This window comes from Telopea speciosissima, chromosome 1, assembly GCF_018873765.1.
Source record: "Telopea speciosissima isolate NSW1024214 ecotype Mountain lineage chromosome 1, Tspe_v1, whole genome shotgun sequence".
NCBI lineage: Eukaryota > Viridiplantae > Streptophyta > Magnoliopsida > Proteales > Proteaceae > Telopea > Telopea speciosissima.
Window position 1 is genome coordinate 16,699,573 of NC_057916.1, and position 119,432 is coordinate 16,819,004.

At 39.2% G+C, this 119,432-nt stretch overlaps 7 protein-coding genes across 14 annotated transcripts; 6 read left to right on the forward strand and 1 right to left on the reverse strand.

Moving 5' to 3' along the window:
* The first annotated feature begins 1,045 nt into the window (after positions 1 to 1,045).
* Positions 1,046 to 1,689, forward strand: LOC122662902 (40S ribosomal protein S17-like). Its single transcript, XM_043858608.1, has one exon. The coding sequence runs from the start codon at positions 1,141 to 1,143 to the stop codon at positions 1,576 to 1,578; it is 438 nt and encodes a 145-aa protein (XP_043714543.1). The 5' UTR covers positions 1,046 to 1,140; the 3' UTR covers positions 1,579 to 1,689.
* A 1,342-nt stretch (positions 1,690 to 3,031) lies between these two features.
* LOC122664233 lies at positions 3,032 to 3,595 on the forward strand. The gene has a single exon (XM_043860009.1). It carries the CDS (start codon positions 3,032 to 3,034, stop codon positions 3,593 to 3,595), a length of 564 nt encoding a protein of 187 aa, XP_043715944.1.
* Positions 3,596 to 5,303: 1,708 nt separating this feature from the next.
* Positions 5,304 to 16,260, reverse strand: LOC122645349 (MTOR-associated protein MEAK7). 3 transcript variants are annotated; one of them, XM_043838669.1, is made up of 9 exons: positions 16,105 to 16,260; positions 15,922 to 16,024; positions 15,611 to 15,715; positions 14,170 to 14,245; positions 11,524 to 11,530; positions 9,630 to 9,874; positions 9,218 to 9,407; positions 7,520 to 7,703; positions 5,304 to 5,707 (listed from the first exon to the last, which is right to left on the reverse strand). In XM_043838669.1, exons 1-9 carry the CDS (start codon positions 16,155 to 16,157, stop codon positions 5,408 to 5,410), a joined length of 1,263 nt encoding a protein of 420 aa, XP_043694604.1. In that variant the 5' UTR covers positions 16,158 to 16,260; the 3' UTR covers positions 5,304 to 5,407. The 3 variants fall into 3 exon arrangements, with proteins under 3 accessions (XP_043694604.1, XP_043694599.1, XP_043694610.1); XM_043838664.1 differs by lacking the exon at positions 11,524 to 11,530 and having other exon boundaries at positions 9,630 to 9,871; positions 14,160 to 14,245; positions 16,105 to 16,259; XM_043838675.1 differs by lacking the exons at positions 11,524 to 11,530; positions 16,105 to 16,260 and adding an exon at positions 15,812 to 15,836 and having other exon boundaries at positions 9,630 to 9,871; positions 14,160 to 14,245; positions 15,887 to 15,997.
* A 3,870-nt stretch (positions 16,261 to 20,130) lies between these two features.
* LOC122645373 lies at positions 20,131 to 52,805 on the forward strand. Of its 3 annotated transcripts, none has more exons than XM_043838684.1 (3): positions 20,131 to 20,404; positions 20,817 to 20,999; positions 52,488 to 52,805. In XM_043838684.1, exons 2-3 carry the CDS (start codon positions 20,838 to 20,840, stop codon positions 52,650 to 52,652), a joined length of 327 nt encoding a protein of 108 aa, XP_043694619.1. In that variant the 5' UTR covers positions 20,131 to 20,404; positions 20,817 to 20,837; the 3' UTR covers positions 52,653 to 52,805. The 3 variants fall into 3 exon arrangements, with proteins under 3 accessions (XP_043694619.1, XP_043694623.1, XP_043694628.1); XM_043838688.1 differs by lacking the exon at positions 20,131 to 20,404 and adding an exon at positions 20,673 to 20,695; XM_043838693.1 differs by lacking the exon at positions 20,131 to 20,404 and adding an exon at positions 20,682 to 20,700.
* Positions 52,806 to 57,813: 5,008 nt separating this feature from the next.
* On the forward strand, positions 57,814 to 60,873 carry LOC122645333 (uncharacterized calcium-binding protein At1g02270-like). Of its 2 annotated transcripts, none has more exons than XM_043838649.1 (10): positions 57,814 to 58,039; positions 58,147 to 58,257; positions 58,416 to 58,521; positions 59,066 to 59,286; positions 59,418 to 59,494; positions 59,578 to 59,686; positions 59,778 to 59,903; positions 60,055 to 60,117; positions 60,234 to 60,341; positions 60,435 to 60,873. In XM_043838649.1, exons 1-10 carry the CDS (start codon positions 57,860 to 57,862, stop codon positions 60,666 to 60,668), a joined length of 1,335 nt encoding a protein of 444 aa, XP_043694584.1. In that variant the 5' UTR covers positions 57,814 to 57,859; the 3' UTR covers positions 60,669 to 60,873. The 2 variants fall into 2 exon arrangements, with proteins under 2 accessions (XP_043694584.1, XP_043694590.1); XM_043838655.1 differs by having other exon boundaries at positions 60,453 to 60,873.
* Positions 60,874 to 64,190: 3,317 nt separating this feature from the next.
* On the forward strand, positions 64,191 to 88,687 carry LOC122645317 (pentatricopeptide repeat-containing protein At5g04810, chloroplastic-like). Of its 2 annotated transcripts, XM_043838633.1 has the most exons (10): positions 64,193 to 65,138; positions 65,503 to 65,630; positions 66,038 to 66,178; positions 71,376 to 71,462; positions 78,421 to 78,574; positions 79,864 to 79,923; positions 85,356 to 85,784; positions 86,190 to 86,485; positions 87,856 to 87,985; positions 88,071 to 88,687. In XM_043838633.1, exons 1-10 carry the CDS (start codon positions 64,218 to 64,220, stop codon positions 88,590 to 88,592), a joined length of 2,868 nt encoding a protein of 955 aa, XP_043694568.1. In that variant the 5' UTR covers positions 64,193 to 64,217; the 3' UTR covers positions 88,593 to 88,687. The 2 variants fall into 2 exon arrangements, with proteins under 2 accessions (XP_043694575.1, XP_043694568.1); XM_043838640.1 differs by lacking the exon at positions 85,356 to 85,784 and having other exon boundaries at positions 64,191 to 65,138.
* An 11,135-nt stretch (positions 88,688 to 99,822) lies between these two features.
* LOC122642213 (protein GL2-INTERACTING REPRESSOR 1-like) lies at positions 99,823 to 101,153 on the forward strand. Of its 2 annotated transcripts, none has more exons than XM_043835649.1 (2): positions 99,823 to 100,382; positions 100,723 to 101,153. In XM_043835649.1, the coding sequence occupies exons 1-2, from the start codon at positions 100,319 to 100,321 to the stop codon at positions 101,079 to 101,081; spliced, it is 423 nt and encodes a 140-aa protein (XP_043691584.1). In that variant the 5' UTR covers positions 99,823 to 100,318; the 3' UTR covers positions 101,082 to 101,153. The 2 variants fall into 2 exon arrangements, with proteins under 2 accessions (XP_043691584.1, XP_043691591.1); XM_043835656.1 differs by having other exon boundaries at positions 99,824 to 100,559; positions 100,725 to 101,152.
* The last annotated feature ends 18,279 nt before the right edge of the window (positions 101,154 to 119,432 follow it).

Here is a 119,432-nt window from a genome sequence, read left to right on the forward strand (position 1 = left end):
CTCCTTCTTTTGGTTCTATTTATTTTCAATGTACTTCACGGGCTATGAATGGTTTTTCAGATGCCCTGGTTAGGAAGGCCTTGTCTTTTATGTATGTGATAGTTTGATCAAATTCCACTTCATGGCTTCATGATCTTTGTGAATCTGAAGCCTTAGGCTGTACATAATCTATCCTTCAATGACTTTTCTTTTTATCAAAACAAAAAGAAAGGTCAAGAGAATGAATTTGATTAGTCTTTGGAGAATCAATAAGACACACAATAGATCATATCAAAAGACGGAACATTAAATTTGAGAGATGAAGCATCAATGGAACTCCAAACCTATCTAATAGGCAAGGGTGTCAATTGGTTTAGTTTTAGTTATCCGGTTTGATTCAAGATACACAATGTAGAAACCAAAATTAAATTGAATTAAGAACAATAACACATTTTCCAAACTAAAACAAACCGATTCGTTTCGATCTAGTTTTTATTTGATTTCATATCCGGTTCCTTATTTGGTTTAGGTCCTATGTTAGGTGATGTGCCATTGTTTTACATCTTCACCCACAAAAAATACCCTTATTTGTGAGGGGCTTAATCCATCCATTTTTTTTCAAACATTAATATGGAATATAATTTATCATCCATATTGATTGAAATATTGAAAAATATATAATTCTACCTGGATGCTTATTCTGTTAAAAACACAAGTAATTCAGTTTGGCTCTGTAGTTATAATCATGAAATCGAAACTAAATCAAATCAAGAAAAGATTCTAACTTTTGAAATCAAAATCAAATCGATTTATTTCGATTTGGTTTGATTTTAAATGGCCAGTTTCAATTTCGGTTCTAAGACACCCTTAGCAATAGGCAATAGGTAACTTGTTAAATTAGTGGTTCCATGATTCCATCCATACCAAAACTGATGTTGGTTGGGTCGACCATAGTAGAAGCATTGAAGCAGGCGGTTTAACCAACCCGTAAGCCACATAAGGGCAAACTCCTAACTGGTACCGTGCAACTGTGTATATATATATAAATGTAAAAAAACACAAAACCCTAGCCTCCTTTACCATTTCAGTTGCAGTTGCTCTTTGCAGGTTTCGTCTTCTCCCCCACCCCAAAACCCATTTTCTCCATCAGTAGCTGCCACTATGGGACGCGTTCGCACCAAAACAGTGAAGAAATCCTCTCGACAGGTGATTGAGAGGTACTACTCTCGAATGACCTTAGATTTTCACACCAACAAGAAGGTCTTAGAGGAGGTCGCCATCATCCCTTCTAAGCGCCTCCGCAACAAGATCGCTGGGTTCTCTACCCATCTCATGAAGCGCATCCAAAGAGGTCCAGTTCGTGGGATCTCTCTCAAACTCCAGGAAGAAGAGCGCGAGAGGCGTATGGACTTTGTACCTGACGAATCCGCTATTAAGATCGATGCCATTGAGGTTGACAAGGAGACTATTGAGATGCTCACTGCCCTCGGCATGGCTGATCTTCCCGGTGTCGTCAAGCAAGCCGATTCCACTGTCTCTCAACCAGCCCCTTACAACAGGGGTGCCAGTTATGGAGGTGGGGGTGCAAGGAAATATTAATTTTCTTAGCTTTAATGTGTTCGTAGTTGTAGTTGAAGTAATGGGCTTGGTTCCTTCTTTTGTTCTGTTCTATGGTTGTTATTTAAAAAATACATGGGTCCTTTTCTTAAAATTTTTTTGAAGACGAATAGACAATTTGATTCGGAGTTAAAGAATGTCATTTTAAGTTTTGCAGATTATAAATTTGTTAAGTTTCCTTGCTGCTGGAACATGCTATATGTATGTGTTTGTTGTTTAGGGTTTTTTGTTCTCTGGCTTTTATAAATTTCTTTTGCTGGATTTTGGTGACTTCAATTATGTTCGTGGACGTGCATCTGAATTTTTTATGTTTCACTTGGGGTTTTAAGGAGGAAGGCTAGTTATAATATGTGCTGTGGTAAGTATAAAGGACTTCCAATTTGTCTTAGATTTCTGTTTTCCGGTCTCCTGTTATGTGTGTTGATCCTTGGCAAGTGGCAATAGTGGATCCTTTGTGCCCACAAATTTTCTTGTGGATCAATGGTCACCCTATATTAGAATTGGCTTTAGTTACTGTTGGTGTGTCTTTCAGAACATTCTTGTTTCTACTTTGTATAATTTTATTGCGGAAAGGCTATCTATGGATTCTCATGTGGCAGTAGTCATTTTACAGTAAGGGGGGGTGGAATTAGCCCAAATTTCAATTTCTGATTGATGGTTTGGATTTCACACTATATCAGAATAGGCTTTTAGTGTGTTTTGGTTTGCCTTCATAATATTATTTTGTTCTCTTTTGAGTTGAAGAATTCTTTCTGATTCTTGTGCTGAGCCAGTCATTATCTTAAATTTCGTCTGGGATTGATGGTTCAATGAAAGACTACAGTATTTGAGAACAGGGTTTACTTCTGTGGGTGATCATACATCACATTCTTATTTTTCTGTTGAGAGTTGTTTCTTGCCCCCAAGTGAATGGTCCAACAATGGAAACTGCCTGCATTGGACTGTCATGAAGCAATAATGTTCAGAGAAGTGTTTGGGCTAGTTTTTTTGAGTTTTCATGAACAAATTATTTGAGATTCTTTAATGTTTTAGTTGATATGGATTGGTATTTGATTGGTTAATGGAATCACAGTACCAAAATAAAATTTTTGGAAACATAGTTCCGTAACCTTAGCTCTTCCACTCATGCTTAATTACTTTTGGTGGAATATGTTTTTCTTCCATCATTTTTTCTACTTTTGTTCCTTCATATACAATGTTCTTTGTGGCGCTTTCCTCTCAATTCCCATGGGAGGTGGCTTAGAATGCTTTCTGGGATTAGGTGAGGATGTGATAAAAAAAAAATCCATAATGCGTTCACGTTTTCAAAGAACCTGCCCTTGTAGTTTCTTTTTAGCGCATCTGGCACAGATCTTGTCTCAACAGGCCGATCTGTGGAATAAAAATACAGAGTTGCTTCTCTATAATTAACATTAACAAAGGAAGAATCAAAGAAATGGAGGATGAAGCTCTGAAGTATCTGGAGCCATGCCTACGGAAAGGTAGTGATGGTGACAGATGCTTCTGGTCTTGGTCGTTTAATTCTGCTTGGATCTTACTGAGGATGGTTGGAACATCCTTGCCTCTGATTATAAGGAAGGCAGATAGATTTGTGTCTAACGAAATGAATCAATTGATTTCAATTTTGAGTTCATCTTTGGATTCTAACATTAACCCTCGTCCAAGAGGAGTTGTTGTAGAGCTCGATGTGAGCGTCGAGGTACCTGAAATTGATCCCTCTGTGCAGAGAGCCTGGGATGTGTTCAGTCAGATTGATGCCTTGGTTAACAACACTGGAGTTAGAGATATGGTTCGTCTCTCTCTCTCTCAAACGTTCATGCCATTACCTGAAGATATTTTCTCAGTTGTTTTAAATGTTCTAGTGGTGTTGGCATTGTACAATCAAGAATGCACTTTAGTCACATATATATGCATTTTACATCTGAGAATGGGAATGATACATGCCAAACACAGCCTAAATGTCTATGCTGATGCACTTGAGGTAGCATATGGTCATTAAAGTCCCGTCGGATCTTAGCCTATATTCTGACATTTTAGATGAAGTTGATATGTGCAAATTTAATTTGTAATTCTCAACTCTCATCTGGTTAGGAAAATAGACCAAGGTCCTTGAACAGATAAGTTGAACGAGGCCACCCCCATTGTGACTTTTGTGAGGTTTGGGACTCAAATCTTTATTTGTAAAAAATATTTCAATCCTAAAATGGTTACCTGACTCTTCTGAAATTTCAGGACCTAGAGTCATCTTTCTTTTTGCAAGTTTATGCATCTGCTACTCTAGTATTTGTAGAAAGCTCATGAGAATTTCCAGAAGAAATTATTGAACATGGTATGCACCTGATCACTGCATCTTTCATTTTCTTCATGGTGACCTAACTGTTTAATTCAAGTAATTTGGTCTTAGTCGCTGCCGTTGCAACTAGAGTAGATAGACTCTAGGGTGTTCAATTTTATTGTGCAAGTTTTATAATTTTTTTCCCTCATTAGGGTTAAGGGGCGTACTGGATATGTTAAAAACTCGTAACTGAGTTAATCTGAGACTCCAGAATGTGTATTTGACTTGCTCAGATCTTGCACAGTTGAAAGACTTCTGGAGTGTCTCACTTGAGGTTTTACTAAGCGTGATATTTTGATGATGAATTGGGATCTGATGGATACCCGTGGACCACATGAATTACCTACTGTGGGTGAATTGATGTTTACAAGCAATGAACTTTGATTTGAGGTTTGGCTTTTCAAGGTTGGATTAGAATCCGCTTGAACTCGTATTGGGCACTTGAAGAAGCAGACCTTCCATGTGAACAACCCTCAAGCCCCCCAGGAGAGATGGTAAACTGAAAAGCACTGTTAAATCCAGACTGAAGAATTTTGAGAGGTAACTTCTCAGTTTTGGATCCACTGTTTGGTGGATCATATGCATACATCACCTTCAGAAAGTTCAGTAGCACCAGAGCACCATACCATTTCCGCCTTGAAATTCTCCAGAAACCTAATAAAGAGGTGATAAGTATAACAAGCAAACACACTACCACAACATACATAGGGGTCTACTCAAACTATCTAAGCAAGCATCGCAACATACTAAACAAGCATCTATAAGTGAAGGGGGTAGGTAGAAGACAAAAAATGAAGCACCCCAAACAATGGGATGTTAGATCTCTGGAGTCTAATGTGAAATACATCAATTGTTGTATACTGATCCTCAGATCCTCTGAAAAATGGTGATTGAGGTCTCAGCACTCAACACTGAAATCCTCTTGAGATAAATAAGAGTGAAATAACCATGCAGGACACCAATGAACAACATATCATTCTTATCATGGTTAACAGTTCACAAGGATGGACAGTTTCCCTAGCATTTTCAATTGCAAATCCATGTGTGTGTGTGTGTGTGAGAGAGAGAGAGAGAGAGAGAGAGAGAGAGAGACCAGTGCAAGTTCCACTTCCCAACATACAACATAGCCTGAATGTGAGCATTCCACAGATGTACAGGATCGGGTGTTTCTTCTCCTGATAGTTTGTATCCTTTCCAGTATGAACTATGAATTGCATCAAAGATTTATCCGTTACCAATTGCTGCACTAATCGTGGTGAAGGCAAACTGGAAGCGTAAATTGGAAGGGTCTTTTCAATTAAATACTCAAGCGATAACATGTGCATTAAGCAAATTATCCATACACTATCACTTTGGCCGAGTGCAATTGATAGCAAAAATGTTTCCCTCATCAAGTCCAAATGCCAGAACCCATCCATTCGTAGAGGGCATTTACATATATTGACAATCTAGAAGGCAGATAGATACACATCAGATTCATTCACTAGAATTTGCAATCCCAACCATGTTGAGCATGTTGCGGTCCTCCTTAAACCTCTCCAGCACAGAGCCTTTGACAGCCCTTTCCTGTTGCCCGGATTTTGAGGCAACTCCCCAACATTCTATTACTTCTGGATATACTTGGTTTGTCCTGGAGAGCAATGGGCTGCCAAAAGTGCTGCAGGCAAACGTATGCCCTTCGTCAAAGTTTGCAGATACAAAAAGTCCGAAGTGATTCAATCTCCCTCCAAAACCAATTCCGTTAGGGATGCTCTCTGAACTGAAGTTCACTGCACACTGCAGACAAAGTAAATTCTCAAACAACAATTAAATAAGGGAACAAAAGAACGCTTAAAGAAAATGCACATTTTACTGGTATGATCTTTGTTCTCACGGGTTGCACAGCATGTTATTCTGGTTGGATGGGTACACAAATAACAATTAGGTGCTGGAACATGAAAAAAAGGACGTACCCAGTGCACAAGGCTCCCGCCATTGCGGGGTCTGGGGAGGGTCATCATGTATGCAGCCTTACCCCTGCTTTTGCAGAGGTGCTGGAACGTGCATGTCGTTGATTCAATCTTTCCATAGTGCTTGGCAGAGGAGATTCTCAAAATCCAGGTACACCCTGCCACTGTTTCTGCACAGATTTTCTGTCCACGTGCTAGTCCTGGCTCATTTTCTAGTACAGTTGTTTTCAGATTAATCTCCCAATCCACCCATCTACCATTGCAACAAGAAGTCAAGAAATTTTGGAAGATCTTGTGGAAGACTCCTGCTAGTCCTAGGGTGGTGTTATTTATTAGGAAATGTCTGGTTTAGCTGTGTTCCTTATAAGCAAACTCTGACTTCCAAAAGTTCAAAATTCTAATATGCCTGTCATCTCTGTGGTTCTGAACCTGAAACTTCTTTTCATGTTTGCTTGACCTGTCCTGTTATACAAAGGGTGTGGTTTTCCCTGCCTTTGCTTTCAAGATGCACCAATCTTCCTTGTGACAAACAGTGATCTTTAAAATTGCTTCTTTTTAGACTACCAGAATCTGGCAAGAAAGGAAAGGCTTGAATGCATTGCTGAAATAGAGCTGGTCTCTTATAGGATTTGGAGAGGGAGAAATGCTTGTATTTTTAAGAACAGTACCTTTAACCCATTGCATGAGATAAATTTCTATGCCATTACAGTGGATTGTTTTATATTCAAAGCAGTTGGAGGGTCTTGGACGCTCAAAAAAATCAAAGAATGCTACCAAATGGAAGCATCCACAGCAACATTAATTCAAAACTAACACAGATGCTGCATTTATTTCAGTCATTAAAAAGGCTGCTATTAGAGTTGTAATTAGGGATCATGAAGGACACATGTGGAACATAGCTGGTTAAATATAGTTGCAAACTCAGTGAAGGAAGCAGAAACAAAGGTAGTATTACAAGGCTTGTGGATTGCCAGGGATCAAGGATTCAAATAAGTGATGTTAGAAACAGATGCCAGATAGAGGTGAAGTGCTTGCATAATCAGAGGAGACAATCTTGGCCATGGGAGTGTTTACTTTTGCTGGAAATCAACCAGAACAACTAAGGTTGCTCTTAAGATGTAATCATGGTTAATAGATGTGCTAACCAGTCTGCAAACTGTATAGCTGCTGAGTCTTATGAAATGCAGAATGATTTTGTAATGTTGAATTGTATGCACAGGGGCTTCCAGATGTAGCAATCTTTGAAACCATTGACCTGAATGAGTTTCCCCATTACGTAATTAGAGAAGGGTCCTTTTAGATTCTCTCATTACCCCACCTAAATTTCATCCACCCAGTGTCTTTAAAATATCAGCAACATCAATCCACATTTTAAAGTAACATGTTTTGGTTTATGGTTACCATCCTAGCACTTCCAACTTTTAAACCAACAATCTTCTGGTCACACCCCCTTGAGACTTTTTTTTAAAAAAAAAAAAATTAGTGTCAACTCTCAGTCAACATGTAAAGTGAAACTTCAACTCATCTAAGGGGAAAGGAAAAATTAGAAAGCATTTTAATCCCTCACTGGTGGAAAAGCAGTGAGGGGTTCAAATATATAACAATGTGTTGGAACTTGGAGATGAAAATAGTAACTTACCCATTGCAAATTATTGTTGGCTCCAGTAGGTCGGAATATGGATGCCTGTGGATAGAGCTGGAAAAGAAAAGATTTCATATCCCCATAGAAATCACTATGTCTCTCCCAAGGCTGAGATGCGTAGCCTCCATACATATAACCTTCTTTATCCTTGATAATCAGGACAGTTGGCCCTTCTGCAGTTCTGCAGTTCAATTGTGCAGTTAGCACTGCTCCTACCAAAGTGCTACAACTAGGAAGACGATACAAAAATAGAGAACAATATAAATTAATGCTACCATTTAGCTCAAACTATTCAGAAAAATATCACTCTCTGTAACAGCAGTAAAATAGCACAAGCAGTACCTACATATGTCAAGAAGAAGAAGAAATAGAAGAGAGAAGAGAGAAGAGGGCTACCGATTGGAAGGGAATAGAATACTTCCAATCGATAACACTGCCATATATTTATAACATTACCAACTATCAATAATTACAAAGATGTCCCTCCTTTATGTATATTTTTTTTACACACAAGTCTCTGAACAATAAAAAGTATGAAAAACACTCTCGTGTTATTGAATTCTTAACACTCCCCCTCAAGCTGAAGCATAAATATCAGCCATACCCAGCTTGGAACAACTTCCAAGAAAATCAGACCGAAAAGAATGATGTAGATCCAAGGTACGAGCAATGGTATGTCCATAAGGGGAAGAAACAGCCAAGTGTGCAATTAGGGTTTTGACAATCTCAGACAGAACAGGGTGGGGATATGTCAGGTAGAGAAAAAAGGTATTAAACTGAGGTTTATTGGTTGGAATTGATGGGTTTTTGTGCCAGGGACTGATATACCAAGTTTAGGAGCAATCAGAGTTGAAAATATGAAATTATGATGAAGTGGACTGAAAGTGAAGGGAAAACAGGGTATCCGTGGGAGCAGTTCAACAGGCCAAGAAACAAACCTGTTAATGGCAAGAACGTAAAAAACAGCAGCAGCAGAAATTTCCAAGTCAAAAATCAAATCTGTCAGCACAAGAAGCCCTAGTTTTCATGTTTCAATAACTAGGGTTTCAGAAAGAAAAAAATTCCTTCTTCTGCATGGCTCTGATACCATGTTACGAAATTAGATGATACAACCAGAATCTATGAAGAAGAAGAAGAGAACCGAGAGAGATTGATGAGAAGGGAAAAGAGCTCACAGTTTGGTTTATCTTACCAACCGTGAGCAGGAACTTGCGTTAACAATAACCCTAATTTATTACAATGACACTAATGCCCTTATTTACTCTATCACTTAACTTAAATACCATCATACTTTCTAAACAACACCATGACTCATAAACATAAGCCTAAACACTACCACAAGTTATACATGTCACCACTAACACTAGAAAATCACCACACTACAAAACATCGCCACAACTTCAACACATATAATATGCAAGTTTGGGTATACAAACATATTATTACACAAGTTCCTCACATATGAATGGCAGTGCCGATATGCACAGATCATTGCCACCAAACAGGCTCTTTTGTTGAAAATGCCAGAGATAGGTGAAGAAGTAAATTAACAGACACTGCTTCATATAAAGTTTTGAAAAGAACAAAATTAATCATAGTATTATATGACATCACACTTGAGATGCATCACGCAGATACAGATAGACACACAAACACACAAACTATGAATGCTACAAGGAGAAGAAATAAACTCACTGTATATTACCCAAGAACGTGTTGAAGCTTAAGCCATCTATAGCACTATTGTACAATAGCTTCCATTCCCCTTGCACATGTTGAGCAAGGGCTCCTCCTATATGCCATGCATACTCTTTCCTTAATATCAGCAAATTAGAATCTATACTTTCTGAATGCAGAAAATGAGGAACCTGCATACCCTGTCTCCCTATGCAAGAAGTACATTATTATGGAACAAAATCCATCACAGTGGGCTAGATCATTTGGCATAATAATTTCTCAGAAACTCAGTGGTTCATAATAAAACAAATGAAGCAGAAATATTTTAGATGATTATTATAGACTATAGATAAGAGATACAAAGATGTTGAAACAATAATATTTTGATGACTAGCAACTGCTAAAAAAAAATTGAAGATAAAGTAATGACCTGGATCTGGTGGCATTAACAAGCATCCAAGGAACTTCCTCACAGATGGGAGAAGGCTACACCAACTTTTAAAATCCTCAAATGACATACTCTTTTCACCACTTCCATCTACTTCCTTGGAAAATGTAGCTGTGTTGAGAAAAATGTCAACAGCATCCTTTTGTGCATTCAATCCAGGTTCAGCATTTTTTGGAGGAAAAACAGCATCAAGCATGGCTACTAAAACAGCCTCCAGATCAGACCTGATAAGTAATTTTAGAGACTCATCATCCCAATGAACAAAAGAAAGAGAAGGGAACATTTGCACTCTGGCCAAAACCTATAGAAGAATAAGAAAGGTAAATTCGGATAATTGTTGAACCACAATTAAGATACCAATCCCAAAATACTTCCATTGAAACTCGAAGTGAGAAGCCATTCTTGCCCATCCTTCCACCAACCTGCATCCCTGCTCTGCCCCTACCTAACTCTGAGATTTACCAAACAGACATCCTCAAAATCATGACTAGCAAATTCATAGAATATAGGCTTCTTTTTACATTTTTGCTGGGTTACTGACCCCGTTTGTCTAGGTCTCTAGTGATTCTGGGGTAACTCACTATTCCTTCCCTTCAAAAGAGAGTAAAAAACTTTAGGTTTCAGAGTTCTATTAGTTGTTTGATAATGTGCTGCTAACTAGTAGAAGCATAACTAGATACTCTTATTCATTGCTCCAAGGCTGAGAAATAGCACCTGAAAAGCTTTAAAAGACAATATCTGGTATCTTCTTGCAGGAAAGTGTCTAAAGGATTCCAGCAATGTTTTAGCGGAAATTCAGTATGTTCGTATCATCAACCTTTTCTGCTAAACAGTATATGGTTTTCTGGGAATATTCTATGTCTGAGCATCGGGCCAGGTGATAGGACCATTCCAATTGCTTACCTTTATACCTGAACAATCTGATGCATGTCTTATTTTTAAAACATTGAATTTCACTCAAACAGTTTGAGGACAACATGGGATGATAACCAATGACATTGGGGTCTCTATTTTTTACATAGTTGGTTTTAGGAAGGCATGATATGGTTTTCAAAACCAGACATGCCAGACAGCAAACTACATTTGACCAGAACCAAGCACTTCCATATTTCAAAGACCCCCGAAAAACCAGATAAGGGGTCAAAGACCAAAACGGCATCTCATCAACAGGTTGTATGGCTTTCTTGCGAAACAAGCGAATTGGCCTTCTTTTGAACAGTTCTCAGTTTAGTTTTATCTTTTTTATATATATTTTTTTCAATACTCAACCGAGCCTTATCCCAAAAAATTGGGATCGAACGCACCACCTCTGCTTTGGCATTCAAACTATTTAGAGTCATATTGTGAAAATTTTCAATTTTTAATACAACACAGCCTTATCCCAACTAAATTTGATCAGCTACATGGATCCTTGAAAAGACAAAATATTAATAATAGGAGCAAAGTTCCCTGCATGAGATGCAGGGGCCACGCCCAGACACATTGGGGGACGGAAATGACCGCCCCGTTCCCATAAATGGCAGATTTCTCCCCCTCACTGCACAATATTCAACACTCCCTCTCAAGCAAATATATATATATAAAGGCTCCAGCTTGGAACACCAGGAATAGATATTAATAGCAGAAGCAGTCTTGGACATATATAGCAGTTGTAGACACCAGTGAGAACTGAGCACAGACAGAGAGAACTTCATTCTAGTAGCAATACCAACTCAAGCGCACCAATCATCAGCAGCAATAGTAAAGAAAAATCTTCATATCAAACAAATCCAGACAACAACAAACAAAATAAGCGACAGAGAATACCAACCACAATCCAAAATATCATAGCAGCAAGAACATCATAAGCCCTTCTAAAGGAAGGGAAATAGTAATCTTCACAAAGGAGACAGATAAAAGTACAGCATAGGTCGTTGTGAACCACTAATAGAATTACAGCATAGGTCACTGCGAACCACTGGTAAAAGTACAACATAGGATGCTGCGAACCACTGAAAAACTTAAAAGTGCAGCATAGGTTACTGTGAACCACTGATAAAAGTGCAATATAGGTTACTACGAACCACTGATGACAATATAAGGGAGCTGTGAATCACAAGTAACAGCATAAGGTTAGTGGGAACCACATAAAAGAATCTTCTCGCTGAAAACCACAAGTAATCATCATCATAAGAAAAAAAAACCTTGTTTCTAAGGACACGAACAAGCAAATAATAATAATCTTCAGCTGATGACTAGAGCAAATAACAATAATAATCTTCAAATACCATATGAGAACTCCAATCTCCCCCTCACGTGTAGCACTACACGGACAAATAAAACGGAGAATGCGATAGAGGATAATCCATCATTATATGGTAGCAAGAATCAGCATCATGAAAGCCCAGCATCACTTAAATCCCTTACCAAAAACAACGGTAGCAAATAAAATCCTAGAGAGGCTAAATTTAAACAAATTTGAGAAAAAAATTTCCAATAATAACAACAGCAAACATCACTCCATGCAAGTACCAATCTTCAAAATAAAAAATTGCAACCCCAAACTATTGTGATCTAGGGCCCACAAAGGCAATAAAATTGCAAATATACAAGACCAATGGCGATTCTGTAAATTCTGCCAACAGTTTAGGACCCCTTAGGTATGAAAACAGAATCTGGGTTTTAGCGGGAAGTAAACATCAATTCGCAAGTGGTGCAATCTCCCAAATTCCAAAAAACCCCATTAGGGGTCATTCATCAATTTTAACGAACAATGGCAAATCTGTAATTTATTGCAAGCTAACCAAGAAGAGTGGCAGACCCATAATTAACCAGAATGTCCAAGGGGATACTTGGTAGGTAAAAGGGAATGGCAAACTTGTAATAAATTAGATTTTCCAAGGTATAAATTGGTGGATAAAACCGTAAAAGAGAGAGGACATGATGTGGTATTAAAAATTATAGCCTAGGGGTAAACTTGGAAGCAAAATAAAAATACGGGCAAGACGTAATAAAAGAGAGAGGGAGGGGCAATATGGAAGTGGGGGCAGGAATTAATAAAATTGAAGGGGGGTTGTCTTCAACCTCCCTATCAAGAACCAAGGATGCCAACAACAAAGGATAGAGGAGCTTGTGTGTATGGACGAATATAAGATCTTGAGAACCTCTCTGTCAGTCTTTCCCTTATGCAGAATACCAACTGATTATTTATATTCAAATCATTGGGCTGCAAGGATGAGATTGAAGAGTGTAGCCTGATCAGCCTTGACGGACTCTGCATCCCAGCACTTAAGTTCCTCATCAACAGCCTGATCGTCATTTTTTGGGAGTCTCAACGTGCTTCTTACAGTACTCGATCACCTTACCCAGATCTTACTGGTGACATTGGGCGGAGGGATCCTGTTGTCTGCATAGTTGTCTTTGATCATTGTTTAATGGTCTGAGACTCAAGGGTGACAGCCTTGTCGACATCAAAGGCCTCGCCATCAGAACTCTTCAAAGTCACCTTCTTTGACTATATGATCGCTAAGCTGAGAAACAAGAAGAAATCTTCGACGAACAATAACCTTAAGAGAAGAGAAGAGAAGAAAGATAGAAATAGAAAGCAAAACAGCTAAAGTACACGATAGCAGGTAAGCGTCGGAAGCAAACCCTAGTTTTTTTTTTTATTTTTAAAATAGGGTCTGGTACCATGTGACAAAACCAATACAATAAACCAGAATCTATGAAGAAGATGGAGAAGAGGAGAGAGGGTGAACACGATGAGAATGGAATGGAATACCTCTATCATGGACAGCCTCTCCCTTATATTAATCAAGCAAACAACTCTTAGTAGGAAACCTATTAAGAGTCTAATTAAAACCTAAGACTAACTAAAGTAAATAACTATGACTTAACTTAGACTTATCTAAGACTATGACTCAACTTAAACTTCTGCCACTCTTGAGTTAAAACTAACTCTCCCCCTCACGGTACTATATTCATGAATAAGCGATATCTCATAGAAGTCTGTCTCATTTTCTGAGAAACACACGTGTCCTCTTAATAAGTACTTCAATTATCCGGCTTGAAAGTGAAGGTTTGATTTTATTTTTTATTTTTTTTTCCCATCAGACAGGAAGGTTAACTTAAGTCAAAAGAGGACAGGATGAACTGACCAGTGGGAAACTACTCATATTAGAAAAGACTCCAAATTTAATGAGTTTGAATCCATGACCTCTCATTGAAGGGGATAGGGATGCAGTAACTACTCAAGAGGGCATTGATGAGGTCGGTGTCGACCATGTAACTTTGCCTTCACTTGTAGACTGTAATTTTGAGTAAACAGGCACAAATTGCAAAACTAATATAAAGAATATGACTCCCACTAATCTAATAAGCAGTGAATTCATCACTGCCAATTCTTCTTTCTGGAAGATTTTATCTATAATTTGCAAATAAAATCAGGCAACGCTTCAATATATCCCCATCATTTTAAGAAAACGGCATCAAAGTCTCAATAGTTCCAGAGGTAATGGTTGGATATGATTTTACCTGCCTAAGCTGCCATCACCTGTCACATCCAGTAACTGATAAATGAAATCCTCAATTTCATCTTGTGTTCCTTTCTCATAGATTCCCTAAATAATGAAATTAAAGAAAACCTTCTGTAAGTAGGAAAGACAATAAAAGATGGCCAATTTATATGAGTAACAAAATCCCTCTAGGGGGTAAAAGCAAACTGTAAACTATAAATTATAGGGTAGTGCAAGCTTCATCTTCTCAAGAGGGGCTTTAAAAGATGTGGAATAAAAAATAACCCATTATTATCCATAATCAAACAGTCTTCTTGTGATCAAACGGATTCTAGAGAATTTCATAGAAAAGGAAAATGGGGGGGAAAAAAAAAACTCTTTAAAATGAAGGAGCCTTCATAAATAGAAGTCTGTCCTAAGGTTTATAAACAAAAAAATATATAGGCAGACCAAAAGTAGACTGGCCAAATTGCTTGTTTGCTCTCTTTAGTGCGATTGCTTCATCAATTTTACCTCCTTTATTTTCATAATATTGCACCAGGATTAGAACTAGCTGTTTTAGTCCTGCCATTATGGTCTTCATCATCACTGTCTGATGGGTAGGTTGTCCATCTTGTTTTCCTCTAGATCTAGCTTTCAGCTTTCCTACTCATTTTGACCCACCTGCTGTTTTGCTCTTTGAATCCATCACATCCCCTCAAATTGTCCGTTTCCTGAATTCATCAAGGGATTAGATGAGGGTCTTTATCTTTCCTTGGATCATTCCTTCCATCAAAGATCCTCACAAACTTATCCTGAAAATAAATGACATGTCCTGGATTCCACAGCATGTCAAAACCTCTTTCAAAAAGAGCACCAAATTTCAACCTCTTGTGCAATCTCCATTCTCCAGTACCATCTACCAATAATGCTCCGCTAAAGAATGATAGCAGTTCAAAATTGGCAGATGACCTCCATTTGTTGTATGAAAACCTCATCCATATCAGGAAATGAATTTTCCCTAGTCATACTACTAGGCTTTGGTAAGTCTAATCCTTTGTATCAGCCACTCAGATAAGTAGTTAAGTTCATAGCAGAGATGCTAAGGAAATCATTTCAACCATCAACTCTAGGCAGACAGGCTGACAGCTCTCAAATGCGCAAGTTGCCAGCTGCCAATATATTCTATTAGCTTGAGAGAAATATAGCACCACCAGATCTTAAGGGAAGTATATAAGAAGTTCAGAACACTCCAGGTTTTGCTAATTCATTATCAATTATGAGTGTTTCCATGTTTACACTCAATTCATCAGATCACCAAATTAAGACCATTATGTTAGCTTACTTATAATAAGAATAAGGACAAACACGTTTAAGTTTATGTATCATCATTGCATCGTTATGCGACAAAAGCAACAATGCAATAAAGGCAATAATTAACAGTGTAAAAATTAAAGAACCCAGCACTAATTTCAGTTGAAGGAAGCTTACTTTAGCAATTAAGAGATCCTCGAAGGTAAGTTTCTGATCATTTCGCTTCTGTGTAACCAAATCATACATCCTTGGTCCAAGAGGTTCGTTAATTTTAAAATACACCTGATAAATAAACAAATTGGCATCAATTAGGATCCGAACCAGGAAACCAATATCAAAAGAAGCACAAAAAGAAAAGGAGATAACCGAATCCGATACCTGAGACTAGTTGTATTATACCATTGATACGAATCGAATATGAACTAAAAAATGAAATATTCCTCTTCTGGAACTAATTAGTCTGTAAAGGGTGGAGTAGAGAGTCCGACCTTAAAAACAGAGGGAGAGATGTATTGAGCGTTGTTCTGCGATTGGGCAGCAAGGGATACGAAAAGGGATTTGAGATCTTCGAGTTCCTTCTGTGTGAACGCTCTGAAGGAGATTATCTTTTTAACTTTAAAACGAGAGGGAAAACAGATAGCAAGAGCAAATAAAATGCAGGGACGAGTTACCTGCTCGCGGAAACGAAACGAGGATTGGTTGAAGTTGACTCAGAGTTTCCCATGCCTCCTCTCCTCTCCTCTCCTTTCGTTGCTGCGTAGTGGGTTTCCTCTCCTACTTACTCTTTGTCTCGGTAATCTGGCAACGGCGGTATAGACGTTATTACCGGCAGTTCCAGCAGGAACTACGCAACACCTGATCTGAAGGAGTGGGAATACGGGGATCGTGGCCTATGCCAGCAGTCCCATGTCCTCAAGACAAGGGGATGGATGTGTCTTTCATTGGAAAATTATCACCTCAATTTGTCTGCTCGTCAATTTCCTCAATTCCCTCTAATAGAGGAAGGTGGATCTCACCTGGGCAGTGTATTTGTGCAAGGGGTTGGGTGGTCATTTTTACCCCCTATTAGATGGAATTGAGAAAATTGAGGGGCAGGCAAATTGAGGGGATAAAGATCCATCTTTCATATGGGGCGAAGAGACATACACTCATGGGAGTGCTAAAGACTGGCGGAGGCCACACTCTCGGACATAGTTCTTTTTCCAATACGTGCTAGCGGATAAGTGAGAACAAAAAATGTCAAGGCTTTAAACTCTAGAGCCTACACAATAGGTACTCTTTTGAGGCGAGTTGTGAGTAGGGGTGCAAATTTGGCCTTGTCCGCCCGAACCCGCCCTGAGCCTGAACTGGGTTGGGCTGAGATATTTGGCCCTGAGGGCGGGTTAGGGCTGGAAATTTCTGGCCCTGAGCCAGGGTCGGGTCGGGCAAGGGTTGAGGCCTCGGGCTGAGCCTGGCCCGGCCTGTTCCGACCCAACCCTGTTTTAAATTATACTATAAAATATATGTTGATATAATACATTTTATTATAGTGTTATTTTACGTAAAATTGATAATTTTCTCCCCGGCCCAATCCAGTCCATGCATTTCCTTCCCCCTCCCCATGATCAGGGCCAATCAGGGTCAGCCCAGCCTGACCCTGAGGGCGGGTCAGGTTGGATTTTTCAAGTCCTGAGTCAGGGTCAAGTCGGGTCTGGGCCTAGCTAAGTGGACTCAATGTTGGACTAGGGTTTTATAAAGCCCGGCCCAATCCGACCCTATTGCAGCCCTAGTTGTGAGTTGTCAGTTTTGAGCGATCTAAAATTCCTAGTGCAAGTAGCCTAGCTTTGTTCACCATATGGATCCATGGACCTCTCACCCGCCAATTGGCAAGGTCATCACAACATCCCACCCGTCACTGTAAGTGGGACGATGGAATTCGAATCCCCTCCCAAGTCCCAACAGGTAACCACCCCATCTCATCTCACACCGTTTAAGGGATGCGGTGTTCACATATAGGGTGTGGGGTGGTAACCCACGAGAGGGAGGAACCTGATTTGGAAGTAACTGCTACAAGCATCCAATTGGCAGCAACAGAATAATCAAGGGTTGATATGTTTGTAACCAACTCGATTGTAATCAGACTGATTTACTCATCCCACATCACTTAATAGTTTTCTAAGGTATAGTGTTTTCTGTATTTTCACACTTCCTCCTCTTCTAGTTCTCCCCCTTTGTCTCTGTCCCTTTGGTTCCTTCTCTCATGACGATGTCCACATCTATAACTTACAGCCTCATGTTTCTGTACAGATAATATTCACTCTATTATCTATAATTATTTAAGAACTCAAGCTCTATATGTGTTATATAAAATATTTTCATATTGACACTCCTCGAGGTGTTTAATAATTTGCAACCTTACTTTTTTGTCTTTTTAGTATAACACATTTTTTTCCCTAATGAGGGTAAATATTGGCATTTCACTTGAGTACTTGAGAAATATGAAAGACAATGATAGATTTTGACAATAATATAATGATAAGTCACTTTCAAATTATTTTTTGAAAACACTTTTAATGCCTATATCTTAAAGAACTTCTGAAAATAAAACAAAGGGATAATTAAAAGAATGTGTCAAATTCTAAATACACCTATAGAGGTGTTATTTAGACATCTCGTTATATATTTGTATATTTTTAATATTCTCATCAAGTATGAATAATTGTGCATTATTTTTATATTATTTATATTTATTGATTAAACTGTATAATCAGATCTTATCGGATTCAAATTTGGATATATAACTTCTTAGTGGATACTAATTATATCGCTGAACTAAAATGCCGCTCCGAATTCACCCCGTTGACTTCCTTAGGAGGGGAAATAGATTGCAATCATCGTATTTAGTTGGGTTGTGATTCACGTCATATAATTATAATGTTTGCAAGCATGACTGTGTCCATGTTATAAAATGTTACACACTCGTCTTATTCGTCAAGTTCAACTCCGAACCAATAGAGGAAATACATTAAATTGACCTCCAAATACAATACTTGAAAAAAGATATCGCTAGGATTCACTATAATGAAAGGATGACCCATTTTTTTTTTTAACCCACAATGAGTGTGTATTTTGGAGGAGCATCCAGACACATGAGGAGGCGAAATGACAGCTCCACCCCTATGAAAGTCCAAAATCTTGTCGCTGTTGATGCTTCATTGTGCGCTTTCACCGACACCCATGATGGGGCAAAGGCCATGCTCCCAGAAAACTCTTCCCCTTAAAAAGAGATAACAGTAGGATTCAGTAAAATGAAAGGAGTCAAAGGACTAAGGTTATTTCACCCACAATAACTAAATTCCATCACTTTTATTGCTGTTGGAGGGAACTCTAAAAATGGGTGGAGAAACTTTCTCCCACTCTTCAGATATATAAAATTCTGGATTCATCTTTTAACGTGTAACCATGCCTATTTCACATTGAAAGTTACCTAATGACATGACATGAGTTGATGTTCTTTATATTTGGACTCATATTGGAAACTTGACTTTATTGGGTGAGGAATTTTTATCCTCCGCTATTCGCTGTTCGAACAGCACAGTGCTGTCCCTTCACATGGGACGTGAAATAACGACTTAATCTCCCTTGGGTAGTGTGTTCGGGCAAGGAGGTTAAGTCGTCATTTCACCTCCATGTGAGGGGACAGCAGGTGTTGTTCAGGCAGCAGACAACAGAGAATAATGATCCTTTAGGTGAGACAACATGCATTTGGATCCTCTATCACCGAGCTACCCTGTCCTGTCGTGCTGTGTAGACACAATAAGGTGAGAAATGACCAACTTACCCTTGCCCGAGCTCCTTACCCCAAGTGGGGTAAGGCGGTCATTTCCCACCTTGATGTGTCTGCGTAGCACGGCAGGACTGGGCAGCTCGGCAGTAGAGGATCTGGATCCAAGACAACATACCTTGGTATAATAAGATCCAGCTCATCTACAGCGTGGGGGTGCACTAGAAGATGTTTAACACACCATCAAGTGTCGACACGTTGCCTGGGTGCCATTCGAACGATCACGGATAGATGAAGCATAGGTGAGTGTGGTGCACATACGATGGAGAGAAGGATTTCATAATTTTGAAATCCTCATTTCCAGCTTGATCCATGTCCGTTTGAATAGCACCCAGGCCACATGTCGATGCCTAGTGCCACATCGAACATCTTCCAGTACACCCCCCGCAGTAGAAGAGATCGGATCATGTCCTTGTATAAGTACATGATTTGCGCTCGCCATAGAGGAGCCTAATTGCTTGTTATAATGCCAATTTTAGTATTCCATATAGACAGATCATTGTGACTGTGCACAGATTCCTCCGTATATGTCACTCTACACGGGAAAGCTCTCCCATTAAATTCTTAAGACACCACAAAATGGAGGTTTTGGTGATTATTACAAACGCTTTGGACCTCAAAGTTAAATTTTTTTTTTTCTGAACTCTGAAGTCGGATTTTCAATTAAAAAATTAATCACGAATTAGGTAATCTCCTGACGCGTGTGTGCTCGTCTGCGCTACTGCGTTTTACCGGAAAAAAGGGGTCTGTGGGACTGCGACTCTGTGTCACTGTTTTTTGGAAAAAACGAAGAAACAAGAAAAGGGCAAAAGAAAATTACTACTACCACGGAGACTTTGAGTGACTATTACAGTTCTTTGCCAGCCAAGCCCGCGTGGATAGTAGCACCAAGAAGTTCATTTGGAGAGGTTATTAGCCGATTTTCTATCTTCGTTAACGAAATTACAGAACCTGTAACTCTGAAGCTAATTGTCCACTATCAAGTCGAATTAGCGAGGTTGGAGTTAAGGCTGCATCGACTATTTAACCTCTCACATCTCTCACCATCTCTGCGGGTGAAGAGACTGTTTTTTTGCATCTTTGAAGAGATCGGAAGAAATTCTATATATTTTTTTTAATGAGATGCTGGTCTTTTCGAGATTCGATCTGTGAGTTTTCTCTTTGCCTTTTTGTTTCTCTTTTTTTCCCCCTTTGTTGACTTCTCATGAACTTATCAGGGTTTTCAGTTACATGAAAACTTGGGGCCAATTTGTTACTGTTTCATTCTGGACGATGGAAAATCAATAATTTAGGTCTCAGCGGCAAAGAACTCGGGAGACTTGTAACTGAAGTAATAGCTTAGTTTCTGCTATATCAATGTGTTCTTGTTGATCTTCATGGACAAATTGAGGCTTTTTTTTTTTTTTTATATGATGTGGGCTGATCTCAAGAATCATCTTATACGGTACCATTTTATGTCCCGTAGAATTCCGGGGGGGGGGGGGGGGTTCAGAAGCCTGGTTAATCATTCTTGAAGTTTATTTGATGTTTGTTATACTTATCCTTTAAATTATTTAACAGGTTATGTGAGAGCTGATTGTAATGATGTCAAGACCAATGGTACTTGTTTTTCTGCTGCTGATACTCATCATCACATCCCAGTTTGAGTGGAAACAGCAACTGGTCAATGAACTTGACACAAGTCCAAGTATTTCCCAGAAGCAGCAGCAGACTTCAAAGAGGGAAGAAATTATAAAAGAAAAGGTAAGTTTTTAGTTTCTTTGTCACTACTGTCAATTGGGTCTGTTTACTGATTTTCTTGGCTTTGTTTAAACTGTCTCTGAATTTTGGGTGTTACAAATCGGTCACTTAAAAGATGAATACCTGTAGGAAATTTTTTTTCTGGCGCAGATACGGATTTAAATGGAAAAAATCTGGAACTAGATAATACCTTTTCATTTGGTTGAGGATCAAGCTTCACCACTTGTGCATCTGTGCTTTCTAAAATAATTATTTAATGAAATTCCCTGTGGTCCTTTCTTTTACTTTCCCGTGGGACATGATTGAATTTTGCATACTCTTCTTGAGATAATGTTCATTTTTTACTGGGCTTAGTTGCCAATATATTTTGTAAACCAGACAGCTATTGTCAAGGCACCATCTAGCAGTCCATAGTTGCATTTTGGCATGGTCTAACTAAGTACACACTTTTGATACCTACACTTGCAATTAAGTGGCTATCCTCTGTTGTTCTTTATAGCTAACATGGATGTGTGTTACATTATGTCATTTTGATTTGGAATGTGGGAGCACAAACTACTATGATTTGATTAATTCACTAGATTTTTTATATTTTCATACCTATAGTCTGTTGCAACCTAGTGGTCACTGATTTGAGTCAGGAAACAGCCTCTCTGCAAAGTGGGGTAAGGGTGCGTACATTATGACCATCCCCAGACCCTGCAGTGGCGGGAGCCTCGTGCACTGGGTAGGCCCTTTTTTTACCCGTGATGGTATGTGTGTTACACTATATAAAAGAGTGTCCCAGTGCATGAGACTCCCACTACTACAGGATCTGGGAGAAGCAAATATACTCAGCTTACCACTTGCTTCATAGGAGAGGCTGTTTCCAAGTTTTGAACCCACAGGCCACAACCAACAGTTTGCAATAGCGCAACTTAACCGTTAAGCCAAGGCTTGCCCACTATTTGTGTTATACTATATGAAACATGTTTTCTCTTTGCTTTTCTTCTTTTTTTTTTTTTTGGATAGAAATGTCAATTATATTAGTTGGTAATGTTAAATTGACTAAAAGTAACAAGGATATGGTTGTGATTTGGAGATTTTGGGGGTTTCTCACCAACATATGAATAAGCTTTTCCCTCAAATTTAATGTACAATATTCTAGATTGAATAAGCAAAGTTTGGCCTGTTGGGATACCTGGGGGGCATTGCCCCAGTAGCTTCACAGGCCTACAACTACTTGAATTTCGAGGCATTTTCAACACTTTAAACATTTGAACTTGACATTACAGTTTAGATTCACTGGAACGGAGCTTCTTAGACCAAGTTTTCTAGAAGTTTTATTTTGGTTCAATTAAAAGAAGAAAAATGTGATTAGATATGGAGTTAGCATGTTTGGGTGTTTTTACAGAATCATAATTCTTTTATTGTCTGTTATCAAGCTAGCTTGAAAATGCTACATGGTCCATGATTACTTGAATGAAAGGTTGTAGAACTGGTTGAAAACATCAAATCTTCTTAAGAATTATTTGGTTAGCTCCTCGGAGATGGTTTTGGTTGAATTTTGGTGCTTCATGAAGGACTTTTGAGTTCAATGTTTTTGGGCTTGGAGTTGTGGCATATTTGGTAGGGGTGCATTGCAAGACAGTCTAAAGACCAATTTACACAGGCCCACATGGTGGTGGACAGGACTAAAGGTGAAGGTTTCTGATTGGGCAGCTGCAGATGACATGTTTAGAGATGCTTCCGTGAGCCAGATTTTTATGGACTGGTGTACATTGATACTTTCAGAGGAGAGACAAGGTGGTGCTTCTGTGGAACATCTCCCTCCCTCCCAAGAAAAAAAAGCTAAACCTTGATGGATGTTCACTTTGGAATCCGGAGCCTTCTTGGATTTGAGAAGTAATCGTATTAAGCTTCGGTGATGGGGTTGGTGCATATTCAGGTCCTATCCTGGAGGGCAATTCCAATAAAGAGTGGCCTATCATTGAAAGTGGGCTGGGATATGGTCTGAATAAAGGCTTTGATCATGTTCTAACAGAAGGGGTTATTGTGAATGCTATTAGCTGAATGGTTGATGAGCCTATGGAGACAATGCGATATTCTCTGCTTGTTTAGAAGGATTTGTAATTTTGCATTCCGTTTGAATTGCTCGTTCCAATGGATATGCTTCACTTCCCTGTATGCATTGAAACAGTTCCCTCATTTTCTTAAAGGTGCAAGGTGTGGTGCTTCTGTTGTGCAACTAGTGGCATATTTGCTTTGAGAGGGAGGGGGTGTTTGTGTGTGTGTGGGCTTAGTTATGGATAGGGTGTTGCCATAGTTGTTAAGGTGTCGCCTAGGCATCCAGCCGCCCTTTGCTGGAAAGTTGTCTTGGTTTTTATCCCTCTGCCGCCTTGGGTTGCCTAGCTGCCTTGACAAGTACCATGGTACTAAATCTCGTTTCGTTTCGGTGTTTCGGTTTGACAGAAGTTTCCGAGATACTGAAATTTTGTCGAAATATGGTATTTTTCTGTGGGTGTAAAATGCCAAAAATGACCGAGATTTCCGAAATTTTCAAAACGAGATGACCGAAATTACCGAGATTTTCGAAATTTCACCGAAATTTCCGAAATATTGCATTATTTCATATCGGATTTGCGTTTCGTTTCGGACAGGTCGAGATACTCGAAATATTCAATATCTCGACCGAAATTTCGCGAGTTTTAGTACTATGTTGACAACTATGGGTGGTGCATCTTGGTTGTGTTCCTGGCTTGTGCATGCATGGGTGTGGTCTGTATGCGAGACTCCTTTGTTTCTGGAATTGGGACAATTGCTAGGATTACAAAGTGTTAACTCAATGACATTTTCCTTTTTCTCTTCCCCTATGGATGTTTATCTTTGCTTTTGTAAAAATTCAAAAGGCTTTATATCCTTCTTGAGGAATAGTGGTGCCTATTTTTTCTCTTGTGGCAAGCACTGTCTACATATGCTGGGTACATGCGTTAAGCTAATTGTCTGTGCTAACAGATGCATTCCGGGCAATCATGCTGATGTAAATCGGCCGTCTAAAACCAGCCACAGGTGTAGGGATTCCTCCCTACACCAGCAGTAGTTTAGGTGTAGGGATTTCCCCTACACCAGCACTAAATCGTGGGATTAGGTTTAGAGTTTATTTAATTTTTACTTGTCTTTTTTTTTGAGTTCTATTTAGAGCTGTAATCCTTGTTGGGATTTAGCTTTGAATCCTAGTTGGGAATGCTAGTTTTAGTTTGAATTCTAGTTCTACTTTGAGTCCTAGTTTGAGTTTGATTTTAGTTTCTATGTTCAGCCATTGTGGCTATAAATATAGTTGTAATTGCTTAGTTGAGCCCACGATTGAATGAATACAAAGATTGTTTTTGAGCATTGCAGAATCATGAGATAGCTACTTAATTCCCATCCCCCTTCTACTGAACTCTTCAACAACCCCCACCTTTGCCCTACTTGATCACTTGAAGCCACTTTCTACTTGCTGGACATTCTCTGCAACAGTTCCAGGACATTTTCAAGCTGCTGTTCAAGAAGTTCTTCAACAACAGTAAGTTGAATCCTTCCCAACTTCAATTCTTCTTCTAATCCAATAATTCACCAAACCCTAGCATTCCCCCCATCTCTAAACCAAGGTTTAATATTTCGCGATATATCGGTATCTCGGGCCTACCGAGATATCCGAAATATCATGAAATATTCCCGAAATATTGCATTTTTTCTGCAATATTTTGGGGGTCCATCTCGGGGGTTAGTTAGCCATATTTAGGCCTGAAACTTCATGGACACCCTTATTTAAGATAAATAAACACATTTAAACCATAAAATTGCAAAAACATGAATTGAAATTGGTGTTTTGGGCTTGCACCCTTGATTGACATACGGTCGCCGACCCTAATGTATAAACCTTGGTTAAATACATATTGGTTAGGCAGTTAAAGTCTTAAAGACATAAAAGAAATGTAAACAAACTAATTAAAACTCATAAGACATAATTCATAATCATATTCTCATAGACTCCATAATACATTAATAGTCAATAACTCAAAAGTCAAAACTCAATAGCTCAAATGCTTAAAGCCTTAAAGGCAATACAGAAAGTGTCAGAGTCACAACTTCACAAGTTCACAAATTACAACTTATAAGTTACAAATGCTAATAATAGTTGCTGTGCCTCCCTGGATCAATCCCACTCATACCCCGCTGGAGTCGACGTCCATTGTTCTCTGTTTGAAGGACATATGTGGACCACGGTATAGAATCGGAGAAGAAACGAGTGTAGTCATCCACAAGTGTCATGTAAATGGAGTCATCAACATATTGTAGATATTCAATCCTAGGATATAAATTAGGGTTACCAATCGATCTAGTCCGTGAAGAAGATGATCCACTGTGATATGATGTCGGTGCCGGCGCAAGAGGCGTTGGCATTGGCTGCATATATGGCTGGTGAGGTTGGTAGCTAGTCCTGCTAGGGTATGCAAAGATGTTATCTACAAAAGATGATCCAGTATGTCCCTGGGACTGGGACTGGTAGTCATAGTCCCCTACCCCAGTAAACTGCCCATATGATGATGATCCATATCCATATCCATATCCATATCCACCGTAAGGTTGTGATGCACCATAATCCGATGCCAATGGAGTGGTATGTGCGTCAAAAGATGGGGCACGCCAATGTCCAGTCGGTCCTCCCTCCCTATCACCCATACTCAAACCACCAACAGAGCTAGATAGGTCATCAATGTCCACGTGATCAGGTTGCAACTGTGTTTGTCGACCCCTACGCTTCCTGCTGTATGGTTGTAGGGGGTGTCCTGAGGGTAGAGGTGCGGGGGCATGTGCTCCGTGGTCCGTATCTTGTGTGGCATGATCAAACTGTGTCTCTCTAGTGAATCAGAGTGGCTCTACAGGCGCCGTATCTTGGCCTACCACATAATGCTCTTGCATGCCGTTAAATTCTTTACCAGCATCACCACCACTAGCATCACCACCACCAGCATCACCATCACCACCATCATCATTATTTGAGGACTTGGACCAGTCTTCACCATCAGCAATATTGCCACCAGTGGGCTAGAATGGTATGGGTGAGGCTTCCCGTGTATGTATCTGACCCTCATCAGCCATATACTCATCCACAGCAGCACCAATCTCAGAAGCTATCATGGGGTCGGGCCTACCTCCCTCCTCATCCAACACTGGCTCACCTCTACCCCTCACCTAATCCACAATAGGGTTCTCATCGTCTGAGTCAACTTGAAAGATGTCAGCGAGATCAATAGTGCCCCTCTGTCCTTCATGTCCCATGAGTATGTGTTGCAGTTTCAGCCTCAAGTTGTAGTGCACATACACCATGTTAGATAAACGTTGAGACCCCAATCTGTTGCGCCTCTTGGAGTGGATGAGTGCAAAGGTACTCCAGTTCCTCTCACAACCAGATGAAGAACATGTTTGGGCAAGGACTTTAATTGCTATTCTTCTTAAGTTCTCAACCGATTCCCCATACAACACCCACCATTCAGCTGCATTACAAGTTTACAACAAAAAAGACATGTGTCAAATGTTGTTTTAACTTTCAAATTTCAATACATATGTAATTTAAAACTTAAAAGAATTACCAGATCACCACGTGCTTTGCCAGATCGCAGCCTTCGCCCAAAGCTTCCCAATGCATCCCTAAATACCTTGATCTACACCCATGTGGAAAATTAGTAAGTACTTCTTCACTACTTGTTTGAAAGCAGCAATAAGTTGAGTTTCCAAATGAATTGTAAGACTCACATCAGTGTTGCAAATTGCTTGTAGTGCACCATCTGGCTCCAACTTCTTCACTACTTGTTTCACAGCATCAATAAGTTGAGTTTCCAACCCAAGCCTATTGTTATATTGATACTTAGGGTTCAAGTAGTATGCTGAAATATGACATATAGAATAGAGGTATTGTCAAATGCATAGGTAATTAGTAAATAATAATACTATGAATTAGTAAATATAAAACAAATTTACTCACCAGCCTTATGCAGTGGATGCATAAGTTGATTCTCCCAGCGAGCATTGATGATATCTAAGAAATGTTTGCTACTGCGAGGAACCACACTGTAGACACTATCTTTCATCAAGTCTATTGTAGCATATAGGACTGGCATGGTTGGGCCCTTCAGAGCGGAGTTAGCAACATGTAGAACTCTAACTACTGCCTCCAAAACTTTCACCACTTTGCTTAGTTTGGTCCAGAAGTCCTCAGATGACATCGTTGTTTGTGCTTCCCTCTCACTTGCAGTCTTGGAACCCATCCATCCGAACCACTCCTCAGAAGCAAACATACTTCTCAGCCCGGCCTTTTTTGTCTCAATGCTTTTGAGGGCAATGTAGTTGGTGGCAAATCTTGTGATGCTAGGCCTAACCAAGTCACCCCCACATTTTTCCCTCAATAGATTGTTTGCATAGGAGTGGTTGTATACAAAGTTGGTGACTTGTCTTGCACTTTCAACCACAGTCTTCACCAACTTTAACTTTCCCATATCCTTTAGCATTAAGTCAATGCAATGGGCTGCACAAGGAGTCCAGAAGAGCCGGTATTTACTATTATTCATCATCTTCTCACCGGCCAGCTTGAAGTTGCTTCCATTGTCCGTTACAATCTGGACAACATTCTCAATACCCACATCTTTTTCCACTACTTCCTTTAACAATCTGTAAATATATTTTCCATCCTTTTATCTCTTTGGATGCATCCACAGATTTGAGGAACACTGTCCTCCCATCACAATAAACCATGAAATTGATGATGTACTTTCTTGTAGGCCCAGTCCATCCATCTGCCATTATAATCACCCCATATGTCTCCCACATACTCCTCATCTCACTAATGTACTCATCAATCTCACTCTTTTGTTGAGGTAGATAAACATTCATTACCTCATATGGGGTGGGGCCCTTGAATCTTGGGCTAGCCTCTGTAATGGTATCTATCATGGTATCATAATAGGGGCCTTGTGCAGTGTTTGCTGGGATGGTATGGTATAGCATCCACTTAGTTATTGATTCTTTAACCAATCCCTTCATCCCCTTCCATGCTCCTTTGATTCTGGGTTGACTGCTTCCTTTCTTCTTATGCAATTTAGGATCAGATACTGATGGTGGTACTGGTATTGGTAGAGGTGTTGGGGCTGCCTTCACACTTTGTGATCTTCTAAAAGGATTAAAAGATTTAGAACCTCCAGAATCGCCAGCTCCTCCACTACCCCCTACTCTCTGTCTCTGCTGATCATCTTGAAAACTTACTCTATTCCTTGAAACAGTCCGCCTAAAATCCCTAGCCTCCTCTGTTGTTTGTATGTCATCAGGTACTGCAATGTCCTCATCATCATCATGGCATCATCTTCCTCCTCCCATCGAACTCCTCACTGTATCCTCAAGTTGTTCTCTTATCCTCTGTTTGTCAGCCTTCCTCTTCTTCTTTCCCCTCAAACTATCACCAATCTCCCTAGCTACTTCAGTAGGGACCATATGACAACCTACAACATCTTTTGATCCTCCAGTCAGATGTTGTTTAAGTCTACTGGACCCACCTCCCATAAATTGTATGTGACAATAGTTACATATAGATTTTCTCTTATCCCCATCAATGGGAGTGCCATGTAACCATGCAATGTCACCCCTATGCTGGTTGGCTGGTCTCTCTTGTTCCCTCTGTTCTCTTCTTTCCCTCTGCCCCCTTTGTTGACTACTTTCCCCCACCTTTTGCTTGCCCTTCGCACGTTGTGTATCACGATCCGCCATAATGATACTTGTTTATTGCAATGTAAGTAACATAAATGATTAAAAAACTTAATGTAGATGTACTTCAATTGACACTTTTAGATCACTAATATACTTGTATAGTTATTTAATATTTTTCCCCGAACCCTTATCTTTTTCACATAATTAAAAACAATTTTTTATATATAATGTTAATATAAGTATTGACCTAACACAACAAAACCAAAAATTAGTAAACATAATATACATGTAATGCATTTCAAAACATGAAGAAATAACTTTCATATTTTTTCATTATTTTTTAAACTTAAAACTCATATTTTTCCTTATTTATTTCTGTTTTTTTTAATTTTTTATATATTTTTCTTAATTTTTGAAAATTAAAATAATTATTTAAGAGCAGAAAAATAAATCCGACACCGTGAAGCCGTAGATCGGCCATTGGTGTCTAACATATATTTAATTCATTACCATCTAAGTCATATTACCCCTAATTATTTTCTATTTTAGTTGTAGAAAAATGAATTTTTAAAACCAGGAAAAAAAAAAAAAGTACATATGGAAAAAAAATTTCGACACTGTGAGGCTGTAGATCGGCCTTCGGTGTCTAACATATATTAATATCATCAACATCCAACAACATTTGTACAAAGTATTTTAAAAAAAAAAAGTTTTAGAGAAATAGAATTTACCTTAAATAGTGGAAAAAGGCTTGGATGATGAGCTTAGATGACCCTCCGATGAGTTTTCGGTGATAATGCGTCGAAACTATGAATATCAATGCTTGGAGAGTAGAAGAAAATCAAGAAGAAGAGAAGAAATGAGGAGAAGAGGAGGAAAAATGAGTTCTGTAGACCGAGACCAACGAAATATGGTTCTTATCCATAGTGTCACGTGATCTGTTAAGTGAAAATGGAGTTTTTTTCAATATCTCGCGATATATCGAGAATTTACTGAGATATCTCGATATCTCATGAAATATCGACCGAATATGTAACTTTTTCATTTCGGTTGGACATCTCGTCTCGGATAGGTCGAAATTACCGAAATATGGCGAAATTTCGCCGATATTTCGCGAAATTTTAAACCTTGCTCTACACATCATCCACAAATCCTAGAACCTCCACAGACCAAACCAGCCATCAAAATCCACCCAAACTTGGATCGAATATTCCTCACTCCCATTGGGAAAGTCGATTCTGGTTGTAGCTGTAACAGACCATTCTAAACCCTAGATTCTCTCACTTCCCACTTTTCCAAAACCCGAAACCCTATCTCTAGCTTGATGCCAATTCAATTCGGCACACTTTCCCCCCCATTAAAACTTAACATAACCTTCATTGATAGACTCCCCTTCATCAACTTAGCCTAACCCTACCATCAAACCCTAGGTTCCTTCAAACCCTAATCTTAATTTGACCAAATTCCCAATTTTGGCCTACCCGATTTACTAGTTCATAGCAGATGCTGGTTATTGGCTCCTAGTTGGATTACCTACCAATCTAGGACTACATTACATGCTAGGTGGATGTTGAAGTGGTTTTAATGTATTGAAGTGGGCCTCTTAAGTGGCACAGATCATAGAGGAAGGAAATGGTCTGGTTCATCATTGAGCCAAATTTTGACCCAAACCAGGCCATGTCGTTTTGTAACTTCTCATTACTTATTTTTATATGGGAGTTTTAGATAGATTAGCTGCATAGGGTTTTGTTTAAGATTAGTTTCCTAGTTTGTTTAGTTTCCTAATGTATTTTTTTTATTTTTAAAACATGCTTGTAATATGATGGAGATTAGAGAATGAATATGTAGTTTTAGTATTGAATGCACCTGCTTGGCCTTTGAGGCAGCCGGTTGGCTGTGGTGTGCTATTCTTCTTTCCCTCTTCTTTGTCCTTCCTATTCTTTTTCTTTCTTCTTCCTTGTTCTGTTTCTGGGCGATAGTAACAACACTATACATAGTGGGCGAGCCTTGACGCAATGGTTAAGTTGTGCTATTGTAACCTGTTGGTTGCGGGTTCGAAACTTGGAAACAGCCTCTCTTGCGAATTAGGAGGCAAGGCTGCGTACGTTTGCCCCTTTCAGACCCTGCAGTAGTGGGAGGTGCACTGGGATGCTCTTTTTTTTTTTTAGGACGACCCAATTTGCACAGTTTGGGAACATCAGACTTCCGCTTCCTAAACTGGAAGTTTCAAAATGAAACTCAGTTCTGGTTCCTTGCTTCTTAATCCTTGTCATCTGTGTTTGGTATTAATGGGAAACAAGAGAGTGGGGGGGATTACAGACCTTATCCTACAGTTTCATAGGATTTGGAGTCAAGGGAAGAAAGTTCAATTAACTTCTGGTGTCCTATGGTTTCTTCCCTGCTTAACGTGAGGAGGAAAAAGACTTGGTGACAGAATTTTATTTGTCACAATATGCTATCCCCAATACCCCTATCCTTTATTAATTCAGTCCCTATCCATATTTAATATTATTGCCTAGTTTGCCCCTGATCAATAAATACTAATTTCTTATTAATCCCTTCCCTTTCACCTGCCTTAGTAGCCTTTTATATTTCTGGTTATATACCAAACTGCCATTCCCTTTTAAAATTCGGAGTCTTGTTGATTGGGTGGGTCCGTAAGCAATCCGAACCGGGTTTTTCAAACCCCGGATTGTATCATTTGGTATCAGAACCCAACCTAGCCATGGAACCCTATATTTTGAGACCAGAGTTCGTTTTCCCATTGCTATTTTATTCGTCGAAGAAGGGGCAAAGAAAAGATTTCGTCTCATGGTCAGTGGTAGAGATGTTATCAAAGACCGACAAAATTATCATTGAATCAGAAGATGATTTTTCGTTGAAAAATTTTGAAATTCTTATTACTTTGATGGTGCTTATTGTGAACATAGTACTATATCTCGCGATATATCGGTATCTCGGGCCTACCGAGATATCCGAAATATCCGAGATATCGCGAAATATGACCGAAATATTGCATTTTTTCTGCAATATTTCGGGGGTCCATCTCGGGGGGTTTTTGGCCATATCTAGGCCTGAAACTTCATGGACAGCCTTATTTAAGCTTAATAAACACATTTAAACCATAAAATTGTAAAAATGTGAATTCAAATTGGTGTTTTGGGCTTGCACCCTTGATTGACATACGGTCGCCGACCCTAATGTATAAATAGTTAAATACACATAGATTAGGCAGTTAATATTTAATAATAGTATTTAACTTCATCACATATCAAGTTAAAGCCAATACACATTGATGAGTGCCATGATTCTCATAAACTCCATAATATTCAATAACTCGCTTAAAGCCTTAAAGGCAATACACTAAGTGTCAAAGTTAGTAAGTCACAAGACTCGCAACTCGCAAGTCACAACTCACAAGTTCATAGATCAATGAAATCACAACTTAAGTTACAAATTACAAGTGCTAAACTGCTAATAGTAGTTGCTGTGCCTCCCTGGATCAATCCCACTCATGCCTCGCTGGAGTCGACGTCCATTGCTCTCTGTTTGAAGGACATATGTGGACCACGGTATAGAATCGGAGAAGAAACGAGTGTAGTCATCCACAAGTGTCACGTAAATGGAATCATCAACATACTGTAGGTAACCTATCCTAGGATATAAACTAGGGTTACCAATCGATCCAATTCGTGAAGAAGATGATCCATTGTGATATGATGTTGGCGCCGACGCAAGAGGCGATGGCATTGGCCGCATGTATGGTGGTGAGGTTGGTAGTTAGGTCCGCTAGGGTATGCAAAGATGTTATTTACAAAAGATGATCCAAGATGTCCCTGGGACTGGATCGGTAGTCATAGTCCCCTACCCCACTAAATCGCCCATATGATGATGATCCATATCTATATCCATCGTAAGGTTGTGATGCACCATAATCCGATGCCAATGGAGTGGTATGTGCGAAAATTAAAATAATTATTTAAGAGCAGAAAAATAAATCCGACACCGTGAAGCCGTAGATCGGCCATTGGTGTCTAACATATATTTAATTCATTACCATCTAAGTCATATTACCCCTAATTATTTCCTATTTTAATTGTAGGAAAATGAATTTTTAAAACCAAAAAAAAAAAAAAAAAAAATACATATGGAAAAAAATTTCGACATCGTGAGGCTATAGATCGGCCTCCGGTGTCTAACATATATTAATATCATCACCATCCAACAAAATTTGTACATAGTCTTTTCAAAAAATAGTTTTAGAGGAATAGAATTTACCTTAAATAGTGGAAAAAAGCTTGGATGATGAGCTTAGATGACCCTCCGATGAGTTTACCGGCGAAAATCCGACAACAATGTGCTTGAACAATGGCTAGAGTGTTGGATGAGAGCTTGGAAGAGTGGAAGAATAGGCAAAAGACTGAAATTCCTTAGCAAATGCAGCTCTCGGTCGAAATATGGACCGAAATTTGCGAAATATTGTATTAAAGCCCCCCTTCACGTGACACTTTAAGCCAAAATACCATATTTCGTCGATATCTCACGAGATATCGAGATATTGTCGATATCTCACGAGATATCGTCGATATCTCACGATATCTCACGAGATATCGACGAAATATGGTATTTTTTCATTTCGACCTGATTTCGCATCTCGGTAAGCTCGAGATATACGAAATTAAGCGATATTTCGGCGAAATATCGAGAAGTTTTGAACCATGATTGTGAAAGTGTTTGATCCTTCGAAACGCATCATCAGAGTTGGTCGATAAATGGTTGGAAGTTTGATAGGGTGTTCTCAATCCTGAAGCAAATGTATGTATGTTGGAGCCCTCTCAAGTCTCATCTACATTCCAATTTTGTTTTGAAAGAGTTGCAACATGATAACTTCTCAAAGTTGGTTGAAGTGACACCTATAATGCAGACTCAGGATGAGTTTGTTGAAAGAATGGACCCATGTGTACCGTGGGAATATATATATATATATATGTGTGTGTGTGTGTGTGTGTGGTGGTAGGCTTGGTTCTGGTTGTTATCTAGTTTTATTGGGTTTCCTTATTTAGTCTTCTAGTAATATTTTGTTTCCTGTTTCTGGGTTGTAACTGTTAGAGGAGTTAGAATATTTTGTATAAGGGTAGTTCTGTCATTGTGTTGTTATAAGACATGACTAAGTTGTATTTTTCCTTTCTTTTCTTATTTCCATTTACCTCGCTAGGGAGGTCTGTGTAATTCATAGAAGTTAATTAAATGAAGCTAATATGTGTGTTGAGAAGATTTAACTCAATTATACATTCCTACTTGGTATCAGAGCAGATTTTGAGAGTTGACCTAGTTCCTCTTGCTTCCCAACTCTCCTTGGAACCCTAGAAATGTAAAGGGTTCCATTGAGACCAAACTATGTAAAGTACTTCACATAGAATGATCTATTGTGGTTAGATTTTCAAAGAAATGATGAATGGAAGAGGTCTCTTGGGTGGAAAACTGCATTGAAGCACTTGGAGATGAACCCAGAATTTCCGTCAGCCACTCGTCTCAGTTTCGATTCTGCCTCTCAGGTTGTTTTGCTTTGAAGCTAGGCCCATTTGAGTCACCTAGAGGTGTCCTTTTAAAGCCCCAAGGGATCAGTTCTTGAAGGGAGAAGGTCAGAGAGTGTTGCTCTCTCTTTTGCTGCCACCAGCTCTGTTTTTGCTCCTTGTTTGAATCTTTTTGAAAGCTGGATGACTTGGATGCTTATTAGCTAATGAGAATGAAAGGGTTACATCCTTTTATACTTGTTGGGTACTCTGGACTGAAGACTCTTGAGTGTTAGAAGGATTTGGTTGGTGTTCTACAAGTATTTGCTCTCTGTATGCCTGCTGGCTTTGTCATTTGCTCCTTGTCTGGTTGATTTGGAGTCATTTGTTTACTGGTTTGCCTTAGTAGTTTGGGTTAAGTGTACTCCCCATTTGAGTAGAACACTATATTGACTGTTGAAGTGTCTGCATATTATGTGTACTATGTCTGGGAATGATTCTGAGGTCAGTGGACCAACTCCTGGTAGCAGCCTGAGTAGTGGTTTCCCTACTATGACTTCCTTTGATAACCCCAACACCCAAATTTCTGTTGTGAAGTTGAACAATACCAACTACTTAGATTGGTCTCATTCTGTGAAGACGTCCCTGCGAAGTAGGGGAAAGTTGGGGTATATTATTGGCTCTATTAAGGAGCTTGCCACTACTGATCCAGGATATTTGAAGTGGGAGACTGAGAACTCCACAATTATGACTTGGTTGGTTTTCTCCATGAAACTTGAGATTAGTAGGAAATTTATGGACAAGGAAACTGCAAAAGATATTTGGGATAGTATCACTAGGACCTTTGATCGAGTTGGTGACTATGCAAAGGTGTACCAAATCCACCAAAAAGTCGTCAATATGAAACAAGGTGATAGAAGCATCTCTGATTACTACAACACTGTTATCAGTCTGTAGCAGGAATATGATCACTACAAGTACCTTCGATTGTCCAACTCTGAAGATGAAGTCAAGGTCTATAAGAACCAGGAAGTCGAAAGGATCTTCTCTCTACTTGGTGGGCTCAATCTAGAGTATGAGCCCATTTGTCTGCAGATCTTAGGGAGGTCTCCCTTTCCATCCTTGAATGAAGTGTGTAGTTACTTACAAAGTAAGGAAACCATAAGAACAACCATGGATGTTGTACCTTCAATGGAGCGATTTGCTCTTGTTTCTTGTTCCCATTGAGATTGGAGAAGTGGGGGGGGGGGGGGAAAAGGCCAAGGGCCAACTCGTGGAGATCACCGTGAAAAATTTAAATCTGATTATTGTGGAAAATTGGGGCACACTAAGGATAAGTGTTGGGATCTTCATGGGCAGCCCCTGGTATGCATGGTGGATCATCTGGTGCCCGTGGTGGTAGGCGGGGAGGAGCTAGGGCCCACTCTGTGACATCCAAGACTAAGACATTTGGACCTCAGCCTACTCCTGATTCTCTTTCCCAGGGTGATATTGCAGCTTTTTGCTGGTTGATGTCACACCTTGGTCACTCCTCTACTAGTTCTACCCCTGGAGGGTCAGCTGCTTCTGCCTCAACTTTGTAGGTCTCGTCTGTACCCTCTACTGCTCCTATTTGGATCATTGACTCTAGAGCCTGCGACCACATGACTGGTATGTCACAGTATTGTGATTCCTATTCCATTTGCTCTAACCGGGACAAGGTAAGGGTTGCTGATGGTTCCCTTTCTTCTGTCTCTGGTAAGGGTAATGTGAGGGTTACTCCTTCTATTTCTCTTGAGTCTGTTCTTCATGTCCCTGATTTTGCTACTAACCTACTATCAGTGAGTCATTTAACCAAATCCTTAAATTGTTGTTGTCACTTTCTTTCCTTCCTATTGTCTTTTTCAGGATTTGGAAACAAAGAGGGTTATTGGCAGTGGGACTGAGAAAGGAGGACTCTATCTTCTTGAACCACGATTACCTGGTTCATCTACTGCTGCAGCTTATGTTTGTGGTCGGAGTGACCGTAGTACTTTGGAGTCTGTAATGCTTTGACATCAACGTTGGGTCATCCCTCTTTTGTTGTTATGAGGAGACAGTTATCCCATTACTTCTTTTCCTTCTTTTCCTTCTTTTCATGTTTTTCAGTGTGTATCATGTATTTTTGCTAAACACTGTCTAACATCTTATCCTTATCATAGTAATAGATCTACTGTACCTTTCTCTCTTGTTCATTTTGATGTTTGGGGGCCTTCTCCCACTACTTCTTTGTCTTGATTTCGTTACTTTGTTTCGTTTGTTGATGATTATTCTAGGTCCACTTGGACTATTTTGTTGAAACAAAAAAGTGATGTTTATGATGCTTTCAAGAGTTTTTATCAATTTATCAGTACTCAGTTTGGTACTCGAATTCAAATTGTTAGGCCTGATAAGGAGGGTGAGTACATGTATGAGGGGCTCCAATAGTTCTTTACTGATAATGACATCATCCATCAACTGGCATGTGTTGACACCCCTCAACAAAATGAGGTGGCTGAGAGAAAAAATCCGCTACTTGTTGGAAATCACCAGAAATCTTCTCTTTGGTATGCATGTGCCTAAGACCTTTTGGTTTGATGCACTTTTTACTGCTGCCTTCCTTATAAACCGGATGCCACCTCTCCTGGCACTTCTTTCTTCTCAATCCTCAGTCTTCTCCTTGCTTCTAGAAGTGTTTGGTTGTGTTTGTTATGTTCATGTCAACAAATCAGCCCGCACCAAGCTTGACCCCAAAGCCGTCAAGTGCATCTTCCTGGGCTACTCTTATTCAACAAAAGGGTATGAATGCTACCACCCTCCTTCCTGAAGGCGACTTCTCTCGAAGGATGTCACCTTCTTTAAGTCTATTCCCTTTTTTTCTTCTCCTCAACATCCTCTTAAGGGGGAGATCATTACTAGAAGTAAATAGGATGCTTATGTCACTCCTTTTTTATCTCCCTTGCTTACCTCCAATTCCCCAATCTTATTTGATATTGGAAAATACAAAGAAGTAGATGTTGTTGATGCTGATGCTAGTGGTGGTGATGATGCTAGCAGGGAAAAAGAGCACAAGGAAAAAAAGTTGCTTGTATTCAAAAGAGGTGAATGCAGCCCTGCCAAAAGTCCTCTTTAGATTCTCATCCTCAGTCTCATACTCCCCAATCTGGTGACACTTCTCCTCCTGAATTAGATCTTCCTATTGCTATGAGAAAGGGGAAGAGAGCCTGTACTAATCCCATAGCCCAGTTTGTCTCCTATGACTCTATATCTCGTACAGGTATTGCCTTCTCCACTACCCTTAAGTTTTCTTCCATTCCCAAAAATGTCACAGAGGCCTTATCCGATCCAAAATGGATGCAAGCAATGTCTGAGGAAATGGTGGCTCTGGAGAAGAATAGTACTTGGGCACTGGTTGATCTGTCCAGGGGGAGAATTCCAATTGAGTGCAGATGGGTTTATACCATCAAGTATAGATCGGATGGTACAGTGGAAAGATATAAAGCTCGGCTAGTTGCAAAAGGGTACAGTCAAGTGTATGGCATTGACTATCAAGAGACTTTTGCCCCTGTAGCCAAGCATAACTCAATCAGGGTTCTTCTTTTAATGGTAGCTAATAAAGATTAGCCAATGTACCAATTAGATGTGAAGAATGCATTTCTTCATGGAGATTTAGCAGAAGTGTACATGCAGCCCCCACCTGGTTTTAAGTGTCTCTCAATTGAAGGGAAAGTATGTCTCTTGAAAAAAGCTCTTTATGGCCTCAAGCAGTCTTCTAAGGCCTGGTTTGAGAGATTTAGACATACCATCTTGAAGAATGGGTATTACCAAAGTCAAGCTGATCATACTTTGTTTATCAGAATAGGAAATGGTACAATCATAACTCTCATTGTCTATGTTGATGACATTGTAGTAACTAGAAATGATGTTGCTGAGATTACAGATTGAAGTCTTATCTGGTTAAACAGTTTGAGATCAAAGACCATGGACTCTTGAAATATTTCTTGGGTAATGAAAGTATCTAGATCGAGGAAAGGAATCAATATCTGCCATAGGAAATTTGTCTTGGACCTTCTGAAAGAGACAGGCATGATGGGGTGCAAACTAGCAACCTCCCTAATTGATCCGAATCATAAGCTTGGTGATGAATGTAGTTCTTCTCTCATAGATGCGAGCAAATACCAAAGATTAGTTGGGAAATTGATCCATCTCTCCTTGACTGGACCAGACATCACTTATGTAGTTGGAGTGGTGAGTCAGTTCATGCATGCTCCCAAGAGTGGACATTTGGATGCGGTTTATCGCATCATTAGGTACTTGAAATCCTCCCCAGGAAAGGGTCTTCTATTTGCTGGGCATGACCACTTGAAGATCAAAGGCTACACAGATGCTGATTGGGCTGGTTCAGTCTCTGATAGAAGATCTACTTCTGGGTATTGCACTTTTGTGGGTGGTAATCTAGTTACCTGGAAGAGCAAGAAACAACCAGTTGTAGCTAGATCTAGTGTGGAGGCAGAGTTTAGAGCCATGGCTCATGAAGTGTGTGAACTTATATGACTGAAGAGACTACTTCAAGACTTGAGTTTTGACACTGAAGGACTAATGAGACTTTATTGTGACAACGAAGCTGCTATAAGTATTGCCCATAATCTGGTTTAACATGATCGAACCAAACATATTGAGGTTGATCGACACTTCATCAAAGAGAAGCTGGATTCTGGTTGCATTTGTACTCCTTTTGTGAAGACAGGTGATCAAGTAGTAGATATCTTCACCAAGGGTCTCATTCCTGGTCTATTTAGTACCTTATTGTGCAAACTGAGAATGTATGACATTTATTCTCCAGCTTGAGGGGGAGTGTTAGAGTTGTAAGAATAATTTATATAAGGGTAGTTCTGTCATTGTCTTGTTATAAGACATGATTAAGTTGTATTTTTCCCTTCTTTTCTTACTTCCATTTATTTCCCTAGGGAGGTCCGTGTAATTCATAGAAGTTAATTAAATGAAACTAATATGTATGTTGAGAATCACTCAACACACATAATCGAATCTCTCATTTCTCCTCTCTTCTGTTCTCTTCTTCTTCTTCTTCTTCTTCCTCACTCAGCTCATGCTTCTTGTTCTCTTCGTTGAGCTAACTCATTTATACATATCAACTGTAACTAGAAGTGGAAAGTCTCCAGGTTATCTTTCGTGTAATTGATGATTATATAAATACATATGGGGGAGACTGCGAGAGTTAATGATTCTGCAGCTCTCTTGCAGTCTCATCTCCTTCTTCCTCATTCTTCTCTACTCTCTCTCTCTCTCTCTCTCTCTATTTTGCAGGTACTGGTTACAGATTCTGGGTGTGTCACATGGTATCAGAGCTGTAATCAATACCTGATTCTCTTTGCAATAGCTGTTTTGAGAGTCGTTTTTGGTTTCTGGTTTGGAGAAGGTTGGAGAAGGAACCCGTAGTTCATAGAAGAAGAAGAACTAGGGTTTTGTATGGTTTTTTGTATATTGAAAAAAAATTTGATGAATTGATACGAAGTTTATACCTGATGATTTCTGATTTCTTGTTTGCATTGTTTGTTGATGTTACTGGGTTTATCTACTTGCCGATTACATCACACGTGGGTCTTCTACAACTTGAATCTCGACTTAAAAAAATTTACAAATATGAAGTAATTTATCTGCAGCCATGATCTCTTATTGATTCTTCACCTGAAGCTCACATAAATCTGGAATTTCTGGTTGATTCTTCAAGCTGGCGGTAGTTTATTATTGATGTCGCAACGGATCTTGCTACTTACTGTTGTTACTTTACTCGTTTGCTGAAGAACCTGCTATCTACTGGTATCAAATGCTGAAATACCTATTGTTTGGGGTTTTGTTGCTATCGACTTGCTGCTATTGGTTTTCGAATTGTTGCTGTCGAAGGTTGAAGAATACCACGATTGGCTGGTCTCTTTTTGTGGTTACTGGCTTACTGCCCCCATCGCTGAGTGGTTTCCGCCTCCTAGTTTGCGTATGGAGGTAGGAGAAGATATTGGTTTTTGTATGAATGGGTCTTCTTGAGTTTTTCCCAGATTTGCCTTTGTGATTGGTTTTGTATTGCCATAAATCCCCTCTCCTACTCCTCTCGATTTAGCATTCTTTGTCCTCTACGTTACTTTCTTCTTGGTTTTTCAATTTATTTATTTTTTTATTTATCTCATACTTATCCCATGTCACTTATGTTTCCTACGTCACCCATGCCTACCGTGTCATCAATACAATCCCAATGGCAGTTTTTATTATTATTAGTCTTTAATTCCATACTTTTATCACTTTCCTAATTTGCCCTTGCCTTATGCCTGATTCAGCTTCTATCCATCACTTACAATTGCTTCCAAGATTGCCCCTACTTAATAAATAGTAATCCCCTTCGTGTCCCATTTCTTCTTTATTTACCAAAAGCCCTTGAAAATTTATGATTATTTACCAAACTGCCATTTCCTTTTTAATTTGAAGTCATGTTGAATGAGTGGGTGCATAAACGATCTGAGTTAGGTTTTTGGAACCCCGGATTTATATTATTTGATATATTTCCTTTTGTACTCCCATATATGTTGCCAACTTTTATATAATTGCCATCGATCTAGTATATTTGCAATTTTATTGCTTTGGTGGATCTAATTCGCATCAGTTTGGGATTTGAACTTCCTTGAAGGTTGGCAATTGCATGGAAGTTATTTGTTACAGTGAGGGGGAGGTTGGATATTATTATTGGGATTTTATTTGCTACCTTGAGGGGGTTATTGGAGATTATTTGCAGCTATTCTTGATTATTGGATTTTTTGTGATGCTCATCCTTTGAGATGCTAATTATTGGTTATTATTTGTCCACATGTAATACTACACGTAAGGGGGAGATTGAAGATTTTTATTCTTATTTGTTCAAGTCATCAGTTGGAGATTATTATTATTTATTTGTTTGTGTCTTCGGCAACAATTTTATCTGTGAAATGGTATTTAACAACAAAACATATTTATTTTGGTTTACAGCAACCTGATGTTGTTTAGTCCTCAGCAACTTGATGTTGAGTTATTTGGTCTACAATAACCTTTTGTTGTCTGGTTCACCACGACCTGATGTTGTCTAGTCCCCAACAACTTGATGTTGAGTTATTTGGTCTACAATAACCTTTTGTTGTCTGGTTCACCACGACCTGATGTTGTCTAGTCCCCAACAACCTAATGTTGCTACTGTTTTGCAGTAAACTATATTGCTTATTTATCAGTGGAATTTTTTATTTGAGACCTCTATTTGGGGCTCAAAAGTAAGTCTGATCTTTGCTAATTAGATCTCTATCATGTGAGCTTTGCTAATCATATCGTTATTAATTTATTATCCTACTGTTGGAGTACCTTCCTTAAGAAGGGCTTATATGTAGCTGTTGGATGCTGCACTTTTATCTGTTTTTGTTTGAGTAGGTTATTACTTACTACTTGCCTTCATCGGGAAGGGTTTATGATGTAGCCGTTGGATTTATACTTCTATCTCTCTTTGAAAAGATGACTACCTACTACTGATTTTCTTTGAGAAGAGTGTTTTTGATATTGTTGTTGCTGTTATGATATTGTGGATTGCGGTTAATGTTTACTACCGCTTATTTCACTCGTTGTTGATTAGATTTATTCGACACAAAGATTATTTCTACTGATGCTGCTGATGATTTGCAAGCTTGAGCTGATATTGCTACCTGTATGAAATTCTCTCTATGCTCATTGGCGCCTGCAACTACTCTTCAAGACTGGTGTTGCGTTTAATTTTTATTCTTTTAGGTCCAAGTTGGAGTTTTCCTTTGATATATGTATACTCCAGCTTGAGGGGGGAGTGTTGAAAGAGTGGACCCATGTGTGTGTACTGGGGGAATATATCTGCGTATGTGTGGCGATAGGCTAGGTTCAATCTTTTATTTATATTTTGTTTCCAGTTTTTGGGATGTAACTGGAAGTAGAAAGTCTCTAGGTTTTTATCTTTCCTCTAATTGATGATTATATAAATACACATGGGGGAGACTGCGAGAGTTAACTGTTCCACAGCTTTTTTGCTGTCTCATCTCCTCCTTCCATTCTCTACTCTCTCTCTACTTCCAGGTACTGGTTATTGTAGGTTTTTCATAGAGTTGAGAAGTAGACAATGCAATCCTTCAGCCCACTGAAGCTGAAAAGCAAGGAATTGTAGAGGACTCCTTGAACTCTTTGTGACAAACCCAAGATCAATAACCCGTACCTGTAATAAAAGAGAGAGAGAGAGAAGAGGAGAATGAGGAAGAAGGAGATCAGACTACAAGAGAGTAGAATCGTTACGCTAGCAATCCCCCCTACCACTATTATATAATAACCCAAAAGAGTTGCATCTAAACAAGGAAAGTGATTCCTTGTACAGCAAAAGAAAATAAAATAGAAGTCCTACTCTAACAAGGAAATAGAAATCTAGCCTAACTAGGAAATAAGACAAACTAAAGCTAAAAGTTAATATCCAGCCACGATAGGGACACTCCCCCTATTGTGGTATATATCAAACACCCCATGACATATATCTTTAACTTGGAACAAAGGGACACTCCCTCTCAAGCTGAAGTATACATATCAAAGGGTCTAACTTGGAACAACAAGTACAGATATTAAAAGCCACTTCAGTCTTGAGCATAAATAGTAGTAGTAGACGCTAGTGAGAACAAGGGGAACTTCATTCAGGTAGTAGTATCAACTCAATCTCATCAATCATCAGCAACTTCAGTAGATAATTCAGCAACTTCAGTAGATAATAATCTTCGTGTCGAATAAATCCAATCAGCAACGAGTAAAATAAGCGGTAGTGAATATCAACCGCAATCTACAATACCATTGCAGCAATAACAATATCAAAGGAATTGCTCAAAGAAGGCCGGTAGTAGGTAGTAAGTTTCTCGAAGATGGATAAAAAGTGCAGCATCCAATAACTACATTACAATTCTTCCCAGTGAAGGCAAGTAGTAAGTAGTAACCTACTCAAACAAAGACAGATAAAAAAGCAACTCTAATGGCTACAGATAAGCCCTTTTCAAAGAAGGCACTCCAATCAACAGGGTAGCAATGATGTGATTAGCAAAGGTCACGTAATTAAAGGTCTGATTAGTAAAGATCAGATTTAGGCAGTATAGGTTACTGCGAACCAAGTAGTAGCATCAGGTTGCTGGGGGCCAGACAACATCAAGTTGCTATAAACTAGACAACATAAGATTGTTGTAGACCAAATAACTCAGCATTAGGTTGTTGGGAACTAGACAACATCAGGTTGTTGTAAACCAAATAAATATGCATTGTTGCTGAATGCCATCTTCGCAGATAAAATTGTTGTTGATGATATGAATAAATAAATAATAATAATCTTCAATTGATGACTTGTGTAGATAAGAATAATAATTTTTAATCTCCCCTCGCGTGAAGCATTACACGTGGACAAATAATGACCAATAATCAGCATCTCAAAGGATGAACATAAAAAAATTCCATAATCAACAGAAGCTACAAAGAAGATCCCGGTAATAATTTCCAACATCCCCCTCATGGTAGCAAATAATTTCCATGCAATTACCAACCTTTAAAAAATCCCAAACTGATGCGAACTGGGCTCACCAAAGCAATAAATTTGCAAATATACTAGACCGATGTCAATTATGTAAATGCTGATAACACATATGGGAGCACCCGAGGTAATATACCAAATAATGCAATGCGGGGTTCCAAAACCTATCTTGAATCTCGTATGAGCCCATCCAATCAATAATATGCCGAGTATTAAAAAGGCAATGCCAGTTTAGTAAATAATCAGAATTTTTCAAGGGGCTACTAGTAAACAATGAAATAATGGGACATGAAAGGAAGTAGAATTTATTGTTTGGGGATAGAATAGGGTAATAACATAAAACATGGAGATGGGCAGAACTAAACATGGAAACAAGGGTATTTATAGAAAGTAAGAAATTATGGGATGTGAGAAAAACATGTCATGATAGGGATATTGGGAGGGATATGGGTCATGGGTGACATGGGGTAATTATGATTGATATATATATAACCAGGGACTGATGAAGTACCATGGAAGGGCAAACGTCCAAAACCGTGAGGAGTGGGGGATTGATAGTTGAGACCTTCATGCATCAAGAAGAAAGCCACGGCCACTGCAACCAAGAACCAGGGAGAGGAGGAGGCGTTGATCTGGACTTCGCCACTAATCGCAAATTGCAAGAGATCATCAAGCATAATCGACACAATGGTGACTGTCTTCAACCTCAGCCACACAACCAGCAGAGATGGAATGTATCAAATCAACACCAGCAAATACGAAATAGGAATCGCTAACAGCAACATCAGCATCGATAAGAGCATTACAAATGCAAATCGATACCTAGATCAGCAAACAAAAAGCAGTGGCAGCCATCAAGTCCACGAGACGGCATATATTCCATCGACCAATCCTTCGGATCAGCAAATATCAGAAACCATAGCAGCGGCAGCGATAATCAAAGAACCAATGAACCATTCAACATCAAACAGAAGGGGTTTCAGTAACAGAAAAACTCCATCAGCCATCGATTACCATATTCAGCAATTTCAGAACCCCAAAATCGATACCAGAAACCAGACAATCCATGAGGAAGAATAGGCACTGCTGCCAGCAAATCTTCGAACCAAACATGTATGATTAATCATACTATACTTCAGTCTTCACATACGAAACCCTAGTTCTTCTTCTTCTTCTATGAACTAGGGTTTCCTTCAACTAGAAACTTAAAACGACTCTCAAAACGACTATTAAGGAGAGAATCAAGTACTTGGTTACTGCTCTGATACCATGTGACAAACGCAAGATCAATAACCAATACCTGCAAGAAGAGAGAGAGAAGAGAGAATGGAGGAAGCCAGGAAGGAGAGATGAGACTGCGAGAGAGCAGAATCGTTACTCTAGTAGCAGTCACCCCTATCACTGTTATATAATAACCAATAGAGTTATCTATAATCATGGAAAGTGATTCCTTGTACAGCAAGAAAAAATAAAATAGAAGTCCTACTCTAACTAGAAAATAGAAATCTAGCCTAACTAGGAATAAGACAAACTAAAGCTAAGAGATAATATCCAGCCACAATAGGGACACCCCCCTATCGTGGTATACATCAAACACCCCACGACATATATCTTTAACACACCATTCCCGACTGATAGTGTTCATGACGATGAGAAGATGGAATTTGTGATACTGCCACAGTTCTTCGAAGAGAAAGCTCAACGACTTGAAGACTACATTCCTAACATTCGTGAGCTGCCAAAGTTTTATTATGGACTGAAGCAAGATGTACATCATGTAAAGTCATTCCTCGACTGTACAAAACTCGAGGTTGAGTTTTTTTTCAAGCCGAGGAGAGTTGATGCAGATCGTAGATGAATGACATGGTCTGGTTTCAGGCCATGCAATTTGGGTTATTTTGCAACTTTTAGACTTTTAGTTACTTGTTTTGTGTATGAGAGATTTAGATAGAGTTAGCTACATAAGGATTTGCTTTAGATTAGTTTCTTAGTTGGTTTAGTTTCCCTCTTTATCCTTCCTATTCTTCTTCCTTGTTCTGTTTCTGGGCGATAGTAACAGCTCTACATAGTTGGATAGATCTTCCTTGATTCTTCCTATTCCATTCTCTGAATTTGGGAGTTATATACTTACTTACCTTAGGACGACCCAAGTTGCAGAATTTGGGAACATTGGACTTCCTAAACTGGGAGTTTCAAACTGCTTTACCGCCAGATCCAGTTGCTAACCTTATTTCTCTCTTTATCCTTGTCGTTTGTATGATATTAATCGGAAACAAGAGGATGGGGGATTACAAACCTTATCCTATAGTTTCATGGGATTTGGAGTCAAGGTAAGAGAGTTTGATCAACTTCTCTGAGTCTGGTTTCCGCTGGTTTCTCCCTGTTTAACGTGAGGAAGAAGACGACTTGGTGACAAAGTTTTATTTGTCACCATATACTCCTCTTTCCAAAAATTACCCCCATCTTTTAACTTAATTCCGTCCCCCCTGATCAATTAATTCTTATTTCTTGTGTATCCCTTATTCACTTCCTCTTCGTCTACCTTAGTAGCCTTTTATATTTCTGGTTATTTACCAAATGCCATTCCCTTTTAAAACTCGGAATCTTGTTGATTGAGTGGGCTCATAAGCGACCAAACCGGGTTTTTTGAACCCCGGATTGCATCACTAAATTTACCTTGTGGGACTAGGTCCTGAATGGGAATGGAGTTGCCACTTCACCCTTCATGTGGCACAACTAGGTGTGCAATCAAGAGATCTTTCTTGACTGCACAGTCCAGTAAAACTTTTTCCATAAAAAATGTGTTTTTGAAACTGTTAACCAAAAGATGCGCACTGGTTGTGTGGTTCGGAAAATACTTCTGAAATTTCAGAATTATGAGAACCTGTTCTTGTTCAAATCAAACAAGTAAACTCAATTCTCATCTGATTCAAATGGAACTTTAGAGTTAATAAAATTTCCCTGGACTCTCTTAAAATCCTCCAGTGGCATTTCAAAAGATTCTTTGGAAAAATTATAAAAATTCACTGAAATGAGCTGTACAGAACAGTCTAATTAATATGTTCTAGATTACCCAGAGGTGCTTAAGAACATAAAATCCACAGACCAGAATGTAACAATGACCACAGTAGACCCAATAATACAAATTAATAGCCTTCCAATATCATCCAAAGTTCAGGAGTTTGTTGAATTACAGATTATGCCAAATAGTCGTTTAATATGATGTTCAGTATCTACCTCAGATTCGATGAACTGTAGCAGCACAAGAAAGCAACTTATGATGAGTTCTAAAATTGCAAACAATATTAGATCTAGAGAACTGAGAGTTAAATCCACAGGCCTGGGTTTCTTGATAGAATCTTGGCAGCATTCTATGACTGAACAATGTAGGGCTTGCGGCGGTATTTGGGGGCCTGACCTCTCTGTCCACACCTCACACAGCAATCCACCAAACTGAAGAACACAGTAACCGCAGATGAATAAAATTCCAAATCAATGGTTGAGTGGAAATTTCGGGAAAATATATAGAAGCAATGGATTCATTTGGATAAGATAACAAAATAAGGTGCTCAATGGTAAATAAATCTACAAGAGGATGGTTATTCTGTACTCAAGGATAGGGATAGCATAGAAACAAGATTAAGTATAAAAAGAAGGGCAATTCAGGAAAGAAGGAAAGATGCTGTCATCTAAATAGCATCACCAAGTTGTCTTCCTCCTTTGAACAAACACCCAAAGCGGAAGAATCAATTACGGAGTCGATAAGAGAAATCCTTCAAACGGAAGCCAGTTGATGTCAAATTTCAGGGAGTGATTCCTCTCCCTTGGGTCTCCCAAACATGAACATTAGCTACTGGAAAGAACCAGCAGCCGGAGAAGAGTTTCGACCTGAGATCAAGTCTGGCAAAGGAGCAGGACTGGATCTGATCGCAGGTCAGTTTCTAGGAGGTTAGAAGGAATGGAGGGATGGTAACCTAGGTTTAGGTTGCCCAGGAAAGGTGGTTTTCCGCCTAGAAGAGGGGAAGGAAAGAAGGAGGGATAAGGTAATTCAGCGCCAACCTACAGTGTTCTGCAGGCACCCCTATAAAAATGAGACACTGAACGGTAGTGAAGAAAACGGTTGGGAAGAAGGAGAGGAACAGGAGAAAGAAGAAGAGAAGGAAGGGAAACCAGATCGGAACGCACGGAAGAGGGGAAGGAGAGAGAGGGAAAGAGCACACAACCACAAGCCATCCAGGCACACTCTACAAAATTCAATATTCCATTCTCATTCATCTACTAAATTGTTGGATTACAAGCATATTTATAAAAGGGAAATAGCACCGAACAAGGAAACTTGAAGCAAACTTAAACAAGGAAACTAAAACTGGAATATCCTTCGTATCTAACCCCTACCCAAAATAATATATTACATAAAATTCTCCCAAATAAAATAAATCTCCTTAAATATCCTACTGAACCAACAACCCAGTTTAGAATTGGTTCCTTGTGTTCTTAGGAATCTCAACGGGTCAACCAGTCCAGCCACGTATCTGCATCATCCAATGTCTACCAAAACCTATGATACCTATCTGGTTATCTATACGACAACCGAACTCCATACAAACCCCTCTAAAACTGAAACGCAAAACATGAGGACGACCTTCAAAGCTGAAGCATATCAAACATGGCGATGGCGTCTAATTTGCACCACAGGACCTGAAACCCCAAATCATCAGAGAGGGAATGATGTAGATCAAGCCTGTTGAAAGGGAAAAAACAGCCGCAGGTGTAGGGGTCCCCATGGACCAGCACTACACCCTACCAAGCAAACCAATTCGTGGACTTTGTTTTCAGTTTTTTTAAGTCTATTAGGTTTAAGTCATTGTTTTCCTTTTATTTAGACTTTTAATTCCTAGTTAGATTCTAAGTCTATTTACTTCAGCTCCTTGGGCTATAAATATGTAATTGCTCTTAGTAGTAAATTAGATTTGAGTATAATGAAAGAATTACTTTGCCTTTGGCATTGTGAGTGTCCTGTGAGAGGATTGGCTGTGAGAACTTGGGCGAGAGGCCTAGGGTGAGAGACCCAATTCCATTACAATGGATTTGGATTTTTCATCCTCTCAAGTGCAGTGCACTGCCCAGTGCACCTTTAAAGTGCATTGGACGGTGGCAACTGCACTTGGGAGTCTTCTACGCTGTCGAATAGAGCACCGACTCTATTCTGGGATTGGTTATGTGCCCTAGATGATTACTTTCACTGGTTCACCCTGACTGAAGAGCGGAAGATGAGGCTTGCATGCAACAAGTTGACAGGGACAGCTAGGAAATGGTGGCACACTTATGAGGACAGATTATACCGTTGTCCCCAGGAGCCACCGACATGGGCGGAGATGAAAGAACTGCTGAAGGGAAATACCTACCAACTACTTATAGGTGTCGGATGTATGATCAGCTCAACACTCTTTGCCAGAGATCCTTGACTGTTGAGGAGTACATGGACAAGTTCGACGATCTCATTGCACTTACTGATACAGATGAAGATGACAAATTACTGTCCAGGTTCAGATTAGGCTTGTGCAACGACATGCGCGACAAGATGGGGGTGACACGTGCAAAGTTTGAATGAGTGTTTCGAGAAGGCCATGGAAGCTGAAGGCATACTCAAGGCACCTACTCCACATTTCTATTCACAGCCCAGAGAGGTCAGACAGGAGACTACAGAAGACAGACCAAGTGGATTCCTTACCCGTGTTCCACCAACTACACAGGATAAAGGTAAGGCTCCCGTTGATGTAGATCAAAACATGAAGAAGTAAAAGACCAAAACACTGTTCACGTGAACAGTGTCACAGCCCCATCGAACCAAGTTTATTGGGCCAGGACTGGACCAGCTCGAGCCAGCGCAGCTGTGCTTCTAGAAGGCCCAAGAAAGTGCTTCACGATTTTGACAATGCTGGTCTTTGACCAGTTGAACTCCTAGCTGCCTAGTTTCTAATTTAGTTGTCCATGCATGTTTAGAAGGCTGGATTATAAAGCCTTTAGAAGTTTCTATTTCTAATTAGTTTATGTTTTCAACTTGTTATTATTTTCCATTAGTTGCTATTTTTTACTTTCTAATTTTGTAAGTTGGTCTGAGTCAATAATAGGCAGCCATTGTAAGAGATTGACAATGAATTGATGAATGAAATTTTGAGGCAAATCCTTGCACTCGACTTTGGGAGGATGTTTCCTGTTCAACAGCTGAGATAGCTGTGGGTGAGAGGCCCAGGACTGGGAAAGTTCACCCTATCTTTTTATCCATCTTCTTCTACCCTTTTCTTCGTTTATTTTCCATCAATTAAGTGTTTGGTGTTCTGCTGCAACCTATCATCGATCCTACTGTAGAGTGGTTCTTACTTGAACTGACTTCTACATTACCCATGGTTGATAGGAGTGACACGAAATGCTACCACTATCACAAGTATGGTTACTTTGTTAGGTCTTGCCCTCAACGACCATCAAACCGTATTGTGGCAGGCATAGAAGAAGCTAATTCGGATACAACTTATGCTGAACCACTTCCCTTTGGTGGTGATATTGGAGAGCTTCCATCTGACGAGGAAGACACCATCGGCATCAATATTGTACTTATGGGACTTTCAGCTAGTGTCTTAGTGGGTGATAGTGAAGAAGATTCAGCTACACTTGAGGAAGAGCAAGATGTTGAAGCTACCGAAGACCATGAAACTCCAACCATTGATCATGATATTGATTGTGTGGCAGAGCACATCGAGTAGGTGATTCCCCCAGAGTTTTTTGAGGAAAGAGGACCGTGCCTTAAAGATTACAAAACCCCCGATTTTTCAGGAGCTCCCAGAGTACTTGCTTGGACAACGTTTCGATGTTCACCATACTCGGGTAGTTCCTCATCTAGTTCAAACTCGAGGTCGAGTTTCTTTAACGTATGGGAGAGTTGATGTAGATCAAGCCTGTAGAAAGGGAAAAACAGCCGCAAGTGTAGGGGTCCCCATGGACCACCACTACACCCTACCAAGCCAACCAACTCGCGGACTGTTTTCAGTTTTTTAAGTCTATTAGGTTTAAGTCATTGTTTTCCTTTTAATTAGACTTTTAATTCCTAGTTAGATTCTAAGTCTATTTACTTCAGCCCCTTGGGCTATAAATATGTAATTGCTCTTAGTAGCAAATTAGATTAGAGTATAATGAAAGAATTACTTTGCCTTTGGCATTGCGAGTGTCCTGTGAGAGCTTGGACGAGAGGCCTAGGGTGAGAGACCCAATTCTTTTTCCCATTCCATCTCAATCAATTCCCCTTCCATCCATTAATTTTGTGAGTTTTTTTCTTCTTCTCCTACCTTTTTACATTAGGGAAGGCTTCTGAGCTGCATAACCGATCGCTTAGCTCTTTGTCAGAACATTTTTTGGGTCACCCTATCTGTTTATGTTGGACAGTTCAATTTTTGTGATTCACATTCATTTTCAACCCTTTACTGCAGTGCAAACTCTTTGGTCAAGATTCAAGATAAATTTTTTTTTTCATTGGTCAATACAAAATGACCGTGCACCATGAATTCCAGATGTTGCCACTTTTGGGTTTTTGTTTGGGGGCTGCTGATTGAGGAATCTCGATCTTTTTAATAGTTTGCTTGGAAGCAATTGCAATTGTTGCTTAACAGGTACCAGTTACTTTTGTGAAAGCACCAAATTCTTTTGCAGTCGTTGTTGTATACCCTATTGACCTATTATAGGGAGATTTATGTTGCAGAAAAAGAGACTATTTGTTCGCTACCGTTTCACCTAAAAGCTCAAATTTTTAGGAAAGGGTAGCGTCAATGTATACCATAACACTCCCCTCATGTGCAGGCCAAGATCCCATGGTCCTTGCATGTGGAGTTCACGCGGTATTTCTTCATGTGGTACCGAGGGAGAAGAAGTGTTGGCCCTTTCCGATTTTTGCACTTCCCAGGAGTTGAACACTTGACCTCCCTACTCTGACACCATGTTCGCTACCATTTCACCTAAAATTCGAACTTTTAGGGGTAGCATCAATGTATACATTAACACTATCCTTGTCTCAATTGATTAAGGAAGGGGCCTTAGAGGGAAAACTCCTTGGTTGCTCCTTACTCAATTCGTTTGGACATTTGGGCAGGAAATCGACCTCATTTGAGGATTCAGGTGAAGTTACATGGTTTATCCTCTATATTTCAAGGACACGAGGAACACTCTAAATGGTATTACTATCTGTTTAACAACTATTTGCAAGCATTTGTGACATATGTGTGTGTATCTGTTTTCTTGGGAATGGGGATTGGTAATAAACTGAACTCCCCTAAGCCCATTCCCCAACTAACAGGGGACTCATAAGTCATAAAGGTATTTATTGATGAAAGCAGAGAACTCCTGGAATTGAATTAGGAAGAGTTCAGACTGTCCTTGCACCACCAAGTATGCCCAAAAAGAATATCTGTACCAAAACCCAGCAGAGAAGCTATCAATGTTTCATTTGCTCTATTTGATTGCTAAGTTCTGTATAGATCATTGAAGTTGAGTATCAGGTCCATGGTTATTCTGTCTCATTTTCAATCTTTTCCTCTAGCTGGCAAAAAGCAGATATTTACCTTCTCTTATTATCTTTGAATTGTTTATCTTATTCAAGATTCTATTTATTATTTGCAGATCATCCTATCTCAAGAAAAAGAAATTCAGAGACTCAAAGAACTTGTTCGGGCCCTTCGTGAACAGTTGCAACAATGCAGGTGCAATAATGATACGATTAACAGCACTGTAACCCTTACTGAAAATTTAAATGAGCTTGAGCGACAGCATATTTTGGAGGATTGACCATATATCTTACATTTCTGTCAGTTTATTTGGTATCTTCTTGTTACTGTCGTTTTTCTCTCCAAATGATTTGTTTCTAGAGGTTCTCTCCTCTTATGTAAAAATTTCCATTTTATTCAGCTGACCTAAATATTACATATTATCAACTTCGCAGAGCTTCTTCTCAGTCATCTATTGATAGGTGATTGTTCAAGGTCTACTTTAATCTTCTGTGTTACAGACTAATCTTGCAGTAATTAATTGGAACACTAGATCATGGTGAAACCGGTTTATTAGAGAAAGGGGTTGAAACAATTTTGGGAGTTGACCAAACTTTTTGGATAGGTGGAACTATAGTATTGTATACTGCTTTGCCAATCATCTCAAACTAATTCTGCAGGAATTCATGTTCCTTCTCATGTTAAGGAGTTCGGATGACCACTCAGTATGATCTCACACCTAGAACTAATTGGAACTCTCAACATATGAAGTTTTGAATAATGTCCGGAAGATTCACAGGTTCACCAATTGCATGATAAGAGTTGATTTTCAGCAAAGAAAAAGAACTATCTCAAATTGAAGTTTCCTTCTTTATTTTGCCACTAAAAGCAACTTCACCTTTAGTGCTCTTTACTTTAACATGTATACATTGTTTCCATTAGGTCCTATGGATCCATACTATAAATGATTAAAATCAGAAGTAGAAAAAGATCACATTTGCAGACCACCCACCCCAATTGTTGCTCCAAGCATGCTGCAAATTGCTAATCATCTTAGATTGAACCGAAGTAAAAAGTAATTAACTGGGTCTTGCAAGTACTATTCAATTAGTGAAAGTATAAGACCTAAGAATGCAGTCAAAGGTAGAAAAACAAGAAATTGGATCTGAATGGTTTGGTTGGTACAAAATGTAGAAGACATGGAATTCTGTCAAATCAAACGACTATCAGTGGGGGATGTGAGTTACCAACAATTTGCCTTGGTCATGACCTTGCATGATAACACTTCTGTTTTTGGGTCATGTTTCTATTTCAGAAATAATTTTTTGTACTTCTAGTATTGGGGGGAAATTTCTTCACAAAAAAATGTGTTTGGTAATGGATAGTAAATTCTATTTCTGTGTTTGATAAGAAATAGAAACACACTTGTTATGAGCAGTATTTCTATTTGTATAATTTTGATAAATTTTCAAAAATACCATTGAATGCCCAAAAATTTGGTGGAGGTGGAAGTGGCGGTGTTGGTGTTAGTGGAGGTAGTGACGGTGGAGTCTTGCGGAGATGAGAGTTGCAGAGATAGGTTGAACACCCCCACCGGTCCCTTTATTTCTGCATTTTATTTCTGGACCATAGAAGCTCCAGGTTTTGCTTGAATTAAGCGGTGTAGTTAGAAAATAATCCCAGGTTTTGCTTGAATTAAGCGGTGTAGTTAGAAAATAAAATCAATGAAGGAGAATGTATCTGGGGATCCTTCTGGCAGACTGATCATTGCCAAAATTGTTATGACTAAGAATTGGACAGGTACAGATGGACTAAATCTAGCAAGGATGGGTAACTTGAATTAGAAGACTCGTCGTAGAAGCATCCGATAATGAAGGATTAATCCTTAAAATCAATAGACAAGTCAGCTTCCGGTCTCCTACATCTCTATTTAGGGCTTCCAATCCAAATTCCCCTTCTATTTATCTAGCCTGCAATGTCAATGTGTTAGCTCACTGGGCTTCCTTTTTCAGTTGTACCAGTTGGAGATATCCATCCAACCCACTGCCTTCCCATGAATCGTTCGATGAAATGCTGAAAAGGAATGTAAACATTTTAAAATTAAAAAAAAAAATGCACTTTATGAGACATGTATCCAAACAATGTTCTCATTTTTAATTTAAAATGCATATTGCATTCTCATTCTCAGAATGAGATTGCTTACCAAACATAACCTAAGTATAATACCAAATTGAAGTCTTGAATGAAAAATGTGTTTGCAAATCTATCCATCTTTATTCTATTTGAATTGTCGGAAGTTGAATTTAGTTGGAGATCCCAAGACTATTCCTTACCTTTGGGGCAAGTGTGGCAACCTTCCCACCACAAAGTATCCATAAAAAAAATATTCCCCAACAAACTAATGGTTCACGTGAATCAAAAGCAACATTTTATGTAAAGATGAGCTTCTAACCAGAAAAAAAAGGCCAGAGTCAGAAGCAATTCTCCTATTCGCCGCCCCCCCCCCCCCCTCTTGCAATGCAAAATGGAACAATATTAGTATATTACTGAATCAACAAGAAGAACCATGTACCATAAGAGAATGAAATTTGGTACAATTTGTGGTCTACAATGAGACTTGGATTCTCCTTCTGTTGTTTATTTCTTGATGTCTTCTTTTTAGAATTTTTAAACCCAACCAAGTGGAGTTGTTTACAAAAAGGGGGAAATGGGGAATCCTTCTTCTGGTCTGATTGAATGATCTTTGAAGCCCATAACTTGTTCGGATTCTCAGGCTAAACCACCACCACCACCACCACCACATGATAGAGAAAGGTAAGAGTAGTTTTACTTTCTAGTTTCTACGTAACCTTCTCGTGAATATCATTTTTTGTATGTTTACCTTCATAATAAAAATATATATTAAAAAAAGAAGAAGCCTGACTCATCGAGTCAACTCCGATTTTAACCTTCCAGAACACATAAGAGAATGCAACGAAGTTTATAGTTGATGGGACGTGTAAAGTCATGAACTTTAGTCTTAGCAATATCTTCTATATGCCCTATTTGCAAGCATCAAGAGGAATACACACATTGGTTTTTGGTCTTTTTGCTTCGAAATGTTGGTGCCTTGCCTTTTTCCACTTTGCATTGTCACACGTCAATTTAGGGGGCCAAGCTTTAGGGATTAGACTTGCTTTGCCCAAAACTTATCTCAACATTGTCCAGATAGAGAAAAAAAAAATATTTTCTTTTTTTATATTTGGGAACTTTTAAAATCTCTCTCTTAATTCATTTTCTAGCTCGTTATCAAAGCAAGCAATCTCTGAAAAGGTGTGTGGACTGATATTCCTGGAACCGACATCTTATCTTTTTAATGATTTAATGACATTTTTCTTTTTTCCTTCTCCAAATCAATCTCTTAATTTGGTCATCTCTTTGTTGGCAGATTTGAAAAATCAACTCAATGTCTCAATATCCTAGTTGTGTGAAACTTCTGGCTCCTTCAACGTGTATTTTGGAGATACTGACGGTGCTTGGTCAGCTGACTGATTTAAAGGTGGCCGAGGGGTCCCCTTGTTGGATAACATGGGGGGGGGGGGATTCCTAGCTGCTCGTTGCAAGGCCTCTTGGGGGCAGCTTCACCTTTCTGCCCTTGAAGCTGAGGCAGTTCGTGATGCCATCATTATGTCTCCATGTCTTCGAATCCCATATCTACAGATATTCTCATTCTTTTAGCTCTACAAGGATTGAGCTCATCTCTAGATTAGGCATATGTAGTTGTTCTGTGTTACATTTTATTTCTTTGTACGTAGTAGTTCTTTTTTTTGTGGTTTCCTTTCGAATGTGTCTCAAGACTATGTAAGTAGAGTCCATCTGTTAGCCAAATGGGCTTTTAGGTTTTCTTTGTCTTGCTTTTGGTTGGCTCTTACCTAATATTATATATTTTTTTAATAATTCAGTCAAGGTGGGTGATAAAATCTATTCCTTTTTAATGTTTGGAAAAAATTTGATGGATTATGACCTTAACAAATAAGGTTTTTTTTTTTTTTGGTTGGTGAAGATGTAAAAAATTGGCTCAAACACCTAAAATAGGACTTAAATTGAATGTGAAATCGAATTAAAACTGCAACTGAATCAAATCGGTTTCATTTTGGTTTTGAAAATGTGTTTCTATTTGCAATTCAGTTCGATTTTGATTTATATATTTGAAACCAAACTGAATAACCGAAACTAAACTGATTGACACCTTTACACTAATCACATAACATATCACTACCCGGGCAGCAACACTTTAATCTAGGCCGCTCTCCCTATGGCGGAACGTAGAGCACTAGAGCTTCCAAGCATCTCACTTTGGTGGTAGGTAGTTTTTTCAAATGACTCCACTCCACTCCATTGTTCCTCCTACTTTATGACAAGTAGCCTTTTTCTAGTGGCTTTCACCTTACTTCAGGTAGTTCTCTACTAGATTAGTTATACTGTAACTCATTAAACTTGAGACGTGTTGATAGGCTTTGATACTAATACGTACCTAATCAATAAGCCAAAAGCTCTAATGATGATGGTGTTGATGGAATTTTTTATTTTTTATTTTTGGATCCAAGAATCTCACTTTGGTGGTAGGTAGTTTTTCAAGTGATTCCACTCCACTCCACTGCCCACTCCATTGTTCCTACTTTGTGACAGGTAGCCTTTATCTAGTGGCTCTCACCTTACTTCAGGTAGTTCTCTCTTAGATTAGTTCTTTTTATGACTCATTAAACTCGAGACATGGTGGTAGGCTCTATATTAATACGTACTTAGTGAATTATGTAGTAGTTCACGTAATTTTGATCAAGTTTCTGGGTCCAGAACATGTACAAGGGTAAAATTATAATTATGTATAAATTATAATTTTTAAGATTTCCTATAAATATAGATATAAATAAGGGTTATCACATTGTGAGGTAAAGAGTGATATAGATAGTTTTTCTAACTTTTCAAATTCTCTTGGGGGGTGGATGTAGGCAATTATGTTAAATCTCGTGTTGTATATAATTGTTAACTTGGTTGTTGTGCATTCGTCCTCAAATGATGGAACACTGAGTCAAACCCTTTTAACAACCAAGCACATAATAATCTACAGGTATAACTTATGTGGTACCAGGCTTCCAGCCGGATCCTGTGCTGAGTTAACTCAATGCATAGTATGAATTCACTTCAAAACGGCAACGGTCGAATTCAGTTTGAAGTCCTTCCTGAATAGAATTTCACAAAACCAAATTGGGTTGGAATCTGAATCAATTTTGTAGTTATATAACTGAAATTCCAGTGTTCTTGAAAGATGACGAAAACGCGTCTGTAAAGTTTTTACCATAATATTCTCTCTCTCTCTCTTTCAACTGATTCCAATGAAACTTCAACTGGAAGTTTCCTTTGCATTTCCAGTACAATTTAAACTCGTCGCTTTGCACCCTCTTCACGCACATTTCTTCCACGCAGAGTCGCTAGTCTTTAAGCCTCATACTCTGTTTCGAACTTCCTTTAATGGTTGGCGAAAGAGAAACTTCCCCAAATCCTATCCAAGTCACTATTGAAGTGGGTAGTGGTGGTGGTGGCACGACAGAGTCCATGGATGTCTTGGATCAAAACTCTAACTGCATAGAAGATGTTTCCTGTACTACTTTCAACATTCTTGCGCCCATCTACAAGCGGTTGAATGGTGTGGTAAGTTTGCACAATTTTTAAATTGCTGGGTTCTATTGGATTTCTTCTGGTTCATACTTTTGACGGTTCGATTGTCTCTGTTCTATCATTCTATGAAACCCCATCAGAGCTGTGAGAGCGAGTTAAGGGAGAGTGAGTTCAGGGAGTATTGGCTTAATCGTAATGAGTGCATATTGGAGAGCCTACTACACCGAAAATCTTCAATTATTTGCATACAGGTCTGTGTGATTTTCACTTCTGGTATGAATTCTGTTCTGATGTTGTAGTTTCATTTCTAAGCGTTCTTTTTCTAAGTGAGAATCTCTGTGTTCCTCAGTTTTAGTGTGATGAGTACTTGTTAATATTTCATGGGTTAATTTTAAATACTAATGTTTAGGAATTCTGGGTCGGGAATGAAGAGCTTGTGGGAATGTATGAGTGGCGACTCAGTGATGCTGGTTATGCAACTTATAAACTTGCAAGGACAAACAACCGTGGTGATGGTATGATACTGTAATATTCTTGCTGCCCCTTTTATTTTGTTTTACTTACCTAATTTGGGCATTTGATGTTTTTGGGAAAGGGCAATGAGAAGAAGAGGAAGTAATGGGATGGATCAAAAGGCTCTTTATTGTTTTTATTTCTCTGATGTGCTTGTTTTCTTTTTTCTGTGACTCTTTAAAAGTTTTCAGTTATTGGGAAATATGTTTTGGTTTGTTATTTTGGATCTTTCTTCAGTCATTAATCTGTCTCTTGGTGAGAATTAATTCCCCTCTAGTTTTTCTTTAATGATTCTTCTCCAAACCCCACCCCCCTTTTACATTCCAGTATAGATTTAATGTTCTTATCCAGTTCCTTCTTTATTCAAAACCCAAAATAATGTTAGCACCCTTCATAGGAAGTGAACAGTTTTCAAAATAATTTTGGATAGCCAATACAGGTTCACACTATTGAGATAATTTGTTAACCAGCAAGGTGGAGAAGGTTTCCTCTGATTATGAGAACTAATATACTATGTACTGAAGCAACTATTTCTTTTGGCCACAGGTCTACTTATTGCAGTTCACCAGAAGGACTTCCAAGTTCGGAATTACAGAGAATTGTTATTCAATGATTTTGGTGACCGTGTGGCTCAGCTTCTGCATGTTGAACTGATTATGAATTTCACTCAAAACAAAACTGTTAACATTGAGAAGGAAGCTCTCGTAGTGAATACACACTTATTGTTTCCGCACGATTCTAGCTTATGCTTCACTCGGCTACAGCAGGTTCCAAATTCATTGCATATTCATAATTTTCTTGCTGAAGTTTTTAATTCTGATCCTGTTATCTTCACAACAAAATGATGGCATTACTTGCACATTTGAAACTTTCTTCTCTCAAATATGATCTGAAACAGGTCTACAAGATTTTGCAGTACATTGAATCATATTGTGATGAATACCATCTTCAACATGTTCCTATCATCCTGTGTGGGTAAGTTCTAAAAAGATTGTTTAGAAAGAAAAAAGAAAAAAAACTATTTAACCATCTTGACATATTTTATTTTGTGATTTAAGGGACTGGAATGGGAGTAAAAGGGGGCATGTCTATAAATTTCTGCGCTCACAAGGCTTTGTATCATCTTATGATATTGCTCATCACTACACTGATGAAGACGCCCAAAAGGTTGGTCATTCCGTCAATCCATCTGTTTAAACATGTTAAATCAAAGGATTAGAACCTAAGAAAAACACATATGTGTGTATCCCTATTACAGTGGATTAGTCACCGCAACCACAGAGGCAACATATGTGGGGTGGATTTTGTATGGCTCTATAATCCTAACAATCATCGGAGACCGTTGAAGGAAAGCTTCATGGAAGCTGTTCTTGGAAATATAAAGGTACTTAGGGTCATGAGGTTGTTTTTTTTTTTTTTTTTCTCTTCTACTCCATAAGCCCTGTCATCTTCCCATATATTGTGATGTTCTTTAATCAATTTCATCCACATATTTAATTTTCTCATTTGAACTTGTTTCACTTTTTACTCCATAGAATCATCTTCATGATCTTGGCAGCTACATCACTTATTCCCAATTCCTTCAAACTTTCAGTCAGGTATCTTCCCTCCTGAACTCTGAGTGTAGTTGGGATATGATTTCTTTCTCTATAGCTTGTGATGTAATAATTAAGATGTATCTAGCTAATATTTTGTTCTGTTTTTGCTTTATTAGTTAGGCATAACCAGCCATTTTAATGTCTTAAGTACTGAAGAAGTAAAGGAGTTGTGGGATCAAGTTGACACGGACGAAGATGGGGTGATTGAATTCTCACTCTTGAATGTAAGTCTAGTACTGTTTTTGTTTTCAATTTCATTTTTATTTATTTGGTTAAAATTTTCATTCCAGTTGACCCTTTTGAGCCACCAATTGCAGAGTGCTTTGAACTCACAGGCATTCAGCCAGCAAAAAGAGAGCAGTGATGAATCTGAGCAGAGAGGAACAGAGGGAATCATGTCAAACACTTCAACTACTTTAGGTTTCAAAATCAAGAATGCTGTCCTCTTTCCTCCAGAAGTCGAAAAAGGGCTATGGCCTGAGAATTATTCCCTGTCAGATCATGCACATCTCACAGTGGAATTTTCCCCAGTGACAATGCAGTGTTGTTGAGTATAGTTGAAAAAAATCTGTGCTAGTCCATATGAGTAGTACCAATTTTGGTTTTTTTTACTAGTTGGGTGCTTAACTCTCTTTAATGGTGTCTTTATGATTTCTGAAACTGAGGTTGAGGAAATGAGATTGTTAGTAAGCTTCTACAGTCCAATGTTACTGCAAAGACAGTCAGTAGCTAGGGGACTTGAAATTAAGTTCCTTGAGGGGGTTATCAGCTATGTATGATTTGCTTTGGTGCCTGTACTTGTAATCTCACGGTGGAATTTTCCCCAGTGACAATGCAGTGTTGTTGAGTATAGTTGAAAAAAATCTGTGCTAGTCCATATGAGTAGTACCAATTTTGGTTTTTTTCACTAATTGGGTGCTTAACTCTCTTTAATGGTGTCTTTATGATTTCTGAAACTGAGGTTGAGGAAATGAGATTGTTAGTAAGCTTCTACAGTCCAATGTTACAGCAAAGACAGTCAGTAGCTAGGGGACTTGAAATTAAGTTCCTTGAGGGGGTTATCAGCTATGTATGATTTGCTTTGGTGCCTGTACTTGTAATCTTTATGTAAGCTTCCTTTCTTTCTTCTGATTATTCCCCGGCGTAAAAAGTCATTTGTACAATGTTATATGTAGAACCAGATGATTACCAAATGAATGTACTCAGGCAACCTTGTAGTTGCCTGCATGTTTATCAAATTTCTGAACGCGGACAGAAACCCCATCTCCCTTGTGTAAAACATCTTCAAATTAAAACCAGAGTGAACTTTGCATTCTATGAATATCTTTGCTCATGGTCTACCTTTATTTTTTCATGTGGATACAAGAATTTTTATCCTCTGCTGTTCACTGCCCGAACAGCACAGTGCTGTCCCCTCACATGGGGCACGAAATGACGACTTAACCTTCCTCGGACACTGTGTTCGTGCAGAGAGGTTAAGTCGTCATTTCAGCCCCATATGAGGGGACAACAGGTGCTGTTCGGGCAGCGGACAGCAGAGGATAACGATCCGTGGATACAATTGGTCAAAGTTTTGTCATTCTTAAAACATAAACTAATTATAGAAGGAAATACATATGCATACTATTTATCTTTGGAGTTCTAATCATAGTTGGAAAACCAGTAAAACCTGGTCAAGAGTCTTGTAGATTCGGTCAATATGAAAAAAACATGACTAGACTCAGTCCGGGTTTTTATAGACTTGGTATTTATGCCCAAATCACACAAAACTCGATGAGTCTGGTCAGAACTCTCTCTCAATGGGCTTTATAAGGTTTGTTAGTTTCTTATCCATAAATATGTAATAATGAATATTAATAATAATCTTTTGACTACATACATATATTAATGCACTTCCTCATGCAAAAATCCAAAGGTTTTGGCCATTCTTGTTGGATCGGATTATATATTAATGCATGTATTAACAATTAATAATAATCCTTTGGTTACTTTTGGGAAGTGATATATTTAATGCCTCTCAATTATCATTTTAATTGTGAAAAACACCAAAGGTCTTGTCATTTTGAGTATTATGTATATTAATTATTAAAAAATAAAAAAACACGATTCGTCTTGACCAGGTTTTGAAAAGGACGAGTCAAGTGGGAAAACCTAATAAATCTACTCAGCCTTGACAAGAAAGAGAAGAAAAATAACATTCAAAAGGATTCACTTGGTAAGCAATGGCAGCTAACAGTCCTCTTAATAAAGACTGTATCTCATCAGTGAAGTTTCGGTCCTCTACCAATTTTCTTTTTCTGAAAGAGAAAGGAAAAAAAATCTATGGCCCACTCAAGAAGGTTTTTTAGTCAAGTTTTAGCCCAGGTGGATTTGACTACATGGTAATATAAAAAGCTTTGAAAATCCAATTGAAAGATTAAAACATCTGAAGAACGGAAAATTGGCAATAGAAAATATAGGATTGTATTTAACTCTGATATTTTGCACTTGGGACATGACCAATCTTGACCATTTTCATTGGTTGATCATCTTATAGATTCTTTAATTGGTTTACCCAAAAACAAATTCCTTAGTTGAAGGCCGTGTATTAATACAACCATGATACAAAGTTTTGATGAAATTTCATGAAACCAACCAAAATATATCGAAATTTTGTAATTTTGGGTAAAATTTCGATCATGTTTTAGATGTCGGTATTGTTTCGGTCAAATCCTTTGTATAAAATATATGGTTTCGATCATATTTTCGTAATTTTGATGAAATTTCAACCATCTTTTGAGTTTCAGTATTGTTACACTAGTTTCGATTCCAGAAAGGGAAACTTTCTAGACAACTTCATTTCTTGTGATTTTTTTATTATCAAAACACTCCCCAATTTTTGTAATGAACTATTTGTTGGTTTTATTGAATTATGTGTATTCTAATAATAAAGTTTGTATATACAATATCATATAACGTAAGATGTAAATAGAATTTCCTTGAAGTTTTAGGAACTAATTTGGCTATTTGAGCCTCAAAATCATCAATCTAAACCAAAAACCGAATCTTTCTAGGTTTCGATTGAAAAAGTTCACAATTTGTGAAATATTTCGTGTTGATCCCAGGTTGACACTGAGAGGGGGGTGTGAATCAGTGTCTACACAAATTCTTCAAAATCAAACCTTAATTTCCAACACTATCTACATTCACATAAATTATTCGAGTAAACCCAATTTTATCAACCAATCACTACACAAATGCATGTCCACCTCGCAACCACTGTGTGGTCAAGTCTACTAGATAGTGCACCCACTCTGAAAATCAAACGCACTCCAATATATGCAATGAAAAATAAAGCAGACACAATACATCAAATTTACGTGATTCCGCCAAATTGCCTACGTTTATAGAGCAATACCTTACTCAGGGTTTCGTATATTACTTAATACGCTACTCAATTGTTTTTATTGTAATAACAGCCCATGAACTCCAATCCCTGTTTTAATCTAAGTTGCAACTCAGACAAGGGCAAGAACCTCAGACCAATCAAACCCCAACTTGATTGGAATTAAAATATCAAATAATAAAATCAAATTACAAACCCTCCAATACATGAACACATTAGGGTTTTTTAACAAATATGCAACCTTAGATCACAAACCAAGACTTGTGGAATAAGGAATACCTCTCTCCTGTGGATTCCAGACATTCATATGCAGAGGGGGATCTCAGAGAGTTGAATCATGCATCCCAATGTTCTTCGCAACTTCACAAACAGGCCATCAATGGTTTTTCGTTCATATCACATTCTCCCTGCATTTCTTTCGTACCTTTTAGTACAGAAGGGTAGTTGTTGAACTCTCAAGTTTCAACCTTAACCCTCATCATAAAAAAAGTAAAGATGTCAATGGATAGTTGAAATTCGTATTTAATCTACATTTATATCCATTTAGGAGAATTCATCCAAAAACCGATAAGATATTATTATCCAAATCCGAAACGGATACGAATATGATAATGCCACTCTCACACACTGGCTTCGATTCGTTTACATCTCTACCGAATCTTTACACACACTGGCTATGACCCAATAAGTAGCAGGATTTTGAATTTCGCAGTCCATGTTTGCAGCCCATCTGCTGTCAAACCTCAAAACGATAATGGATATCTTCTCCGTCTCATCCACACACCACTACTGTCACTCCTCACCCCTCTCCGCTGCTATCCTCGCCGGAAAATCACAACAAATCTCCTCTTCCCTTACCTTATCACTCCAATCCTCTCCAGAACCTAACAAACCGACTAACCCTCCACGCCTTTCCGGCGAAATTCGCCACCCCCAAATCCTCAAAGCATTCCCAAGCAAGCCCAACCCACCTGGCCCTAAAAAGCTCTCCACAAACCCACTACGGAATCTCGGAACTCCCTCATCCACAACTCCTAAGAACCCAGACAATCTCGCCAACAAGCTCTGGCTCTCCAGCAAAATCTCTCCTCCTCTACTGGAAGAAGAAACTGAAGATGCACAGGAAGCGAAAGACAAAGAAGATGAAAAATCGAATGTTCCTGGCGACGTCGATTCTGTCCATGTGTCGGTCCCCGAATTCCGACAAGAAGGCAAGATTTTTGTCGGAAATCTCCCTCTGTGGATCAAGAAGAGCGAATTCGCCGAATTTTTTCGACAGTTTGGGCCGATTAAGAATGTGATACTTATAAAAGGGCACGACGATCCTGAGAGGAATGTTGGTTACGGTTTCGTCATCTATGGCGGCCCCACGGCTGCGAACTCGGCTTCCAAGGCTGTGGAGTTCGATGGAGTGGAGTTTCACGGGAGGACTTTGACTGTGAAGTTAGATGATGGGAGGAGATTGAAGGCGAGGTCCGAGGAGAGAGCCAGATGGGTTGCTGGATCGGATGAGGTGGAGTATAGGTCGAAGTGGCATGAAGAGAGGGATAATTATCGCAGGGAGTTCCGAAAGGTTCTTGAGAGTGAACCAGATAATTGGCAGGCTGCTGTTCGGGCCTTTGAAAGGATTGACAAGGTAAAATGTCTAAAGCTCTTAACCTGATTTTGATTGATAAGGACTGGGGTTGGGCAATTCAATCATATAAAAACTTATAAAGCCATATTTGTTCATAAATTATATACTCAATCGCTCTTAGCATGAGGTGCCAGTTGGTAAAGTCTGTGATGTTGTTCCCCAGACCTGAGATCTGAGTTCCGCTTCCACCTTGTCATCTCGGTACATGATGGAAATATAGGGTTACTATATGTAATGTTGCCAGTGTTATCATTCTCCTTTAAACTCTTAAAGTGAGGGTTCTGAAAATTAATCTCATATTTGGATATTTTCACTGTATTGTATCTGTACATCTATTCATTTATCTTGGGTGTTGGGTTGTCAGCCTTCTAGAAGAGAGTTTGGGTTGCTGGTGAACTATTATGCAAGAAGAGGGGACATGCATCATGCACGTGAAGTATTTGAACGGATGCTAGCAAGAGGGATTGAACCAACTTCTCATGTCTATACGAAGTATGTCTCCTCAATCTGCTAAGACTCTTTCAAATGGGTAGACTTGTAATAATAAGCCTATGTTAAAACAATTTTGTGAGTTGATATGTAAAACTTAGTTTTCAGTATTTGTTTGAAATATCATATATAACCTTATCCCCCTTGCTACAAACATCTCAACAATTTTGCATCTTCAAGAATCTCTAACCCTCCAACCCTCTCCCACCCCCACCCGAACAAGACAAAAGAAAAAAGAAAAGAAAGAAGGGGCCATGGCCCCCCGGGTGATATTTTATTATTATGACTTATAGAGCAATTTATTCCTGTTCAGCTAGTAGATTTTTCTAGCTTGAGGGATTCTTTACCATTCACTTATCACTTATCAGGATTTGCGGTCCTCCACATTGAAGGTAGTTACTTTCGTGCAGCCTTATTCATGCTTATGCAGTAGGTCGAGACATGGAAGAAGCATTATCTTGTGTGAGGAAAATGAAGCGAGAAGGCATTGAAATGAGTTTGGTGACATACAGTATCCTCGTAGGAGGGTTTGGGAAAATTGGTGATGCTGAGTAAGTAAAAGTTACACATCTGAGTCTGAATTTACTAAATTTCTTTGTTGGTTGATGTTGCTATACAATTTCCATTCTTTAGTGGATTCTTATGAATTCTCCTTTTTAGGATTTTCATGGATATTGGAATAATACATTGATAAATACATGCTAACTTTTTGGTTGAGATTTTTTGATGGCATCCCAGGATGCAGGAAGAGAGATAATGGATTTTGAAATTTTCTTATGTTTTATTGGCTTACTAATCAGATTTATTTTAATCCTTGTCAATTTATTAGCTTTTCTTCCTTTGTTTTCAATTAATGAATATCGTAGGAGTGAGTGAGTTCCATTCTATCATTCCCAAATCATCATAAGTTGTAAACTTGAACTCCTTTTAAATCCTTTTAATTTAGTCATCTTTCTTCCTTTTATATGGTGAATGGCATGTACTCTAGCGTCCTAATGTGGTTGAGTGATTACAACTAAATGGGGTCAGCTACATGGATCCTTGCAAAGACTGAAGACTAAAAAAATAATAAAGGGAAAGAGCACAACAACATATGCGGAAAACACAATAAAAGCCACCAAAAAGGGGTCGGCAACATGAATCGAGGTCCTCCAAACATCTCTATTCGAGGCCATGCTAGAGAGGAGGCCCAAACTATGCATGTCTTTCCTCACTACTTCTCCTAGGGTCATTTTAGGCGTACCCCTAGCTCTTTTAGATCCATTAATCTGAATCAAGTCACTCCTCCGAACTGGAGCATCCTGAGGCCTCCGTAGAACATGACCATGCCACCTCAAACAACTCTCTCGTAGCTTCTCGTGCATAGGGGCTACTCCCAACTCCGCTCTAATATGGTCATCCTAATTTTATACTTCCTAGTCTTGCCACACATCCATCTCAACATCCTCATCTCTGCCACTCTTATTTTATCAACGTGTCGCTTCTTCACTGCCCAACATTCCGCACCATACAACATGACAGGTCCAATGGCAGTCCTATGAAATTTTCCCTTACGTTTTAAAGGAATATGTCGATCACACAGAACGCCACTTGCACCTCTCCACTTCAACCATCCTATTTTAATTCTCTGAGAAACATCTCCTCTATATCGCCTTCTTTATTTACGATAGAGCCCAAATATCTGAAAAAATAACTTTGAGGTATCTCTTTATCCTCGATAATTGACCGCCTCATTCGCTGTCATGGTGTAGCTAAAGTTGCACACCATGTACTCTGTCTTTGATCTACTTAAGACCTTTTGATTCCAAGGTAAATCTCCACAGCTCCAACTTGACGTTAATCCCTGATTTTGTCTTGTCCGCCAACACAATATCATCAATGAAAAGCATACACCAAGGGATCTCATCTTGTATGTCTCGAGTTAAATCATCCATGATAAGTGCAAATAAGTAAGGGCTTAAGGATGATCCTTGATGTAGTCCAAGCATAATTGGGAACTCACCACCAAGACCCCCCCGCAGATTTACGCTAGTCGCCACGCCATCGTACATATCTTTAATTATGTTCATGTATTCACATGATACCCTTCTCTTCTCTAGTATGTGCCAAATTAGCTCTCTAGGGACTCTATCGTAGGCTTTTTCTAGGTCAATAAAGCCCATATGAAGATCCTTCTTACCCTCTCTATACCTCTCCATGAGTCTCCTAAGTAAGAATATAGCTTCCATCGCGGATCTACCAGGCATAAAGCCAAATTGGTTCTCCGAAATTGTCGTTTCCTTTCTCAGATGGGTCTCAATAACCCTCTCCCATAACTTCGTCGTGTGGCTCATTAGCTTTATGCCTCTATAGTTATTGTAGCTCTGAATATCACCTTTATTTTTATAAATCGGGACCACAATGCTTCTTCTCCAATCATCTGACATTTTCTCTGTACTCAAAATATGTTTAAACAGCTTGGTTAGCCAGACTAAGCCATATAATCCTAAGCACTTCCACACTTTGATAGGGACTCCATCTGGGCTTGGAATCTTGCCTACTTTCATCCTTCTTAAGGCCTCTTTGACTTCAGACTCCCTAATTTTGCGTATATATTTACAACAAGTGGTGTCATGATGAGTAATATAGTTCGTAGGGGCAGTATTACTCGAAATGTCCTCATTTAGGAGGATGCAGAAATACTCATTCCTACGCTTCATAATGTCTCCGTCTCTTACTTAAACTTTACCATTTTCATCGTTGATACATCTAACATGGTTGACATCTCTACTCATCCTTTCTCTTGCTTTAGCTATCCTATAGATAGCTTTTCTCCCTTCCTTAGTGTTCAGGTTGTTATAAAGATCATCAAATCTCCTTGCCCTAGCATTCCCCACAATCTTTTACGCTTCATTTCTAGCAGATTTATAATTTTGTAGGTCCTCTACCTCCTTAGTCCTTTGCCATGTCTTAAAACTACCTTTCTTAGTCTTAATGACAGCTTGAACCTCATCATCCCACCACCAAGACTCCCTAGGGGCAAGACGTTTACCTTTTGATTCCCCTAGTACCTCCTTTGCAACCTTCTTAATACAAGCTGTCATCCCGTTCCTCATCAAATTTGTGTCGCCTTCAAGGTCCCACTGACTTTGTTTGATAACTTTACTGTAAATGGAATCAAGGAATCTCCTTTAATCTCCACCATTTAATCTTAGGGCAAATTGGCTCCCCTATCTTACGAACCTGTGACAAGAGGCACATATCCAAGATCACCAATCTATGTTGAGTGGTTAAACTCTCCCCAGGGATAACCTTACTGTCCTTACAAAACAATCTATCAGACTTTCTTGTTATGCAGAAATCTATTTGGCTAGTATGAAGTCCAATTTTATAGGTGATCAAGTGCTCCTGTCTCTTTTTGAAAAAGGTGTTCATATTGGCTAGATCGTAAGCTACCGCAAAGTCTATAATAGATGTCTCCTCCTCATCCCTCTCACCAACTCCATAGCCTCCATGAACGCCTTCAAAGCCTCTACGATCTCTCCCAACATGACCATTTAGATCACTCCCTATAATAATCTTGTCCCCTTGACTAAAGCCTTGCATTAATCCATCCATGTGTTCTCAGAATTGTATCTTACTACTTTCATCCAGTCCTACTTGAGGTGCGTAGGCGCTGATCACATTGACAACCTCTTTCTCCAGCACCAATTTGATGGATATAATCCCATCGCCAATTCTTTTAACATCTACCACAACATTCTTAAGATCTGAATCCACTACACTACCCACTCCACTTCTATTACTTTGGTTGCCAATATACCAAATTTTAAAGCCGTCCAACACCTTAACTTTTTTACCCTTCCATCTAGTCTCTTGGATACAGACAATATTTATCTTTCTTCTCCTCATAACGTCTATCGGCTCCATGCTCCTACCTGTAAAGGACCCAATGTTCTAAGAAGCTAATCTAATCCTACGCTTTTGGACTCAAATCTTAACTCGCGCTTGACCATTGTACGAGAACCCTTGCCTACTTGTCACCTCATGTCGACGCGGCTCGTCACTTAAAGAGAACACCCTAGCAGACGGTTGATAGGACATGAAACTTAAAATAAAGAAAAAGGAAAAGGAAAAGGCAAAAACTCAAAAGAGAGGATCCATGCAAAAGAGATTGGCTGAATATATAGTATGGTGCTGGCTGCCTACCTTACACACCAATAAAATAGAAAAATAAAATATAAAGGAATGCAAGAAAAGCGCAAGCTTTATGCTTCAGCATAAAAAGAGGAAGAAAAGTAACATAAATAGAACTACTTGCAAAGAGAGATATAAGCAGACAGTTCCATAATGCATATTTTAAAGATGCACAAATATAAAAGAGCCATACTTCATGCTCATAACCACAGCAGTAACAATAACAAACAAACAAAACAGTTCAAGAAGGTAAAAGCTGCAATAGAAACAGATAAAGTAACAGACTAGATAAAATAGTAACATTAATGGAACAGGTTACAGGAAAATTAACAAGCTAGTTAACAGCAGGCTTAACCACTTGCAATACAAAGTGTGAAATACAAAAGGTTTTTACTGCAGTAGAAGTTAGGGTACAAAGTGGCCCTTTGCTCGAAGGTGCCAAAGCTTCTTGCGGGAGAGATGTAGTATTGCGTAACCAACCAGTTAGAGAGCTTCACTATACAGATCCACCAAATAACAAGGCCACCTCAGAGGTCAGTCACCTGTACAGGGGTAGAGGCAAGTGCACCGTGGGTGGTTGGGGTTGGGGCTGAGGTGAGGGGGATGTGGGGAGGGGGAGTCTGTTAGATAGACTCCGGGGGGGGGGGTGGCAAGGTGAAGTCGAGGATGGTGTGTGGGTATTGTATTTGGGCTGAGAGGGATGATTGGGGATGGGAGTTTGAGTGAGTGAATCGAGGGTTGGTGAGGAATAGTCGGATTGGATGATTGGGGCAGAAGGGGGATAATCGTGGGTTTAGGCACAAAAGGGGATGGAGGAGGGATAGTCGGATTGGGTGAGGACAGAGGTGAGGGAGAGAGTCGTAGGATTGTTAAAGAGGTTGTGGGAGAGGAATCGTGGGTGCAGGTGGTTGTGAGAGAGAGTCGGGGGTTGGGAATAGTGAGATAGAGAAATCTGTTAGGTGGTAAATCACAGGAATGGGGGGAGATGATCGGAGAAGGATCTGTGAGAGGGGAAATCGGGTAGTTAGTCGTGCGTGAGGTAGTGGGGTTAAGAGGGAATTAGAGGGAAATGGTCGGTCTGGTGGGGAGAGGGTTGTGGGTCTGAAAGAGGGGAGGTCGGTGATTGGAGAGCTCAGTAGGGGGGATTACGTACCTTTTCTGGGGGTTTCGTCGAAGTCTTCACAGAGCAGCTCTACCGAAGAGAGACTTAGTGATGAGGATCTTCGGGGATGGTGGAGAGTTGTTGCAGAGGTGGAAGCTGTTCAACATCTGATACGATACGCTGAATGGGATGGATTATCCGCCTGAGATGAGATCGAGAGGAGGAGAGCGAGGGGCTCGTCGTATTCTCAGGTTTCACCAGGAGTCTCTTTGTGCAATTCCGACCGTTAATGTGGTTGGATGATTCTTGTAGTTTATTTCTTCCTTGTTTTTATTCTGTTATGCTTATCATAGACAAAGCATTCTCCTGCAGTTTCTTATTTTCTTTTGAGTTGGAAGGTAATTTTTTTTAATAAAAATTTAGGCTTGTTTAATATTTCCTTCTAAAATTTGTTCATGTTTCTTTGGAAGAGCTGCAGATAAATGGTTTAAGGAGGCCAAAGAGAGGAATACAACCTTAAATGCTATCATATATGGTAATGCTATCTATGCTCATTGGTGAGTACTTTTAAATGATCCAGTTTATATTTAATTCCCTGAGTTATTTTTTGAATGTTTTGAATTTATTGTCATCTTGAACTGTAGCTATTATGGTTGGGAGTTGGATTCAGTGTTAGAATGTGTTCAGATCTATTTCTACTCTGTGTCTGAGGCATCTTGAGCTCTTATCCTTTACTATTTTGTTTTTAGAGAAAGCTGGAGCTATATCAGTAGATGTAAAACAAAAGAACAAAGTAATAACCTCCCTCCTCCCTCTTCACCCCCCTCTCAGAAAAAGGGGGGGGGGTGTATCCGATGTGTGTGTTTGACTGTGTATAGGACTGCTATCCATAGTAAAAATAACCACCTTAATGCAGGGCTAATCCTGAACCAGTGAAATCCAGCGGGAGATCAGCTTGCGAAGGATTGCAGGGGAAAAAGGACAAACCAGATTTGAAAAGAAATCTAATAACAGAATAACTGTCGGTCTGATTTTAGTGTAGAAGATTTTTGCAAAGTATGATCAAAATCTGATTGTCAAATTCACACTTATGGAGTAATACTACTTGGGGAAGGACTGCTCAATAACTACAGAATCGGTGGACAGAATTGAGGCTCCAAGTAGAGATCAACTAAGGGCTCTAATAACTAATTGAACAGTAACAGAATATAGAAACAAATTCAGAAATCTGAAAAGTGTATGAATCTTAGTTGCAGTGGGACTTCAGATTTTAATTGGATAGTTAAGAATTTAAAACCGTCACAAGATTCAAAACTAATAGCAGAACAGAGAACTCAAATCAGAATTCAGAGATCAAATTTTTTTTTTGGTGAATAAAGATTTCATTACCAAAACCCCAAAAAGGGGAAAGAGAGGGGGGGAGGGAGAATACACAAGGAAAAAAAAAGAGGGGGGGGGGAAGCTATACAAGTTCAAGCCCTTAGAAGATAGGCGCTAAGAGCGAAGGAGAGAAACATCTAGACCCCAGGGTACAACAATATACCTGTTCCTTGGGGTAACAACAAGAGATCTATGAGTAAGCTTGTGGAGCTTAGAGCTAACATCAAAGAAGATGGCTTTCCAAATCATGTCTATAGAGCGAGAGTTGGAGGTTCCACTCCATCCAAATGTGAGATATAGCAGCCCCAAACACAAGCTTGCCAGCGGTATCACAGATCGTAGTACCTGAAAAACCCTATTCAACCAAAGCCACTCCCTGGTGAATGGAAGGGGTCTCTTGCTAAGGTGCCAAATAGAGGCTAAGGCTTTCTTCCAAATAGAGAGGGCTATGGGGCAAGAGAAGAAAAGGTGGTCAATGCCCTCAATACCATTCCAACAAAGAACACAAGAGGGGGAGATAGGGATGTGGCAGTGAAGGAGAAATGATTGGGTGGGGAGGCATAGGTTAAGGGTTCTCCAAACGTTAAAGCTATGACGGGGGGTATAGCCTTTGAACTAGACACTATTCGACTAGGGGACCGGGGGGGCATGACGTCTGATAAAGTCCCAAGCTGAGGAAGTACTAAAAACCCCTTTAGGGGATGGGAGCCAGGTAACCTTGTCTGAGAGAGAGAGAGGGGTTGGGGGGGGGGGGAGGGAAGGGAGAGACGCCCAGACCTGGGTGATACAGGGGGAAAGGGGAGGGAAGGGGGACCAAGATCCTAGGGAGATGATTGTGGAGAGAGGAGGAGATTTAGGGATACCAGAGGAGTAAACCTTTCGAGCACCAATGATATTATAGAGGACTCCTAGGGGATGTCAGGAATCCAGCCAGAGGGAAATAGAAGTCCCATCAGCTATCATAGGGGAGGTAGCTAAAAGGGCTAAGCGTTGAAGGAGAAGGATTTTGCGCCAAACCCAAGAGGGTTTAGCTGGTTCGGGGACAGGCCAAATGTAGTCTTGCTTAAGGAGATAGGAGTAGACCCAATTAACCCAAATAGAATCATGCTTAGTGGAGCTTTTCTAGATTAGCTTGAGAATGCCAACAATCTTATAGTCACATATCCTATGAATGCCAAGGCCTCCTTCAGATTTTGGGAGACAGGTGGCAGCCCAACTAGTCGGGTGCAAAGTTGTCACAATGTCTAGGCGACCCAAGGCGCTGGAGAGGGTCCAAAATCAAGGCGACTAAGGGGCCTAAGGTGCCTGGAAGCCTAGGCGACACCTTGACAATTATGATCGGGTGAAGAAATTTCGAAGATTCCTGTCCTTTCCAAAGGAAGGAACAAAAGAGGGATTCCATGGCTGTGATGGTGGATTTTGGAAGCCCATAAATACCACACCAGTAGATGTAGGAGGCTTGAAGGACTGATCTGAGCAGCACCGTCCTTCCTGCAAAGGAGAGGAGTTTTCACTTCCAAAGTTGGAGCCTCTTGTGGATAAGGTCCAGCATAGGGGTGCAATGATGACTGGTCAGCCTAGCAGGGATCAAAGGAAGGCCAAGATATTTCACTGGAAGGGATCCAAGAGAAAATTCTATTAGGCGGAGGAGGGTCTCTTTGTCCATGTCAGAGACGCCAAAGAGGAAGATATGGGACTTCAGGAGATTAATTCGGAGACTAGAGAGTCTCTCGAAGAGCTGCAAGTAGGACATAATGGCGGAGATAGAGGAGGAGGAAGCCTTGGCGAAGATTTTTAGATCATCAACAAAGGCAAGATGGGTAAGGTTGATGCCTTTGCACTTGGGGATGGGGAGATGAGGTGTTGGTCGGTTTTTTCGTCGATGATTCTAGAGAGGACCTTAAGAGCAAGAGAGAAGAGAAAAGGAGAGAGGGGGCAACTCTGGCGGATTCCAACTTTGGAAGGGAAGAAACCGGCAGGGGAGCCATTGACAATGACCAAGAAGAAGGGGGAGGAGATGCAATAATGGATCCAGTGGACAAAAACAGGCGAGAAGGACATCTGGGTCAAGAGATCACAAATGAAATCCCAACACAGGAAGTCAAAAGCCTTGTGAATGTCAATTTTCAAGAGAGCGGTAGGGGAATGCGATTTACGATCGAAACCCCAGACAATTTCCGAGCAGAGGAGGATATTATCAACGATGCTTCTGCCGGAAATGAAGGCCGATTGGTTGGGACTGACTAGAGAGGGTACTACAAGTTGGAGCCGATTTGCCAAGAATTTGGCGATGAATTTGTGGAGGAGGTTGCATAGGGAGATAGGTCTAAAGTCCCAAGGAAGAGGCTCTCTCTTTCTTAAGGATGAGGCAAAGGAAGGTTTGGTTGATTTTAGGGAGTTGGTTGGGATTGAAGAAAAAGCTACGAATAGCTATGACAAGGTCATCTTTAATGAGGTTCCAGCTGGATAAGAAGAACCCCATACTAAATCCATCAGGGCTACGAGCTTTATTAGATTTATGGGGAAGGACTGCTTTGAGGATTTCAGCCTTAGCGGGGATAGATTGGAGAGAGTCAAGAAGGGAGGAGGGACAAATATTGATGAGGTCAGGGGGGAGGAGGGTGGTGGGGGAGGGGGGGACAAAAGAGGGAGGGGAAATAGGAGATGCCTTCCTTCTTGATGTCATGGACGGCCGTGAGCAGGGAACATCTTGAGTGAGAAGCATGGGTATAGAATTGGAGTTGGTACGGGCTTTCATGGATCGGTGGAAGTAGGCTGAATTAGAGTCACCAAGTTCAAGCCATCTGATGTGGGATTATTGGCGGAAGAAACTCTCTTCTTGGGAAGAGAGGGAGGAAAGCTTCAGTGAGAGGCGTTTTTCCTCCTCGGCCAGCAAAGTGTTGAGCATGTCAGATTGGAGTTGGGATTGGACACGAGAGAGGTTGGAGTGGTAAGAGGTCACCTGGGAGGAGATATTACCGAAGATAGACGAATCCCAAGTTGAAATCAGAGATCAATTTTAAAATAAGAGATCTGGAGAAATCCAAGTTGAAGTAGGAAACTAGAATTCGATGGGAAAGACATGATTTTTTGGGCTTTTGAAACTGAAACCGAAACTGAAATAGAATAGAAATAAAATAAATGATAGAAAAAATATGATCAAGAATCGCCAGTTCGCCACTTGATATGCATGGCTAGAATCAGCACCAATACCTAACCTTGGAATCTCCACCAAGGGTTCCTGTAATCACCACCAGGGAGCCTACTGGATCACCACAGCATCGAGCATTCTGAATCACCAGAGAACCAAAAGCAACAAGCCAAATTCATTACTCAAATTTGTGTTTTAGGTTGTAGTTCCTTGCAAACGTATATGGAAGACTCAAAGACAGACTTTAAAAAAAAAAAAAGGAAAGGCCTAAATCAATCCTTTACTGATAAGTTAACATAAAAGGCCCGATTGATAACCATCCTGCTCCCAATTCTTTGATTCCAGGTGGAATTGATTTTTTTGGATTCCATGATTTTTGAGAGTAAGATCGCCGTTTGGTAAACATTTTTTGGAATTGATTCTGGACTAGACTGAGAGCAGAATCAGCGTTTGGTATGCAGTGATAGAATCACTTCAATTCCGGAATAGGCCATTCCTCATATGTCAAAGCAGTTCTCATCATATTCCTCCAAAATTTCCTTCGATAAGCCTATTCAGCCCTCAACTTTACATTTGTATATCTATTCAACAAGAAAGCCATGACCGTGATCATTGCTAATATTCCTTGTTGGTGGGTTTCAGACTTTTGGGGATGAAACCAAGAGATCACGGGCATCATAGAGCCCTGAATTGACAGGCAATATTCCATAGAACATGGAAGATCTGCTGCCTTACATGTGACAAAAACTTGCAAACCAAAACTCTAAAAGCAATATCCTACCAATGATTGTGGAAGGACCGATGAAGAATTGATCAACTCTAGCTTCATTACTGATTTCCATTTTTCAGGAAAAAATAAACATGGGCAATACAATAGAGGATTGGCCAGAACCTAATTCCCAAAGCATACAAAGAAATCTGGATAAAATAGAAAGAACAGTGACCAAATGGGTTTGAACCCGGAAAACTGAGACCTAGGTGTCCAGCAAAAAAATGGATTTACAGTCCTCAGAAATATAGGACGAGAAGAAGTGACTTGTGCTTACCAAAGAACACTGTAAGAGTTTTTGTTCTTCAACCCTATTTGATGCGTCCAGTAACTTGAAATGGAGAATAGCCCCTGGTAAGAAATGTTTCTTTTCCTGCTCAGTACTTGACTTGCAGTGTTGAACAATGACACAGAGAGAACCAGCTAACTCAAACAATTTTCATACAGGCCACAGAGAACCTTAAAAAATTCAGGGGGGAAATTAGTGTTAAGAAAAAAAAAAACTCTATAAGAACAAATAACCGCAATCAATTCCGTAATGCAGAAAACTAGAAGTTTTTGGTCTCCAAACCTCAGTTTCAGAAAACTTCTCACCAAATCGAAAGCTAGGGAGCAAAATCCTCACACTCAATACGAGAAGGGTACTTAACAAAAAATAAAACCAAAATCTGACTTTGCACAAATTCCACCCAATATAGCCCCTTATTCCCCAAATCAAACTTAGAAATAGAAAAAGGTTCACGCAACCAAACAGATGAATGCAATACAGAAACCAAGATCTGATAAAGCAAAAAGAGTAAACCCAAAATAAAATCTCATAACATTGATCCTGCTCTTTACTTTGAAAAGAGCATAACAAAGATGAAAAGGGATTATCGACAAGAACTATTACTTTGAATAAGAAAATAACAAATCACATAAATGAATAATGAATTAATGAACCTGCTGTTTACTTCTAATAGGAGCAAAAAAAACCATGAAGACGCAATGTGTGATGACGACAACAAGGAAGAGCATGAAATGCGAATTGCATTTAAAATCTATTAAGAACAAGCATGGGAAAAGATTTTCAGAACACTCAGAACATTCAATTAAAAGTTGAAAGAACTGCATTTGGGCTATTATGGTAATTGGTAAACATACTAAGGTCCGGGCTCGTTGATGATTGGGTTGAAGTGGAGGAACCGAGGGATTAATGAAAGACTCAGAGAGGTCGGAAAGAGAGAGAGATGCAAGATGAAAGAGAAATGAAAACATAGCAGGTTAGGGTTTTGTACTAAGCTTGAGAGACAAATGAGAGAGAGGAATGGGAGAGGCAAAGGGAAGGAGTTCGTACCTGAGCTGAGAGACGCCATTCGTTGCTTTGGGGGCTAATGCCTGTTGCTGCTCATGGGGGAAGAAGACTGTGGACAGGGGAAGACCTCGGGAGAGAATGGAGAAGACGAAGACATTTCTTGCCCTGGCTTGATGAGGTCAAGGGTGAGTTTCAACAAAAAAAGCCCAGAAGGGCTTTATTTTCATGTAAAAGGTTGTTTCAAGTGTTTTGTTCTGGAGTAGACTAAGCATTATTTTTATGCTTTGTAATTCCTGATTTTTTAGGACATTTGGGGCCAGTCTGATTTCATGTTCCACCTGTGTTACCAAGCAAAATTCCACTCCCAATTTGTTCCTGTGGAACAGAAATCAATGGAATCAGGAATTGGGAGTGTTATCAATCGGGGCCAAACTGACTAGGAAACCTAAATAATAAAGGAAACTGACCCAAACAAGGGCTCTAGCTAAACTAATGAAGTAAATCTCGTATTCCTACCTTCTAACCATATTTTAGGTCCATTAAACCGACTTATTACAATAAAAACCCATTGGATCAAAGGCCCAACATATATAGAACTCAATCCAAGGCTTATTTCCAGCCCAGTTTTGCTATTTACCTGCATCACACCGAATGTCCTGTAACAACAGTAAAACCGCACAGGCTGCTGAATCTGTTGTGTTTGAGACCATTGCCTGGGTCAATGCTTCACTCTACCCAGTTAGGGGTTAGGATCTTGGGTTGTAAGACATTGCTTTTATGGTGTGATTATGTATTTATTTTATTGTTCTTAGGGAATCTCTTCTGTTTATTTATATGTAGTACAGAATGCTTGCAATTGCTTGTAAAAATTGTTTTACTTACAATTTTCAAGGCTAATTTGTATTCTGCAAATGAATTCAGCCAAACGGGAAATATGAATCGAGCTGAGGACTTGGTAAGGGAAATGGAAGGAGGGGGGATTGATGCTCCAATTGATATATATCATACTATGATGGATGGTTATACAAATATTGGTAACGAGGAGAAATGTCTCACTGTGTTTGAAAGACTTAAGGTACACAAAAGAGAATATATCTCTTTATAGACTAAGTGGTTCTTTATATATTTTATATTTTGATACCTTTTACGAAGTAGGAATTTTTCATGCCTGATTATGTTTGTAATCTTTAAAATCTGTTATGAAAACACAAAAAATTTTAACTGTGAATGAACATGTTATCGTTTTATTTATAGATGATTTTAGTTTTATTATCAGATTCTATCAGTATTCATGCAAAAATATGAGCCTAGTACATAGGTCTTGGCTCAGTATGTGAACCACGACTACAATATCTCTTTTAATATATTCAATTATAATAAGGAAATTCAATAGTAATGTCTAAATCAGTTACTAGAATCTCGTTTCTATGGCATGAAAATCAACCGATGCTTGATAAAAATGAATCTAGTAAAATTTAATAGAAATGTTTTGGTTTTTTTTACAATCCTGGAGATTAATCATTACAACCCTCTTTTTATGGGCACTACTAGCACATCATGTTCCCGGTTTGTCCCAGGGGACTCAATGGGAGGTCAACCAATGAGAGAGATGAAAGGTACATTGAGTCTCTGTCTTGCAGGAAAGTGCAATGCTCAACTTTATATTGACTTATTGACTTGTCATAAGGCTCATGGGAGAGACCTGAGACACTGTCTCTGCATTGACTTGAAAATAAAATATAAAACAAATGTGTATACTGTATCATATTTTGAATTCCCTCCCCCCAAAATTTGTGTAAGATTAAGGGTGCCAATGGGTCGTCTCCTGCCGATTTTGGGTTGTACCAATCACATAAATATAACACAAAATTATTCAGTCAAAACATTGATCAATAATTAAATGGGTCAAATCGGTTAACCTGTGACATGACATTTTAGTGAAAAGCCAAAAGAGCAAGATGCAAGCCTAAAATGACTTCAGAGAAGTGGTGAGAAAGGGTTGACAACAAGTATGCTTTGAATAGAGTTGAATGGCGAAACCAGACTGCGGAGCCAATCCCATTGAGTTGGGTTGAACTTGTTTTCATTGGCTGCATAAGTGTGGCTCTATATACTATTGTCTGGTTCCAGCATTATCATTACATGATATTTCAGTAGAAAACATAGTTTAATATTGTTGTTGTTGGATTGTGAAGTTCTGGCTTTCTTTTGCTTGATAGATAGATCCATGTATTATATGTTAAAGAACATTAAAATGTTTGTATTAGTGAGTTTTAAGTTCCTAAATGTTTGTCAGAATGTATCAGATCATGGATGCTACTTATGTCTAATGTACTGGCCTCCACTGTAAATGTTGCTCTACAGGAATGCGGTTTTACACCTTCAGTAATAAGCTTTGGGTGCCTACTTAATCTTTACACAAAGGTGATGCCAGTTACTTTTTACTCCATTAGTCTGTTCTCAATTGTTATAGGACTTGGTCTTCTTGTGGTCCTTGTGTGTGTGTTTTTCTGGTGATGCGTGTGTGTTTTTTCTGGTGATGCATGGCTGAACATGTTGAAGCTTGAGAACAAACCAGAGGAGCAAGAAATCCAAGAAGAAAGAGATGAGAAAAGAAGAGGGGGGGGGAGAAAGGTGGACAAGAGATTGTCGACAAGTGAACAAGACCAACTGCTTTTTATGTATAAAACCGCCACTAACTTTGAGGTTCAAACTCAACCGATTTTCCAAACACCTGACCAAAACAATGTCTCCCATACTACCTCAATCAACCTTTATGTGCAAAGAGTTGGTTAGTTTTATTATGTTTACCTCTCCTCTAACTCTTCCTTTTGATGATTTGCACCTTGCGTAGTGTTACCAATGCTAACTCTATATGAATCCTCTGATTCAGTCCATGCAGTTTTTGGTTTGTCAACACTTTACCATGTCCATCTCAACTGGATTTAATTTCTTGGTAGGTTATGTACTGATGTCCCTTCTTTCTAGCCTTAAAAAAGCCGCTGGCATAAATGCATAATAAGTAAATAAATAGTAACTCCAACTTGTTTGCCTTATAGCAAACTTTCTTAGTTTCCTTTTGAATATCAACCTTCATGTCCTTCACCTCCTTGACAGTGTCCACCCTTCTTTTTCCGTTTCAAAATCTCCCATCTCAGCGGCACACTCAATTCTCTTTCCCTACTGTTCTATTGAGTGGCTTTGTGTAAAGCATTTTTAAAACCAATGCCTGATCATCTAATTGCAAACTCAAACTCAGGGGCAAGGGGCCTTCTTCAGCTGGGGAAACTTGTTCTTTGGTTTATAGGCTTTGCTGAAGGACTAGGTGAGCTCATATCCAGGTGTTGAATATGTTCAGGCTCTACTGGTTGAGAGCATCTCAAACCAAGAGGTATTTCCTATGATTTGCCTAGGGAACTATGGGAACTTCTGTGATTTGTACAAACTTGTTTCTAATGAAAATATTATTCAGAGGTTGCTGTGAGTGCTTTCTTGGTTTTGGAAACACTTATAAAGTAACATATGTTCTCATCTTTATTGGAATCCCACTCAAATCAAGTTTTTCCTTTTGTAGACACTGCTGATTGCATTTTGAAATACATACTATTGTATGAGAGAGAGAGAGAGAGATGTGAGGGTTTTTGAAGATTCAACAGGTTCTAGAATATGATGAAAAGAGAATCATGATCTAAGAGATATGGATTGAGAGTGAATTGTATCCGCTAGAGGGAGGAAGGTCCGGGTTACACAAGGTAGAGATGTAAACGGATGGTCGAAAATCCGAATCCGTTTAGAGGCATCCGTATTCGGCCAGGGAATATCCGGCTCCGATCACATCCGATCCAAATCTGATCCGTTTACGTCCCTGGGGGGGGGTCTGCTCCTTCTATTTATTTATAGATTTAAGAAAACAACTCAATAGTGAACCTCCCCTGCGTGGAGTTCCTTACAACTCAAGTTCTATCAAAATAGAAACTCTCTAGAACTTAACAAAATAAAGACTAAGAGGGCTGGAATTTATGACACCTGTCCAGCCTTCTAGAAACAATAGGAAAGAAAGAAAATACACTTAAAATTAAAAGAGACTGAACCGTTGTTCAATTCTTAAACCAAAACTTGTCCAAAAACTTGGACCTACAGTGACCCGCATGGAACTTCAAGACTGGTTCTTATTCCTGCGCTTTTACTCACAAACCCGAGCTTTGTTCTAGCATATGAGGAACTTTGACCATATCGATGTAATAATACTATTGCTGTAGCATCAAGCAAGTTGTTAAAACTATAGTTATGATTCAGATATCCTTTACAAATTTCACATCAGATCCATATGTGATGTAATATCGTGTAAAACGCCTGTCTTAATGGAGTGATGCAAATTCATCATCAAATAAGGCTTGTTTCATTGGGAATAAGTGTAGGGTTGGGATATATATATGTTGGGCCTTTGTTCCCAAGGGTTTTCTATGTATTAGGCCACTTTAGTGGGCCTGAAATAGGGGTATATAGGTTGCATACGGGATTAGCCCAATACTTAGTTTTTATTTTGTGTTTTTAATTGAACCGGTTTAAATTGGTTGCATCCAATTAGTTCAATTGGTCTAATTTAAGTGAAGTGATCCTATTGGCTAAGAGGTTCTTATATCCTATTGGCTACTAGGGAATCTTCTTTATTTTAAGTAGTTTAAGTTGTTTTAAGTCATTAGGACTCTATTTTGAGTCTATTTGAGTTTCCTAGTTAGTTTAAGTTGCCTAATAGGTTAGGGATAAGGTTAGGCCATTCCTTTTTAGTGTCTAGGTCTATTTTTGAGTCTTCTATATAAGTTTGTAAGGGAGGCCAGCATTGAACACGAATTTGATTAATAAAAACTCAGCTTTTGTTTGCTGCCATAGCTGCTGCTCTGCTCTGTTGAGTGAACCTTGTGAGTAATATCAAGGCTACCTTGTGGGTAATATCAAGGTGAAGGGATTGGTGGACTCCGATCAACTCCTTGCATCTTGTAGATCGGAAGGTCTTTCTTTTAGTTCTTCAAAGCTGCTACCATTGAAGATTTAATCTTTCAAGTAAGTAGTTTATTAATTCAGCATTTAACCTTCTTCTTCTAATCCTCTAACCTAAGCTCCGTCTACTCCTATTATCACCCCTTCCATTAATCCATAGATCCATTAGAACCCTAAAACCCTAAATCTAATTCTGCCCTAAATTGCAAAATTTTGTAACTCATCCAAACCCTAACTTCTTTATACCAAAATAACCCCCTAGACCTACCCATTAATACCCTATAAACCTCTTTCCTAAAATCTGCCCCTAAACCCTAGATCTTACAAACAGTCTATTTTCATAAGGCATCCTACCCAAAACCCTAGAATTCCAACCTCAACCAAATTTGATCCAACTTATACCATTAGACTCATAAAGTTCTGCACATCATTACCAAATAAAACCCTAAGTCGAAACCCTAACCATAACCCTAATTCTGCCCTAATTAGCCTAAGCTGTCCCAATCGGCCAGCCTTGTTAAGAGATCCTATTATCCTGGTTCCTAGTGGGATTACTCCTACCTAGGACTACATTAAATTGGTATCAAAGCTATGGCGGAGGGAAGCTCCAACCAAGCCTTGAAAGACCCACCTCCCTTCGTTTTCAAGACCCAAGTTCGTCTACCCAATGGGAGCACAACCATCTTAGTTGTTGATGAGAGGAGATGTAACAACATTATTTCACAATCCGTGGTGGATATGTTGTCCCAATCAGGAGAGATTTGCATCAAGCCTACAGGTAAAGTCTATGTTGAATTTGGGTGTTTTTCATATCATGATGGTGCTTGGTATAAGCCGGTACCATCTCCAAGGAGCTTTATTGCAGTAGGTTGCAATTGGTTGGACTAGCGACAAGGTTGGATTGAACCAGAAAACAACTTGTGTGTCCTACTTGATCGACAGCGTCTATACCATTTGTTTACTCTAAAAGGATTACAACCAAAGGTGACCACATCGACTGTACAGCCACAAGGACTGCCGAATATGTCAACTCAAATGCAAGTGACATCGACTGTGTTTGAAGTTTCACCTATGGCAGATGCACCAACAAAAGATTCTACTAAAGCGGTTTGTGTTGAAGAGATTCAAGAACCTATAGCTAAAGAAATTCAAGAAGACCAAGCTGCACCAGTAGTTGAGATCATGGTTGAGAAGCTCGGCCATCAAATTGATGTGGAGGTCCAACACACAATGGTAGAAGAAACTACTGAAGAGGGCAAAGTAGACAAGGCTAAGGGCATGGAAGATGAAGTGGTGATTGACAACACTCCACAAGAAATCATCGACATCCAAGTTGTTGTTCTTGAAGAGGTCGAGCACATAGAGTTTGTTATGCCACTATGGTTCTTTGAAGAGAACGCTCCACGCATTGAAGACTTTATCCCCAATGTTCCCGCTTCACCGAAATTCTGTTTGGGGATGGTCAAAGTTGCTGATCACATGTTGATTCCCCCTCATCACTACAAAATTCGAGGACGAATTTTTTCAAGTTGGGGAGAGTTGATGCAGATTCATCATCAAATAAGGCTTGTTTCATTGGGAATAAGTGTAGGGTTGGGATATATATATGTTGGGCCTTTGTTCCCAAGGGTTTTCTATGTATTAGGCCACTTTAGTGGGCCTGAAATAGGGGTATATAGGTTGCATACGGGATTAGCCCAATACTTAGTTTTTATTTTGTGTTTTTAATTGAACCGGTTTAAATTGGTTGCATCCAATTAGTTCAATTGGTCTAATTTAAGTGAAGTGGTCCTATTGGCTAAGAGGTTCTTATATCCTATTGGCTACTAGGGAATCTTCTTTATTTTTAGTAGTTTAAGTTGTTTTAAGTCATTAGGACTCTATTTTGAGTCTATTTGAGTTTCCTAGTTAGTTTAAGTTGCCTAATAGGTTAGGGATAAGGTTAGGCCATTCATTTTTAGTGTCTAGGTCTATTTTTGAGTCTTCTATATAAGTTTGTAAGGTAGGCCAGCATTGAACACGAATTTGATTAATGAAAAAGCTTTTGTTTGCTGCCATAGCTGCTGCTCTGCTCTGTTGAGTGAACCTTGTGAGTAATATCAAGGCTACCTTGTGGGTAATATCAAGGTGAAGGGATTGGTGGACTCCGATCGACTCCTTGCATCTTGTAGATCGGGAGGTCCTTCTTCTAGTTCTTCAAAGCTGCTACCATTGAAGATTTAATCTTTCAAGTAAGTAGTTTATTAATTCAGCATTTAACCTTCTTCTTCTAATCCTCTAACCTAAGCTCCATCTACTCCTATTATCACCCCTTCCATTAATCCATAGATCCATTAGAACCCTAAAACCCTAAATCCAATTCTGCCCTAAATTGCAGAATTTTGTAACTCATCCAAACCCTAACTTCTTTATACCAAAATAACCCCCTAGACCTGCCCATTAATACCCTATAAACCTCTTTCCTAAAATCTGCCCCTAAACCCTAGATCTTACAAACAGTCCATTTTCATAAAGCATCCTACCCAAAACCCTAGAATTCCAACCTCAACCAAATTTGATCCAACTTATACCATTAGACTCATAAAATTCTGCACATCATTACCAAATAAAACCCTAAGTCGAAACCCTAACCATAACCCTAATTCTGCCCTAATTAGCCTAAGCTGTCCCAATCGGCCAGCCTTGTTAAGAGATCCTATTATCCTGGTTCCTAGTGGGATTACTCCTACCTAGGACTACATTATGGAGTTTACATAGTATCTATCCTTGCTCTCCTCATTTTGAGGAAATGAGGATTCTTTGCATAGACATTAAATGCTATTGTGAGTTCATTGATTTTTCATCGTTCACTGTTTCAGATGGGAAAGATTTCCGAAGCCCTGGAGGTTAGCCAAATGATGGAATCATATGGCATAAAACACAACATGAAAACATACTCCATGATGATCAATGGATTTTTGAAACAAAATGATTGGGCAAATGCGTTTGCTATTTTTGAAGATGTGGTGAAAGCAGGCCTGAAACCTGATGTGGTGCTCTACAATAATGTCATCCGAGCATTCTGTGGCATGGGTAACATGGATCGAGCTGTTTGTACTGTTGAAATAATGCAGAGGGAGAGACATAGACCTACTTCACGGACATTTATACCAATCATATATCACTTTGCAAAAGCTGGAAAAATGAGAAGAGCCCTTGAGATTTTCAATATGATGAGGAAGTGTGGATGCAGTCCTACAGTGCACACTTTCAATGCTCTAATTCTTGGCCTTGTTGAAAAGCGCCAGGTAAGTTATGATTTAGCAACAAAAGAAATGATAGACCTAGGGCTAATAAAAGTGGACATTGCTGCACAGCCTGCACTTCTGGATGTGGACAGGGGTCCTCACATCCTGACTGTCCAATCAACACTTAATCACTAATATAATGTACTTTGTCTTCAGACCATTTTCTGTGCATATTTAACATTTAAAACAAGCATTGGAATTGTAGGTATCTTCTCCACTTTATTTTGGACTATTTCCAATCATAAGCAGTGTCTGGCTCTATCTAGTGTATGGTTCACAATGATGAGTTGCTAAATAGCAAGTTGAGAGTTTGTAATCATATTATGTGCCGAGTGTTTCACATTTTTCTCCATTTTATTCTCTATATGTTTAGTGTTTTCATTGAATCTCCTACTTCTCTTGCAGATGGAGAAGGCTGTTGAGGTTTTAGGAGAGATGTCATTGGCTGGCATAAGTCCCAATGAGCATACCTATACAATCATCATGCATGGTTATGCATCTCTTGGTGATACTGGGAAAGCTTTTGAATATTTCACGAAAATTAAAGAGGGGGGTCTGGAGGTTGATGCTTTCTCATACCAAGCATTACTTAAAGCATGTTGCAAGTCGGGTAGAATGCAAAGTGCTTTAGCAGTTACAAGGGAAATGAGTGCTCAAAAGATTCCACGCAACACCTTTGTGTACAACATATTAATTGATGGGTATGGACTAGTTTACTTCTTACAGATATCTTTAGCGCCTCTCCCTTTCTTGCATGTATGCGTTTACATCAATGTTTCTGTTGACTGTTGATGCTAGGCATGCACAGATGCACAAGCTCCCTTGCCATTGTTCCTTTAATAACCATTGATTGTCCCTTGAGACAGATGGGTTCTTTCAACTGTTTGTATCTGATGGTTATACTGCTTGTTCGATGCATTGACTTTCAAAGCTATTTATATAAATCTAGTGTGATGCTTGAGCCCATAACTCTGTAACAGAAACTAGATTATTTACTCCTGAGCTAGATATACTTTTATGTCATGAGTCTCATGACCATCACTTCCCTAGGTGATCCTAGGCCCCAGGGGCAATCTGTTGCCTATAAGTAGCTTAGGCATCACCCAGGTACTTGACAAGGAGAAATTTTGGCCCTGTGCTCCCAGCCACATTGTAACAGTTTATATTTTTAGTGAGAGAAAGAAACCATAAGTATGCACACGCTTGTTGACACTATTGTTTCATAGTCCATGAACCTTATCCTTGATTCAAATTTTTTTTTTGCTAATGAGGGTGTCCAGACCTTTGGCCCGACTAGTTCCCCGGGCATGCACAAACACCCCTACACACGCACACCAGGTCAACACCGATCCTATGAGAACCATAGAATCCATGGAGCTGGCCCCAAGGGGGTAAGGGGAGTCGAACTCAGGATGCATGTCAATTTAGGCACGCTCCCTTGCCAACTGAGCTACACCCTTGGGGTTATCCTTGATTTAATTTAGGTTCTTAAACTATTTAATAATTGATGGCTTTATTATACAAACATATTTGTTCAGCAAATAAAAACTCGTGAAAGAGCATCTTAATTTTTTTTTCTTTAATACATGGCAAACAAAAAGAAGTGATAATTTTGTGAAAATATAAATATTGTTACAGTATCAAAGTCCTACAACCAGCACCCACGAAAATAGAGAAGGAAGAAGAAGAAGAAAGGGAAGAGAGGAGGCTCATGGTGGGGCGAAAACCTATTCCACCGTAGGCATTATGTTTATTTACAAAAACATAAAGTGAGAAATTACATAAGTAACCTTGTTAATTAAATAATAGACAGTATGAACATAATAGCAAGTAGCAACTCTAACTACACCAGAACAAACAAAACACAAGAACATAAACAGACATTTTACTGGCACTACTGAGCCAAAATGACAGTCTAGCCATTTGCTTTGGTAGCCAACATCTTGGTGATTGTTCCCTAGCCTCCCTAAGACTGCTTTGTTGTCTGGGTGTTGCCTTGATGACACTGTTTGTGACTTTTCTGCTTTCAGAAGTATTGGCTTCTACTCAGTTTAGTAGTTTTGTTATGTAGATGGGCTCGAAGGGGTGATGTTTGGGAGGCTGCTGACCTGATGCAACAGATGAGGCAAGAGGGTGTTCTTCCTGACATCCATACGTACACATCTTTCATAAATGCATGTTGCAAGGCTGGAGACATGATGGTTCGCTTATAATTCTTCAGTTCTGTTTATATTTGTCAGAAACAACATTTGTGGGCTTATTTTTTAATCATGGAATGTGCTGCAGAGAGCAACAGAGGCCATAGAAGAAATGGAAGCTGTTGGTGTGAAGCCTAATGTTAAAACGTATACTACATTAATCCATGGGTGGGCTAGAGCCTCACTTCCTGAGAAGGCTTTCAGATGCTTTGAAGAGATGAAGTTGGCTGGTTTGAAGCCAGACAAAGCTGTTTACCATTGCCTGATGACATCGTTTCTATCTAGGGCTAATGTTGCTGAAGAATATATTTATTCAGGCATTCTGGGTATTTGTAGGGAGATGGTAAACCTTGGGTTGACAGTTGATATGGGGACTGCCGTTCATTGGTCCAGGTGTCTACGCAAGATTGAGAGGTCAGGTGGAGATCTTACTGAAGCCTTGCAAAAGACCTTTCCTCCTGCTTGGAACTCATATGTAAACCTTTTGGAGATCACCAATCAGACAGACAGTGATGGTGGTGGTGCATATTGTGAGGTGAACTGTGACGACGAAAATAACGGCTTCAAGGAAAGTGATGATCTAATGACCATAGATTCTGGTTTTGATTGATTAACTGGAAAAGAGTTCTAATTATAGTATGGAATTGTTGGTGTCCAGATGGCTGTCACAGTAAAGGATGGTACCAGCTCCATCTGTAGGTATGAAACTTTTTAAATTTCTCTTTATGTTTTAGTTTTGAATGCTTTGTCATATGCTTTTATTTTGTGTGTTATAAAAGACAGCGAGAACCCATTATAATCAATTGTTGCAAGCCTAAATATGTCATAAATTGTGGGTTACTAATCATCCCATGCCTGAAATGCGCCACTGATGTTTAAACTTTTAATTCAATCTCTGCTGTTAAATTATATGTTGATTATCCTAAAAGTCGGTTAACCTTTTGGGATTGGTGTGTGGTTTGTGTGATTACACTTTCATCCAAAAAAAAAATATTTATGTGTTGATTATGATATAAGTATAGTTTTTTGGGGTGGTACTAAAATCACACTTTTGATTTGTTGTTGCAGATCCAGGTGCTGTTAAATCTTGGCCATTTTGAAATTAGTTGAGTCGTCACGAACTAGTGAGCTACCCCTTCCTTTTCAGCCTCTGTTTGCAGATTCTAATTGCCATTTAGGTATTCAAGATTCATGGTGATCCAGCATTTCATAATGGCTGGAAAACAAATTATGTCAGGATTGTCTGTATGTTACATAAAAATAGTACAATTTTCAATTAAAAAAATAAAATCCAAGGCATTTTCTCTCTGTGTTTTTTGGGAGGGGGTTGGGGGGGGGGGGAGAGAGATTTATTCCATTTAGGCTAATAGGTAGGGTAAGAATAAGGACTTTATTCTGACTGCCACCTAAGATAATAATAAATTGGCCAATAGCATATATATAATATAAGGGGGTTGATGTCTTACAAGGTTGGTGAATTTGGCAAGTTCACAACTTCCCTCTTGGTAATTAATTGATAGACATTTGGGTGGGTCCATGCTATTAGGTGCTTTTTATGCATTTTATTGGTTTAATTTTGGTAGAAAAGGAGTATGCTATATTGGTTTAAAGTGTCTACAAAGTTGTAGAAAATTATAAACATGTCAGTAACCACCATTATTACATATTAGAGGTTTATATAACTCTTGTAATTGTTTATAACTTTGAACCATGATTTGACTTTCATTTATATTGGGCTAAAAATTTGGCTGGGTGTAGGATTTAGGATAACCTTTGTCGATCACTTCTCGACACATAGCAACTAATGAATTCTATAGAGTTCACCTGTTATGGTGAATGCTACCATTTCCCTATAACATTTATTATGCACAACACACAATGTAGCTCATTCATCTATCTACCCTCTTACTCGTTAGTCTTCCTTTTTTTACCCTAATTTTTTTTGAAGAATTTCATCTGGAGGCTAGGAGGGGGAAAGGGAGGCCAATGCCCGACAACTAGTGGCATGCATTACCATAATTTTTTTTTCTTGGAGAGGGTTCCCTACACTGCTCGAGTGCAGTTTCAGGTGAATGAGAGAACCCCTTTTAGAATCTGACAATAGGGGGAAGGGTATTTATGACATATCACCCCCTCACATGAGCAATGATATGCTAGGGGGTGTGCAATATCATTTTTGAACTAGCGTTGTGCACAATTTTTTCGCTTTTTTCTTTCTTGCGTATCTACTATTACTTTGACAAGTATTGTGTACTCTTTCATAGTCTTGGATTTTTCATTACTTATATTTTGCCATCTAGAAAATTTTGATTGAGCTGAAATTTCACATTTGAGCCAGGGAACCTTAGGATCGGTGTCACTTGGAGACATCTTTGTAAGACCCAAGTTGCCTGGGTAAAGAATTTCTCTTCTGTTATTTTTTAATCTATTCCCTCTTTTCTTATTTTGAAACTGCAGTACAATTCAACTCAGCTCAAATCACCCTTATCAGAATATGAATATGGAGCCAATTCATGGGCAGCAAAGATGAAACTACTTACAGAAAAACAAACAGAAGAATCATCAAGTTGAAGCTATTAATTGGTGGTTCCAAAACACGATTGATCAGAGAGATGTCATGAAAAGCATTAATTACTACCTGAGCATCATCATCTTCAAAAATAACCAAACAACCTGAAGATCCATCACTGCAATATCAGCTTCTCTCAACGCAAAGCTCTTTCCTCAACAAAGACCCATCTTGAGGTTGATGTGATTGGGTTATCCTAACCATTCCATTGTCGAAGACAACCCAACAGAGGATGCTCATGTAGTAATTAACTGCTTCGGATTGTTTTATGCCGATTAGTTGCCTTCACCTAGCTTCAAATCCTTCTCTTGAGTTTCCCAAAATATCAATCATTTTTTTAAAATTTGGAACTAGGCATGCATGGGATATCTGCCTCCATCCATTTGAATTGGATTGGAATCGGTTAGAACCCCAGCAAATTAAATCCAGGAGAAGAATCAAAGATGGTCAGAAATTTATGATTTTTTAGATTTTTTTTTTTTTTGGGGGGTTCAAAAGACTTGTAGATCAAACTACAAAAGGTAAGTAACTGTTATACTTGAAACCATGTAAAATATCACAATCTTTTAGATCTTTAAGATATCTTTACGATGAGATACTCTCTTTTGCTGTCTAAGGAATTGTTATGCTTCTTCTGATTGTATTGTGCAAGATACCACATGGATGGTCACTCTTCTACTTGGATGGTAAAATAAATATTACATGAAAAAATGTATCATTACTAAATATGGTAAAAATTTTAAGTAGTTTATACAATCACATGGGTAATGATTACAAAAGTTTCTTTTTTAGGTTTAAAAATTTTTCCTCCCCTTCCCTATGATTCCCCTTGCAATCAAACGAGGCATTATCTGTTTATAGGGAAAAAGATCGTTGCATAGTCGCATGAAGCCTGCGTCCATACATATGATAAGCACGCGGAATTACCAATCCACCCGGTGAAGTAAAAAATCGCATCCATGTGTATGTTTCTGTATGCACACTCATTGATCCACGGTAGTGCAGAGGTTACACGATCAGGCAACCATATCTTACCTATTTATTAATTAATTAATTAATTGGATCCACAAGACCCTTGTCCAGGTCAGCATCGTACGACAGGGAGAGTTAACCATGTATAACACCCTCAATCACCTCCATTTGTAGTCCACACTACAATGTCCTTCCCTAACTAGTTAATTTGCCGCAACTGATCCCTCAGTGGCTCAGTATATATTTAATGTGCAATGGGGATGATTGGAATTTGAAATAGAATTGCCAAGTGGCACCAATTGAGTAATGATATGCTTGCAAGGCACAACTTTCAAGGAATACTAGGTTCCCACGTGACGCAATTTAACCAGCACATGCCACGTGGAGGCAATTTAAAATAAAAATAAAAGATGTGGAAAGTAGGGTGTGTAAGTTTGGCCTGGTGAAGCCGAGCCCAACCCGTTTTTTAGCCCGCGGGTTAGGGAAGGGTTGAGATTTCTATGCCTAGTGTTGGGCTGGGCTTGGGTTGAGGCCTCAATTTAAGCATGACCTGGCCTGACCTGTTTCTGTAAATATATGTAAATAAATGGGTAGTTATCCATTTCTAACAAAAGAATGTGATGTTTCCAAAAATCACTAGATAAATTTGAGTCACCCATTTTACATCTTATTTTTTTGTTAATCTAAGCCATTTGTTTCCACTTAGAGTTGGGAAAGTGCATAATAATGTCTAGGATACTAGCACCCATGCATGGATATACACGAAATGTGTGTAAATACAAAGAGGGTATTTGATTGAATTAGATGTTGAAATTTGATATATGACTAATCTAGAACATGTCCTCTCTATCCAATGGGCGGAATGGACCTATCATTTATCCACGTGGCAAAATAGATGCCTTGTGGCGTTTGGACAATTAATATACATTTGTTGCAATAATGATTTGTCTAAATTGTATATATTAAATAACAAGATTTTACACTTGTTGAAAGAAAAAATGTGTTACCCAAAAAGGACAAAAAAAATTTAAAATAAAATTACATCTTTTTCACCAACTTTGGTTACAACAAGGTTTTCTCATTATATATATAGACATATTTTAGTGAAAGAGAACATTATGATAGGGGGTGATTTGAATGGACATGTTGGGAGCTATCACAGAGACTATGAAGGTGACCATGGAGGTTATAATTTTGGAGAGAGGAATGCGGAGGAAGTGTAGTGGAAATGAGATGTTGAGATGGATATGTGACAAAGTTAGGAATGACCACATTAGGGTTGATTTGGGAGTAGCCCTGATACATGATTAGTTATGAGAAAATCGTTTTGAGGTTGCATGGTCATGTTCAACAAAGGCCTTGGGATGCTGCCTTACGAATGAATGATTTGATTTAGTTTGAAGGAATAAGAGAGCTAAAGACAAGACTAAAATGACCCTAACAAAAGAGATGGGGAAAGATATGCATACATAGGCCTCATATCAAGTATTCCCCATTTAGTTGGGATAAGGCTGAGTTGTTATAAGGCCAACCCTATTGGGTTGAGATATCCCCACTCAACCTCGGGTCAGGCTGATCTGGGCTTGGGCTGAATTAACGGGACTAAGAGTCGAGTTGCGGTTTGAAACAACCCGGCCCAGTTCGGTCTGGTTGCACTCCCTAGTGGAAAGGTATGCCCCACTTGGGTTTTGAAAAATCGATGGAATCGGTTGTATTCGACTTGGAATCGCCAATCGGTTGCTTTCACGTGGAACTCCAAAATGATCACCTGGGGCTATTGTGGGCATACCGGCAAACACATATACCTCTTGAGTCTGAATAAAGGTGGCAGTGGATCACAGATGAACCTGGAATCCAAATGGGCCGCCAATGGGAAGGCACTCAAGGCCCATAGTTAGCCTTTATGTGTTGGTTTTGATAATTCTGAATCTTGACCAGACCAAAATTTTCAAAAAAAAACAAAACTTAACCCGTTAGAGTTACCCAAGTACCCAACCCAAAAGCTGTGGGCCCAGAACAAGAATCTGTCCTCGTACTTTTCTGGGAACCCAATGAAAATTAAAAATGTTTCTTGATTTAGCAATATTATCAAATAGTACTTGTGCAGCAATGCCTGCAGTACCTTCACTCACCAATTAAGCTAAGGAAAGAAGAAAGAAGAAATGATGATGAATTTGAATTTTTATCGTATTCTGCTACAGTGCTGTAATGCATTGTGCGGCGGCTGGAGAGGCCATGTGCACCATGTGGGGTCTGCTGTGTCACATGGCCTCTGTAGTATCGCACAATGCATTACAGCACCGTGTAATAGGAGAGGATACCGATTCTGATGAACTTATTATTAAATTAAACCTCAAACCTCCATCCTTCTTCAGTCTTCCCCAATCCACTACTGGAATAAATAAAAGAAGCTAAGGATAAATTTTTTTTTAAAAATGACAAATAAAAAGAAACTAAGGGATTCAGAAGATCGAGTAAATTCATTCATCTCATTAATAAGAGATTCATAATATTATCTTCTTCAATTTAAAGATGTATTAAAGGTCAATGGGGATTCATAACATTAAACTGAATGGTTATTATATCCAATTGTGATGGGTGGTGGAAATTTAAAAAAAAAAACTCATGAAACTTAGGGGGGTTTACGTGGCCCTGCATCAACACGGGGGCAATGAAACTATGAAAGCATGGTAGGGATAGAAAGAGGGGTGGGCTTTTCGTATTTCACATGGGGTGGGACTGTCATTTCCCCCCCCCCCCTCTATGTCTTGGCTTAGACACCACACGATCTGGCAGGAATCTTTTTCCCATATTTATTTATGAGAAAAAGAACTTTGCCGGTCAGCTGCATGGTGCTTGTGCCTAGATACAAGAAGGATGAAATGACTACCCTACCCCTGTAAATGAAAATTTTCACTCCGATACATGCGCTCTCAATAGCTCCTGCGTTGGGTTGCAGCCTGGCAGCGATCCTCCTCTCTTTATTAACTTATTTTATAAGGAAAAAAAATCTCTATTAGGTTGCGTGCAGACTATGCCCGTGAATATGATCACATGAAATGACCACCCCACCACCTTGACATAAAAAAAAAAATCGTATCCCCATTGATGCCCTGCCTTGCGCACACTCTTATTGGCCCTTAATCTTGTGCAGGGGGCATGCAGCCTGGCAGTGATCTTCTCCCTATTTTACATTTCCAACTTGAACATTGACTTTCATAATGAAACCATCGCAACACAATCCTCTTCATTAAAACACCTCCTTCTCTTGGGTCCAAAAATTAAGAGAGAAAACTTTAATAGCAGAGAGTACCCTTTCTCGTGAAGAGATCAAAACAAATGCTTCCCTCTCTATAGTCACTATATATTACCCTTACAATTACTCTTATTGACAGTCGTACGCACTATACAACTTTATATCTGCTTACATAGATTTGATACGTCAACTAATATTGCAGCACCCCACAAAAATTATAAAACTATGCAGAAGCAATAAATTACTTCCCTTTAGAGATCCAGAATAATTTATAGGGCCAAGAAAGTCAAAACTCAAAAGATGAGATTTTTCTGTTTATTGTCTTTCTTAATTTTTCTCATGTATAGAGTAAAAGATAAGTATGAACTTTTGTTTAAAAGTAAATGTAGTCTTAGGGTATGCCTACTACCAATCTGGCCAAGATCTTTGGATAAATGTCAAGTTAAACTGGGAAGGTGTTAGGTACCCAACAACTGCTCGACAGACGATCGGTCTTCCTAGATTGCACCTATTTACAATATAATTGTTGGTATTATGTATTATGCACCTAGTTAAACTAATTTTTAAAAAAATTAATTTATCTTGGTTGGAGATTTATGAGTCTAATTAGACTAATGAGAATTAATGTATTAATCCTATTTGATAACTCTTAAGAGATTTAATTGATACATTTTCCTAAGATAGAAACCTAACTTTATGGTCGACCAGCTTAATTATACAAAATGTTAATTTCTTCCAATTTGTGCAGCAGATTTTGATGTCTCACATATCATCGTGAAGGTCTTGATGCGTACTTTCCATCCGTACATCGAACATGCCTAGATTCTACCTAAAAGTGATATAAAGATCGTGTAAAACATAGAATGGTGTTTCATGCTAATCGAGGTCCGGATGATACAAAAATTAAATGCAATTTTGCATGCAGGCTTAAAATGACCAGATAAGGTCATCAGAAGGTTTTTAGGTCACATCGGGTGGTCCAAATACCGAAAAAAAAACCAAGGTAAAATGATTATTTTGCAATTAACGGAATATCAAACGACATCGGAATTAAATGAAACCTTACATGCATATTTAGAATAGTCATATGATGGAATATGAAGCGTTTTGGCTCAAACTGATGTTGTTTAGAAATCGAGGAAAGTACCAAGGGCAAAATGGTCAATTTTGTAAAAGGTACCGAAATTTTGGTGAAACTTCACATAGTGGCTTAAACTGGTTAAATAAGGCTATCCTAAGGGTTTCAGTATTAGGGACAATCTAGGTATAAAAAGTAAAGTAGGGATAAAGTGATAATTTCTGTCATTTGATCACCATGGGAGGGAGTTGGGCCTAGATCATCATCATCGAGACGATCCCAAAGTGTCAAAATGCAGTGTACAGAACACACCAAACATGTGTAAATAGAACTTCCATTTTGTTCGTGACAAGGTTGCTAAACACGAGCTATCTGTTCAGTTAATCTCCTCTACTGCTCAACTTGTTGACATCATGACGAAAGGTCTCCCCTGTACAAGGTTTTAATTTTTATAGGACAAGTTGAAGATCCGATCACTCGGCCCTCCAACTTGAGGGGGTGTATTGAGCGTGATATTGCATGTATATCACATATTTTATTCTCGCTACTATTAGGATGCGAAGTTTTATCAACTTTGGATTTCTTTGTATTTGTTTCCATATAGATCTTTTGTTGTGCTGTTGTTTCCTATGTGGGAGTCTTAGAAACCAAGTCTTGTTTCCTCTCCATTGTTAGGAGACGTTGAATAATATGGATCCAGATCCTCTACTGCCGAGCTGCCCAGCAGGACCGTGCTGCCCAGACACAGTGCTACACGCAATGTCCGCCTTACCCCTACCCGAGTGCCTTGCCCGAATGGGGGGTAAGGCGGTTGTTGTGCGCAACACCGTGTCACGGTCCTGCCGAGCAGCTCGGCAGTAGACGATCCAAATTGTGAATAATAATGAAAATATTATTGCGTTAACATTTCCAAAACTTATTAATGCAGTACTTAATAAAGGGTGAAAAAGGAGTTTTCAAAAAGATAAACGTCATTTAATGCAGTTTCTTTGTAAAATAACAGATTTATCCTCATTGAAAAAACTACATTGAATACTTTTGTGAATTAGACAATGGACAATTAAATGAATGTGTCAAGTTCTAACACACCTATAGAGGTGTTGACACTCCTTTCTTTTTTATGTTATCACTTGCTACTTATGTCTACGGTTTCTAACAAGGGATCTAAATGCTACCTCTATTTTTTGTTTTTTTTAGGTAAACAAATGACACCTCTATTAGTATTATTTTTTTTATAACAAAATGGCACCTCTGTTGGTGTATATAGAACTTGACACCTTCTTTTAATTATCCCTTATTTTATTCCAAAAAGTTATTAAAGTCAAGGGTATAAAAGAGTTTTCAACAATAATTTGAAAGTGACTTATCATTTTGGACTGTTATCAAAAGTTGTCATTGTCACACACATTTTTTCAAGTACAAATATAAAGTTATAACATTTCCAATCGTAGTCATTTTAAGTTCAAAAGGATTTAACAATAAATCCAAAACCAGCCCAATAAAAAACCAAAAAAATATTTATATGAGTTGAGCCATGATTACCATACCATGCCCGACCAGACTCAACTCCGCATATGTGAAAAAAAACCTCAGGCCCACTCTGGCATATGGGAGGAAGGATACTTCCATTCAAAACCCTTATTTCTTATATTTTCGATATCTATATATATATATATATACTTCTCTCTCTCTCTTTCTTTTTATCCATTTCAAATGTAGGACTAAAGCAAGCTTCTAGATAAAAAATTGCGTTGCCCAAAATAAATCCCATGAAATCAAAAGAACAAAGTCTTGTAGGAGGAAAAACCAAATTTTCAAAAGAAAATGAAGGTAAAGCATTTTGAAACTCCTTTATATAAATCATTTGATACAACAAAAAATTACTTTGATTCTTTTTCTTGATTCCAATTTCTAGGGTTTCTGACTAATTTCAACCAATTCTGACTGATTCCATGAATCGAAATCTATGAAGGCCAACCCCGTCTTGGATTCTTAGTTTTAAAATTAACCTTGATTACAGTATGAGATTACGAGATGGCCTTCTTAAAAAATGCTGGGATAGCTCGAGTGCAGTTTTACACTGCTGCTTCTCTCCCTGCCTAGTGACTAGGGTGGATGGTTCTACTTCAAAACGTATACCCAAGTCCTATGGGGACTTTTACTTGTGTTCTCTGATATGATGCCAATTGCCAAGGCCATGGATGGACCATTTTCTCTGATAAGGCCTCAAGGAAAGCCCTGCCTACCAAGTCCTATGGGGACTGTAAATGAAGTCTTATTTTGAAAGAGTTAAATAAAGGACCGAGTTTCCCTCCTCCACCCTAGCGGGGCAGGAGAAGGCAGGAAAAAAGTATCGGGAGGGTATTTTGGAATATACTAAAACCCTAGGAGGGGTTTGTGAACTCGCTTCAATGGTTTGATAAGAATGCTTTAAATTGTGGAATTGGTTTTAATCATTTGATTTCTAGAAGAGAGTCGGTTACAAATTTTGGTCTAATGGTCATAAAAAAAAATAGGGTCAAAGTTGTGCACAACGCCAGCAAAAAAAAATATGAAATTGCACACCTCCTCACATATCATTGTTCATGTGAGAAGATGATATGTCATAAATGCCCCTCCTCGCTTTATTGTCAGATTCTAATGGGGATTTTCTCATTTGCCTAAAACTCCACTTTGGCAGTGTAGGGAACCCTCTCCCTAAAAAATATTGTGTAAGAGTTGTTGTTTCACTATATTTCACGACATAGACATCACATATTCACATGGCACCTCATGAAGGGAGGATCCACAAAATTAATGATCTCCAACTTAGACCATTTGGGCCGTCCAAAAATAACTATTGAACATATGACCACAAAAATTTTAGCTTAATTTAATGCACAGAGAAGTTGATAGAGAAAATATTTTAGTACGGAATTTTCTTATTGACACTTCTCCAGGTGCCAAATAATTTGTATATATTTTTTCAATCAAAAAATTAATAATTTGTAATCTCGTCATTTTTTTGTCCTTTTAATCTTGATGATCTTTGTTTGTCTGAAGCCACCGGCTGTGCACATGGTTCTCATCAGTAAATCTTCTTGATACCAAAAAAAATAAAATTATATAACCACACAAGTACCTTACCTAAATCCACCTTATAATTCAGATGGTTTAACGAAAACACCCACCCCCCTTGCCCCCATGTAGTAAATATAGGTGATATAAATATGCAATAAAGACATCATACCAAAAAATGAATGAATTAAATGAAGAAGCTCTACGAGTACCTCTAGCCTTGGTGGCTTTCATAAAAACCTAACTTAATAACCGTTTACTAAAACTGGCTTATATTTAATACAAAACATTTACTAAATATCCAGTCTGTCCATTTCTTACTTATTTAAGAACCTTGGAGTTATCCATCCATTTTATTAAACCCATTTCATAGTCTTGAAAAATTCTAACAATTAAGCCAAAATAAATCCAATTATTTTTTTATGAATTCTTTTTAGAAAAAGAGAAGACAGATTAGTAGATTACAGAAGCTAATTAAAGATCCCTTCACTGAAAACCAACCTTCTGGCCAGCTAACTCATAACCCACAACTCCAGTAGGAAGGAATTTAGATTGGAAGTTCGATTATACTGCAAAAAGAAGATATATATCTCACTGAGGTATGTTAATGGATTTACCAAAAAACAAATAAAAAAATGGTATGTTAATGGGTCAAAACTAAAAGAGGTTGGATTGAAAGTGAATTCCCCAAAAAGAGCTGCCATTATCACTCAATTAAAAGACATGATCATGAAGTATCTGCCCTTATAAATTTTCAATTTAGTACATTTAACTTCGACTAGCTTCTTGATGGAACACACAGGAGAAGTGAGAGAGAGAGAGAGAGAGAGAGAGAAGATATTATGAGATTTTGAACAATAAGTCTAGCAGTCTTCCAAAATCACAGAGAAAAAAGAAGAGAAAGAACAGAACAGTGAATGAATGGTAGAGCTTGTTGGGTTTTATTATTATTATTGAGAAATTTTTCATCTTTTCTTAGTTTCGAGTCTAGTAGTATATAATCTTTGGTTCATGGATTTTCTTAAATAGCCGTTGGAATTGATTCTTCTTGTAAACAAGTACAAGTACAGGAGCACACACTGAAAATCACTCACACCGACTACTCAAAGCAATGGATGAAAAAACCCTGCACTTGTAATTGCAATATTTACTACTACTTGTTTCCAAAAAAAGAAAATTTCTTTTCTGCAAACCACACTTGGAATTTTTCAACAATTAATACATTTCCTGCTCTCATATTTAAACTCATCTTCTACCTGTACTTCAATTCTATTCAATCCCTTCCCTTTCTTTAACTCTCTTTAATCTCCCTATACCCTCCAACCCTCCCTAATAATTAATTAAGTTTTAAATAAACCCATCTCTCTAGCTATCTCTCCCCTCCCTTATATAAATGGCCTTTAGATGTTCCAAAGCAACAACTTGATCATGCTGGTGGTGGTTTTGGCAATATTGGTGGAGGCAGAGGTGGTGTTAGTGTTACAAACAATAACAACTCACCTCTAAGTAATGGTAGTTGTGGTGTTTGTGTTTTTTCCTGTTCAGCTCTAGTTCTCCTTCTTCGCCGAGCCAAGAGCCATTCTGGGCCCTCTCAGTCTCCTCTTCTCTTCTGCTCTTAGCTTGCTTCATCTCCCTTAACCACAAGGTAATATAATATAGTTTACAGTGAAAACAAACATCATTGTTTCTTCTGTTTCAATTGATATGGGCTCTCTCAAATCACCTCTGTTTCCTCGTATGGTATGATTTAATTGATGGGTTTTGCTTAATATATATATATATATATTTTTTCAACAATTATAGGTGAAAAAACATGAGCCGAAACGGGAAGAGTCCGAAGCTGGATTTAAAGTTGAACCTTTCCCCACCAAGAAGGGTGAACCCAAGAGTGGTGGATTCACCGAACAGGTCGGTATCGTTGTCGCCGACGAGCTCATGTGTGTCGTCGGAGCTGAGCCCAGATGAGGCACTGAGGTACTCCAATAGTCCAGAGGCTACATCGATGGTGTTGGTTGGGTGTCCCCGATGTCTCATGTATGTGATGCTGTCTGAGAAAGACCCCAAATGTCCCAAATGCAAGAGTACAGTTTTGCTTGATTTCCTCCATGATACCAACATCACCACCAACCCCACCAACATTACCAATAAGAAGTCAAGGAGGGACTAAGGCTATCCATTTGCCTCATGCTAATGCTGACAATGATCGATGATGATGATGATGATGCTGTTGCTGTTGATGTTGTTTGTTTGTTTTTTTTTTTTTTTTTTTTTTTGGGTGCTTCTCTTTGTTCTTTTAGATGCATAGACCGCCCTTCTATGGTCATAGGTTTTGTTTTTTTGTTCTACCAAACAACCCCCCCCCCCCTTCTTCCCCATTTTGTATGGCTTCTTACAATAGAAGAAGCAGCAGCAATGCCAATATATGGACAACAACAGTTATGTTTTCAGTTCCAGTTCAGTTGGGTTTCCTTGTTTAGCTGATAACAATGTAAACAGGCTACCTGCACTTGTCCTGCCTTTCTCTTCCAAGCATTCGTACACCGTAACTTTCTCTTTTCCCTCGTTTTTCTTATACTACTATTACATGTATCTGTGTATGTGTGTGTGTGTGTGTGAGAGAGAGAGAGCGTAGGGGGGGGGGGGGGGGAGCTTCAAGCCTTCCAAGTAGCATTTTTAGGAAAAAATATTCTGGCACTCAAGAGACCATCAGGATTTTAAGGACAATCAGGATTGAGAAATACAGGTTCAAGTACATTTTGTTATTTCTTTGTCCTGTTTCAACAAACGGGCCAACCAGAGAGCGTACATAAGCATTAACAGAGGAAGGATTCCCACCTTCATGGGGGCAGAGTCATCATTTCACTTCATCATGTATCATGGCACAAGAGCCATTCTCCCCAACAGTCTTTTTTCCCATAATTTGTAGTAATTTAATTGGATTTGGGGAGAACGTTTCCCACGGTGGGAAGGGTTTCACATTTCACACCAATGGGTAGGGCAAGATCAATTTTGTTATCATAGGAGCAGAAAAGAGAGAATGTTAGGGTTTTGTTTATGGGGGAGGGGGGGAGGAGTTTTAGGTATTGGTATCAGATCGGCTATGTCGATATCGGCAGTGACCAATATCAATACATATCATGATCTCTGCAACGTACCCCGCCGCCGCTTGCACCAACTCTGCCCTTGCCGTGTATTCTCTCCGCCCCTGTGGTGTGTAAGTTCTCCGCCTTAGTGGTGTGTCTCCTTGTGAGGTCAGCTTCAATCCACCAACCATGATTCTAGGTGTCGCCGAAGCCGATGACGACGATGATGATCCTCCACACTGCCCTTACCACCATCTCTCTCACCCCTACCCACCCCATCTCCACCTCCATCGCCCTCGCGACCCCCCTTGCTCACTGCCTCCATCCTCCACGCCACTGCTATTATTGTTCACAGCCTCCACGGTTTAGCCCTAGACGTACCCTTGCCCATTTCACGATTTCTCACCGCCACGGCCCCTTCCTCTCCCATCGCCACTGTCCCCTCCTCCTCTCCCATTGCCACTACGCCCTCCCCCTCCCCTTTTTCCGACCAATGTCCCCTCCACCTTCCCTTTTTTCCAGCCCATCTCCCCTCTCCTTTTCTTTTTCCTTTTTTGTTTGTTGTTTTGTAGGTCACGCCGGTTTTGGCGTTGGTGTTGCCATGGATATGGTCGACTCCGTTGCCCCTTCCGCCGTGCAGATCTGGTGGCCTTATCACCGTTCACCGAAGCTCTTTTCGGTGCGATAGTGTGCTGGCTCGTGTGGGCATGATGGCACTGATCTTTTTGGCACTTATAGAGTCCCTTCTATTGGCACAAAAGTGCAGGCGCTTATCGGTTGCTATGTCGACAGCTCTTTTCATGAGGAAATGGCTTTCAGCCATCCTCTTCATTGGATGGCTCAGTCTTTGGCATGCGAGACCGGGTCGCTTTCCGCTCTGTGGTTCTGGGTTTTGTCTACCCAAACTATCTGTTTGCCATGCTATCTATCCTTTTTTCGTATATTTTCCTATATCTTGTTTTTTCTGTTGACGTTGGGCAAGCGTGAATGAATAGCCATGTTATCTACCCAAAAAAAAAAAACAATATCAATACATCAATACCGAAAAGGTACTCTTTTTATAATTTTCAGCCGATCCAACTGAAAGCAAACCCGTGCCAACCCATATGTATCGATATCATATCAGTTTTGAGAACTTATGAAAACTGGACTGTATCCACTCCTATACTATGAACTGAAAACCCTGGTACCCAGGTTCATGGGAACACCTTTTTTACCTCTAGTTTTAGATTACGCAAAGTATTTTGATGTGAAGGGTGGGATACTTTTGGTTATTGGGGAGGGAGGGACGTAAGCAAATTGAAGAAAGGAAGCAACGATGTACAAAGTCCCAAGTGGCAACGTAGAGGCAGTTAGAGACGACAGCAAACGGCGACCAAATGTCCAAATGGGGGGCTGGCTGTACAGCGTGTGCCTGAAATAACCTCTTATGGCCGTTTCCTCGTAACAGAATAATCAATCTATCAACAATAGCCTACTTACCTAACACCACGAGGCACATCTTGAGATTCACACTACTACTGTTCAGATAATTTTGTATGTATTTTATATTTATATATGCAATTATGAAGTATGGATTTCTTCTTCTACCTGTGGAAAGAAATACCGGGGGGGGGGGGGGGGAAATACAAGAAAGAAATCAAAGTTTTAAAGGTGTGTGTGTGTGTGTGTGTGTGTGTGAGAGAGAGAGAGAGAGAGAGAGAGAGAAATGGAGGGCAGATCTGGAGAGGAAGAGTGGGGTTTGAGCGTTGAAAAAAAGGGAGCTATTCTGGGGAGCAGGATTGAATTCAATAAAAACAATTTAATGCAAAGAGTAATTGAGACAGTTGAGAATAATTAAGGGATTACGTCAGATGATAAATACAAAATTTATTTCCACCTTCTCCTTCTCCTTCTTCCTTCCCTCTTTCCTGTCCTTCCCTTTGTCCCTCTTCCCCTCTTATCACTTAATGCCATCTCATGTTCTGGTGTCCCATTCTCTATTGTGGGTACCTGCACCTCTCCCCCCATACACTTCCCCACCATTCAATTCTCCATCCCCTTTCTTCCCTTTTCAAAACCCTAACCCTAATGTCCATGCAAACCCCAACCCCCTCTGCCGTGTATCAACTGTTGGAGAGAGAACCCTCTTCAGGTATATATATCCTGAATTCAGATGGAACTTGTTTTTTTTTTTTTTTGCCCCTGAAGAGAGATTGAAAGATGTTCTCCTACTACAGCTCTATAAAAGCTTCAGTAATGTTGGAACAAACCCAGCTAAAAGATGCAACATATACCATCCGATCCACATCATGGAAAAAGAGTGGGGTGAGGAAGAAGAAGGTCTAACATTATTGCATGGAGACACAGTTCTTGAAATAAATTCATACAAGATGTTGACCACTCAAAGGCAGGTCCCACATTGATCCAGGGGTCATCATTTATCAACAATTAAATCCAGTATTAACTTCTCAGCCACAAAAGCAGAGAAACAATTTGGGCAACTTCAGCCGGTTGGGCTAAATACTCTCCTTGTATTCTGACATTGAGTGAAACTGTGAAAACTAAATTGGGAACCACCTTTGAAATTGGATTTCTCTTTTCTTTCACCTCTTTACAGAAACCATGGCTCCTCCACACATGTTGCCTTCAAAAGTTTCAATTGCAGATTAGTTCATCAAACATGGTCAAACATATCAGAACAAAGAGACACCTTTTCCACCTCATGACAGGATTCCAAAACAAAGAAATTTAATAGAAAAGGAAAAATCAAAACCAGGATCTAATTCACCATTTGTTCTTCCTGCATTTAGGTAAACCACACTCTTACATTTCTAGTATGGTACACCCAAAGACATAATCACCATCACTGTTTATAATTTAAGAGCATCTGTATAAGTTGATTCATCTTAGCAGTCAGTCAAAAAAGGCAATCTCATCGAATGGCCAGGACCGACCTGTTGACAATTTTTTTCTAGAGATCATTAGCAACTGGAAGAAATCAGATTGTTACTCTCCCTCAATTGAGTTATAAATTGGAAGGAGGTTATCAAGTAAATCAATATTACTTGTCACAACATGCTAAGGAAACTCTAAAGATCAGTTTCACTTGTTATAGAAACATTTTGATGCAAGTCAGAGCCCACCATACCAATCAACAACCAATTTCTGATCAACTACACAAATTGAATGCCACGATCATATGATCAATTCTCATTTTCTTCAAACAGGGAATCACACAGTAAAACATCACCACTTTTGTGAATGCTGATGATGCCAAGTCAATACATCAATTCTCCCGTCTCAATCTGCATTAAATCAAGTGCATCCCTCCAAACCTTCAAATATTAGTAAACTTAGTTGAACAAGAAACAAAACTTGGCATTAGTCCCACTATAATAATATCTAATTCATAATTCAGTAAAAGTGTAACAACAAAAGTACAAACTATGAGTCAATGAGATGAATTATATGCGAGAATTTATTTTAATCATATGATTTAAGCCACTAGTAATCTCCTTGTCTGACAACCCAATCACCATCCTTCACTTCCCCTCTCCTCTCCACCCCCCCCCCCCCAAAAAAAAAAAAAATTTATTCTCTTCTCAACTCTCAAAAGGGATTCTCTTGCTCTTTCGGGAAAGGGTTTTCAAAGGTAACCAATCAGTTTAGTCTGCAACAAGAAAGGCCATGCCAAAGCACAACCCCTCACATGACAAGACAAGTTATTGGCACAATTAGACTTCATCCTTTTTCATCCCTTCTTAGCACATGGACCTGTCCAGCAATAGCGGTAGTATGTTCAATCAGAAGATTTCTCTGATACTAAACTGTTGGTACCTCATACCTCGGTGCAAAACCTGTTTCAAACTAACCAGTGACCTGGTTTCCTATACGGGAGGGGAAAGACATGCAAATTATGATTTGAGTTTACACAAGTAGCTTCATTATTGTCATGCAAACATACTCATTGATTATGTCCATGCATGCAACTATACATTCATACGCATGCTTCTTTATTTCTTGTAGCTGGGAGTAGGATAATCCAGTTTAATTCTTGTATGGGTCTTAATTTAGGTTGACTTCCAATCCAAGTTCTAATACAAGTACAACAACAACAACAACTCAGCATTATCCCAACTAAATGGGGTTGGCTACATAGATCTTTTCAAGACAGTCGGGAAAACTCCTCATTAAGGGAAAGGAAAGTAAGAGGGATGAAGCATAAAAATGAAGAAATGAGATGAGAAAAGTGAGGAGTGGAGAATGAAAAATGAAAGATGAAAGTAAGAGGAAAGAGGATAGCCCAGGAAATCAGGAAAATCCCAGCTACATGGTGTCAACAATGTGGATCCTTGCCCTCCAATAGGCTCTATCTGAAGCCATACTTAACACAAGACCCAGGCTATGCATGTCATTCTTCAGAACCTCACCTATGGTCATTTTAGGCCTGCCCCTAGCTTTTTAGCCCCTTCAATCTGGATCAAATCACTCCTTACTGGGGCATCCCCAAGCCTCCCTTGCAAATGGCCAAACCAAGTTCTATACAAGTATGAGTTCTATTAGCAAGTAAGTGTTGCAAGTCCCAATATGTATAAATTATATACTGTTTGAACTTGGGCTTTTGAGGAGGTATGAAATTCTCTCAAGATTGAGTGGTATGCTAGATTATATTCTTTTCTTTGCTCCCCCTCATTTCTTTATATCGTATCGTGCAATTCTTCCATAATAAAAATCACGACCAATGCCAGAACTAGTCCCCCCTTTTGTTTCCCAAACACATCATACACAGTCCCAAGTACAAAAAAGAAGTGGAAAAGAACAGTTTGCTCTGATGTCCACTGACCTTCCAAACCCTATTCATTTAATAGTAGGCCCATTGCATATGAAGCACTTCTCAAGACTAGCAACAGGAGAAAAGCATCCAGGGGGATGCTACGCATTCCAATCCAAAGATGCTGATCTGGTATGTTCAGAAGTGGGTTCAAAATGGCATTTACGATGACATTGGCGATATCGTGCTCTTAATCACCTACTTTCATTGGGGTGGTATCTTAGTCACAGATTATGCTGATTGGGTTGCCCGGGCACAGGTTTAATTTGTGTTACTATTAGTTTGTCTAGTTCAATCAGGTTTTGGTTCTTAAATGGTTTAGGTAGTTGGTCCAACATAAAGTCTGTTGGTGGTCCTTCGGATTTTAGTGTCAATTTTCAGTTCTGCTAAAAGAAGGAAAAAGCTCCAGCTATGACATAAATTCTTTTATAATGAAGTTCTTTCAATGGAAATGATATTTAGAGGATTTTTACTACTATTTTGATTTGTGATGGGAAAGCGTTCCATCCACTTCCTTAGAGTGAATGCTGAAAAACTTAGGAGCGATTCCGGTAAATAGTTTTCTTCTCCGTGCTCAGTTCTAATATAAATTTTTGAAACCCTTCAATACTCTGAAACCTGGAACTATCATTACCACTAGACCACTCCAGAAACATTCTCTCAACAAACCCAGTCTATCCCTAAACCCCTAGCCCTAACCATGTCCCATAATCATAGTTCAAAAACTCTGTAATTTCTAATCCATGTCCCATAATCATAGTTCAAAAACTTTGCCAAATTTTGCCAAAATTCCAAACCCCCCGAGACAACATCATACGAAACGTCGAAACCCAGAACAGACAATGTTTCGACCGAAATCGGCCATTTCGTTTTGGAATCTCACTCATTTCGATCTAAAAAATGCACCTTTTCGTCGTTATTTCAGTCGTTTCTTTTTGGTATTTCGCTCCTTTCGGCCTTTTGCACCCTGAAATGGCCAAGCAAAACTCAGAAAAAATTTCAATGTTTTGGCCAAATTTTGTTTCGGTTTGTCTCGTCCTGGTCGAGACACCGAAACGATACGGATTTTTGAACTATACCCATTTTCTGTCATCGACTTAAATGAAATCGCAACTGTAGTTGACCCCCCAGTGAAAACATTTTTCATCCTTCGGTCAGATTCAATCTCAATTGAAAGTTCCATATTAGATCTGTAATCTGAATCCCAGTTCTAACTTTTAGATACCATATTTTATCCATCTTGAATCCCATATAGCTCCTTCATCCGAATTTGCTATCTTAAATCCTTGATCATTTGACCTCTTATCAACATCAAGGCACTGCCACACTAAGCTGGTTTTTCATCTGTCTTCATATTTCCATAGTTCCATTCCAGCTAACTTAGTTCTGCACTGCTCTTGATAAACCATTATTCCCTTGGGTTGTTTTCTCAGCCCAAAACCTCTAAACTACATTTCTTTCAAATGGCCAGCAGAAAACCTTGTTTTCATCCAAGTCTTTAAGCCCTAACCTAAAACTTGATCATTCTGCATCAAATAGCTTGCTTAGGCAGAAGAAAAGCCAACGGCAAGGTAAGCCTTCAATAAAGCTTTGGATTCTGAGATACGAGAGAAAGAGGTCAACCATCAAACTCTTTTGACCCAGGATGAGAAGCATCAGACCATTCAGGTCAGCATAAAAAAAGAAGTGAGAACAAAATCAACATAGACAACCTATGAAAAGGCCATTTTTTTCTCATTCCTACCCTGTGAAAAAACCTTCTTAAGTCTACTACTCATTTCAAACTAGTCTCAGAACCAACAACATCCTCACATTGCCAACATTGCAACCACCCCAGCACTGACAACTACCCCAGACTTCTAATGGCAATAGCATTGGAAGAAATGACAACCCTCTCCCCCTCTAACATCGCAAATTGAGTCCCCTATTAATCCTATTGATCCAGCCTCTCTGAATCTGTGATGCCACTCTTGGCAATTTTGTAACAAAGATGGGTGTGGGTTCAGGCAGGTTGGGGTTCAACGGAGCAATCAAGTGTTCAAAATATTCTGACATAATAACTATCACCATAACAACAAATAAAAAGCCTCCAAGTCTCATTATTTGCACAAATTAGGTTTTTTGCTACCTTCATAGTTGATTCAATATGGACTAGTGAATGAAAACGCACTGCCTACTGCCAGTCTTGAATGTTGCCTTCCATTCATCGCCAAGATGAATGCGGATTTGGTAATATCCGCTCATCAGATCGATCTTTGAGAAGGAAGATCTGTGCTTCAAATAACATATCGTGTATATCATCAAGCCATGGAATTGGGAATCTGTAATTCACTGTGATCTTGTTGATAACTTGACTGTGATGCACATTTTCCACATACCATTCTTCTTTGGAGTGAGGAGGGTTGGTACGGCGCAAGGGCTCATGCTCTTCTGTATGAAACCCTTATTCAGCAACTCATCCACTTGTTGCTTTAACTCTCAATGCTGCAAGACTGAAACCATAAGAGGGAAAGTTCAGCAGGACAAACCCAAGTACGAGATCAATGGCATGTTGAATGTCTCGCATCGGGGGCAACTCATCTAGAAGCTCCTCAGGTACCAAATTAATCAAAAAAATCAGATGGCAAATCCTGAATGGGCTTTGCAAACGTTAGTTCAGAGTTAGGGGTAGCTTCCTTTATGACCAAAGCCAAGATAAGGCCGGTCTCTTTGCTGGTCTGTATGGACTCTCGTTGTGGCAGTGCCAACAGCTTAGTTCCTCTAGGTTCTCCTTTATCCAGCTTCCTATCTTGCTGGAAACAGCCTCTGCGAAAGCAGGGGTAAGGCTACGTACATTATGACCAAAGCCAAGATAAGACCGGTCTCTTTGCTGGTCTGTATGGACTCTCGTTGTGGCAGTGCCAACATCTTAGTTCCTCTAGGTTCTCCTTTATCCAGCTTCCTATCTTGCTGGAAACAGCCTCTGCGAAAGCAGGGATAAGGCTACGTACATTATGAAACTCCCCAGACCCTGCAGTGGCGGGAGCCTCATGCACTGGGTACGCTCTTTTTATCTTGCTTCTTCACAGCCTTGGTGGTGGTTCTAGCAACTTGTTTTCTCTTCTCAGCTGGGATATTCATAAGGTTAGACACAATACATTTCCCCTTGAATGTGAAGGTGCACTGGTTAGACTTGCCTCCAATTGTAAAATCGTTGTCATAGAGCCAGTCTACCAAGAAATACGTCTATCAAATGCATAGGAATGACATCGCACTAGACTTCTTCATCATAAGAACTAAGTTCTATCAAATGCATAAGAATGACATTGCACCAGAATTCTTCATCAGAAGAACTAAGTTCCAATAGAATTGAACACATTTCGTTGACTTCTAATGTGTTTCCAATGAGGAGAGAAACTGTATACGGCTGTGGATGTTTCTCTTTTCGAAGATTTGCCTTTTGTGTGAAGAGATATGAAACGAATTTCACACAACTGCAGCTGTTCATTATTACCTGCACTACCTTGAAGCTGCTGGCCATTCTACTGTAGAATAAACAATAGTGTCACCAGTCTTCTCCCTTAGCTTCAACAATCAGAATACGAGTAACCACATTAACTTCATAAACAGACATACTACCATCATACTTATCTGATGGCTGGTCTTCAAGATCATCTTCAGGAGGAAGGCCATCATTGATTCCATCATCTTCCTCAATATCTTTGAGCAGCAACAACATTTTTAGTTTTTGTCTTCTGTGGACAGAATTTGGCGAAGTGTCCATACTTGATGTAGTAGTAACACTTTTTGTCATTATTTGGATTCATTGGAGTATGAGGGAGTATTATTTGGTCTTTGTTTGGGATCTTGTCATAACTGATAATGTTTGTCCTGTGTCTGTCCTGGTTTCTAGCATAAGTAAGTGTCTGTCCTGCTTTCCCACCAAGTGAAACTCCTATTTGGACTTTGTTTTTGCAAAATCTGATAGTGTCATTGGGTTTAAATGGCCTAAAATAGGCTGAATACCAAGTTTCAGACCCAAACTAGGTCTAAAACACACCGAGATGAGGCTTCAAGTCGAGAAAAAAAAAAGTGCACCAACTCGCCAAGATCTCGACTCGACTCGGTTTTTCAAGGGTCCGAGTTGGCACCGAGACCCGAGTTTTCGAACCTTGCCTATGAATGGAGGTGGTTGGTGGCAACTGATGGTCTCATGTACTCCCCCTGCTTGATTACCATATGATCTAAGGGGAATCTTCAGAATATCCTCTGCCTCTAGTGCCAATTATAAACAGCTATTGTTCCCATTACCTTTCTGGCCTCTGGTCATAGCCCAAGTTTGTACCGAGATATCAGATGCATATATTCTTCTTCCAATCCTAGCCGTGACAGCATACCATCAAACTTATCTCTGTATTCAGACACAAACATGGCACCCTGTCGTAATGTGTTCAGCTGATCATGTAGACGAAGCACAAAAGATTGTGGAAGATACTCTTGAGATCAGCTTTCATATCATCCCAAGTAGCAATAGGTGTGCCTCTCTCTCTCTCTCTCTCTCCATTGTTCTTCTCCTGTAAATCTGTAATCTCCACTGCTCTCTGTCTGGTCCAACAAGTTTTGTCTTGACTAACTTGATCTTTCTACCTTTTGTCATGTCTTAACAGTCGAAGTAATCATCAATCGCATTGACCCAATTAAGAAGTACATGAGGATCGAGCTTTCCGTTATACTCCTTCAACTCCAACTTTACTTTTTGTGAATCATCATGTCACCTAGGTGGAAAACCAGCGTTGTTGTCTAAGCATGTCCTTGTGTGATCCTACAACGTACCCTGAGGTGCCTGTGTAAAGGTTCTCTATGGCAGCCTTCCTTGGTGTTGATTGGTGTTTTGAGATGTAGCCGGTGTAGGGTTATGCTTGCCTCTTCGATCCTCTGGAGTGGATTGTTGCGGTGACAAGTTGTCAACACATTATGACACATGGTTTAGATCGTTCGTCATAGATACTACCTCGTTAGATAGATTCTTGCTTAACAACAAACTCAGCCTTATCCCAACTTCATAGGGTCGGCTACATGGATCCAAACAAAACAAAGTAGTAAAAAACTGAGGTCTAAACACAGAAAAAGGGGGAATGAAGAGATGGTGAACAGAGATGAGAAGAGAAAAACTAGAAAATGACAAAAGAAAGATGGAAAATAAAAAGAAACATAAAATATGAGAGAAAAAAGTAAGTGGAAAAAGGATCAACCCAATAAGCCAGGAGAATCTCAGGTAAATGGGGTCTACTACATGGATCCTTGCCCTCCAATAGGCTCTATCCGATGTCATACTTGGTACAAGACCTAGCCTATGCATGTCATTCCTCGCAACTTCTTCTATGGTCATTTTAGGCCTGCCCCTAACTCTTTTAGCCCCTACAATCAGGATCATATCACTCCTCCTTACTGGGGCATCCCTAGACCTCCGTTGGACATGACCATACCACCTCAAACAACTCTCTCGAAGCTTGTCATTGATCAGGGCAATTCCCAAGTCAGCTCTCGTACGCGCATTCCTTACTTTATCCTTCCTAGATAGACTCTTGATCATATCAATCAATTGTTGCATTGAATCTTGATCTCCTGTAAGATTAAAACTTGGAGTAGCCATAGCTTTGATACCTATTTGGTGAGGGGTTAGGTAGGATGAACCATAACACCTCCTGGACAAGATCCCACGCAAACCCAAAAGTCAACAGGAAAGTCAACCTTCTCGGATGAAGGTCAAACTTTGACAATCAATCACAAACAAGTAGTAGGGTTATCCTTCAGAAGATAGGAGTGATCTAACGGTCAAATTGACAGTAATTAGAAGAAACACAAATCTGAAATTAAGTTTCAGCAACCAAGACAACAATAACTTAGCCTTATACCAACTAAATGGTGTCGACTACACAGATCCTTCGACACAATGTTACAACAAAGTCGAAGAAAAGAAACACAACATCATAACAAAAGTCAAAAACACAAACTAGCTTGTGTCAGCTGCACGGATCCTTACCCTCCAATCAACTCTATTCAACGTCATACGAGAGACAAGACCTAAACTATGCATGTCTTTCCTCACTACTTCTCCTAGGGTCATTTTAGGCCTGCCCCCAGATCTTTTAGTACCTTCAATCTGAATCAAATTACTCCTCCGAACTGGGGCGTCCGAAGGCCTACAATGGACATGGCCATATCACCTCAAACGACTTTCTCGAAGCTTATCTTGAATCAGGGCTACTCCCAAACCATCTCTAATATGGTCATTCCTTACTTTATCATTCCTAGTTTTGCCACTCATCCATCTCAACATCCTCATCTCCGTTACACTTAGCTAATCTATGTGACATTTCTTAATGCCCAACACTCTGCACCATACATTATAGCCAGTCTTATGACTATCCTGTAAAACTTTCCTTTAAGTTTTAGAGGGATCCGTCGATCACATAACACTCTGGTTGCTCCTCTCCACTTCAGCCACCATACTTTAATCCTTTGTGAGACATCATCTTCTATATCACCGTCCATACTAATAATCGATCCTAGATACCTAAAATGGCTACTTTGCGGAATCTCCATCCCATCAACTTTCACCCCCTCATTCTCCGTCCCGGTGTTGCTAAAATTACGTACCATATATTTTGTCTCCGTTCTACTTATTTTTAGACCTTTTGATCCCAAGGTTGATCTCCATACCTCCAGTGTGGCATTAATCTCAGCCTTTGACTCATCCACTAACACAATATCATTAGCAAAAAGCATCCACCAAGGTATCTCATCTTCGATGTCTTTGGTTAACTCATCCATGATAAGTGCAAACAGATAAGGGCTTAAAGCTGACCCTTGATTTAACCCAACTGTAATTAGGAATTCAATACTTTGACTCCCCACGGTTCTTACACTAGTCACCACCCCATCATACATATCTTTAATTATGTCCGCATACTTACTTGAAACATTTCTCCTCCCTAGCACCTGCCAGATTAAATCTCTAGGAACTCTGTCATAAGCTTTTTCAAGGTCAATAAAGACCATATGGAGGTCCGTCTTACTCTCTCTAAATCTTTCCATGAGTCTCCTTAGCAAATAGATAACTTTTGCAATGGATCTTCCTGGCATAAAACCAAATTGGTCACTGAAATAGTGGTCTCTTTTCTAAGGCGTGTTTCAATAACTCTCTTCCATAATTTCATAGTATGACTCATTAGTTTTATGCCTCTATAATTGTTGCAACTTTGGATATCACCTTTATTTTTGTAAATCGGGACAACAAAGCTTCTCCTCTGTTTGAGTTAAAATAATACCGCAAGCGTACAGGTCAATCGTAGCTACGGGTCGAACACGAGGAGATATACGCCACTTTATTTAATTAACTTAAAAGTAATGCAAAGTGGACCAAATTAAAATGTTAAATTAAACTAATTAAACCGATGGGCTACGCATCCAAGCCATTAACACCTTTAAACACCTTAAAACATTTTCTTAGCATCATCTCCTCCATTTTCACAAGAATTCACCTAAAACCCGAAAAGCACAAGAAGCACCGAGTAACTCTGTCCAATATGGTAAAATGTATGTTTTATGCCCTAAGATTTCACACATAAATGTGCTCATCATCCTTCATTCATCTAGCATTCTCTTGGTGCACATAATCTTATTAAACAACTTAATTAACCAAGATATGTCACAAATTTCTAAATTCTTCCATACTTATAGCAGGATCCCATATGGGTCTGGAGCCTTGGCTATTTTCATCTTTCTTAGTGCTTCTTTTACTTTGGAAGCCCTAATTTTACGTATATACCTCAGACAAGTGTCATGATGTGGGGTACCTTCTTCCAGTCCACTATATCCTGGATTGGTTTCATTAAGTAGGTTGTAGAAATAGTCATTCCATCGCTCCTCGATGTCCTAATCCCATACTAGGACTCTACCATTATCGCTTTTAATGCATCTGACATGGTCGAAATCTCTACTCATCCATTCTCTCATTCTTGCTATCTTATAGATAGCTTTTTCCCCTTCCTTGGTGTTCAGGTTGTTATAGAGATCTTCATATTTCTTCGCCCTTACATTCCCCACAATCTTCTTAGCTTCATTTCCAGTAGATTTAAACCTTTTAAGGTCTTCAACATCCATTGTCTTTTGCCAAGACTTGAAACAAGCTTTCTTAGTCTTGATGGCTGCTTGGACCTCATCATCCCACAACCAGGTCTCCCTAGGGGAATGACGCTTTCCTTTTGATTCCCGTAGGACCTCTTTAGCCACCTTCTTAATACACAAAGCCATCTCACTCCACATCAAATTTGTTTCTCCCTCCAAGTCCCACTTTCCTTGGTTGACCACTTTGTAAGTAAAGGACTTCAAGGAGTCTCCTTTCATGTTCCACCACCTTAGTTTAGGGCAGATAGGTTCCCCTATCTTACAATCCTGCCTGTGATGAGGCACATATCCATGACCACCAACCTATGTTGGCTGGTTAGGCTCTCCCCTGGGATAACCTTACAGTCCTTACAAAGCAATCTGTCAGACCCTCTAGTTAGGAAGAAATCTATTTGGCTATTATGCTGTCCACTACTATAGGTGACTAAATGTTCCTCTCTCTTTTCAAAGTTGGTGTTTACAATGGACAGATCATAAGCAACCGCAAAATCAAAGACTGAGATTTCAAATTAAACCAAATCCGAGAATCAGAACACTCCCAAACTTAAGTCGAGATTCACTCTAGGTAGGTTCAATCAAATCCACAAATCCAGTTCAAATCTAATGGCCAGATTTAAGAATAATTTGAAAATCTAAAGCCTGGTTCAGAAAATTAGGTAGAATCAGGTGATTTTGTATATCAGCAGATCTGTCAGGTCTACCTCAACCCTAGTCGAGTGCTCTTCTTAGAAGGACCTTGAAAACCGCAAAAACCTGTTCTAATCTAACAAGTAAAACAGTACCAAGTGAACAAAGAAATCAGATAGAAAACTCACCAAAAACAGGGGTACCGCAAGTAGTTAAAAATCAGAGATTAATGAGGTTTGAAATACCAGGAATTGACTACAAATATTACTAACAAATCTGATGATAAAATCTAAAGCAAACCAGAGAATGAAACCTAGAACAGGAAGGCTAATCGATGGGTAGATAAATCAATACCTGGATTGGAATAAAACAAAACGATAACCAAGGTTTCCAACCAGCAGGATCAGATTCCCTCTGTCCTAGCTTCATGCCATAACTGACTGAATCGCACAGCAGAGTTGCATAACTTCAAATTTCTTAAATCGTGAGGAGCCCTTGGCTCTACAAGTTTATATAAAAAATAAATAATTAACTAGGAAAACTTAACAACTTAAATTAAAATCTAAGTAACTAACTATTAAGCCCACAGATGGGCTAGACCGCTGGACTAGGCCCAGGAATAGGCAGGAACCACCTAGCTTGAGCTAGGCCTTCAGCTGGGCCTGTTGCTGGCCTTTTAGGCTCTGTAGGGTAATGCTTCTGTTTTTTTTTTTTAAGTGTTTTTGGGTCCGGCACACTTTTATGTGTTTCTGTGTTTTTTGAGCGTTTCTGGTCCTGAAATGCTGTATGGTAACCCTGAAAAAAAAAGGTGTTTCTGAAGTTTAGAAGAAATAGAAATCTTATGGGTCGCACTTAACAGAATCGTTTCAGTTGTTTACCAAAAATTACGTAATTTTCACCTACACCATGGCTTTTATACTTATGGTTTTTTTAGCAAAAAAAAAAAAGAAGAAAAATGATGTTAAATCTTCAATGTTTAGATTTTTTGTGCTTGGTTCTGATGGGTCAAATACAATCAAGATTAACAGGATAAATCCTCAATTCCTATATAGATTCTTAAGACATTTGAAATGGGAAATCCAGATTAACATGGTGAAACACATGTTCTACCTGAATTGGTTTACCTGTTAGAAACTTTAGACAAGATATCTGCATAACAGACACATCTTCCATCAACACAGTCAAAGGCCAATGGACTTGAATGAATAGGGATAAAACCAAATTTCATATTTCCATGCAGGAATGATGTTAAATCTTCAATGTTTAGATTCCTTGTGCTTGAAAGAAGTTGCTCAAAACTGGTATAGAGTCAACAGCTTGCCATGCAAAAAACTGCTGTGAAGAACTTTTTGTTTCAAAAGTGCATAATTCAACTTCATGGTTGGAATATATCATGTTTCTTCTTTCTTTCTTCCATTAATTTACACATTATTAGGATTTTTATTGATATTCATGTCCACATGGTTTTAATTTATAGTATGAATTGCTACTGTTTAGAGCTTCCATTCCCCTTTTTCACTGTGCTAGCTGATTCTTATTGTAGTGAGAAGGTAGACTTGATATTTAGTTGTATATACACCTGTTTTCCTTAAGTTTGTCCTCGGTAAGACATGACTCTCTTTCCATTTACAGGAATAAGGTTGCAATTGTGAATGCTGGGGTCCTTCAACCTCCTGGAGAACCTCAGCATCATTCTTGCAGCAAAAGTCATCTCTCCCCTTGTTAACTTGCTTAAGAGTTGCAGCAAATCTTCAAAAACAGCAGAGAAATGTAGTGCGCTTTTTGAATAAGTTTTGATGAGGGGAGAACTGCATTGACATCTGAAGACGGTAGAGTGCTTGCAGTGGTTGAAGTACTAGAGAGTGGTTCAGATTGATGGTGAAGATAGAGGTGGAAAAGCACAGAAGATGCTAGCCGAGTTGGTGCAAGTTAGCATAGAACAGAGCTTGAGACATTTACAGAAGAGGGCATTGGTGTGTACCCCAAATAATCTCTTTCTCTCTAACTGTACTGCCAAAGTTTCTTCAAAATGATAGCTTTGGTTGTCAGCGTTGTGCTTTCTCAGAGTGTGGGTCATCAAATTATCCATAATGAAGAATAAGATAGTGCAAAAGAAAGCCAGTCCACGCTATGATGTTGGGTGACTGGTAATTGCCAATACTAAGAAGTGTAAGCATGGTTGTTTTATTAGTTTGTAGTGTAAGAAATGTTTTCTTAAACTGTTTCCTGAGCATTTAAAGGGTCTTTCTTTCCTTTTCTGGTTCTACAGTTGCCAAACTACATAAAGACGGCAAATCTTCATCAACAAAACATGGACTACTTGGACTTTGTTACTTCACATGAGGGCCACTAAGATGAGATTGAAATGCTGTTGAGACAGAAGAATGACAAAAGGAAATGATGTTAGCTAAACTAACTGATTAAAAGCATAACCAAACAAAACAAGACAAAATTAAATGAGGTCCAACTACACCTATTCATTTTTATGTGAACAGAAATCAAAAACCCTAAATCGAAGTAGAAAAACATCACAAATTATTATACACCTATTCGTTTTCTGTGAACAGGAATCAAAAACCTTATATCGAAGTACAAAGCAACACAAATCGAAGTACAAAACCCTTAATCGATGTAAACCTATTCATTTTCTTGAATGGGTTATACTTGATACTTAGGGACGAGGAGCAGAGGTGGACTGCGATGAAGAGTTGCAGCAGGCCGAGCGCGAAGAAGATGAGAGCAGGTCGATCGCTGGAAGGGTTGCAAGTCGATCGAGTTGCAGCAGGCCGAGTGCGAAGGGATTACAGCATGTCGATTGGGAGGAGCAGCGGTCGGGCGCAAAGAAGATGAGAGCAGGTTGATCAAATGTTGGTTGAGATTTTGGGGTACATTTCAGGATTTCACCAAATGTTATGTTTTTCGGGCAAATACCAGTTTTGCCCCTCAGTAACTTAAGTGGGCTCACGTTTCTCCAAAATTTTGTAGAAGTGTTTCTCTAATATGAGAAACACCAATTTGGTGTTTTGCAAATCTGTGCTAAAAGTGTGCCAAGTGCCCAGTTCGTTTCAAAAAAACAAAAATCAAACCGGACATACCATACAGTTTTTAGAGTGTTTCTGTTCCAAAAAAGCGGAAAAACACTAAAAACGCTTAAAAAGAACGTTACCATACAGAGCCTTACTTCCCACAGGATTAAGCGATGAACTCCTGCTCTGCATCACTTAGATTAATATAAGATTTACAGTCTTGTTTCATTGACAAATAGAACATTCAACCAGAATTTCATGCATATCTGAGTTGTTTAAATAGAGTTATCTGGTTTTCTCTCAATTTGGATTCTATCCCCATTCCTGCGATCTGGACCAATTTGATAAGCCCAAATATGATAGAATTAAGGCTTGTACGAAATTAGGTGTTTAGTTCTCAAATTTCTTATTCATTAAATCGTGGGGGGCTCAATGGAGCTCTTACATTATATAGCCTTCAAGGCTGGACATGAATATAAATCCTAACTAGGACTAGGACTCAAAGGACTAGGACTCAAAACTGATTAGGATTCAGATTTGAACTAGGAATCCTAATTAGAATTACAACTCAATAAAGAATAAAACATAATAAAAACAAATAAAACAAATACTAGTCTAAATCCCCACTACTGCTGCTGGTGTAGGGAAGAATCCCTACACCTACCCGATGGCTAATTATGCTGGTGTAGGGAAGAATCCCTACACCAGCGGCTGGTTTTAGACAGCCAGTTTACATCAACTCCCCCCTTCTCAAAAACATTCGTCGGATGAAAGACATGTAGCGCTCGTAGAGATCAAGA

Coding starts and splice junctions, on each gene's coding strand:
- LOC122645317 (XM_043838633.1), top strand. CDS start 64,218: ATGTTTGCAGCCCATCTGCTGTCAAACCTCAAAACGATAATGGATATC. Junction 66,179..71,375: donor GGGAAAATTGGTGATGCTGA/GTAAGTAAAAGT, acceptor TTTCTTTGGAAG/AGCTGCAGATAAATGGTTTA. Junction 86,486..87,855: donor TACAACATATTAATTGATGG/GTATGGACTAGT, acceptor TTTGTTATGTAG/ATGGGCTCGAAGGGGTGATG.
- LOC122664233 (XM_043860009.1), top strand. CDS start 3,032: ATGGAGGATGAAGCTCTGAAGTATCTGGAGCCATGCCTACGGAAAGGT.
- LOC122642213 (XM_043835649.1), top strand. CDS start 100,319: ATGTTCCAAAGCAACAACTTGATCATGCTGGTGGTGGTTTTGGCAATA. Junction 100,383..100,722: donor AATATTGGTGGAGGCAGAGG/TGGTGTTAGTGT, acceptor ATTATAGGTGAA/AAAACATGAGCCGAAACGGG.
- LOC122662902 (XM_043858608.1), top strand. CDS start 1,141: ATGGGACGCGTTCGCACCAAAACAGTGAAGAAATCCTCTCGACAGGTG.
- LOC122645373 (XM_043838684.1), top strand. CDS start 20,838: ATGATGTCAAGACCAATGGTACTTGTTTTTCTGCTGCTGATACTCATC. Junction 21,000..52,487: donor AAGAAATTATAAAAGAAAAG/GTAAGTTTTTAG, acceptor TATTATTTGCAG/ATCATCCTATCTCAAGAAAA.
- LOC122645349 (XM_043838669.1), bottom strand. CDS start 16,157: ATGGGAAACTCTGAGTCAACTTCAACCAATCCTCGTTTCGTTTCCGCG. Junction 14,246..15,610: donor AGGATCTCTTAATTGCTAAA/GTAAGCTTCCTT, acceptor TTCATTATTTAG/GGAATCTATGAGAAAGGAAC. Junction 7,704..9,217: donor ACGTTCTTGGGTAATATACA/GTGAGTTTATTT, acceptor ATTGAACTGCAG/AACTGCAGAAGGGCCAACTG.
- LOC122645333 (XM_043838649.1), top strand. CDS start 57,860: ATGGTTGGCGAAAGAGAAACTTCCCCAAATCCTATCCAAGTCACTATT. Junction 59,287..59,417: donor GCTTCACTCGGCTACAGCAG/GTTCCAAATTCA, acceptor GATCTGAAACAG/GTCTACAAGATTTTGCAGTA. Junction 60,118..60,233: donor TCCTTCAAACTTTCAGTCAG/GTATCTTCCCTC, acceptor TTGCTTTATTAG/TTAGGCATAACCAGCCATTT.